Raw genomic sequence first — 126,240 nt, 5'->3', positions numbered from 1 at the left:
TTATCTGCATTTCAAAAATGTTTTGTAAATGATCAGATTGTTTACAATTTTGTTTCCTGCTTTTGACCATCATCATGAGAAGAGAAGGAATTAATTCATCAATTTTTTGGATACATGTTAAGGTTCATTATGCATTATATTTTCCATTTACCATAATGTACAGCCCTCCATCCCTAATGCTTATTATAACCATGTCAGCAGTTTGTCAGCTTGATTTCCAGAAGTAAAGAAGAGTTTTGAGAACTGCATTAATTTTGATGATTTTGGTCCCAATTCCCTCAGGCTTAGGGGAAACAGGGACCATGAAATTCAAAAAATATTTTTTCCCAAAGATGCTACATGTATATATTAAAATTGGTTGAAACTGGTTTAGCAGTTAGAGAGGAAAAAGTTTAAAATGTTGAAATGGACAACTCTCATGATGCAAATAACAGAATGGAGGCCCAGGGGTTTAATGGTCTAGCAGCTGAGTCATTTACGATCAGGCCTTGGGGCCATAAAACTTAGACGAGCTCACTTTTGATTTCAGTCTCACTTTTTCCAAAGGAATTTTAAAATTGTGGAAAAGTGAGACTGAGATCAAAAGTGAGCTCGTCTAACTTTTATGGCCCCCAGGCCAGTGGTATCAAATAAAAGAGGAATAACCTCGCTGGTTAGATTAAAAATATTTCCCTACATAATTAACAGAATCCTGTCCTAAAACCAATGCTCCTGGACCAGTGATTATGAAAAAACCTTACTAATTGCATTTTTTCACAATTTTTTCAGTGAACCCTTTCCCAACTCCAGAATCTGTGATCTTGGACCATGAGTTCATAACAATTCGAGGTAGAGGCACCCTTGCTCATCAACAGGTTCTTGATGTTTTTTTATTGGTAAAAATACCACCACATTAATTAATAGATAATTAAAGTATCTGGACATTTTATCAATGAAGAGAGATGATTATATTATCAAAGTGTGTTTATGGTCATTATAAGCATGTCAAATATATTTACAGCTAAGGAAGATATTGAATGAAATATTTTATTAGGCCACCTGAGTTACTCAGGTGACCTATTGCTATCCGTTTTTGTCCGTCGTCGTCCGTCGTGCGTCGTGTGTTAACATTTGAACATTTTCAGCTTCTTCTCTGAAACCACTGAACCAATTTTCACCAAATTTGGTATACAGCATCTATGGGTAAAGGGAAACAAAAATTGTGAATTTCATTGTCCCCATCCCCCTGGGGCCTGAGGGGTGGGACCAAAACCACTAAAATTATTGCAATCTTTAAAAATCTTCTTCTTTACTCCTGGACATCAAGCAGGCAAACTGTTGGCATGAATGTAATGAGCATTGGGTCCTCTACCAAAATTGTGAAATTCATAGCCCCAGGGTCAGGGGTTCTAGTGCTAGTGTGGGGCTATATAGATTATGTAGTGAAGATGTATTATTTCTTTGAAAATCTTATTTTCTGCTCCTGGGTATTAAATAAACTAAGTACACAGTTATAATGAGCAAGAGTGCTTCTTCCAGATTTGTGAATTTTATGGCCCCAGGGTCAGGGGTTCTGGTGTTAGGGCGGGGCTCTATAGATTATATAGTGAAAATGCATTTATTCTTTGAAAATCTTCTTCTCTGCTTCTGGTTATTAGATAAACTAACTAAGCACATACATGAAGTTATGATGAGCAAGAGTGCCACTTTCAAAATTGTGAATTTTATGGCCCCAGGGTCAGGGGTTCTGGTGTTAGGGCAGGGCTCTATTGATCATATAGTGAAAATGCATTAATTCTTTGAAAATCGTCTATCCTGCTTCTGGGATTAGATAAACTAACTAAGCACATCGTTATGATGAGAAAGAGTGCCTCTTCTAAAATTGTGAATTTTATGACCCCAGGGTCAGAGGTTCTGGTGTTAGGGCAGGGCTCTATTGATTATATGGTGAAAATGCATTATTCTTTGAAAATCTTCTTCTCTGCTTGGTATTAAATAAACTAACTAAGTACATAGTTATGATGAGCAAGAATGACTCTTCCAAAATTTTGAATTTTATGGCCCCAGGGATAGGGGTTCTGGTGTTAGGGCGGGGCTCTATTAATTATAGTAAAAATACATGAATTCTTTGGAAATATTTTCCTTTGTTTCTGGGTTTTAAGCCAATGATCCAAGTATATATATTTAGAATGAAGAAAGGTGCATCTAGCAAAGTGGTTTTTTTATGCCCCCTGGGTCAGAGGGTTGGGGGTGGTGGTGGGGGTTACATAGTCTGAAAATAAATTAATGCTTTGAAATCTTCTCTTTGGTATTAATCAACCATTTTATGATAAAATTTTGAAACATGTGGCCCGTGGGTCAATGGTTTCTTTTGGGATGTGGTGCACAACTGGGTATAAAGTGGAAGTGCAGTTTCTCTTTATTACTCTGATCTACCTCTGGGTATTAAGTAAATAGAGTAAGCATGCTAAGTTAATAATAATTATAATAATGGTGCCTCTTTCAAAATTGTGAATTGTGAATATCATGGCCTCTGGTTTAAAACATGAACCAAATTTAATTGTTTGAAAGTTGTTACTCAATACTCAGGTGACCTATGAGACCCGTGGGCCTCTTGTATTTAATGTATGATCAATAGTTAGTCCTAACACCATCAGATGAAAACTAATAGAAATAATTAGCTTAGTGACTCAGATGAACTAATATTAAGGAAAATAAGTTATAAATATTCTATTGGAGTTTTTCTTCTGTCCTAATTAGGATAAGGTAATTTACCAGTAATCAGTTTCAGCCTACAGTTTCATCAACTCATATAGTAATTAACTATGTATTCTTGACCTCTTTTATCAAAGAAGAGGCCCATGGGCCACATCGCTCACCTGAGCACCTTTGGTCGGCCATTGTGGCCCCGCCCTACCCCTGGGGGTCATGATTTGAACAAACTTGATTGTACACTACCTGAGGATGCTTTCATATAAATATGATCAGTCATGGCTTGGCTGTTCTTGAGAAGAAGATTTTTAAAGAATTTTCCTTTATATTTCTATGTAAAAATTTGGTCGGCCATTGTGGCCCCACCCTACCCCGGTGTCATATAATATATTGAACCCCGCGATATTTTGAACCCGGGTTCAAAATATCGCTGCGAAATATTGAACCCCCCTATAAAATATTGAACCCGGGGTTCAAAATATTATGGCCATAAAATATTGAGTCCCCCTGCCCTTTTAATTTTACAGGGAGGGGGGTTCAAAATATTAAGGCCATAAAATATTGAGTCCCCCTGCCCATTTAATTTTTCAGTTAGGGGGGTTCAAAATATTATGGCCATAAAATATCGAGTTCCCAACCCATTTAAATTTACAGGGAGGGGGGTTCAAAATATTATGGCCATAAAATATTGACCCCCCCCCTCCTATAAATTTAAGAGGGAGGGGGTTCAAAATATGGCCATAAAATATCGAGTCCCCTACTTATTTAAATTTACAGGGAGGGAGGGGGGTCAAAATATTATGGCCATAATATTTTGAACCCCCTCCTCTTAAATTTGAAGGACAGGGGGGTTCAATATTTTATGGCCATAATATTTTGAACCCCCCTCCCTGTAAATTTAAATGGGTTGGGGACTCGATATTTTATGGCCATAATATTTTGAACCCCCTCCCTGTAAAATTAAATGGGCAGGGGGACTCAATATTTTATGGCCATAATATTTTGAACCCCCTCCCTTATAAATTAAAAGGGCGGGGGACTTGATATTTTATGGCCATAATATTTTGAACCCCCCTCCCTGTAAAATTAAATGGGCAGGGGGACTCAGTATTTTATGGCCATAATATTTTGAACCCCCTAGCTCTCAAATGAAAAAGGTAGGGGTTCAATATTTTATAAGGGGGTTCAATATATCGCAGTGAAAAAGTGAACCCGGGTTCAAAATATTATGCGATAAATTGAACCCGGGTTCAATATATCGCGGTATCAAAATATTATGCTACACCGGGGGGTCATGATTTGAACAAACTTGAATTTACACTACCTGAGGATGCTTCCCCATAAGTTTCATCTTTCCTGGCACAGTGGTTCTTGAGAAGAAGATTTTTAAAACATACCACCAAATTTTCATTAATTCTCAATTATCTCCCCTTGAATGAGGGCGTTGCCCTTCATTTGAACAAACTTGAATCCCCTTCACCCAAGGATGCTTTGTGGCAAGTTTGGTTGAAATTGGCCCAGGGGTTCTTGAGAAGAAGTCTAAATTGTGAAAAGTTTACAGACAGACAGACTGACGGACAGACAGACGGACGCCGGACAAAATGTGATCAGAAAAGCTCACTTGAGCCTTCGATTCAGGTGAGCTAAAAATAAAGTGAATATTAATACAAGTGTTTAAACACCTTTCTTAATCCAGAAATAGACCAGTTATTTCCTTAGCCGCCATATTGTAGGGCAAGAATCCCAGATCCCTTCATTATTCAACCAAGTTGAATTTGTTACACCGGTTACTGAGGTAAAGATAACACTATTTTTCTTATGATTATAGGTTTATTAAATCCTCTATTAATTCATAATTTTAAAATTGTAAATATTTTCCCCCATATATTTCTTGCATGCATGATTAATATTGGTTACTCAAAGAGAAAATTTCACTACTTTGCCCTACAAGATGGTGGCCAAGGGGAATAACTCCTAGGCAAAATATGTCATAAGAAAAGGGTCTATTAACAGTTGCTTACAAGTGCTGCAGAAAAAATATGTACCCACATATGCAGGTTATGTAGGACTATATTTTTTCTGCGGTGGTTGCAATTAAAAAGCTAAATTCTAACTACCATCTTTGCAATTTAAACAACCTTGGTTTCCTGTGTTAATTCATTTATTTGGTAAAATTATCTTCAGTTGATTTTAGAATATTTTCATAATTATGCTGATTTGCTTTCAACAAAAATTCAAGCCATTTCTGTTCATTTTCTCCTGCCATGTGAGTTGATCTGAAAGAAAAAAAGAAAATTGTAAGCAAACTAGTGGTGAATGACAATAAAATATGAGTCAAACTTTTAAAAATGTAAAATAAATATACAAAGCCATTCAGCCCTGTCTTTATTTAATTCAGAACTTTTGTTTTTCTTTATACTTGTGATGTAGTACCTTATGAACTCTAAAATTGTCTTCTGTGTGTCAAACAAGGTTTTTGCCTACAAAAGAATAGATATTTAACAGCCTTAGAACCAAATAAAACCAATAAATGTATAATGATTCCAACAAAAGGTCACTGATGTCAGTATCTCATAACAAGATCTACACCTAAAATAGTATTTATAACTACTTTGACAATTTGTATTCTGTTACCCAACGAGAAAAAGACTTTATCGTCTGACAATATTGGTTCACACATAGTTTATGATCTGGACAGATAACTTATGGAAACACAAAATAGAATAGATCATTGACCTAACAATTCATTTCAGTGGTTGATTTATTGCTACCTTTTCCTGAACTTTCTCCCTGACCATTGGGGGATACAGGTCCAGAATCAGGTCATCCACTGCGGGGCTCAGCCTCTCCGATAGGTCGGCCAATTTGTCCAGTTCCTGAATCTCCGTAGACTGCTGAGTCTGTCCGTTTGTCTGGACACACTCTGTGGTTTTCTTCAGCAGTGATTTGGTGGTTTTGATGAGGCCCACGCAGGGTTTAGCGACAGTTTTGTCTGATTCTGTCCACTGTGGACCCTCCTCTTCCCCCTCAGACCCAAACAGTCCATCAGAAGAACCCCCCTCCTCTATCGCCTGTAATGTCAAAGTGGAGAATAAAGCAGAGAAGATCTTCAGCATTTCTCAGTAAAAGAAAGTGTTATCTCAAACATAACTGTATTAAACCAAAACTAGAACTGTCCAAACGGGACAAAATACCCTCGCTGGGTTTTTTCAGAAGTAAGTTTTTCCATAATAAAGATATGTATCACACATGAATTATGAAATTTTTCTTCCAGTGACCTTGAACTTCCCCAAATGACCTTGGGTCAAGGTCATGACATACAATTGGGTCATGGGCAATCTTTGTGTGAAATGAGAACCTACCAAGTTTATCAATAAGAAAGATATGGAACGGACATGAATTATGAACTTTTTCTTCCAGTGACCTTGAACTTTCCCAAATGACCTTGGGTCAAGGTCATGACAAACCCTTGGGTCATGGGCAATCCTTGTGTAGAATGAGAACCTACCAAGTTTATCCATAAAAAAGACGTAGACCGGACACGAATTATGAACTTTTTCTTCCAGTGACCTTGAACTTCCCCAAATGAACTTGGGTCAAGGTCTTGACACACCCTTGGGTCAAGGTCAGTCTTTGTGTGAATTGGGAACCTACCAAATTTATCCATAAGAAAGATATGGACCAGACACAAATTATGAAAATTTTCTTCCAGTCACCTTGAACTTCCCCAAATGACCTTGGGTCATGGTCATGACACACCCTTAGATCATGGACAATCTTTGCGTGAAATGAGAACCTACCAAGTTGATCAATACAAAAGACGTAGACCGGACACAAATTATGAACTTTTTCTTCCAGTGACCTTGAACTTCCCCAAATGAACTTGGGTCAAGGTCAATCTTTGTGTGAATTGAGAAACTACCAAATTTATCCATAAGAAAGATATGGACCAGACACAAATTATGAAAATTTTCTTCCAGTCACCTTGAACTTCCCCAAATGCCTTGGGTCAAGGTCATGACACACCCTTAGATCATGGACAATCTTTGCGTGAAATGAGAACCTACCAAGTTTATCCATAAGAAAGATATGCACCGAACACGAATTATGAACTTTTTCTTCCAGTGACCTTGAATTTCCCCAAATGACCTTGGGTCAAGGTCATGACAAACCCTTGGGTCATGGGCAATCCTTGTGTAGAATGAGAACCTACCAAGTTTATCCATAAAAAAGACGTAGACCGGACACGAATTATGAACTTTTTCTTCCAGTGACCTTGAACTTCCCCAAATGAACTTGGGTCAAGGTCAATCTTTGTGTGAATTGAGAAACTACCAAATTTATCCATAAGAAAGATATGGACCAGACACAAATTATGAAAATTTTCTTCCAGTCACCTTGAACTTCCCCAAATGACCTTGGGTCATGGTCATGACAAACCCTTAGATCATGGACAATCTTTGCGTGAAATGAGAACCTACCAAGTTTATCAATAAGAAAGATATGGACCGGACACGAATTATGAACTTTTTCTTCCAGTGACCTTGAACTTCCTCAAGTGACCTTGGGTCAAGGTCATGACACACCCTTGGGTCATGGGCAATCTTTGCATGAAATGAGAACCTACCAAGTTTATCCATAAAAAAGATGTAGACTGGACACGAATTATGAAATGTTTATTCCAGTGACCTTGAACTTCCCCAAATGACCTTGGGTCAAGGTCATGACACACCCTTGGGTCATGGGCAATCTTTGTGTGAAATGAGAACTTACCAAGTTTATCCATAAGAACAGTGTACGAAATTCCCGTCCGCCCGCACGCCCGAGACGTACTAAATCGGGAGCGGACGCATAAACTTTGCTCTGCATCAGCCCGCTTGGACGCACTACTTTTACCCCATTCTCACCATTTTTGCAGATTTAAATGTTTTGACGAAGTAAAGACCAAATATTTCAACGAACAGAGTTAGGCATTATTCCCCCAGACAACAAGAAATAAACAATAATTGATCGATAAATCTGTAAATATATAAAGAACACCACCATCGTATTTTAACCTGAATTTCCTCTGTTTTCACACATGAAAAGATATTTTCAACTTTCCACTGGTATATTGTGCATTTCTTTAAGGTAATTCCACCCTCCTATGATGTCATAGGTTTTTGCAAAAACTGTAATTAGTTTAAATTCGTACCTTATAGAGAAATATCTCTTGGAAGAATGCTTTACAATAGGTGTAATGATAAATATTGTTTAAATAAAAAGAATTCAAAAAATGCATATTTTCTATATTTAATCAATTATTCAATCTTTAAATAATGTTTACAAGGGCAATAACTCCTTCTAAGGTCTCTTCATTCAGGCATTTGCTTTTCTGTAAATAGTTTACCTGATATTCTCAATTCAAAAGTATCTTTTAAGTAGGAAGTATTTAAGAACACTCAGCATCAGAATTATGCATATTTACCAGTTTTTACATATTTTTCTCAATACTTTTCACAAAAAATGTACAATTTTTTGATGTTGACATACACTTCTGTTTATTTTTGTTTTGCATCTTAATTAATATGGTGACCTATACATTTTTTGCAATAAATGGAAAGTTTAAAGTATATTGAATGAAAATATATGCAGTTTTTGTACTTTGAACCTATAAAATTGTGAGGGAGGAAATTCCTTAACTTAAAGGGTCAGATTTAAACCAAACACATTGACATGTGCATATTTATATGAATTCATTAGTATTAATATTTGTATAATTATCATGGCGTTTATAACATGTTATAAAGACAACGCTAGTGTACTAAATTATTCAACACTGTTCAATTTGATTACAATATGAACTTTCATCCAACGTTTGTCAACTGAAGGGTAGCTCGCTGTCCTTTTATTCAATGTTGTTTTAACTGATTTTTGTTTTTATTAATTCAAAAATAAACTTACATAATTTTAAATCATAGCATAATATTTTTACTTCTTTAAAATTTCTTTATATCAATAATTTAATAGAGATGCTTAAAATCTAACACACTCAATTTATTTAATTTTTTTATTTCAGAATGCGGGCTTGCTAATTTTCAGCAGGGCTGACTGACTTTTTGAGTAGTCAGCCCTGTTGGTCCACCTAATTTTTTTCCAAGTTTCGTACACTGATAAGAAAGATATGGACAGGACACGAATTATGAACTTTTTCTTCCAGTGACCTTGAACTTCCCCAAATGACCTTGGTCAAGGTCATGACACACCCTTAGGTCATGGGCAATCTTTGTGTGGAGTAGTAGATTCTAATGTTCCTCCGTAAGAAAGATATGGACCGGACACGTTTGCATTAGACAGACGAACAGACGGACAAGGTGATTCCTATATACCCCCCCAAACTTCGTTTGCGGGGGGTATAAATATGTTGAAGTCAGGGGCTTTAACTTCTGATGCAATGAATTCAATACTGACATTTATTACAGTGGAAAGTTTTAATAATTTCACCATGTTCAAGATATCAAAATTAGATTCTTAAATTTTTTTTCCATAAAAATGGTCATAAAATCTTTCTCAAAGAATATGTGCTATTATAGAAATAACATTTACTCATAGATCTCCATGCATCTTAAATCAGCACAATCATATTATTGATCCTTTTTATTTCTAGCTTTTCTCAACAAAGATGTTTCTGCCCCATCTACCTGCTCTAGCTCTGTTAAAGCATCCCTGATCAGCTGGGAGGATATCTTCAGTTCCTGAATGACAGCTTCCCTGTTATCTAAAGAGGAAAATGAAATCATAGTTTTATATCTTGTAATCAACTTGATCCCCCTTATCCTTCATATAATGAAATACTGTGTAAAGAGTGAGTTAAATTATTTATAAGTCCTCTGATTTCATTAACAATCATTTTTAAAACACATTTTGCACTTTCTATGGTTGATACAATGACCTTGTTTGCAAATAAAATATCTTGTTGGGTCCAATCTTTCATACAAATTGCCAGGCCATTATTTTCACACTCTATCATCTACATATATTTTTTCTGTTTACCTAATCAGGAAACATGATGGGTGTGACCAGTTTACAGGGGATGCTTTCTCCTTCTTCCCAACCCCTGTTTTCAGTGATACATGTTGACTCTGCTCACAATTTATAATGTTTAATTGCTATTTGTTATCTTCATATTTTACTTTATCTAATCAAAAATCCATAACTTTTTTGTCTTTAAACCTTTGCTATTCTAAGGATCTCCAAAAAAATTAATGAAATCATTTTTAACTACCAGTTATGGAATACACGAGGGATTTTGAATTATTCCTTACTCTTTGGAATTCTAACAAAAAGATCAGCCTCCTGCCAAACAGCTCCTGTTGACTGCAGCTGTTGCTGGTTACTGTAAAATGAAAACAAGTACAGACATTATCATTAAAATGAATAGAAAATCAAGTTAAATATAGAACCAACAGGAGTTTCCTTTACCCACGACATCCCTCATGGATACTGGATATCAGCTCCCTCAAGCTGTCCAGCAGGGAAAGCACGGCTTCTCTTGTTGATTTCTGTAACCTCATACCTAAACAACAACAGACTACATGTCACATGTGTGTATTAAAAGTACAATGCATAAAATATTTTTGTTTAGTACATGTAATTCAAATATGACAGAGTTTATTTATGATCTCCTCAGAGGAGGAGATGAAAATATTTTCTTTAAACTTAAACTTTTAACTTTAAAGAGAATATGAGTATATGACAATAATGGAATCATGGTAATAGTTGATTATAAAAATAAATCTTCAAACCTTGTGATATTGGCAGGGAGTAGAATACTGAAACAAGAGCCAGTGTTGCTTTTTCTGCAGAACTAAACAGTGAAGTGCATTCCTAAAAATAAAAAAAAAATCAGAAAAGTCTTTCCAAGACAGCAAATCAAGTTCACAAGCTGCATTCAATCTTGCTTAAGCATTGATAAGACTTAATACATATATTAAACAATTAAGATGCTACACTTTGTGTTTATGTATGTCTATAAGAATTAGAGATTGTATGAAGATTGAAGAAGTCGAAAATCTTCAAGTACTTTAGATTTATAAGTATACTTACAGGTCTAACTTAACTGACAGTGGAAAGTATGCAAAGACACAAGTCCTGCAATGATATTGCACTTTACTACATGAAGAAGAATGTTACCTTTTCTGATGGCACTGGACTCCCACTAAAGGCCAAGGATATCTTTGTGGCTTCATGTGATATTATTTTAAATACATTCTCTGTAAATAAAGTTAATCAAATGAATTATTCATTTGACATATTCATATTAATTGATGGTTTTACAATCCATTTTTCTAATGGTATGTAAAGAATAACAGTTTGTTTATATGAAATTGAATTATTTGAATGATATTGAATGAAATTGAATGATACACTGTATCATTATTAATGATCAATATAATCACAAAATCAGCCCTACCCATTCTGGACCAGAGTTTGTCAGCATCAAATTCTCCGTCTTCTCGGTGTGAAGAGCTTCCATCTTAAATTCATTTTAAAAAATATATGTTTAGGCTAGCCATATCATTGCTAGTTCAGATTTTCCAAACAGAATAGTTTAGCACAGATAACATTATTTAGTTTAGAGCAGATTGGTAACTTTAAACTTTAAAAGCATTTGATGTTCATGAAAACAAATTTTAAAAGAAAATTCCACTTAAAATAGTCTTTAAAATTTATGTATTAAAGAATTTAGGTGGCTTGGCTGTGTCACCTCTGATCTGCTGTCTTGCTAAGTCAATATTTTGTAGAAAACTGGAAATAGGTGATCCATGTGATACATTTTCAGCCATGATGTTTACATCGGAACTTGTATATTTTGTGTAAAATCCAAACACATAATTTTTTTTATCCGAAAAAAAACCCAACTAAATTATCTTTTTGGATGAAACATATGGAGAAAAATTACTGGATATTAAAACAAGAATTTTACTCTTAATTAAAGCAATGTTGGGGTCCCAATTCGATTCTGAAGATTGTGCAGTTTACAAGGATATTGACATTGAAGACTATTCCGGAACTGTTAATTCTTTCAGTCCCAGGTTTTAAATGTTTGTCACAGAAACATGGCGGATGAAGAGTTAGAAGCACTGAGGGCCCAAAGAATGGCCCAATTACAGTCCCAATATGGGGTAAAATGTCATCACTTTTAAATAAGGAGTAAACAGATACTCTAAATACTGAAAAGAGAATTAAAAAAAGCACAGCAATGAAATATTTCAAGTGTAACAGTATTTTATAAACGGTTACACATGCTACATTCTAGAATTTGCTGTATCATGTATAGGTAATGGTTACTTACTGAAGTTACTGAATGCGTACAATAAATGTAACATCTAAAGTAGACCATCATCAAAGTAATGTGTCAGTGCAAATGGTGGTGGTGGTGGTTGGGGAGGGGGGGATAAGTTCCCTAATTAACACAAGAATTTCAAAAAAAAAAACTATTGAAGTATGTATAAACAAATTATTCAAAGATAAATTTACTTGCATGCATGTCAATTATTGCTGTAAAATCACATATTTTTGTGAGATCAAATTTTTGTGGTTTACGGAAAAGATATGGGTTCATGGGAATTTCATTTTGTGGAAGCACAGATGCTTGTTTCATACAGTACGTTAGTTTTCTACTTTATAAAATAGTAGAAAACTAACGTGCTATATGAAAGAAACGCCTGTGCATGGAAAAAGAATTATTGAGTAGTAATATACTGTAGAAGTACTTTTTTTTGCGTGGTATTAATGTACGCAGTCACAAATTTTCCGTGGAAATTTGTCCAAGCGTTTTTAATATGAATGTAAGGCATATAGTGACAGTCTAGGAAATCCGCGTAATTTTCTACTCGCGGATTAAACAGAAATTGAGATTCCGCGGAATTATGACCCTGTTGAAAAAAGTACGTCTACAGTATGTGAAAAATTACATTTCATGGTGGACGTAAATTCTTTGGTCTCCTCATGCCTTGAAAACCACGAAAATTACCCCCCACCCACCCACCCCCGAAAATCAATGATTTAACTACTCAAGTCTTCATGTGGGAATAGAAATTATCAGCTATCCAATTTACTTTAATTTGTAAAACAAGTAAAGCCCTTTTATCAAGTTGATCCAAAGATATATAGACTTTGTCAGAAGTTTAATGTGCTTTTCAGTCAAGTTGAGATATCATTTGTCATTTTATTTTTTATATAGCTTCTTATATTACAATATTGTCTGATAGAAAGATTGTCAAAATACATAGAAAGATTATCAAAATGTAAAGAAAACAATCTACTAATAGAAAGTATATTTTTTGTTTACAACATTAACCCAGTTGGTTTGAATGACATACATATACGCTAGCAAACCATTTAACATTTGTATCTTTGTTTTTGTAGGGAGGAGCTGGCCGCCAGGGTCAGGAAGAACAGGAGGAGAAGGCCAGACAGATGCAGGACATGAAGAACTCTATCCTGAGCCAGGTGTTAGACCAGCAGGCCAGAGCCAGATGTGAGATTAATTATCATATCCATACCTTAATGATCTAATTGATGGAGTTTTTATAAATATAAGAAGCAAGACAATTCGTATAGTTCAATGCATTTTTTATTATCAGTTGCATTGTGTGCATGTAGTGTGTAACTGGGAAATGATAACCTACTGTATTTCCTGTATTTATGGACAGATCCTTTTAATTTTTGTTTCTTTCACAGTAAATACAATAGCAGTAGCTAAGCCAGAAAAAGCTCAAATGGTGGAAAATATGCTTTGTCAAATGGCACAGACAGGACAAATTCAAAATAAGGTAAAAAAAAAATCTACCCCTAAACCTTATTTCTTTTTTAGAGCTCTATTGTAATACGTGGATGTCTTTTTAATAGTAATCTCTTATTTGTTTTCTGTCAAGAGTTGAAAACCTATATGGTTTACTTCCTGACATTTCACTCATTTTTTAGAGCATTAGCTGTTGATGATACTAGAACTACACATCAATTTTTTCTGCTAAAACTATTTCAAAGTCTTCCCATTTGTAACAAAATGTCTAATGTACAACACGTGTAATGTACATTTGATATAAATAAAATAAAATAAAAAATAATTAGAAGACATTAATGTGTTCTTCTTTTGATTTTTCTTCATTTTGTTTTTTGTTTTGACCTCCCTTTCAAAAATATGGAATAACTTCAGGTTTGGTTAGGTTCATATGTTATATTATTATGCTTCCTGTCAGTTTGTCTCTATATAACCCATACCCTACTATTCTCGCATAGTGTTCTAAGGATTTATATAGCGTAAGCATACTATGCCATAATAGTGCACGGCTTACATGTCTGAGGAAAATCGGACAACGCCCATACAGGGGAGCGAACTCACGACCCCGAGATTGTCAGTCCGACGTGCTGCCGATTACGCCATAGACGCCGTTATCTATAGTAAAGTACTATGATATATATAAACTTAGTTTCAAATATTTTACACTTAAGAGTAAAGATAAACAAAATAATTCTTCTAAAATAGTTTCTTGCAATCCCCCTTCCTTCACTCAAATACTATTCTCTAAAACTATCTGTAGATTTCACCTAAAGCATGGAACGTTCAAAATTAAAGAAAAAGATTATGACGTACATGTTGCACAAGGTGACGTCATAATAGAGTAGACGAATGTAACAGGTGATGAAACATTGGGAATGGAGAAAATATTGCCGTTTTTATACAGTAACAACAGTCAGCATAATAATAACAATAGTGTTGTGTTTTGCGTGCACTATGCCTAAATGGTAGTCACGGTTTGACACATAGTGCACTCGCCTCCGGCTCGTGCACCATGTGTCAAACCCTGACTACTATTTAGGCGGGTGTTGCTAAAACGCGGAACGGAAAACGGAACGGAACGGAAAATGGAAAATATTATTTGAGATTAAATCATTTAAAATATATAAATTCCTCAGAAACAATATATTTTTTACATATTTAATTCCTCTTTAATAAATACAAGTTGAATTAGTCATTTTAAGTCTCTTACGAAAACCGCTGATAGAGTAATGACGTAGCTCTAATTTCTTTCAGTACTATTTTCTTACACTCACTAACTACTTTAATTTAACAGACAGAAAGTGTTGGAGGTTTCAGTGATCATTTCTATAGTATAAAGGTTATGTCTGGGAAACATGGGGGGGGATATTTATCTTAATGAATCATGGTAAATGGTAAGAAAAATGAAATGTAAAAAAAAAAATTCTAAGATTACTGTTAGAGCACCCTTTCCGGCAAGCCCGGATAAACATTTCGATTGTAAATTGGTTGTTAAAATTTTATACAAATTAGAGTCGCTTCTAAATCTTATCAATTAAAATCCTGGATAGATGGAGATGTAAAATAGAATCTTAACTGTAGTAAAATTAATACATCGTCCTTACGTTTAATGAAGTTAAAGTGTGATTTCTTTTTTCTTTTTTTTTTGGGGGGGGGGGGGGGGGGGGGAGGGGGTGAATGACTTCGTAAACCATTTTAGAGTTTGTTTTGTTTGTTTTTCCGCTCAGTTCTGAAAAGTTGCAATTCAAGGGAAAAAAAGTTGAACATGCTATTAAATTCCTAAGATGCAAGAAATGTTTTCTTACATTCCAGCTATTCATATCTGAATTTTCCAACGCATAACATATGCCACTGATTAATTTATAGGGGAGCAAACACCCCCCCCCCTTCCCGTCCTTTTTGTGACCAATATATGTGTGTGACTGAGGGAACCTACTCCGACCCCAAACTACCCCCTCCCTTTTCAAGATTCCCGGATTCGCCAATGTATGCATAATCGGTCTTTGTCAAAACTAGTTCTTTTTTGTCTTTACCGATACACGTATGTATACATACTAGTAGTTTTTTTTTCCTTCCGCCTATTTCAATACAAGATTTTTGTTTATAAATGAGCAGTCTTTAAAAAATTGATTTGAACGAAACGTTTGAAAGACGGATACTAGTTAGTACATATATATCACAGTATATATTTATTTGACCATCGCATGCATGTGTTATCAGGGTAGCATAATTCACGAATATATCATATTTTACGTTGATTTTTCATTAAATATGACTTTTACATCATGAATATTGCTCTTTATGTCTGATTCTCTGTTCTTTCCTTGACATTTATTTTCCGTTTTCCGTTTCGTTCCGCTTTCCGTTCCGTTTTCCGTTCTGCGTTTTAGCAACACCCCTATTTAGGCATAGTGCACGCAAAACACAACACTATTATATAAATATTATACTTTCATTTAAATTAGTTGAATGTAATTGGTCAGGAAACATTTGTTAAAAAACACTACTACCCGCTGGATAATGAAGCCATGCTTTCCAGCGTAGCAACAGTCAACATTGCTTGACGATGGGTGATATTTCAAAAAATAGTGACTGTGCAGAATTTATGCGTGCACGGTTCACTGTTATATGTATTTGTATAAAACATTCAGTATAAAGCATTCAGTATAACAATAGATATTGCGTGTAGTTGAGTGTAACATTGAAAATTTTCACCCCTCGAAAACCATTGTCAACCTCGGCTGCGCCTCGGTTGACAATGGTTTTCTTGGGGTGAAAATTTTCAATGTTACACTCAACTACATTCAATATTTAATTATATAATATTACACTTTCATGTAAATTTGTTGAATCTGATTGGTTGAGAAACATTTGTTAAAAAACACTATTACCCACTGAATATTGAAGCCACGCCCTCCACCGTAGCAACAGTCAACACTGCATGACGACGGGTGATATTTCAAAAAATAGCCACTGCGCAGACTTTTTGCGTGCACGGTTCGCTGTTATATGTATTTGTATAAAACATTCAGTATTATATAATCAATATTGCGTGTAGTTGAGTGTTACATTGAAAATTTTCACCCCTCGAAAACCATTGTCAACCTCGGCGTTGACAATGGTTTTCTTAAGGTGAAAATTTTCAATGTTACACTCAACTACATGCAATATTTATATAATGTTAATTCATTGTATTTAGGATGAAAATATAGATGTTTTTTTTGTACCTTTAGATTGGAGAACAACAGCTGAAAAGTTTGTTAGAAAGAGTTTCAGAACAGACAGCCAAGAAAACCACAGTGAAGGTCAGTCTAAATTATCCAAGAATCTAATTTTTTTATGTCTGGTGTTTTATCTTAACTTTAAGGTGAATTTCATAAAGGTACTTTACAATTTTGACAGTATATAATACAAAATTGAATACTATATGGAAATATACTTGTGAAATGAAGAGAAAAAAATTAAGGGGAAAAAAGGAAATAAAATTATTTTTACAGTTTTTTTTGTATAAAAACATGTATTCTAATGTGTAAGAACATTTGAAATAGTTTTTTTTTCAGCCAAATGTTGCATGCACAGTGAATCTTAGAAAAAGAATTAACATTGATATATTTATATTTTGACAGTTTAAACGGAGAGGACTGGATGACTCAGATGAAGACTAGGGTGCAAGATTTGTTACTAGTTCTGAATGACTTCTTGTGACTTGTGTGCTTAGAATGTATATTTTATGCTTATAATTCAGCAGTGTGTAATACTGCACTACATGAAAAACCTGAACTGAGTGTAAGACATCTGAGGAAATGCCCTGCTGGCTTTGAGGTTAAAGAAAATGTCCAACTGACACAGAGGAAGGAAGTGTCTTAGAGTTTTGGTGGTCAGAGAAAATAATCTTGTGACTTAAGTCAGAGAAAATGTCCAGCAGGGTTTAAGGAAGAAGGAAATGTCATCCAGGCTTTATAATGGGAGATGAAATGTCCAACAGGCCTTCAAAGTGGGCAGGATTTCAAGTCTTAGGATTCATCCTATAGGCATTTAATATGTTCTTTAAATGTTTTATAGCTTTTGAGTCTAGGAGAAATATTCCTTTGCTTTTATGATATCTTGACATATCCATATTAAAATATATGAAATTGTGAAACCTCAGTCACCTAACAATCTTATAGTGTCAGTTATTACATGTTGTTAAACCCATTGAATCTGATCCAATTCCATTAAATTATTTATTATCTTTTTTTCTTTTTGTGTTGCTGTCCAGTATTATGAATGAAAGTGATGCAGTTGCACTTTGGTATCAAAATAATATCTTAAATACATTGGATATGTTGGAGTGAATTAGAAGGCCCAACCATTTACCTGGTACTGAGTATTCTTTAAGTATTTATAACCGTTGATATCTTGCCTCTTGAATAAGGCTAGCAATAAGGGCTTTATGTTAAATTTGATTAAGTATCCTACATTTGTGACCAATTTATTATACATTACTTACTGATTTTTATCACTAACTTACGAAATTTTGAATTTTTCTAATCTCAGCAAAACAAGTTTAATCTATTTAAAGCTGGGCGTCGACCCTTTATGACATCTCTGAGAAATTTCGTCAAACAATTATGACTGAAATATTGTCAAAAAAGTTTATCTACGGTGATAGATATGCATTGCTTAAAATGTTATATCGGAGAAAATATTTGCAAATATAACTATTTGGATACATCAAATTTTTTTCTTTCTCCCCACAAGTTGGAGATGGTGAAGTTAGACTGTATTTTACAAGTTTTAACATGTAAACAAAATTTATAAATATCCTTATCTATACAAGCCAATGGTGTTAGGTTTGCGTTGCTCCTTGAGAGTTGAGAGAATAAATAGATCTTACACTTTTGGCTTGCAAAAGGATATATATATATTTACATGGATGCCATACTTGTTTCACTTAGGAAACCCAGGCTAGCTGCTCTGCCATGGAACTGTGTGTGTTAATATTGAAACTGATTAACTTCTTTTTTATTTACTTAGTCATATATATATGATATATAGCAAGTGTGTAATAAACACGTAACTAAGTCTTAGATTCTCTGTGTTTAGTGTAAAAATGTTGGAAAGCCTTTTCCGGATTCCGGGATTTGATAGGCTACAGGGAAGATTTTCAAATTATACATACCGGAAGTTTATTTGTTGCGATGTTGTTCGGAGATGATAAATTTAAAAAAAAATCATAAAATAGATATGTTTCGGAAAACTTATTAGATGTCAAGAAAATGTCTTTTCCAGATATTCACACTTGCATTCAGGTATTGTTCAACCAGAGATAAATATCGTTTTAGGCACTGATGTGAAGAGAATTCAAAATGCATAGGATACATGTAGTTAACCCGAATTTCCTTTGAATATCATTATATTTTTAGGTTTAAATGTTTTTTGTTACAGAATTTTGGCATCTAAAAAAGAGAAAGACATGTATGTTTAACAAGATTTATAAGAAACGACTATATATAGATGTGTATTTTATGTTATAGTTGACAGCAGAAAATGAAAAACTGAAAAAGAAATGTTGGAAACTGAAAATTCAGAGGGACGATATTCAGTCGGAGCTGTCAAATCTAAAGCAGAAGTTGCAGAGGGAAGAACTGTTAAAGAATTACGTCACAACGAGAGAGTAAGATTTTAAAAAATGCAATGAGATTGTGGTTTTATTTAAGTAATGAATGATATGTTTTACAGTGTGACTCTGACTGTAAGGGTGAGTGCCATTTTTACAATCAAAAATCTATACACAGCTTACACTTGTAATTTTGATCTGCCTTTTCAAACTTCAAACTGCACAAGACACAGTCTATATTGTGACATCACATGATGTTGGAATTTACGGAGACAGCTGAGCATCTGGTTGAATACATCTTCACTAGCAAAGATGGGTTGATCGAGACTACACACCTAGTGCATTATTAAATGAAATACATTTATTACATTGTAGAGTAGTTGTAATTATTCTTTTGTTTCTTTTTTGCTCTCTGCAAACTACAGGCCTTTTAAGCCATTATCAAATGTTACCATGACCTCATCTTTTCAAATTCCCGAATAGAATCATTTTTTTCCTGAGAAAATTATTTTTGATTCATTAACATTTATCTTCATGACTATTGATGCCTAAATTTTTTGTAGTTCTTCGACGCAAACAGAAGGAAACAGAGTGTTCCAGCCAGCAGTGGCGGTGAAGAAAAAGGAAGATCCATCATTTAAAGCAGATGTGGAACAGACAAACAAGTATGATTAGATTGTGCAACTTGTCGAGTGAATTTATCTTCGTCTCATACATATTGCATGTATATGTATATATCATACATAATGTTAGAAAAATTTCATCAAGCAGGACTAAAAACATTGCATGTCACAGGCTTTTTATCTTCCATTTCCACAAACGGTCACAAACCACTAGATGTCTATATACTACTAAATTCAATGATTCTCAAAAATTTTAATGACACACATGCAATTAACAGAAAAATGTACTGACACTTTACGTCAGAAACCTTTGTCCAATGAAAATGATTGGTCTATCCTACATTTTAATCACAAGTATTGTCTTCAGAATTTAATACAAAATTGACAATACACTATTTGACACAATCTTGGATTCAATTATTGTTGCATACAATAATACAGAGTTGTGGAAAACTTTTTCAGATAGCCGGTCATTCGGACCGACAAGAAAACAAAATAAGCCGGTCCGAAGTGATTTTTGTCGGTCCGAAATAGTACGTCGCAAAATGGAAAAAAAAAACTTAATACATATTCACTTTATAACACAATCTTTTTAATAAATCATGATAATAATGATACAAAATTCAAATCTCCATTTCCAAGTCCTCTTCCGTTTTCTTTTAATTTTGCATTTATAACAATACTAGATACCATCGCTTTTTGGAAGGTCACATTGTTAATTAAGCATAGTGATTGTAATTTTTTTTAAACATTTATGCATTTTGGAATTATAATATTAACCTAGAAAATGGGTCTAGAAATTGCAAAAATTCTTTGCATCGATACAAGCAATAAACGATCAGTAAAAAAACACACAGTGCAAGTACTAGATTTACTGCTTTCCCCACCTGTGCTTGCATTCTTTCTGTTGAAATTTTTCATATTTAGCTCCTCTAAACTTTATTTTTTTCTTTGATACGTTTTCTACCTAATTCTGCCCCAGTTGCATTTAAATTTAATAGGTCACGAGAACCATGCCAGTTTCGCTTTCATTTACAGCCTGGATCTCGTTAAAAGAAAAGGTATTACTTAATCGCATATAAGGTACGACAATATTAAGAAGGGAAATGCACATGAGAAATAGAAAAACAAAAAGCTTTAACAGAAAGAGGGGGCCGGTCATGTGGACCGACACTGATAGCATTTTTACCGGTCATGCGAATTTTTTGTCGGTTTTGCCGGCATGACCGGCACTTTTCCACAACTCTGTAATATCGTATAAATTTATTTTTATTTTTGCATTTCTTTGTAATTTTAAGGCTCCTATCACTACATAATCAAATGATGAGAAGATATGAAAAAGAGGTGAAGATGAATATGCTACATGTAGAAACCATCACAGATTTAAATGTAAGATCGGGGTTAAGAAACCATCACAGATGTGATTGTATGATCGGTTTAAATTTGGAAAGCCATTCCTTAACTATTTAGAAAATGAATGATTAATAATGGAGAGTAATTATGTCATTCTGCTGATGTGAAACATAACTTCTCAAATGTGAACACCACAGGCACTTAACATTACTTATTTTTCTTAGATAAAAATAATAACCCATACCTATTTGGGTCAATTTTTTATGAAATAAGTAATATCAAGTGTCTAGGATGAATACAGGCATCTTGTTGATTTTTTGTGCTGATTTTAAAGAGTGAGGGTTGCTTCCTGCATGTGACTTTCATTTGAATGTCATTTTAGATTGCTTTGTGATTTTTTTTTTTAATAAAAATGTTTAGAACACATTTTACAACAAGGTCTGAAGTGGAATTTCATCTGAGTAGTTCATTTTAAATGAGTAATGTGCAGTTTAACTTTGATATTTTATTTTTAAAATGTAAACAAAATTATAAATTTTGGCCTACAAATTTTTCTCTCAATGGTATATGAAGTAAAATGTCCCTATTTGGTACATAAATTGTGGATGTTTATATAAAACATGGTCATAATCTATACTATATTTCATACTTCACATCAGCTTTCAATATAAGAGGAGAGTATAGTACATTATTTCTTGTTTTGTTGTGAAGTTGCTGTATGATTAAACATTTTAATTTACGGCTCAGATCATAAGCTATCTCCTCAAAAGTCTCAGTATTTTGTTTACGACTCAGATCATCAGCTATCTCCTCAAAAGTCTCAGTATTTAGGACTCAGATCATCAGCTATCTCCTCAAAAGTCTCAGTATTTAGGACTCAGATCATCAGCTATCTCCTCAAAAGTCTCAGTATTTACGACTCAGATCGTCAGCTATCTCCTCAAAAGTCTCAGTATTTAGGACTCAGATCATCAGCTATCTCCTCAAAAGTCTCAGTATTTAGGACTCAGATCATCAGCTATCTCCTCAAAAGTCTCAGTATTTAAGACTCAGATCATCAGCTATCTCCTCAAAAGTCTCAGTATTTAAGACTCAGATCATCAGCTATCTCCTCAAAAGTCTCAGTATTTAAGACTCAGATCATCAGCTATCTCCTCAGAAGTCTCAGTATTTTGTTCACGACTCAGATCATCAGCTATCTCCTCAAAAGTCTCAGTATTTTGTTTACGACTCAGATCATCAGCTATCTCCTCAAAAGTCTCAGTATTTACGACTCAGATCATCAGCTATATCCTCAAAAGTCTCAGTATTTACGACTCAGATCATCAGCTATCTCCTCAAAAGTCTCAGTATTTACGACTCAGATCATCAGCTATCTCCTCAAAAGTCTCAGTATTTTGTTTTAGATTAGAATATCAGAACTGGAGCGACTGTTAAAAGAAGAGAAAAACACAAGAATGTCCTTAGAACGACAGTTAATGAATCAACACCCAAAGAAAAAGTCTACAGAACTGCCAGCACCAATGGAAGAGTTGAAATCAGGTAAGGCATTCGTAATTTCTTTGTTTTTAGCAGATTTTTACCAGACAGTGACAACTGTCTAATATAACACCTGTGTAATCCATTACACTGTGAATAATGACCTTCATTTTCTTTCTTATTTCACCATTTTCCGTGTTTTTTACATTGTGTGATCTACTAACCTGTCTATTCCAATGCATACTCTCTTGGTGATTATTGAACTAGCATGCCATAACTTTAATTTGTGTTCGTTTTGGAGTAAAAGTTCCCTTTTAAGAATACATGAAGCCTACCAGTACTGGTTTGAAAGGTCAAATCCACACTAAGTTAAAGTTTACTATCCTTGGACAATACATGTATTCTGTAAATGATGATACAGGTACATACCTGTACATGAAAACATTGCATTTACCAAACTTAGTCTCAGTTCACTTTGTGAATTGATTAACCATTCTCTATTTAGGATCTTGTTAGCCTTCATTTTAATTTTTAAAACATAAACTGATAAATAATGATCTTTATTGTTAGGAATAAAAACAAAATATGAAAAAGTAGCCAAGGAATGTGAAAGAATGAAAAAAGAAAATGAGAAACTCAGGACGGAATTGAAGGGATTAGATTTTGTAAGTATTTGTAAGCTTGTAAATCTTTATCCTAATGTATACTTGATTGATACTGAAATAAGGTTTGGTGCTTTTCATTTATTCAGGGATTCTTTGAAGAAATAGAGGACCTTAAGTTTGGCCTGAAGCAGGCAACAAAACTTAACAAGGAGTACGAAAGGACACTCAGAAAAGTGTGCATTCAGTTCGGTGTACCATATCCTCATCCTGAGAAATGTTTAAAGGAAACTTCATAGCAGTGGAGGTAGAATTTGTGACAAAAACATGGCAGGTGTAAAAACAGGATTGTCCCTTCTTTATTGTGATAGATGCTACATAGTCTTTCAGTGTATACAATGTTCATTCATAATGTAGATATTTACTAGATAAGAATGTGACGTTTTCATTATTTTCAAGAATATATTTATTTTATAGAGTGAATGACAGTGTTTTAATTGCATGTCTTAATGTAGGTAGTACATGAAATTAAAAACATTAAAATAACATTTTACTTAATTCTCTTATTTCCATATCTTAAACTTGGTAGCATGTAAATATTGCCCATGATAAAGTTGAAATTGGTTATCCAATACGTGTATATACTTGTTCATGTAGATGCCAGCATAATAATGTTCATTAACATGCTGGAGAACCTTGAAAGACCACTATCACATTGACTAGAATGTAGGCTAACACAGAGCCTAGACACGCCCCCAGCTGTGTGACGCCTCCCAATAAAAACAACGATTGTTTTCCATCCATTCGGAACAGAACGGCAACACACACCTTGGTATAAATAAACAGGCAAGTCTTCCCTATATAAATCACCACCTGTAAAACAGTTGAACGAATGTCATACATTTACCTGTTAGTACCACATGTTGGCAAGAAAATTTTATGAATTTAGTAGCATTTACATATTGCATAAATTGTTAGGATTGGTGTTTATATATCACCATTACACAACTGCACACTATATATAAATATGTTGCTACTTACCATAATGAATGACCCAGCAAGTGAACCCACAAGTGGTGGACTGGGACTCGTTCCCGCCAAAACTAAGAGATAGACAGAGAAACCTGTACCAGCTAAAACAGTAGGAAAAAGTACGCGAAAGGATTTGGCGGGAAAAAAGAAAGCCAAAGCAGACGCCAAAGGATTAGCAATATTTTCTAGTATGGCTGCCAGATGGTAAGCGTCGGTCCCGTAAGGTAGAGAGGAGTACGTACTTATGGAAGGTAGAAATCCGTTTGCTAGGAAACTGACCCAGGCTATAATGGTCAACCATACAGCCTTGGTTGTCTTCGACATTCTTTTATCATGTGTCTGAATAAGCACGGTAGTGTCTGCATGACCGTTTGCCGTATCTTTCTTTTCCTGCAGTTGGCAAGACGTCGAGATTGATTTTGCCGAATTGTCTGTAACACTTATTCGCTCGCTCTTGCAGAAAGGGGCATATCGGAGTAAAGAAAATGATATGCCACTGATTGCCATCATGGTTGCTAACGCCCAAAAAAAATCTCGTACCGGAAAATTGGGAGAAGAGGATACTTGTTCTGTATGAAAAATTGTGATATTTGTAGTCATATTGACAGCTGATACATTCCTACACTCGGTCTTTCCAACGCCCTGACCGAGTGCTATCATTGCTGGAACGAGCGCACTCAAACCTTCCCCAATGTATAACCCGGTCATGTAGTCTGGCTTCAACAAGGCCATGAATGGTAGAAATATAACTGTCGATGTGCAGTCACACAGACCAAGAAGAAAAACGAAGACAAACAAAGCTACACTGTGTTCCTGTCCTCCGACTGTTGATGTTTTCTGCCACAGAAAAGCCGCCAAGATACATGACGCAGTTCCCACAATGATGATGACGTAGGTGACAAAGGTCTCGTTTAGCCATTTGGGTCTTGCTTTGTTAAGGATGAGGACTGCTATAGGACCGATGTTGGCTATCTGACCTATAATTGACAGGTATGATGACAGTTTCCATTGCTCGGGGACGAAGTTCACAATGGTCGGCAGCTCTACCCAGACTCCATTTATGGTGAGCCACGACCCTAGTCCAAACAGAATTGTCAAACAAAATACAGGAAAGTTCACGTCAAATGATTTAAAATACGATGTCACTTTGTCAATGGCCATTCTTCATTTTGTAACAATTTATCTACGGAGCGCCAAATGTTATCAACATCAATTGTTAACACTTACAGTTAGCCTGTTCCAGTTACTCCAGTATTTTTTTCTATATCATTTAACCATTTTCTTAATTAACTGCACACATCTTTTTAACATTAAGTTAATCTAGGTTCATTGATATCATGTTATACAGTAATTATTTCCTTAGAACTAATCGGTTCTTTTTATAAAATCATTAATATATTGGTATTTTCCTTGTTTCGTTGCAACAGGTGTCAATACGGCGATCCATACAAAGTACACCTGTACTGGTACATAGAGCGATGAAGCAACTGTTGATTTTAGATAAAAGTCATATAATGATACCGATAACAAATTGTCAGCCAGTACTTGTATACTAGTAATTTCTTTCACGGTAAAAATATTTATTCATTTATTCGTAAGTTACTCGCTGAAAGTGAAAATTTTAATTCTGGCGAACTTATTGTTAACATTAAAAATTATTGAAGATATTCATGTGCGTGTGAAAAGTTCTTAAATCATTCTGCGTATTTTTCCTAAGCCATGATGACCTGTAAAACTGCAGTCGCCATGTAATTTTTTTTTTTGAATCGTGTATAGTACACTGTATATCATTGCTATATAGCCTATATCTAAGCATGTTAATATGTTTAGTTAAATTAAAAAGGAGGATGGGGAGGCAGGTGATCAAACTCCTCTGTTTTGAGGGAAATTCTTTTTACAGAAAAATTTTTATAATTAAACGGAAGAGTCCTTCTCCCCCTCTTATTTACTCATTCATTATTGGTTATCATTTTCAAAATTGGTGCTATGTGCTTGAAAAAAAGCGTTATGTTTACTATAAACATATAAACAGTCCTTGATATAGGTAAAGGGCTTTTATTGTCAATCCTCTGTCGCCCAATGTGTAAAATATAAAAATTATTAGTAATAAATTATCAGAATGTTACTTTTTTAAATAGAACTGCATCAAATGAGATTCCGTTAATTCTGCAGAACGTCTTATCTGTTTGGTGTGTCGCCGAGCCTTGACTTCTGACAGATATGATATAATCTGTGTTCATCATCGTCAATGGATTTCATTCCTGGAGTTTTTCTTCTAATTGTTTTAACTCAATATGGAGTTATTTGCAGTCAACACAATATCAAGAGGTTCCTCTTTGATCCGACAACAGTGCCGACCACGCCCGACCCCGTGTTCCTGATGACCGAGGTGAAGTACCTACACGAACAGCTCCACGAACTCAGCGACAAGAACATAGAACTCTCGGTACACAACTCGCTGCTCTCCTCGGAGCTGCGGCACCAAAAAGACCTGGTACAGGCCTTGAAGACTAATATAACAACGCTAGAAACCACGAACAGTAAAGAGAAAGGTGTCTTGAATGATAAGATTCATGAATTGCAAACTAAGGTGAACGAGTCGAGTTCTCTTGTGATACAACTGACAAACAATTTAACCAGTTGTGCCCTACAAAGAAATCAACTTGAAGAAACTCTAAATACATCCAATGCTGAAATAGACTTATTAAAGAAACAACTGAACGACTCAGTTGCAAACCAAACCCACGCGGCACTAATGGCAGGACTACAAGCTAATATTTCACGCATCCAGAAGGATTGTGATCACCAAAACATTACCTCTATTGACAAAATAAATCTTCTACAAGATCAGCTGAACAGATCGACTTCGCTGATTGGAAATCTTGAGGCCAATTTGACCACGTGCACCAAAAGCAATGAGCAGAGAGAAGCAGCACTCCACGTCTCTCGCCAGAGAAATAAGCTTCTAGAGACACAGTTGAATAACACAAGAAAGGAGCTAAACATTCGGAACAGTGATTTAGACCAGTGTCAACAAATGGCCTTGGGTAAAAAATAACCTTTACAAGAATTTTTCACATTCATATACACTGTAGATACTGAATAATGCTTTTGTTTAATGTCGTATACATGTATAATTATTGCCGCATATTTTGTTTTAAAGCAATGTCTACAAATATTGCCAATTTGCAGACGTTTTCAAATGGTTCCACACCTTGTCTTAATACTGCAGGTATGTCTGCACTTTTCTTGCGGAAATGCTAAAGTTTAAACTTATCTGAAAAATTGTCAGTTCAACATTATTGATCAAAGATTGACTGTCGAAAATATGCATACAAGTTTTTTCTTGATCTTATGCTTCAGTTTTAAAGAATCTTTCTGGTAAATCTCCTGCGTGGACAGTTCTATGTTGCCTTAGAAATGTCATGTTTACCGGGGTGCAGTAAATACAAAAATCAGTGATGTTGTAAAAGTTAAATTAATTTACTGCTACCCAGTAAATTCAAAATTTACAAACTATCTATTTTATTCCGTTTTTGTTTTCCTTCCTTTTCTAATGACAGATTGTGGTTTGGACTTGGTGTTTCTTGTGGACCAGTCCGGAAGTGTTGGGAGTGACAATTTTGAAATGTTGAAGGACTACATCTTTAAGACCATTCAATTCCTGAACATCGGTCCACACTCCGATCAGGTCGGCGTGGTGACATACGCGACCTTACCGCAGTTGGAGTTCACTCTCAATACCTACCCTCATCAACTCTCCTTGTTAAAAGCTGTTCAGAATATATCGTATAACCATCCAGGCCTTACCATGACAGCAAGCGGCCTTCAATTCGTAAGGGAAAATCTGTTTAACGTCACTAATGGTGATCGACCCGGGCATCCGAACGTGCTAGTCCTCTTAACCGATGGGCGTCCTATGAATTCTATTCACGCCACTCTGGAGGCTGAAAAACTTAAAAATCAGAGTGTTGAAATTTTTGTTATAGGTATTTCGAAAAATTTCAACAGACAGGATTCGCTTGATATTGCGACAGATTCTAACCATGTTCTAAGTTTGGCTGATTTCGGAACTCTTCATAATCCAACATTTGTCTTGGATTTCTTAAGAAAGCTTATGAATGTTTGCAAAAATTAAAGAGCTGATCAATGAGAATTAAAATACAGATAAATAAGATGTGTTTGTGAAACACTAATGCCCCCGTATGACATTACACAGTGAAGATTAAACTTTTCTTAAATGCAAATTGAATATATTGGTACCCAAAGTAGGGTATTCTCACTGGAAATACAGTTGTGAAATATGAAAGATCTTGCCACAAAGAATATATGTGTGAAGTATGGAAGCCTAAACCCTTCAAAAGTTATGTCAAAGTCAAAGGGTCAAGTGAAAGATCTTGTCACAAGGATTGAATACAAAAAGTATGAGTCAAAGTCCAAGAGTCAAAGTTCTTGGTATCCAGTAAAGGGTCTTCTCACAAGGATTACATATTTGAAGTATGAGAACACTCTTCCTTATTGTTTAAAAGTTATGGCCAAGGTTAGAGTTTTTTCATAAGTACAGAATTCTCCAAGGTAAAATTTTTTCATAAGTACGGAAATCTCCAAGGTCAAGGACAAAAGGTCAAAGTTCTTGATACCAAATGAAAAGTCTTGTCACGAGAATTAAATTTGTAAATTATGAAAGCACTAGCCCTAACCCTTTAAAAGTTATAGTCAAGTTTTGCTTTTTAAAAGTACGTCAAACGTCAAAGTCAAAGGGTCAAAGTTTTTGGTATCCAATGAAGGGTCTTTTCACAAAGATTACATATGTGAAGTATGAAAGCAGTAGCCCTTACTGTTCAAAAGTTATGGCTAAGGTTAAAGTTTTTTAATTAGTATGGAAATCTCCCAGGTCAAATTCAAAAGATCGTTGGCGTCCAATGAAAGGTCTTTCCACAAAGAATACTTATGTAAAGTATAAAAGTCCTGGTAACCAATGTTCAAAAGATATGGATAAAGTAAAAGTTTGGAATTTTTGTGTAAATGTGGGTCAAAGGTCAAGGTCAAATTTGGTGGTACCCAAAGAAAGGTCTTGTCACAAGGAATACATGTGAAAAATAGGAAAGTCATAGCTCCACTAAATCAAAAATTATGGGCAAGGTTAAAGTTTTTTGCGGACATACAGACGGACGGACAGACAGATGGACGGACACGATAAAAACTATATACCCCAAAACTTCGTTTACGGGGGCACAAAAATGATTGCAGATTTATCAGCGAAAATAAGTATTTGAAATTCCAGTTTGTCATCATGGTCATGCAGTTACTTTAATTTTTATCCTTTGATGCATGGCCATTACACATGCATCGCCTGTTAAAATCACATATATATACAGCTACCTTTGTACAAATTCTAGTTTCTGACCAATACATCAACATGCATGATCAAGGTAATGGTAATTGTGCTAAATATTATATTCTTTAATTGTTATAGGAGCTAGTGTTGTCAGAAAAGTCGTAGACAGTGTTGATAACTTTGTAAATACTCTAAATAAATACTAAAGAAAATATCAAACGAGAAACCAAATTTTGCCTGTCTAGCTATCACTTATTACACGTTTCTTAAAATATTGAACTCTGAAACAAAAAAAATATTAGTAATAAAAACATGATAATTCATAAAAATTCTGATGTAGACTGTCACTTCGAGCTTCAATCAAGAATAAATTACTAGGTTTCTTTCTATATCAGTTTTGGCGAAGGATGTTTCTCGAATGCAAGTCAAAAATGAAGGGTCAAAAGATGAAAAAGACTGTAACCCCAAGTAAGGAATTGTACGTCTCAATGAATATACCTGTTAAAAATATGAATTTTAAAACCCAAGCTTTAAGGGATCAAAACTTGTGACCAAAAAATACTCCTATGAAATATTAAGACACCAGTACTAACTATTTGAAAGTTATGTCTAAGGTAAGCTTTACAAATGTAGGTCAAACTCAAAGGTTCGAGCCAAAGTCAAAATATTTTATTCATTGAATACTAGTAGTCATTGCCACAATGAATATACACATGTGAAGTATGAAAGCTCTACATTTTCAATTTTTGTAGTACCAACTGTTTAAATTACAAGGCTAAGGTTAAAGTTGGGTAATTTCATTCAAAAGATGGTCAAACGATAAGGTCAAGTTTAAAAAGTCATGTTGGTACCAAAAGAAATACTCGCCTTGTCCATAATCATGCAATAAAACAAGCAAATTCAAAGAATTGTGGTCCCCCGCTTTGGTGTCTTTAAATTGTGGATGAGATGTCATTTTCTATGACATATTAATTTTGTGTCAAATATGAACGCCCTATCAAATGTCATTTAAAAATTATCACTGAAGTTGATTTTTTTTAAAAATAAGGTCAATCGTGAAGGTCAAGGGGTCAGAAATCATAGCACCCTCGGAAATCTTGTCACAAGCAATGCACATGTCAAATATGAAAGCCCTATCTCTTCTCAATATAAGGAAGAAGACGTGTTTGTGAAAAACTGATGACCCTTAAGGCAAGAAAGCGAAGATTAAAACTTTTCTTAAATGCAAATTAAATATATTATAACCCAAAGTAGGGGCTTCTCATAAACCACCTGTTCAAAAGTTATTGCAAGGGATGAGTTCTTGTAATGTACGTCAAACTCCAAGGTCAAAGGTTCAAAGGGTCAAAGGTGTTGGTTAATGAAGAAAGGTCTTCTCACAAGTATTACAAATGTGAAGTATGAAAGCCCTAGCCCTAACCGTTCAGAAGTTATGACCAAGGTTAAAGTTTTTAAAGAGTAGGTCAAACTCCAAGGTCAAAGTCAAGGTTCTTGATATCCAATGAAAGGTCCTGTCACAAGGATTTAATATGTCAAGTATGAAAGCCCTAGTCCTTACCGTTCAAAAGTTATGGCCAAGGTTAAAGTTTTTTCATAAGTACGGAAATCTCCATGGTCAAGGTCAAAACTTGCTGGTATCCAATGAAAGACCTTGCCACAAAGAATACATATGTGAAATATGAAAGCCCTAGTCCTTACCGTTCAAAAGTTATGGCTAAAGTAAAAGTTAAGAATTTTAGAGTAAAAGTGGATCAAACTCCAAGATCAAGGTCAAAAGGTCAAATTTGGTGGTACCCAAAGAAAGGTCTTGTCACAAGAAATACACATGTGAAATACGAAAGTCATGGCTCCTCTCAATCAAGAGATATGGGCAAGGTTAAAGTTTTGTGACGGACGGATAGCTAGACAGACTGACGGTCGGACAGACGAATGAGATTTAATGTCCCCTCGCTTTCGCGAAAGCGGGGGACAAAAAATATGGGCAAGGTAAGGTTAAAGTTTTTGCGGAAAGCAGACAACTTAGCCAAACAAACAGACATAGTATAAAAAAAACTACTTGCCCCCGAATCTTTGAATACAGGGGTCAAAAAAAATAGAGAAAGTTCCGACGCAAGGATTACCTCCTTACTCTCTGTATCTCCTACTGATAGCAGATGACCGTGTACGTCTACGTGTACGTGTAGCTAGGGAAATCCCCTAATTCAATGCGATTTACGTAATCAGTTTTGCATACCGCGTAATATTCTACAACTAAGTTGTACACAACGTATTCGCAAGTACACGTAGGTGAGAACTTGTATAGCTTCTTAAACTCAAACTACAGAATATTTATATTTCAGCCTGTGTTTGATATGAAGTTGAGAATTATTACGTACATCCAATGTATCTTTTTTATTTCAAGTCATAGCTTTATTTGATACAAAATTACAAATGGATTGAAAAGTGTCTTGCTGAAATGACGTTTTACACGTACCGTACTCGTGCAGATTGTTAAACAAAACACGATGATAGTTACGCGTACGTGTAAAATCACTTTTAGGTTTACATGTACAAGTAGACGTACACGGTAAAATGCTTAACCTCTCTAATAATTTCATTTTCACATATTTCATAAGGCCACACCGTTTCAATTCCTTAATTGTTCGTCGGACATTTGAAAAGAAAAAGTATGAGCGGGCAAGCGGTTAATTGATACTTTTTAAGGCAAATTTTAGGCGGAGCGCATTAAAAAAAAGCGGACAATTATATTTTTTCTGATTTGCAGAGTATACAGATATAAAATACGAAAATATAGAGCGGAAATGGAACAGAAAATAGCACAAAATTTCCATGGTGCGGAAAACTGAAATTAATATTATTTATGTAGTTTTGTCGAAATACGAGCGCGCGGGTCGGACGAACAAAATTTTTATTGGTGCGGCCTAAGATTAAAATATATATTATAAGTCCCGAACTAATATTTTAAATTAAATATGTCCCTTTAAGAATTTACGGACCGTGTTATTATTACTGTGGTTTTTTAAATTGTATTATTATAATCATGTAATACATGTAGATCGTTTTCGTATGACGTATTTTCTCTACGAGCTACTGGTATTTCCCTTGGCCGCCATCTTGGTGGTCAATCACGTATCTTTTTCTTACCAAATTTAAGAAGTTGTAGCAGAAATATTTGGAGAAACATCTTTATTGAATATAAATTATGAATTAAAGGAGCCTCTATATAACTAATGTATATTTTTTAGAAAAACAATGCGTCCTACCACACAATTGCCAGTGCGTATTAAAAAAAAAAGTTTGGTCAAATATTAAATAATGAAGGAATATGAGCATACTATCCTCCAATATGTCGACCAACGGGAAATCAATCTGCTTAATTTGGGCCTACTGAAAACTGCCATAAACCTAAATCACTTTAGGTCTATGAAACTATCTATGCAATCGGAACGGCTTGACGGTGAAACTATACATTCGGATCGAACGGCTTGACGGTGTTCCGACTGTCTTATTTATTTTGATGACGTCACAATTAACTTGCTCAATTACAGCCCATTGTCACGTCACAATTTTTCCTCGTTAACGTCACAATGATACATCATGATTAAGAACCATAGGCTTTGTTAGTTTTGCGTTATAATGTAACTACTCCAAAATAATGGTAAATGAAGACGATAAAGAAAACAATGAATCCGTAGGAGTCGATGGAAATGAGGATGCGGCCTCCACAACTACAACCAAAAGCAAGGCTACAAAAAGATTTCAGGTGAAAATTATATATAATATTTACAAACATTTACATCTATATACAATGACGGGTTGGAGGAAAGGAATGTAATTCACAGATTTAATGATTGAAAAACATGCAATTCTTGCTATTTATATGTGTCCTTTCCTTTCATTAACCTTTGAAAAAGGTTGTAGTTATGTCACAGTGTTTGCCTTAGTGAAAGGGATAAGCACTGTTTCTGCCCAAACCCGAATTTAAATTTTTCCAAAAAAATGTAACTCCCGCATGGTTTAGAATATAAGTTTTATGTGAAATCTGTTTAAATTGCACAAACATGTCAGATCATGCAAAAATGTTCTCATTCGGTAGAATGTGTCTTTAATCACGTTAATATACTGTAAATTTATTGGAAATTAAGCATTGCGTATAAGTTATATCTATTTTTTTATATACCTATATTACAGGTTTTAGAAAGCCAAGGTTTTATAGTGGGGAAGACTCTCGGTCAGGGATCTTATGCTTGTGTTAGGTCTGCATACGATGTCAACAGAAAACACAAAGTTGCTATCAAAATAATTTCTAAAAGAAAGGCTCCGAACGACTTCCTTCTAAAATTTTTACCACGGGAAATTGAAGTGATCAAAATTCTAAAACACCCTTGTCTCATTTCATTCTACCAAGTCATTGAAACAACCACTCGCTTTTTTCTAATTATGGAGATGGGTCACATTGATCTCTTAGATTATATCAGAAGCAAGAAAACGATTCCCGAATCTCAGTGTGGAATTTGGTTCCAGCAGTTTCACGATGGGATGTCTTACATGCACTCAAAAGGTGTAGTCCATCGCGATCTCAAATGCGAGAATGTTTTATTGGATAAGCATTTTCATCTTAAAGTCACAGACTTTGGATTTGCCAAAAAAATACAGAAATCTAAAAATGGCGATTTCAAACCAAGTGAAACATACTGCGGAAGCTATGCATATGCACCACCAGAGATTTTGAAGGGAACGCCATACGACCCCTTTTTCGCTGATGTGTGGAGTATGGGGGTTGTTTTATTTACAATGTTGTACGGGAGACTCCCATTTGATGATTCCAACCATAAGAAACTTCTGAAACAGGTCCTACAGAAAGTTGTTTTTCCCGCCAAACCGGAAGTTTCCGAAGACTGCCGAATTCTTATCGTTAAAATGCTCTCAAAAATGCCTGAGCGTGTGCCTTTATCCAACATTCCGTTCGACACTTGGTTTAAGAAGTTTTCTCCTGTGGATGAAGGGAAATCGAAAGAGGCAGAGGACACCACAGAACAAACATCAACAGCCGAGGAAAACCAAACATCATAAACCTCTCAAACGTCCATATAATTTTTTGCCAACTTTCATTAAACGATTAGATTAAGAATAAAATTTCCTGTTTTTTTTGACAATGTTTGAATGTTATTCTTAGTATCTGTATCACATAGCTTCACTTAATAACCTGAAATTTATTTTTTTTTAAAGAAAAATGAAGTAAACCATAATTAATACTTATTTAAATGAAAATCATTGATTTCATTAACTTGTTAAAATTCAGAAATTTATTTCAATATAAAATACTACATAACCAGAATTGATTCATGATATTTTATTTTCACCAAGCAAGCAAAGTGCTCCCAGGTTATTATACCATCTTAACAAGTAAAATAGTCAACAATGATTGTTGATAGTGATTGCAAGACAAAGGATTTCACAAATCATCACACAGTAAGACATGACGAGTCTCCTAAAGCTTGGAGTACAGAAACACACATTCATATTATGTCAAAATGGAGACTAAGTTTTTCTGTGACAAGGAATTTTCTAAAATTAGGAATCTGATTTTTCTTTTTTTCATAAATGTGTTGAACACTACAAGAAATTACCTAAAGTTCCAAGAATAATATAAATTTTGGTCTCTATTCTTAAAGTTAAAGCAAATATAAATATCAAAACTCCATATACACTCCTTCTAGAATTCATTCTCTCTGACATCCCCCTTCTCTCAACTCACTCACATACACATATACCCTATCTCTCTCTATGAGAAAAATGATGAGGAAATAGCACCTGTCTATTTACACAGCTATATGAACATGTTTGTGTCTGTACAATTATGACTTGATGAATTAACAATTAGATTACATGATACATACAGATGTCAATATAACTATATACTCTGTAATCCCAAGTAAAGCATGAATGGCATATTTACAGGTTAATATAATTACTTTCCTACGACCTATGTACAATGTTATCAACAAATGATAATGTTACATATTTATATGCAGCCTTTATATAATAATAACAGGATACTTTTCAGTTTTTGCACTTATGGCACAGAAGCCACCACCCATCTACAACTGAATAAGTTGTTCATCTGATTAAACAAGTATACATGTACTTCACATAATTTCTCTGTTTTGTAACATGAAACATAAAAAGTAACAAACAAAATAAAAACAATTGCAGTTTTGAACAAAATCAATACAAAATTTGGCAGTCACAACAAAACAAACATATATTTTAAATGTAAAAGTGATTTCTTCTTGAAATAATATGCATGTATATATACTGGATTTCAGGTAATCACATCTGATACAGGCTTCAGCTGACTTTTCACATCAAATATTGAGAAAATGAAAGAAAGCAAATTACCAGTACCACAATGAGCATGTCCATAAAAGATTCAGAAAGTAAATGGGAATACTTATGCCCAAATATAAAAACGATCACAGACCACAAATGAATGACACAGTGTAATTGGATTTCTGATATTGTTTGGCATTGAGACATTAATTAGCATTAACTGGAGCAGGAGGTTCTGGTATTAATGAGCTGAAAAAGGTTGACACAAAACTCCAAGCAACTGTCAGAGCCCCGGGGGGAGGGGGTTCAGGGGTATCTGTGGGAGTACTTTCTGTTTGTGGTGTATTACTCTCCTAAAAATAAAAGATCCACATTTCATAATCATAACAAAGGACAACATATCTGAATAGTCTCTCTTGAATCATTAATATTTAAAGTTTTTATATAAATAATGCCTACCTCCTCAGCAGGAGTTTCCTCGGCCCCTGGATCCCTGGGAACATTTTCAGGTTGTTGTGGTGGTTCCACTACAATTTCAATCTCTTGTTCCCGATTTCTACGACGTACACCAAACCATCCTGTCTGATATCTGAAGAAGATAACAAATAGAAAATCAACAACAAAAAATCAAACCCTCCCTCATAAATGTTAAAAAATATTCCATTATATACCATAATACAGTTAAATTTGATATCTAGAACACTGATATCTTGAATACCATCGATATGTCACAGTAATTAATAGTCCTAAGAATTTCTTCTTTAAGCAGTTAACCCTCAACCTCTGGAATGATTGGATTTAAGAAAAAAAAATTTCTGGTCCCCTTGAGTTCAAAATAACAAGGTTTGATTGTACTTGAATAAGAAAACAAACTTACAAATAAACCAAAAAGAAAAAAGCAGCAACAGCCAGAAATCTGGTGAAGTTTGAGTAGAAATAAACAATGCTGATCAGGACGAGGAATCGACTGAAGGTGTAAACGTAATCTAGCCAGTCTCTGGGACCGAAAAACTCCTCATCGTCATCCTCTTCCAGGCCTCCTTGTGCGTTCATCACTTGATTAGCGTTGTCTGGTCTGGGAGCGGGGCCCTCCTGATTGTTTTGTCTGGGGGCCTCATTCTCCTGATCCGTAACAACTTGGGGGGTTACAGGTTGAAACGTTCCTGTCTGATAGCTGCAAGTAATTTGTTTAATGTTAGGAATTTGCAGAAGCTGAGTTTGGAAAAAAAAACTTGAAAAAATTTAGCAATCATCTTGCTCTATTTTGGTAATAATTTTAAAAAGAAATATCTTTAAAAGAGTTGTAAGAAATTAATTTGTAATATAATGCTGTCAATCTTCTCCCAATACCCCATAACATGTTTTTGCTGTTATTTTTACTTTTAATTTTTAGCCAGATTTTAAGAGAAATGGACAACTTCTGCTTTGCCACCATATTCCATAGGGTAAAATACAAGTTATAAAATTTGGATGAAGAAGAACATTCTTTAAGATCACAGATGATAGTCTAAATAGATTATTACTATCACATTCTCATAATGTTAACTGGTTGTGCAAATATATACAGTGGACCCTCAGATATCCAGACGCCAGATATCCGGATGCTTCAGTATCTGGACGACTTTTCTTCTAAACAGAATTTTTTTTTTGTTATTTATTCCTTTTTAACTGGTAATTCAGATATCTGGACACTTCATATATATCCAGACAAATTGACTAGGACCAAAGCATCCGGATAAATGAGGCTCCACTGTACTGGTAATATGGTATGTTTATTCAGTCTCTGCATATTTATTTTTATGCTGGATGCAAAAAATATCTGTTAGCAAACTTCAAACAGATAGTCTCAAATTTTCTTGGTTGAGTTAAATATATGATGATATTCACTAAATCTGTTAAGATACTCTTTTTACAGTTATATGTTATACTTTATGTGCACAAGTCAATAATGAGACAATTACCTCCCTTTTAAATTAATAATATGAAATGATTGTGTCATGTTTTCGGTTTTAAACTTAGTAATGTACAATTTACTTACTATTGCATGTACTGTGTAGTCATTTGGTAGTAGTAATTGTGCATCATCATCATGTACTGTTCTTGGGTGACAGCCATACCAGGGGCATTAGGCATCATCATGTACTGCTCTGGGCCCATGGCATTAGGCATCATTGGGGGAGGTGATTGTGTGGGGGGTGTTGTGTTGGAACTGCTAATAACATAGAAAACAAGTTTATAAGCATAGCTATCGCCTATGCGATGAGAATGTCAAGGTAAAAAAAAAAATGGTACAGCTGATAATAGTATCAGCTGACAAAAGTTGATAACTCTACTTACTCTAGGTCTAATAGTATTAATGAGCCAGAAACGAGAAAGAAAACCTAACAATCAGACCAGATGGACGGACATGAATGCCAAAACATAATACATCCCATCTTAAGTCAGGTGCATAAAAAGAAAACAATTACAAGGTTAAGGAATACTACAGATTGTATACCTGGTTATGTTGGTTGGCTGGCTAGTCTGACTATGATTGATTCGATGGCGTAGTCCTTCAGAGCTATGTGTGCTTCTTGATGTGTAGGAGGAAGAAATGGTACTGCTTACAGTTTTTTCCTTTATATGAAAGCAAATAAAATCATCGGAAAGTTGCCAAAATTAATTTACTTGAAATTACTTAGGAAAATAATTTATAGAGATATTACAGTCAATCTTACATGAGGTTTAGGAGATTCATTAGCATTTTCCATGGATGGAGAACAAACTAAATGGACTGTATGGTGAACTTTTTCTTCATTCTGTAAGAATACAAAAATGATTAAATATCCATCCTCATTGTGAATAGTGTTCATTTTACTGCAAAATTTACTTATAATCCAAAATGATCTGATTCTGTCCTAAACAAACTCAATTAGAACCGATAATCACTGGGTAAAAAATTGAATATGCAAAACGACACCCCAAATGTGTGGTTATACCCAGCGAAATTGAAACTTTTCATGAAATCACCAATATGCCTTGACTGTAAGTTGAAATATTTTATAACTCAAACATTTGATCGACATTGATTATCAGCTTTTTTGTATGGAAAATGTGCATATTTAAAACGAGATAGGAAGTTCGTTATATGAATTTATTTTACCTAATTTTGACCATTTAAATTTTACAAAATGAATTCAATATTTTTAGATATTTTGAAAAAAATAAAGTGATTCAGAAATACTTTGGAACGTTCAACCTTATTTCATTGGATATTGCACGAGTATATTAGAAATGAATGCATGTAACAAAATTCAATTTTACTTCACAGGTGTAGAAATCCTCCTTAATGAAGCTTACATCACAAACATTGAGTATTTTATTTTAAATTCAGTACCTGGATGATAATTTCTTTCAATGTCATTTCATCGGCTAACAACTTTCCAGAGTATATTAGCCTTTGCTGTGTTTCTTTCTGAAAGTTAAGAACATTAAAATGTAGTAACAGTATTATGTTGATAAATGATGTTGATTAATAATTATGGTGCCTGATAGTTTTTATTTATAATTTATTTTTTAATACTTATAGAGCACTTTTTAACTCTCTAACATTGCATCATCTAATATGAATTATCAATTATTCGCTTCAATCAAAACGTATATTCATTTTGCTATATTATATGATCAGGGAGTAGACTTTCTAAAATCAACAAAATCTATATTTACACTCCATAGGTAATGTCCTTTTAAAGTGCGATAAAAGCCTCTAGACTACTAGTTAGAATAATCTAACTGTGTCTCGGTACAAGCCCTCACCACAGGTAGAATACGTCCCATATACTTGCAATCAGGGCTTTTAAAATTGCCTAATGTTAAAATTTTTTTCCAGAAAGGTGTAAATTTCCCAAAAAAAAATATTAATTAAAAAATAAAAGTCCATCAAACTTAATCGCAAAAAAAAAAAACCCAAACAAAACACATTTGCAAATGAAAGAAATGGTCTTTCTTTTATTTGTAATTAATTACAAAATTTTGAATATAACCTGAGCATTATGAACAACTTTCCAATTTAATTTGATTAATTTTTAAGCAAGATGCTATGGCATTCACAATTTTGAAAGCGATCATCATAACAATACACTTAGCAGTTGCTTATTTGTTTCTGCCCATAGGCAGGTGTGGGGGTACTTTCGTTTTATGTTCGCTGCAATCACACATGAAGGGCTGATCCACACATTGCAAATTTTTGAGGCACCCTTGCTTTTCAAAAATATAGCTCGAAAGTATGGCAAATGCATTTACCCCTGTTTGAAATTCACAATTCTGGAGAAATCAATCATAATGATCGCTTAATACCCAAATAAAATTATAATGATTATATATAATCTAATTGTAGTAGTTTCTTTTGGTAGAGGCACTCCAATTGCGGCAGAGAAGAAGATTTTCAAAGAATTCGCAATAAAATCGTGGCATGAAAATTCACAATTTTGTCAAAATTCTATGTACAAAACCATTCGACAACCATGTATTTACCTTGATTATCAAAAGTATTCCAACAAGAAAACATTTTTTTTCTAAAAATTAAAATCGAGTTAACCCTTCAAATGCATTTTTTAATAGATGAATTTAATTATATTATTTTTAATCCTAATACATTTTTTAATTCTGCATACTGCAATGTGTTTTGTTGTAACTGTTTTAAAAATAATTTAAACGTATTTCTGTTGTTGTCTTACTTTTATTCCAAGCTGCATGAATTGTTTTATTTTTCAACATCATAAAAATCGTGTTCCAAAACGTTCCATGAATATTACACGACCATGAAGTCACATGACTTTGTACCAAATTTGGAAATTGGTTCAGTGGTTGCAGAGAAAAGCTGAAAATGTTCAAATGTTAACGGACGGGAATCTAGGTCCTTGAGTTTACTCAGGTGACCTAAAAATGTATACAATTACAGTGCAGAGTATCTTGTTATGTAGTTTCGACAAAAACCAGCATTTTGGTTTCAAAAATAGACATTTCATTTAAACATTAGTAAGCTGCACCTAGAAACATACCCGCGCTTCGGCATGTTCAGTTGTATTGGTAAAAAGTTGCCCATGTGATCGAGGAGGTGTTGTGGATGACTGTCACGCAGTTGACATATCCGCTATATCAACACTCAAAGATAGTAATACAAAGCTATACTTTCATAAAATGTTTGTAAAACCAGAGTTAGCATTGATGATAAAATGCTAGAAAAGCAAAATTTGAGGATTTTTTTTAAAATGAATTTGTGTTATCCAACTTTTCCCAAAATGACGATAATTTTCCCAATTTGAACGGCCCCGGCCCCAGTCCCAAAAAGTGGTGTGAGAGCCCTGTGCAATGTTGCAATTCAGAGCGGATCCGCTCCGAAATGATTTTGAAGAATATAAAATGATTTGCACTGGAAATAACTACCAAAATAATCAAAAAACTTTTTTGAGATTGCTTATGCCTTTTATCCCAAAAAATAATCCATATAAATACGAAAATCTAATTAATTTTCTCAACGTTTTTCTCTCGCTTCAAATTTACCTGCCATGTTTACATTTCTCTAATGTTCCTAGTAAATGCACTAACAAGTGTGTTTCTTTTGCTACATTAAAAGCCTTTAAACCGGGTCTACAACATCTTTTAACGAAATTATTAAATTAAAATTATTAAATTAAATAAAAGCATTGAACTGTAAATTATAGATGTTCAATGCATCATAACACTGACAGCTGTGCAGACAAATTTTCATAACGTACTAATGTGCTTTTGAATTTGCCATTCCTGCTGTCTACGATATGACATGTTGAGTTTCAAAAATTTACAATTCAACACCTAGTTATCACCCCTTTAGCCAACAGATACACAGCATAGTTTTAACACTCACAGGGTTACTAGGGTAGACGACCTCTAAATGCCTCTTCAACTTCTTCACTGTCCATCCTAACATACATTCAACCGTGTGATCCTCGACTCTCTGGTTAGGAGCACGAATGACCAAAGTCACGGGTACATTTATATCCATCCTATTAGACCTATAGAAAACAAAAGTGGAAGTAAACAATTACAACTGAATTAAGCTGCAGTAAAACTAGCTTTGCGGGTGTCTTTTATTTCAATAATTCTTTTGATAATTAAAGATATCAGTATTTACCAATGACATACAATTAAAACAAATGAAAATCACCTTCCTTACTTGCTCAATTAGACTGTGTTTTGATAAGAAATGTCGAACTTCAATATGACGTCACTAAGCTAAAGTTGGCGTTTTTTGATTGGATGGAGTAAAAACTTTTAAACCAAAAGTAATATTTATCACATATATAATTTTGTTTTAGCTTCAATCAATCTTTGTGAAATCTAATTTTATTCATCTTTTAAAATAATTATTTTCCACGGAATTTTCCGACAATCAACGACACTACAATTATTAGAATATCGAACCCGATTCTTAAATAAAAAAAAATATATATATACATAAACGGATCAATGATTGAAGTCCGAATTTTCTGTTGGCCCATGAATTATCGTTAAATTTTGTTCTGCTTGACATTAAATGTTTTCCCTAAAAATTATCGTTTTTTGGACTGTCAGATAGAGCTTATTGCATCGGGATCAGATGCCCTTTGTAAAGTCTAGAGAGATTCCGATCCAGGTTATGTAAACTTTCTTTTTGACAATGGAGACGACACGCGTAAAGGAAATATTACAGAATTTTATATCAGGGATAACTTCTGCTGAAGAATGCTTTTGCTTAATAGTTTCACTTGATGGATACGATTCTACCAGACAACATTTTTTGGAGTACATTGACGCTTTACAGCTCACAAACACAGAAAAGTACCATCAACTTTGCAACATTTATGTAAACTACTTTGAAAAGCCTCCTTCTGACACGTTCACGGATCCAATAGGTTGTAGTGTTGAGAATGGATATTTGACGAGTGACTTTGGGTATGAATTAGATGTAGAGCTTGCATCTGCGCTTTCTATAGAACAGAAAGAAAACCCAGAATCTTCATATGCCAGTATCCTGCATGTCAAATCAAATAGATCTAGTGTATCTAATTCAAAAAGTGAAGTAAAGAAAGCTCAAGTCCAAATTACAGAAATATCTAAAGCTTCCAACAACACAGCATCAAATCAATCTTCCAAAAAGAAGAAAAAGCAAGGCAGGGCAAGTAGTAAGAGTTCGGATAAGCAGCTGCAAAGACCTGTACTATACTGGCTCAGGAGAGACCTTCGCCTGTATGACAATCCAGCACTATGTGCAGCAGCCAGCATGAACTCACCTGTAATATTAGCTTTCCTTTGGTCAGAGTCTGAAGAGGATCCAGACAATGTTGTGGCTGCTGGGGGTGCAACAAAATTATGGCTACACCACGCTTTGAAGGAATTAAACAAATCAGTTGCCGACAAATATGAAAATGAAATAATATTCAGAAAAACAGACTCATATCAGAAAGAAATTATGAAATTGATGGATGAAACTGGTGCTAAAACATTTATCATTAATGATATTTATGAGCCATTTCTCAAGCAGAGAGATGACAAAATTTGTGAACAGCTTCAGAAAAGGGGAATCAACTGTAAACGTTTTCCTTCCTACTTGTTACATGAGCCAGACTCAGTGTCCACCGAGTCCCTTGGGATGAGAGGTATTGGCTCAGTGACTCACTTCATGGAGTGTTGTAGACAGTCCTCTACTCAGCCCATAGGACATCCTCTGGAGGCCCCCGGGACACTGCCCAGACCTGAACAGTATCAAATCAGCATGTCTCTATCTGACTTAGGACTGGCAAAGATGCCAAGGAGAAAAGATGGAACTATTGTAATTTTTTACCTTAATAGTAGTGTGATTCATTTGAAACACATTTTAAATAATTTTATTTGCACTGTTGTCAATTTGTATATTACAAATGTATATGTTAAGTCCATTATCATGCAGAATCAGATTTCTCATATTTCTGGAAATCAAAAGATTTTTTTGCAGAAGCTATATTTCTGTTAAATTTTATAGACCATCTTTCATGTCTTTACAAATATTAATCCCCAAAATCAAATTTTACAGGGACTAAGATCCATGCTAAGAAGGGGACTTTAAAGAAGCAATTTTCAAGGGGAAAAAAGGACTGAAATCTGATTTTTGGCTAATTCATCTAATATAGTCTAAATCTGACAGATAATTTGGGACAATTTATTAAATTTTATGTAGGGGAACACTACTATGATTGTAAGCAATTAAAAAATTGTACAGTATTCTACATATGATGGAAGTCATTAATATATTTGAATATTTAGATTCGTTAACATGCATCTCATATCTTTAGATAAACTGGGCAGCACCTATTGTAGAAAAATGGGATTTTGGAGAGAATGGAGCTTGGAATGCTTTAGAGCTCTTTTTGTCTGAAGGTAAACATTCATCTTCTATGCCTCTAGGGGTATATATTAACTGTATTAATTTAAATTCAATAAATTGGCTAGATTTGTTTCCTTAACCATGTTCCTGTTTTTGTAGGTGTGAGGAAATATGAGAAGGAGTCGTGTCGGGCAGATCATCTGAACACCTGCAGAATCTCTCCCTATCTTCACTTCGGCCAGATCAGTCCCCGCGCTATACTGGAGGAGGCCAGACACATGAAATCCCCCAAGTTCCTCAGAAAGCTGGCCTGGAGAGACCTCTCCTACTGGCTGTTGTCTCTGTGGCCAGATCTCCCGTCACAACCTACCAGGGTCCATTACAGGGTACGACTATTTCATGGAGTTCTTTTTTGACTTTGTAGAGTTGAATAGGAAAATAGTATCAATCCAAATAAACAAAATTTTTTAAATAAGAATTTGGGGAAAAAACCCAAATCAATTCTAGGTCACTCACTCCCTCTCACATCCAAATATATATGATATTTTTTATGGTATTTTTTTCATCAAAGGATCAGGCCTGGAGCAGCAACAGGGATCACTTGAAGGCTTGGCAGAGGGGAAGGACAGGGTTCCCTCTGGTGGATGCTGCTATGAGACAACTGTGGTTAGAGGGGTGGATCAATAACTACCTCAGGCACGTGGTGGCTTCCTTCCTCATATCCTACCTCCGTATTCACTGGGTGGAGGGATACAGGTGGTTCCAGGTATAAACATGATTTATTTATATCTTGCATTGATGGTTAATTTTATTGATTTTTAAAAACATATTTTGAATTTGATTTAATGTCTTTAAAAGAAGAGTATACCAGTATATTTTTTTCCCCTGACAATATCATAGCACAGTTTTTTGACTATTCATTACTGTATTATAGGAGTAAAATAACAATAAAAATGCTATATCACTTATTTGAAGATTAAACCTAATGTTTTCACACTGTCTTATGATAAAATTTCTCACTGGATTACAAAATAACTGTAACTGCATGTACAATTGGAACTATAACAACAAATAAAATTACTCGTCATTGTCTTTCATTTAAACTTGGTGTAAAATACTTCAAATATTTTATTTAATGCAAAATTAGTGTGTACAATGAATACAGAAATCAATATAATCTTTTATTTAAAGAAAGGGTCTTTTTGACACTGTATTGTCAGTACTAATTCATGGTAAGCTTTATAAAGAGAGTAATTCTAAAAGACTGAAGTAAATTGAAGGATTTCAACAAACGATTACTTATTTAAGGATTTTTGTAGAAGAAAGCACTGAGATTTATTGACATTATGAATTATTTAGGACACTCTGCTGGATGCTGATGTGGCTATTAACGCCATGATGTGGCAGAATGGTGGTATGAGTGGTCTGGACCAGTGGAATTTTGTCATGCATCCCGTGGATGCGGCCTTGACCTGTGACCCAGATGGGGCTTATGTTAGACGCTGGTGCCCAGAGATCGCCTCTCTCCCTAATGACTTCATACACCAGCCCTGGAAATGTCCCCCCTCCATTCTCAGAAGATGTGGTGTAAAATTAGGTGAGTTCCATACATGGATCTTATTTAGGGTATCCTTAAAAATTTGTGTAAAAAATCAGATATTTTAGCTCATAAGGGTAAAATTGGATCCTTATTGAAGAAATTAAATTGACTCATGGAATATGGCAAATGTACTTGAAATTTTTTGGATATTATTCATTCCCGATTTCCTACAAAGCAATATGATACGGGAATTTATTCTGTAAGGCTTAAAATTTGATGCTTTTGAAGCTTGTCCCAAAATTTTTAAACTGGATATGGACTGAACCCATCAGATTTTTTATTCTATATAATAAGCTCTTTCTATTTAATTGATTTCTACAGGAGAGACCTACCCTGCCCGAGTCCTGACAGATCTGGAACAAGCCAGGGAGCAGTCATTGTCTGACGTCGTAGCTGTACGCAAAAAACACCCGGAGTACGTAGACAGGCGGACAGGTAACGACCTTGTACCACTCCCCAATGGCCTCTGTCTGCCAGTCATCACAAGAATGGAGTTTAAATACAAATCACACCACCCCGAGGCTAAGGACAACCCCCACACAGCGGTACTCAGGGGGTACAGGTCAAGGAAAAGGGACGAAGCCATTGCCTTTGCCAATGAGAGAGACTTTATGGCAAGCACGATGAACGAATGTATGAAGATGAATGAAAGGAAACTCAGAGCAAATAATCTTCAGTCCTTTTCTTGACGTTGTGTATAGAGGATGAATCATTTCTTAGCTTTCATGGATAACACTGCAGCTGCTTTATTGTTTAAATCTAAATGAAATAATCCTGTGATATGTTAGAAACCTGTGAATGTTTATGAACTTGTGGAGGAAGCTCTCCTGAAATAATGCCTAATGCCATGAGTAAATTATTTATCTGGTTGAAGTGAATGATGAGATTGCTGTTACATAATTGTTGATACCAGACAGATTCTAGACATTACTCATGATCAGACTTGTTAACTCTCTTTTGCCCTGAGAAAGAAATGTAATACAGTAATTAAGGGAGCCAACTGGGGTTTTATTGTGTGAAAACTACAATAGAGAAACTCTTTAATTTAATAACATATGTTACTTACACTGACTTCAGTGTACATACCAAGTTTGGGGAAAATCTACCACCCTGGTATTTTATTGGACTGTCTCAAAATACAGGTACATTTACTATAGGATTACTTTTAGTTTAGAAAGTGCCAATTTTTCACAATTTAAAGCAAATTATACAAATACTACAATTGGAGTACCTGTACTATAAAATATGAAAGATACAAGGAATTTATACAAAAAATCATAAAAATGATTAAAAGAATCTCAAATTCCTATGTTTTATATTGCAAGAGGTTTTGACATTTTTATGACCCCCTCTTCAAGAGCTTCAGTTTATCATAATGTCAAAAGCACGCTATTACAATGTCAATCTTCTTGGTAGTCAGTTGAAAAATCACTTCAAAATCAGTTATATAAAATTGTTATTAATTTTTTTTAACCTATAATTTCTTAATTTTGTTAAATTTTATTAATTATTTAAAAAAAGGTTGCTTTAAAACAGAATGAATGCTTCCTTTTACTATGATATGCAAAGAATTGCACAATGGAAACCCCAGTCGATCCCCTTTAAGCAACTTTTTTCACTTAAGGTAAGTCACTCCTGAAATTTATTAAATCAAGGATTTTTTGAGAAGTATATTTTGGATAAGTACTCATAAAGTGTAACACAAAATCGCAAAGAAAATAGGGGGTCAGTGTGCATCCTACTGATCTATCTCTTTGGTTAATTACTTAACCCTTATTATATTTGATCAGATGTAAGCATGGCAATAAATATAATCTTATTTTACGTAAAATAGTTTGAATAATATTTATCATTAAACAGATCTTGCAAATTAATGGGTGTAAATTATTGTGTGACCTTTTTGCACTAAAATATAACATATTTGGTGTATTAAAAAACTTAATAGGCAATAAAAATTTTCTTATATCAAACTTTTTACGACTTAAGTGCTGATCAGTCACAAGTATCGAGTAGTTTAAAATAATGAAAAAAAGGTGGGGTCAGTGACGTTGATTTTGAAATATTTGTCAAAATATTTGATTTTCAGGCAAAAAATGGTGTAAATTTGATCTTGACTTCTTTAATATATTTTCATTTTTTGGAAAAGTTTGTTGAGGGAAGGTGTAAAAGTCTAAGAATATAAATTAAGACCTATATTAAATATTTTTAGCAATATCAAAACGGAAAATATTCTCCGAGTAAAAGTATGTGAGGGTAAATTTCCATTACATTAAATTTTATAAATGTGCAGATTTGCAGAATTTTCCGCTAAATATCCTTCCACCAAAAGAAATAGTCTCTCATAAATCTTGCTTCTTTGTAGATTTTTGAGCAGTTTTTTCATTGAATGTTAAAAAATTTACATTGTTGAATTTAGATGTTATAAAAATTGAATTTTAATAAGTAGTTTTGAAGTAAAAGCTTCTGCGTGAACTTTTCTAAAAAGCTGACGAGTGACTTACCTTAATTAACAAAATTTTGAAATTACATGTTGAAAAATTTAATTTCAACTTTTATTACTGATTTTTAAAACATTTTTTTAGCTGTCAGATAGGTAGATTGATGTTATTGTTTTAGGGTGTTATTGAAGTAAATTTAGAAAATCTTCTCTATTCATGGGTATTAAACATACTAACTATATAATTATACATCAGACCTGTTTACTCTTACGATTTCGCCTTATTTTGTACGGATTTTTAGTTTAAAGTACGTCTCACGTTTTGCCATTATGAAAATATGGAGATAAGAGATACACTTGTTTAGAATTGAGAAGTTAGTTTTCGTAATGATCTGTCTGAGTTTCATGCTTTTTAAATCGCTAAAAATAAATTCAAATTCAGTTATGTCGATTTGCCAAAACGCTGTGGTATAAAATGATCAAGATCATGTCATTAAACCATGTTTTAGTAATCAGAAAAGTAGTTATTCTCCATTTATATATGTAAAATTGATGGAAAGTGAAATCTTACCGGCAAATGCCAAATCTCACGGACAGATCTAATAAAAAATACTGAGAGGCAACGATATGGGTAAACAGGTCTGATACATGTATTGTTATGATAAGCAAGGTTTCCTCTTTCAGCTCTTCTAAAATTGTTAATTTCATGGCCGCAAGGTCAGGAATTCTGTTGTAAGTGCAGGGCTGTATTGATAATATAATGCATCAATTGATTCATTTCTTTGCAAATTTTTTTCTCTGCTCCTGCTCCTGCTCTCTGCTCTCATACTAATTTTATACATACTAGTAGTTATTATGAGCAAGGGCCCTTCTTCCAGAATAGTGAATTTCAAGGCCACAGGGTAAGGGGTACTGTAGAGGGGGCTCTATTGATTATATACTAAGAATGAATTAATGCTTTGGAATCTGCTCCTTGGTATCGACCATTCATAATGAGCAAGAGTGCCTTTTCCAAAATTGTGAAATGTGTGGCCCTATGGTCAGGGGTTCCTGTGGGATTGGGGCACTACTAATTCTTACAAATTACTACTGATTAATGGAAATAATTTTAATTTGTTGTTCCCCTACTCTGCCTATGGGTATTGAGTAACCAAACTAAGTGTGAACTAATGATGAGCAATGGCACCTCTTTCAAAATTGTGAATGTCATGGCCTCCGATTTAAAACACGAACCAAATTCACTATAAGGCCAATTGGTCTCTTGTTATTGTGAGGCAAGAGATACCCCCTTTAAAACTTTTTGGGGAAGGTATGTTCCTCACTTTTTAAAACCGTTGCCACTAGTCTGTGTAATTTAGTTCCAGCCTTCCTAATAATGCGACTCATCAATGAAATGCCAGTTTTTTTTTCTTCAGAAAGTAGATTCTAGATCTAATTACGTCATAAGTAAAAAGACAGTAATCAATAAAACGTCTTGGTATAACAAAAAAGCTCGATTATACAACTTTATTTATGTAACTATTGAAATCTTCAGCTTTTATTGGGAATGAATTAACAGACAGAATAAATGTGCCAAGAAGTTTTACATGTAATTGTGCGTAAATTCTACGAGAAACCATACATCACTAATGTCAATTTCATATAACAGGTGCCGTTGCTTCTACGCACTCGTGTACGTAATATCAGACTCCCTAAACTCAAAGAAAAATAAGTTAAATTGTTTGATACGCTGTACCCCTTTTTGATAATCACGTAAAAGATAAGATCTTAAGCTCCTAAATCATAACGATCACCAGTAAGTTTCGATCCATGGTATATGAGGAAAATGAAACATGGAAATAAGGAACAGTATTCAAGATCAATCGTTTATAAAACAATACAAAATAGGAGCAGAGCAAACAAGGACCTCAAAAACATCAGAGGTGGGATTAGGTGCCATTTTTTTTAAGTTTCCCCTGCCGAAGAAAATCACACCCGCCGTTCACTCCTTATGATGTCTAAAATCGAAAAAAAAAAACCATCGATAATTCAGTGTATCAATAATGGACTAACAGTTTGTATGAAAAACGTCAGTCAGCATTTGACTCAATGATAAATTGTATCTACTGATAATTAAGGTCACTGTATCGACCATAGAACTTACGAAACGAGACTGCTAAAATTCTGGTGTCATCAACTTGTTTGTCAATAATTTACCTCATTTTAGAAATTGTTCATACGCAGAGCATGCTTTTGCGTGTCGAATCAACTGAGATAAATTATACAAACTCCGTATGCAGGTGATGAAGGTGTATTGCTGCACAAGCAAGGGAAGTTGACGATAGAAAAGTTAAAGTCATCACGTTAATCATAGAGCTTGGTTTTTAGATTACCATTAACGTCTTTTTCAAGTAAAATATGAAACAGATGTGTCAGACTCTGGTATATTTTATCTCAAGCTCACCAGAATATATCGTATCGACATAAGAATGGAAATGTTGGAAGACCTGGTCTCCAAAAACAACATAGATATTGCTAATCAGAAACTAATGCATCTTTTTGATGTCAACTTCAGAGTACTTGTGTGCGTACAGTCAGAATGATTTTTAACAAAGTAATTTTGCAAATGACCAATGACAAGGGAAGTAAATTTATGAGTTCCATTTTTATTGAAAAAGCAAATGTCAATGGTATCAAAAAGCCCGGACTTTAATTTAACGTGGGTGAAGAGTTGTGTATAAAGTTGAAAAGTCGCAAGTTTTTAAGCTTTTGATTTTGGTAAAATCTTGTGATTTCAAATTGTTCAAAAATTCCTTGGAATTTTTAAGTATCCTCATCTGATTCACACCACTTCTTGAATAAATTGTTTTACAGTACTCTTGAAAGTTTCGCCTTACAAAGGGATGTTGACGATAGAAAAGTTAAAGTCATCACGTTTATCATAGAGCTTGGTTATTAGATTACCATTAACGTCTTTTTCAAGTAAAATATCCAAATATGAAACAGATGTGTCAGACTCTGTGGTATCTTTTATCTCGAGCTCACCAGGATATATCGTGTCGACATAGGAATGGAAATTACCATCGTTAATTGACAATACGTCGTCGATATATCTAAATGTTGAGTTGAAGGCCACAGCAAGTGTTTTCTTCTTTCATTGTATAAGATTTTGCACAAATACTGCTTCATATGAATACAAAAATAATTCTGTTAATAACGGGACGCAATTGGTACCCATAGGAATTCTAATAGATAGTTGGAAGACCTGGTCTCCAAAAACAACAAAGATATTGTCAATCAGAAACTCAAGCACCTTTTTGATGTCATCTTCGGAGTACTTGTATGTACAATCAGAATGTTTTTTAACAAAATAATTTCGCAAATGACCAATGACAAGGGAAGTAAATTTACGAGTTCCATTTTTTATTGAAAAAGCAGTTGTTAATGATATCAAAAAGCCTGGACTTTAATTAATCTTTGGAATCGTTGTGTATAAAGTTGAAAGTCGTTAGTTTTTAAGTTTTTGATTTTGGTAATAATCTATATAGCCCCGCCCTAGCACTAAAATTCCTGGAATTTTTATGTATCCATGAATTTACACCATTCTTGAATATATTGTTGCACAGTACTCTTGAAGTTTCTTCTTCACTACTGTTATTAATAAATATCTTACTGAGGAGTAAAGAAAGAGGCTTGGTCGAGCATTTACTGGAACCCTCTATGTAATCTTAAAATGTTTACTCGATATATCATCTAAGATTCATTTACCGGTGTTAAAAAGTAAAATTTAACCAGCTTACGTATACTAGTACCTTTTTCAATATAGTGTACCTAGAATTTCCCCCAGGAAAGATATTTAGACAACAGAAGTTATCTGGGCCTATCAATTACAAGCTGAGAATGTTTGAATCGATTAGAAATTGATTGATAGAATATGTAGAATTCAATTTTTGTTTTGTTTAACATCTCAATCCATAAAAATAATATGGAATCAGAAGTGTGCAATATGCAGAAGCTTCTGAGAGAGTAATGAGACGGAATTTTCCATCGATGTTGATCCTTGAAATTAATGTTAACCAGTTACTATTTACGACATCTCTTTTTTTTCACGATTCTTTTTCAGACTGATCGAAATACATCCGCTCATACTAATTTTCGCGATCGAGAAAACATTTACATATAGTTTATATACTACATATACGTCGAAAAATTAATTGGTGATCGTACGCTAGTTTTATACTATATATAAAACTGGCGTTCTGTATGAAACAAGCGCCTGTGAAAAGAACACGAGGAAAAGGTCACGAAACTGTTGGATATTTCTCGCTCACGAATAAAAACTGGTTTACAGTAATTGTTCATAACTTGAATTTATTGACTATAATGGTGAAATACAAATAATTTTAAATATAAATAAAAGTGGATTCGCAATTCCTGTAACCTTAAACCTATAAATATTGTAAGAACAAAACAGAATCATCGTTTAATATAGGTTCATCTCTCTAAGTAGAGATAGGGGAATAGGGCACAGAACCCTGTTATATGAATGTAAATAATTAGAGCCTCGAAACTGACGATACTTTATAGATAAAATGGTTAATTAAATGGTAGGTATTCTAAGGTTGTAAAACGGCATGAACGTTGTGTTTTGCCTTTAATTATTATATATATAGGTCCCTTCTTTGAAGTTTAGGTTATTACATTCTTTTATCATATTCACGCGTCTTTGATTAAATTTATTTGAGTTGTCTTCATGCTCTCCTGATATATTTGTTATTTTTGCTTTTTGCGAGTAATTTTTCTCGAAGAAGAGTTCATTTGTTCATTTTATTCAACAAAGTAGATACAAAAATTTCACTGACAATCATAAATTCAAAGGCGAAAAAACACACAGACAGAATCTTCCTGAAATAAGAAATACTAAGTATCACTTATATGATTATGGCAAAACAAAAAAAAAATCATGTTGATTTGCTAATATTTTGCTCTGCATAACATCACAGTATCCAATGTGACAACGCCCCGGCGACAACTCCCTGGTTATAACAGACAGAAATCCCTCCGCTTCTCCTCATGTTAGAGATTTACAAGATGATACACCTACAATATCAAACATCTATAATTACTGCTATGAATGTTATAACATACGTAAGAACGATTATGTAATGTTCTTGTTTCATACTTATAAGCTGTTCATCGCATTAATTTATATGTATGGACAGAAAACAGACTGCAAGAATGTAGAGATTACAGCATGTTGCATGCTTGCTATGTACTAAAAATATCATATATGTACACCCACCAAGCAATGAGATAAAAATCAAACATGCTCCATGCCTTTACCTAGAAAGATGTATAGCTAAAAACCATTGACATTTAATTGAAAGTTTGAACTTAATGGTCAAGTACACTTCCATTAAATGCATTCGCTTAACAATCCAACAGTAGATCTGTGTTTTAAAAAATAAAAAAAATAGACCTTCCTGTAGAAGAAGTGATGTAAAAGCAAGGCAACACCGCTTAGCAACATTATTTCTCATAAATAAAATTGAGTGAGTATATTGATAGTCTACTTGTGTAATTCAACAGATTACCATCCCAAATTTAATTCAACAGTAAAATAAATGATATGGAAAAACGTTTTATGATCGCAAGTGTTCTAAACCACTTTGAGTAAAAGTGCTTTTACTCAGATTCAATTATTTTTTTTTTTAATTCACCAGTAAATGTTTTGTCAGTGGTACCTTGATTAAAGTGAAACAAATGATGTGAATTCAAACTTGTTGTCTCTTACATCTCTTTCATGTATTTTTTTTTTGTTTTTCAGAAAAAAACAGTTTTCTAAAGGCCTTACTCTGAGTGAAAGTGTCTTTTTGTATAATTCACTGTTTCCAAACGATAAAATAAAATCTTTTTTTAAAATTCACCTCAAAAAATTCAAATTTTTTATCAGTTTCTTCGTTCAACCACTCTGATTGTACATACAAATAATCTGAAGTTGATATTAAAAAAATACCGAAATTCCTTATTGACAACATCAGTGTAGCTTTCGGAGACCAAGTTTTCCAACAAACTGTCTAAATTTCGATTTCAAAATGCTCTCCTTTTTATTTCTTTGAAGCATTTATCAAAAACTCATAAGAAAAGTCTCAACATTCGATATATATGAGGGGTGATCAAAAAGTTCGCGAACTAATTGTATAACTTCAAAAAAGAAATGATATGGGGTTTTAGTGTTGAAAATTTTTCAAAAAAGCCCTCTGCGATTTTAATACGCATTTGATACTATTCTGCCCCTGCACGGATCACGTGATATAGCCTGTCACGTGACATGCTCCTCAGCGTTCTGTCACAGAAAGTTAAAAAAATTTCCGAGTCTTATATTTCTTAGCATGCAAGTTATTTTTTACAACAAAAACAGCCCATTTTAATGTATAATTCACTGTTTCCTCATAATAAAATAAATTCTTTTTTATATCACTGAAAACTGCTTCTTCAATCGGAATCTGAATTTCAAATCTTGTGACTATTTCATTTGATAATTATATTATTGCAGAATTTTTTTCTAACTGTAACCACTTTGATATCAAATTGCTAACAAAAAATCTGAAGTTTGATATTATGCAACAGAAATTCTTCTATTGACAACATCAATTAATGACAAAGTTTTTGGCGGAAGTCTTTTGTCTTCATAGTTATCAAATTAAACTGTCTGAATTTCGATATACAACTTTACAGCTTATGCTCCTTTTTTGTCAAAGCTGATCTTTTTAATATTCATTTGAAGCAGAATTTATTTAAAAAACTCAAATAAGAAGAAGGAAACACTTGCTATGGCCTTCAATTCATCATTCAGATATATTGTCAATGTTTTAAATAATTTGGATGATTTACGGATATAAACATTAAGGACCAAATAACAACTTACTTTCAGCGTTTCCATCTTCAACTTAACCTTTTTTGTAGTAGTATAAAACTATCACCTGTTGTTTATACATCCCATCTTATTCGCTAATCAAGCTTGCTCTGAGGATGAACAATTTTTAAAGCGAAGCACACTGATGAGATGATGTCACAGGGATTTCAACAACCTTGTTAAAACTCGTCATTTTGGGAAGTCTACGCATATAGTCGTTATAATGACTTTGTTAGCATATATGATCATTTGGTCGTATTTTGAATTTGATTACGGGATGTTCTGTCCACCTGATCAATACAGAGGGTTCACGGAAGGTTTACCGAAGCAGACAGATATGTCGCTGTCATGATGATTTCAATAACATTCAAACTCAGCATTTCGTAAACCTTACAGCAAAATATGTGGAGATAACGAGATAACGAACAGTTTAATTCGAGCTCAAAAGTCCATTAAACATTACAAAATAAGAGCAGAGCAAACACCTTCTAAACATCAGAGGTGTAATCAGGTACTAACAACGACATTTGTTTAGGAAAATAACGGTGTTGCGTACTATTTTGGTTAAAATGTCACATACCATTGTTGGTCTATGTTTTTCTACTACGGAATATTCCGTCTCGAGGTTTTTTCCGATCAACAGGGATGCTTCCTCCTCTTCGGCACCCAATCCCACACCTAGAATTTCCAGTGGTCAGGTTTTTCTTTTTGTTATTTTTGCCTTCTTCACATACGGTATTTTTATTGTTTGTATAATTTTCTTGATTGATCACTGTTCTTCATTTTCAACTTTTACATTCATTAAAAAATCTATTTAACAATGCTATGTCTAAGATGATACGTTAAATTTGTTTTAATTTAATTTTTTATTTTACTATGAGAATTCTGTAATAATTACTAAACATACATTTTATAGAGCCAAAGATCTGCAGCTGTGCTGCTATATAAAAACCACATGGCATGAGAAATACACTTTCCCTAACTATTTACAACTGTTTAATGGCAGTGTTGACAAAACAATTAAACTGATACGATAATGAAGATACGCAAGGAAAGCTTTTGAAATTTAATGAAGGATAATGGTTGAATAGATACTGAACCCTCCTTTTACTCTATATTACGTTTAATGCTTTATTGCATACAGACGTTCATACTCATAAGAAGTCGTGAAATACTAATAAAATCCCACAAAACAGATAGAATGTTCATAAATATAGCAATATAGAGTTAACTGAACGACCCATAAACCGTTTTATTTTATTATTTTAAATGTCTTTTTTAATGGCATTTTTACATCAACAGTACTTCTCAATCCTTTCATTCTCTGCAAAAGTTGACTGACTTAGATCTAACGCTAGGGTCATTGACGGACTTTGTTTACACGTTATGGCACTGCTCCTTTTTTAAAAGTTTGCCAGAAAAATGGAAGAAATGAAATAAAATTGAAGATCTGTTGTAAATGGTACAAAGAATGCGCGTCTTTAATTTGCAAAACAAATTGGTAATACATGTACATATTGTACATCTCATACAAACAGCAGATATTCAGTTGGATGTTATAAAATGATTGCAAAAAATGTATTTTGAAAAGCTTCACAAATCGAAGACGCATGGTTTGAACTCATACTAAACACAAATAAACATGAGTGAGATAACGCTTTATCCATTATTGGTTTATATTTCAATAGTGATGCATTGGGAAGGGTTTCAACACAGAATGGAAAAATTCAGTTTGCCTCATGTCGATAAAGCCCTCTCTGAGATTCAAGCAATTTTATCATTCACTACATGTGGTTGCAAAAAGAAATGGAAAAGCAATGATAGTAAGAGATCAGTACAACCAATATAATTTTAAATACTCCAGTGAAATATGTGGAGATAACGAACGGTATTCGAGCTAAAAAGTCCATTAAATATTGCAAAATAAGAGGAGAGTAAACACAGACCTCCAAAACTTCAGAGGTGTTATCAGGTGCCATGGAGAAGTAAGCATCCCCTGCCGACTGGTCACACAAACCGTGTGCTCCTTGTCATGCTCAGGAAAGAAAAAAGGGAAAATCCGTGGACAACTCAGTGTGTAAATAATGGCCTAACAAAAAAAGTCAGTCAGCATTTGACTTAATGATATATAGTTTGTATTTGCTGAAAAGGTCATGGTATCGACCAAAGAACTTGCAAAATGATGACTTTAAAAAAGACTGCTAATATCCTTGCCTTATCAACTTTATTTCTGACTCTTTGTCTTTTACATCATTTTGACAAATAAAGATTTAGACCTTTAGAAGCTTAAGATGTTTCATATGATCCGGGACCTGCCTGTTAAACAAGAACTACACTTCTAATCGTGTCTCCAAAACATTGGTTTAATACGTGTATGTAACTAACAAGAGGGAGCACCGCCATAAAAAGGGTCAAATTTTGAAAAGAAAAGACTGACTTTTGTAATATTGTAAATTTTCAATTTACAGGGAGTGGAAAATGCAAAATTACAGTTGCAAATAAATCAAGCAATTTGCGTTTGATAGGCAGAGAAACAAATAGCAACGTTGGGGATAAGTCAGTGGATGCAACTAAGCGTTTAAAGCTTTTTGTTTATTAAAGCAGTCAGCATAATTAATTATTTTTATTATATCAACAACATACATAAATTCATTACGTTTCCCGTAAATCATTCTCACCTAAACCAAATGGATCCAGATTATGGACGAATCGGGGCGACCGTGATGTACAAAAACAGGCGCTTAATTAACGGGATATCTCTTATCAACGATATCTCCATCTTTTATCAATGATATCTCCTTCTTTGAAAATAGTGTACAGTGATGAATGTACCAGGTGATTTATGAATCAATAAATATCAATTATTCAATTCTATTTGAAGAGTTTCCCAGGATGTTGAAATATTATTTACTCATGATTCGCACACAAAGGAAACGTAATTTAAAGCAATACAGCGCTAATGATTTCCCGTGTCATTGTACAAAAGTAATGTATTTTATAATGTTTCTTTCAAAGTAATTAATTTGTTTGTGAGGAATGTCTGGACTAGGATCCTTTTAGTTGAAAATCCAATGTCTCAAAATTGAATTACAGATAACACTCATTTATATTTTCAATGTATTCAGATTGTAACTTTTATTCCCTTTCCAGTAATTTTGAGAATAATTTCTGAGGAGGAAAATGATGCTCATAGAAAACCATTCATATAATCAATTTCAGAAAAAAATATTACCGGATCATTACAACAATAGATGAATAGATCATCGACAGAGTATCTCTGGTACCGTTCTTGGTACATTTGAACCATAGGCTAGTTAAACTTGAAACAGTCCTAAATCTCCCCTAACAAGTTGTTGTTTGGTCCTTTAAAATACTGTTAAAGTACGACTCATTGCAGGAATTCAAAAGATCTGTTTTCTACGTTTTCTCCGTATTTAAGTTTTTATGAACTGTCAATATGAATATATTATTTTCTCTTTCTGACACACATATAAAGAAATTCCTTAATGGTTGTACGATAACCAGGATCTTGCTAGCAGATAATGAAGCAAAACATTAATTTCTGACAAACACATCATCTGGTGTATTTGTAAAAACTTCAAAGTGACCTACAGACTTTTAAATATTGTCGAAAAATCCATCCCATTTCACTTTGCAATTCTTGTGATTTAGGTTAAGAATAACAACGCCTACGTGATCCAATCATTGAATTTGTGTCAGGTTCATAATGAAAGAACGAACTGTAATCAAGCTTAAAAGTCCTAAACAATACAAATCGGAAGAAGAACAAACACGGGTCTCAAAAAAATACATAAAAAGTGGGATCAGGTGTCATGGAGGTGTAAGCCTCTCCTGTCGACCGGTCACACCCGCCGTGTGTTCCTTGTCATGACCGGGCAAACAGAACACCCGTAGACAGCTTAGTGTACGAGGGGTGATCAAATAGTTCCGAAATAATTGAATAACTTCCATAAAAGAAATGATTTACGGTTTCAGTTTTAAATTTTTTGAAAGTAGTCCTCTCCGATTTTAAAGCCAATCTGCAACCGTTCTGCCCATGCACGAATCACGTGATCTACGCGGTCACGTGACATGCGTTCTTTTCCGACTCTGATATTTCTTACCAGGAAGGTTATTTGTTTTTAATAACAAAACAGTTCAATTGTCAGAAATGACCAAATCTCGGCAATACATGTGTAGTATGGGTGGATAAGGATATCGTTTTCAAAAATTGGCATAGTGAACATCATAACCCGAGTCCTCTGTCTTAGGAATGTCGTTTTTTCAATGTGGATAAAGTATGGATGACCCCTTTTTATCACATCTCATATGTTTCAATTCAAAGTAAACGATAGTTTAGGGATTCAATGATTATATTATTGTTAAGATATTCAACTACTAGTATTTTTCTAACTGTATGTTGTCGATCTTTCATATCAAATTGCTTAACGACGGACACCTCTCTTCCCCAGCTTGCTTTCAGAGGGCAACAGAACAAAAATTATTTTTAAACATCTCCCTTCCTACACTATAACAATCAATCCAATTCATGACTGAATTACTGACAAGTCTTTTGTCTACATAAACTGTGTACAAATTGTTATACATTGTACAGAATTTATCTGTCATAGAGTTTTGTTGTTAGGTTACCATTAATATCTTTTTCTGGTAAAATATCCAAATATAAAACAGATGCTTCAGCCCCTTTGGAATCTTTTATTTCAAGTTCACTGGAATACATCGAGATGACAAATTAATGGAAGTTTACTTTAATTTTATAATTGTTAATACTTGGTCGATATATCTAAATGTCAAGTTGAGAGCCACAGCAAAAGTTTTCTTTTTCTAATGTACATGTATTATAGGTTTTTGAATAATTTTTTCTTCATATGATTACAAAAATAGGTATGCTGATGACGGGATGCAATTGGTATCCAGGGGAATTTTGACAGATTGTCAGAAGGTACAGGAGATTCAAGCTCCAAAGATATTGTCAATCAGAAACCCTAGCATCTATTTTGTACGAAAGACGAATAGGGGCACATAAAAATATTTTTATCTCGTTATTACGAGAAAAGATCTCGTTATAACGAGAAAAGATCTCGTTATTACGAGTTAATTATCTCGTTATTACGAGAAAAGATCTCGTAATAACGAGATAATGTTATTACGAGTTAATCAGTAATTACCCTAATTACGAGAAAAGATCTCATTATTACGAGTTAATTATCTCGTTATAACGAGAAAAGATCTCGTTATTACGAGTTAATAACTTCGTCCTCTTCACACATTTTTATTAAAGAAAAAATTCCAAGATAATGGCATAAATATATATTTATAATCATCTCGTAATTACGAGATCTTTTCTTGTTATAACGAGATAATTAACTCGTAATTACGAGATCTTTTCTCGTTATAACGAGAAAATTAACTCGTAATGACGAGATCTTTTCTCGTAATAACGGATGATTAACTTAATAACGAATGAATTACGATGAAAATGTGGCCCTAAACTCGTAATAACGAGATTTAATTGCGAGATCTTTTCTCGTAATAACGAGATTTAAATAACGTTTTATTACGAGATAATTAACTCGTAATTATGAGATCTTTTCTCGTAATTAAGCAATAACTCTTTTCTCGTAATAACGATTTCAATTACCTCGTAATTACGAGATAAAAATATTTTTTTATGTGGCCCTATTCGTCTTTCGTAATTTTGATATCAGGTTCAGGATATTTTTGTTCACAATCCAAATATTTTAACTAAATTATTTTGCAAATGACCTATGAAAAGGTAAGTAAATTTACGAGTTTATCTTTTATTGAAAAAGCAGCTTTTTGTGATTTCAAGACAACCTAGATTTGAAATTAGCGTGGGGAATGATTGAAAGAAGTATTGGAAAGTCATCGTTTGATGTACATTGTATTTGATTTTGGTAAAAATTTGTGATTTAGATTTTTAAAAGTTTTGGAAATTTAAAGCATCTACGTCTGATACATGTATATAACTTTTATCTAATATATTGTTGTACAGTACACATGGAGTTTCTTAATCGCTGCTTTAAATTAAAAAATCTTCTTAGCTCAAGTTTATTAAAAGAATTAATTAATAATTATGTATTTCAAATTTAGTATTAGTAAAACAAGTACAAAGTAAATGCATCATATATAGCAATTAATCGCGTATGGCCCGGGGACTAATAATCTTAATATGGTTGGGTACATGTAAGTATGAACGCATATACTCTTAAAATCTACATGTACCTAACCTGCATGCAATGACTGATTTAAAAAAAATCTTTTTACAACAATCATGTAACTCCGTCTGAAAGTAATACGAAGCCACTGGGGCGTTTTCTCAGGAATTTTAAACGAAACATTTTTTTAAATAATGAAATTAAACCAAAGTATTAAACGTTTGGGTTAAATAATATCCAAAAACTAAATAGAAAATAAATGTTGATTAAATAAAGAAATTTGGTTCAGTTTTGTCTTTAAGTAAAGAACTTCTGGGGAGACGCATCTTGTAAGAAAAGAATAAAATGAATCGTTCAGCAGAATGTAAACATCTTTTGGTTACATTTAAAAAATACATGCTTGCCCTCTCTCATCAACAGACTAAAATTAGTCTGGTTTAATTTAGTTAAAAAAAAGTCCACAAAAAGATTATTTTTTAATTTCTTTAGATGTCGTAATTTTCTACTTTCTTTTTATAATAGAAAGTTTATTTTTCTCTGACCTTCATCTCTTCATCAAACAAACATTTTTAAAGATGACCTTGATTTTTTTTATTTTTCGAAAGCCGTTGGAGGTATACTGGTTTAGATAACAATGATACAAAGCTTATGATAAAAATTGCAATTGGATAAAAAAAAAACGTACAGGGGCATTGTGTAAACTGTGAACTGGATACACGGATTTAAGTGAAGTTTTGTAGTTGGGAGAGGGATAAATTGATATTTTTCTGATATGGATACAATGATTTTATAGCAGGTGTAACATGCAGTCCTTGAAAAACTGTTTAATTTCAAAATTGTTTATCTATAATGTTCTTTTAATCGAAGAATAACACAAGATTTTACTCGGGAATATTTCGTAAATCGTTGCACATTCGCCTATATCTCTCAAAAACAGGGTTTTAATGATTTCTTTTGGAAGATGTAAACCTTGAATATATTAATTGCTTTTTATTTTAGGCGAATCTCGTGCAGTTTTTTTACACACATGGAACGTGGATAAGTTGGGGTAAATTAGACTGAGTGATAGAAATTTGTGGTCTATGTGATTCGTGTGTGTGTAAAATGAACCTAACTTTATATTATAAACACATTCTTGCAAGTTGTTTAGGATGTGTGACGACATTGGTTTTCTATTTAAGGTTATGTGTCTTGATGACAATTAGATATTTTTCGGGAATTATAAATACTAGTACAAATTGAAAAAAAAAATCGTTGAAAACACTTCACATAGCCTCTTTAAAACTATAGATATTAACATGCTGTCAATTATGCACTGGTGGAGATTGACAAAAAATCAGTCTGAAAATTACATTTTAAATGTGTGATTTTCGGTGAAATTAGTTCAAAAAGATAAAACTAATAATCTTTGAACGATTATCTATACCTTAATGAAAATACGGTAAAGTAAAGCATCCTGGCAAATCATTTTAAGAATACAAATGCGTTTACTAGAATTATACTAGAATGTCACTATTGTTTACGCCTAGACAAAATTGAATACAGAAGCAATTATATATTTTGGGAATATAAAATTTTCCTTGCGGATCCTATATGCGATAATGCTGAGAGCATAATATTGAAAGGCATTAAAATGTCTAACAATTATGTCAATATCTAGGCTTTCATGAAACATCTGCTCTTACAAATTGTCATAGATACGTTGTCAAATGTGACATGTTTTGAATATTTACCTACCACAATTTAAAATGAACACTTCAAGTCATGACTAGTATGACATTTAGTTAATTGTTACTTTAATCAAGTTTGCACCCACTTGATTTTCTATAAAATATATTATGTTCTAGAAAATCTTGTGCAATGTGTCAGGTTTTGGATTTTGAATGGGAAGATATTGAATTTAAAAGTATAGTTGGTTCTTGCGTAAAATGAAAAGGAAACAAATCAAATATGTAGATAACGTACAAAATATAAACTCAAAATTCCATTGAAACAATACAAAGAGAGAGAGCAGAGCAAACTTGGTGTTCTATAACATTAGGGGTAAGATTGGGTACCAGAAAGGAGTAAGCATTTCCTGTCGATCGGTCACATTGCTGTGTATCCCATGGGCTTGGGGTAAAAAGCTGAGTGGAGTGGAGTGGAGTGGAGTGGAGTCGTGGAGTCATGGAGTGGAGTCTGTATTATAACAATACAGGAAGTTTGAGAACAAAACAATTTCTTTTGCATACAATATCTCCCCTTCATTGTCGTTTTGGATTTGTGTACACTGTACCAAGAATGAAACAAGAAACAAAAGAAGTCCATGCAATCAAAAACTAACGACCTTTAAATGTCAAACAGAGAATCACTTAGAAATGCTTTATATAAACACTATCTAAACTTAGCAAGACTGTTTGACCTTATTCGCCTATCCCAAAACAGGCAAACCTAGCAAGAGGTGTTGACAGCTTTAATATCAAACAGAGAAAGAGCACTGCACTGCAGAACTGATGACAGCAATTTAATGAGAAAGGCACATTTTTTTTTTCATTTTACTATTAAAGTGCAAGATAGCCCCTTTGTTGGAATTTGAAGGTCACATTTTTTTCTGTATCTCTATCTTCTTAACACGTATCTTCCTTTTCTGGTTAAAGTAGAGGACATGCTACAAAATAGAGTGTTAAGACTCGACTGATAAATACATACAGCCACTGGATCTGTTGAAGTTTAATAATTGACCAGGATTAATTACTAGACTTAAAATAAATATAATTACCGGAATTGAAAACCTTAAAAAGTAAAATATTTATTGAAATGAGCTCAACAACTTGTGTTTTTTTTTTTTTTTTTTTTTTTTTTTATTTTAAAGTACACATTGTGCATTTTAAACGATGACACACAATTAACTTTAAATAAAATTATTTTACCCTTGTTTTGTGAAAAGGGAGCTGTTTTGATTTATACCTATAATTAGTTTCACCAATATTTGATCAAGCTTGTTTTATAAATGTGACTCATAACAAAATTAATACATATGATAAGTATTAAATGTCCCCACCCTAAAACAAGTGCTTTCCTTTTATTTTGCTGATCAATGTATAACATGCAGTCTATCAACCAGTATATGTATCATTGAGGCAATTATTTATTATTGATGAAAACATTTTGACAGAATTCATTGGGACTTTTAAAGAATGTTTATCCCTATAGCGATATGATGAAATGTATTTGGTTACTTCTGATCATAAAGATGTGTTGTAAACAAAGTTATTTATATCTTATTGATTAATTATTATATATACTGTAGTTGGAGGGGCAGATATAGTAACACATTTGTTTGTTTTAGTTTGTGTAAGTTAACAGGTGACATCATTTAAATTTTTTTGCTGACAAAAGCAATATACCACTTAATTCAGTTCTTTTTCAAGCAAATTTTTATTTACAATCAACAACTGAGTAAGCATTTCAAGCGCAGTAATTAAATCTGTCAACACTTCTCGCCTGTTGGGATGGGAGTGCATATGGGTCACTTGGTCTCTGTTACTCAAAACAAAAAGTTATTCCCATTGATGTGTTGACATTTGAAGGTTATATCCCCCCCCCATTTTCTCAAATATATATGAACTATTATTGTAACAGTCTCTCAATGATCACAGACAACTATAGCTTGGGCATATAGAGTTGAAAAGGAAAGGAGGGATTGTGTTCGATTACCTGAGTAATTTTTTGAATTCCATAGCTCTACATCTACTATATAGTAACGTTCTGTAGTGTTTCCTACAATTTACCAATACCTGCTAACCTCTACGCCCAAAAGCAGAGTTGTAAATATTTACAAAAAATGAGAAATAACAAACAATTAAATAAGATAGTTTTACTTTTAAAAAATAATTTAGATAGAGATTGAAAGCTACCGCATTATATAATACAAGTAAAATAAAATAAAATTGATTTGAATGTAATGATTTTTTGACAAATCATTGAATATTTTGTACATTGTAGCAAACCATAAAATTTTAAGAACAACACAAAGTTGACAACATCCTGCTTGAACTAGTCATCTTTTTAAAAATAAAATTGAATAACCAAATACATTTCAGCACATCGCTATTGGGATAAACTTTCTTTTAAATTCTCCATTGACTGCATGTTATATATTGACCAGCAAAATACAACGAAAGCACTATTTTTCCCCATTACTTATGATATGTATAATTTTTGTTCTGGTCACATTATCACATTATAAAATAAGCTTGATCAAATATTGGTGAAACTAATTTTGTGACTAATTGTATGTTGTTTTACATCCCTCTCGAGAATTTAAACTCATATTTAGACCCCATCACCTGCGGATGGAGATTGAGCTGTAATTTTTGTCCTATACTCGCACTATACTTGATCATTGAGCAGTGAAGGGTATTTTTCGTGCTAGTAACTACTGCGACACAGTACAATGGACATTGATGTTTGCGTTCTCATCTGAAAGACCGGTCTCTATTTAGTCCCACAGTGGAATTCAAACCCATAATGTAAGGATCAGCTCCTTACTGCGCGACTCAGAGCAGACACTCCAATCACTGTGCCACGCGGGTGACAAAACTAATTATAAGAATGAAGTATCACAAGTTCCTCTTCAAGAAACAAAGGTTAAAAATTTGAAAAATAAGTAATGCATCATCGTTTAAATTGTGTTTTAAAAATCAGACATAGCAACACCAGTTTCTCAGCAAACATTTCAAAAAATATCCATTTTATGTTTCACAGCTGTATGATATGTATTTGTCAGTCGAGTCTATTAACACCTATATTCTGAAGCATGTCTCCTAAAAGGGATATATGTATGTAAATATTTAGATATATAAGTTTATATACAAAGATAGAGATACAGAAAAAAAATTGTGACCTTCAAATTCCAACAAAGAGGATATCTTTAATAGTGAAACCTATTTTTTAAAAATATGTGCCTTTATAATTATGTAGTTGTCATCAGTTCTGCAGTGCTCTTTCTCTGTTTCATATTAAAGCTGTCAACACCTCTTGCTAGGTTTGCCTGTTTGGGATTGGCGAATAAGGTCAAAAAGTCTTGCTAAGTTTAGATAGTGTTTATATATTACGTAGTAAAGCATTTCTAGGTGATTCTCTGTTTGACATTTAAAGGTCGTTAGTTTTTGATTGCATGGACTTCTTTTGTTTCTTGTTTCATTCTTGGTACAGTGTACACAAATCCAAAACGACAAAGAAGGGGAGATATTGTATGCAAAAGAAATTGTTTTGTTCTCAAACTTCCTGTATTGTTATAATACAGACTCCACTCCACGACTCCACTCCATGACTCCACGACTCCACTCCACTCCACTCCACTCAGCTTTTTACCCCAAGCCGTATCCCATGTCATGATCGGACGAAAGGAAAAATCCGTATGCAAATCAGTTTGTCCTCATAAATAGATAATAATAATAATGGACAAACAATTTGTATATGCGAAACGTCAGTCAGCATTCAATTTAATGGTGGATTGTATCGGCTGATAAGTTCATTACATGAACCATAGAAGTTACGATGTGTTCACTTAAAACAATATTGTTATTATTCTTGTTTCATGAACTTGTTTGTTAAGTGATTCCCTCAATTTAATCATACGTAGAGCATGTTTTACGTATCTAATTAATTTAAAGACATAAACTAAATATAAAGAGATAGAAAAGTTGAAGTAGTTACGTATATCAAAAAGTTTTGTTGTTAGGATACCATTTCGCCTTTTATTAAAATTAAATTTCTAAATACGAAACCTTTAACCTTGTCAGACACCTTGGTGTCTTTTATTTCGATTTCAAAGAGATTTATTTGAATTTTGAAGGGAATATTGTTATGAATTTTATAATGTTAATTATCAAAACTTCGTTATATTTTAATGTCGCATTGAAGGCCATAGCAAGATACTTCCTTTTACGTAGAAGCTTTAGATTAAATTCTGCTTCAGTAAGTCTGGTCAAAACGGGGTTAAGTTGGTACCATGCGACCTTCGACAGATTGTAGGAAGACTTGATCTCCAAATACATGTACTACATAGATATTGTCAAACAGAAATTCAAGCATCTTTATAATACCAGCTTCGGTGTACTTGAATGCTTTTTAACGAAATACTTAGTACTTCTTTTTGATAATACATTAAAGTGTATTGCAATAATCACACATGTATAATTTGATCAACAAAATTTTCTTTTTTCTTTTTTTTTCGATTGCCGCTTATCAAACAAAATTGCTTCCACTTCATTTTTGACGAAAACAGATATATGTTAACTTTCCCTTGACATAAAATATCACCAGGCGTATTCCAAACTATTTTTAGTCGACTTGAATCAATAAATAAGTAAAACATTAAAAAAAAGCCTTGATTATGCAACACATTTTTAAAGATCAACACATTTTTAAAGAAATTTATCATGTTCATTTCGATTGATTGATTGTTTCTTTACGTCCCTTTCTGTTCTATTTAATTATTGGTCACTGTCAAGGGTATTTGGGAGGAGTTAATATGAGTTTGACAGTAAAATTGATTTAAAAAGTACACTGTCCCTCATCATGGAAAGTAAAAGAATAGAAAGACAGAGCCCTTTCCAGATTGGCGGCCATTTCCTAAAGTTCCTCTATTGCTGTTTTAACCTAGTTTTCAAAGAGTCTTTCAATTCTCATTAGTTTTTGAAAAGTAAAATTTCAATAATGGACTTGTTTAGTCTAACTCTGCAAGTTACAAACATCTCTGCATTGAGTCCATGAATAAATAGATGAAGTTGCATTTTTTTTCATAAATCATTACTATTTAGAAGGAATACATGAATCCACATTACTTAGAATTAGATTTCCTTATGTTGAAACTGTGAAGTGATTCATGAGAAGGAAAAAATGAGAAAACAGCAAAATAACCTTTGTCACAAAGACATACATTAGAATCAGCTACAATGTCCCAAAATTCCAAAAGAATAATTATGTAATTAAAAAACACAGAAGATACTTCAAAAAGGAGGAATGCAAAAGATCTATTCTCATTTCTAACTTTCACATCAAGACAAACCCAATCTCACACCACATGCTCAGTCCATGGATTACACCACGCCATGTGACAGAGTGTAAAGGGAAAAAATGCAAAAGATGCCCACGCCTTGAAATATATACATTTGTTTATCTAATAGATACTTATTATCTGTATATTTATTGCAAACGCACCTTAAAACATAAAGCAAGTTTTATAGCGAGTTAAGGGTGATGTACAAGCCAAATTGGATCTAGTCTGGTGTAAAATAAGAAATACTAAGAATGCGCTTAATACTCCACTAAACTAGCCCAAAGTTACTCAAAGTGCTAATAAACTAATTACCTACTATTAGAGACCAAAATTAGTAAATAATTAAGTTTATTTTGTTTTAATTAGGAGGAAATTAATCATGTTAGAACTGCGCAGCTACAGCATTCACGAGATGAAAAATGCATTGAAAATGGTGTTAGTTTGATTCATTGATAATATGGCTACAACTATTTGTTTCGCTTTTTTCTTGTCATTATCCATAATTCTTGAAAATTTGATTTTTCATATGGGTGTCTTCCTGAGGCCATGTGTTTATTTCGTCCGCCATTCCTCTGTCACACAGAGTTCGAATAACATTGATTTTAGGATAAATGCGACCATAATAACATCAAGACAAGAAATTACTAAGTAATAATCATTAGGTTATATTACTTGCTACTTTTATTTGTTGCATCGCATCGTCTGATTAATGAAAAAACGCGATTTTAACCCCACTCCAGCAAATCGGGAAAAGCTGTTCTATTTACAGCTCAAATTTCCTCGTTAATATTATTCCACTGAGCACGTGGTTGGCATGTGCATATATCTGCTGTGGATAGATGCGTTTATTACCATGATTATATTAAATTTTTCATGGAACAAGTCTTGATAATTTGTTGGTTTCTTTAAAACTCAAGAAAAAAGATAAAAATGTCCTAAACATATGTGTTTACGTCGGGTCTTTTTTCTTTGGCGATAGAAGTTATTTTCAAATGGGGCACTGCAAGGAGGATGCTTAGCATTTAATTTGAAAATGTTAAACAATATGCGGTGCATGAAAATCAAAGTGTAATTACATGTCTTACATTCGAAAAGTTGGTACATATGTCTATTTTGTTTAGCAATTAGATAGAAAAAATAAGCAGTTATAAGATTTCCTTCAGGCACCTCACATAAATAGCTTGATTGTTTGCAATGACCCACACATTGTATGGAGTAATGTTTGGACATAAAACGTATCATGTCTCATTATGTAAACAACGTTGTAAGCTCTCGCTCATTGAACATACGAAGCTTGATAAAATATATTGAGTTGTTTCTTTGAAATTTAGAAGCAAGCACAATGTTTGCAAAGAAAGGTCCATTGCATATGCTACGTCTATCATTGCACAAAAAAAGTGAGAGGCTACCCCCCCCCCCCCGAAAATCCTATGTTTGTTTTTCAAAATAGTGCCAAAGATTCAAAAAGTTTGCATTACTAAGTACATTGTATGTGATGGAACATGTACTAGCCTTAAAAGACCATTTGTTATAAAAAAAATTTTTGGATGCCCTCTCTCCCGATCTACTGCCTAGAAATGGCCCGACTCATTTTTTTTACATCCCATTACACGGTATTTTTTTTTACTTCTGTCAACAAATGTTTAAATTTTAAGGAATTTTTTTCTCACCTATAAGTACCGACCCAATAATTTTTCCCCGAGTTGGGAGGACCACCAAACGTCATTTGGTATAAAATATTTAATTATGTTGATTTTTTTTTCTTTACTCTGTAAAATTGTGATTTTGACAAAATGGGCAAATAGAAAAAAAAAGTTTTTTTATTTATTAAATCTTCTAACCCACTCTGAATTATTTCATTCCTTTTCAAATGTTGCTCCGCTGTAATGAAAATTGTAAATGTTTATTTGACAGAGTATACGAGGGGTGATCAAAAAGTAAACAATATCTTAGGTATTTGATAGTTATATTATTGTTGAAATATTCAAGTATTTTTCAAAGTGTAAATTAGAGGTCTTTGATAGCATATTGCTTAATTAAAAACACATCCCTTTTCAAACTTGCTTTCACCGGGCAACATAACAAGTATCATATTTAACCATGCATCTGCCTTCCTTCACTAAAATGATCTATCCAATCATTGATTGAATTTATAGGAAGTCATTTGTCTTAATAAACTGTTTTAATGAGGACTATCTAAGTTGTTAGAACTTGTGTCCGATCCCTTTGACATATTGTCAATAAAATATGTTCAAAACAATAAACTGTGAGCAAATTCTTATACGCTACTTCAAAGGCATTTTTAAGATATACCATAAATGTTTTAGTCGTTTGTTGAATGAGTTACACTGAGACAACCATTTTTCGTCACAAGTGACCTGCATAATGACGTCATTTTCACATTGTGAGAAAAACTTTATTCAGCATATGCTATTTATAGAACTTGTATTTGGCTATGTGTGCACCAAATTTGTTTCTAATCTGAATTGTGGTTTTGTAGATACACATGTATAGAGATAGTTCGCGAACTTTTTGATCACCCCTCGTACTAGTAGGTACTAAAACAAGGTCATTCATATCGATTTTATGTGTGTGTTTTCTTCGTGTTTTAATGGTGATAATTAAACTTTTGATAGATATTATAAGTTATCTGTGGCAAACTTACAAACTCTTAATTTTTAGCCGGGCTTATTGCTCAAAGAGCAATTGCCGGCTTATGTGATCCTGTTCAAGGCAGGAAGTCAACCCCATAGTCGCCATTTTAAAGTTACGTGCAAAAATATAGTTCTTACTCTCCACCGCTTTTGAGATAATACAAACGCTCAGTAAAGCAACAAAAATTAAACAAAGTTTTATCTATATAAATAAACATTAGTAGACTAGTAATGACTTCAGTCCTAAGTCAAAGAACCTAGTTCATTAGCGTAAGGATTTTTAATAATCAGTGTTATCGTAGTTCTCTACACATACGAGGTAAAACCAGACTGGCCTGTTTGTTTACATTCAGCTGCTGTACCAGATTAATTCTGATTCTGACAAAATGGGACCGTGGTATTAGGATTGAAAAACTCACTGTCAGTGTCTTATCATTTATATTGATAGTTTTAAAATAATTTTTTCATCAGAATATAAACGTGATTCATGTAAGAAATTCATTCTACTCTGTAAATGAGCCCGGCTCTCTGTACTTCTGAGTACTTTGATGGTGCTCATTTTTCCTTATCTGGAATCAAAGAGTTTAAGATTTTTTTTCATATCAATACGTACACTAACAACTGTTCGATAATAATACTAAATAAATTACTTCAAGAAACACTTTAACACATATCCTCTATTAAAAGTGTTCATATTATTTGAAATATTTTGCAACTGTAATTCTCTTCTACATTTAAAGATTGTTATGTCCCTCCATATTAAGAAGAGGTCTGGAAAACAAAATTCTGTGCTAAAAATAGACCACGTGCTGCTATCCATGAACTACTTTCATGGTTCTTTACACTCTTTTTGAAGACAACAATACATTGTTTTGAACTTGAAATTATCATTTAAAAGTGCAAAATTTAGACATTTTCTCAACAAATGGTTGTAGAGAGAACATTAATGCACAGTTTGCATATTTTTTGGGATTTTTTAAGGCTTTGCTGAATTCTGTAGCTGCGCAGTTCTAAGGAGCATATCAAAAGCATTTTTCTGCAAAAGCATAGATTATATATGCACAACATGCATTCAGTTATGCATATTTATTGTATCTTTATCATAAAGACCTAAAATTTGATCAAAACATAATGTATTTTAGCCATTTGAAGAAATGTTTACATTTTGTTCTCACTGCACTAAAGGTGGCCGTACATCCCCCTTAAGATTTTCATTGTGTTTTTGGTACAATAAACAGAAATATGCTTAAATTAAAAAAGATTACATATCTATACATGTACATAAGATTCTTATTCTTAATGTAATTCAAATACAGTGTATCTTTTTTCTGCTTTTTGTGGAAAATTTATAAGAAGGAAAAACAAAATATTGAGTCCTTCATCAATATTTCACATTTGTGAATTTATTATCATATAGTAACCCTCAATGACAAGTGGATAAATCGTGGTTTAATAAGGAAACGTTTTTTCTCTGTTGAATATTGAATTCAAATTAATTTTATTTAACGTTGGTAAAGCAGCAATAAATGGTGAACGTTATCTTTTTACAAATGAACATATCTATACTTAGCAATTTCAAAGGTAGCAAAAACAAATTATTAAGAAATGATAAGCATGCCTAAAAGGAGAATTAATCCTGCTCACATTCGACCAACACAGGATAAAAAGCAAATATCACTACCCAAATACGTCTACGCTTTATTTGCTGTTGAAACAAAAATGAAACATGCCACTGTCAAGCTTGATTTAATTGTTTGGAAACTGTCAGATTTATAAATAATGCAAAACGTATAAAAGCTACAAGTTCTCCGTCGTAGTTTTCATAGAACTTTGGCTTATCAAATGTACCTTTTGATATTTTCTATTCCATCGACAGAAAAATCCTCTAAGAATTCGTCTAAACTCCTGGCTAAGACAAACGTAAATCCAAAAATTAATATGAAAATTCAGAAGAGTACAAACATTGAGAACAGCTATTAAGAAAAGGTCCGTTTCTGGATCAATAGCTTCAGCATTTATAGTTTTAATGAGAAATCGTAATCCACTTGGAACTTCAACCGCCAAACAACATATAACTATGACAGCGATCATGAGCGAAGTTCTCCGAATAAGTCTTGTTTCTCGGAATTCCCTCTCTGGCCTATGATGGTCAGCGTGTAGGCTTCCAGATTGCCTAACTTCCGTGTCGAATCTTTTAACGAGTAGAATGGTCGTGATGCCCAGAATAATGCAAGGAATCAATTTGGCGACAGACAATTTAAGAATTTTTAGTTTACTTTCGTATTGGGCGGGTACTTCCGTTTGCCAACATTCACACACGTAAACCATATACCCGTATCCATTATCAACGTGTGTTTCTTTAAATTGATGATAAAAGAACTGTGGGAAGTACATAACGGTTGCAAGAATGTAAACACATACGAGAACAATCACAGAGACTTTTATTGTACAGTATTTTGGTCCTAGGAAAGGATGAGATACGACCAAGTACCTTTGGACCCCTAAAACAGTGGTAACCCACACAGACACAGTATGGAGAATGGTAGAAACCACCGGCGCCACGTGGTAGTAGATACATCCGGGGTATTCCATCGTAAACATGTAGTTCTGTAGGCTATGATAGTAAATGTGTAGAGGGACAGTCACCGCCCCGACCCCTGCATCGGCGATGGCCAAACCGATGAGTAACACCGTGGTTGGAGACTTCTTCTTCTGTCTCAGGAAAACTCCCGCTACGATCACATTAGTGATGACCATCAGGATGGCAATGGCAGGGTACAGAATCCCATAGAATACGAAAGCCTCCTTGTAGGCGTAAGGGTTGCAAAAGTGAAACATGGTATAGTTCTGGTCTTCATCATAGCTCTGATTTATCATGACTCTAGGTCTGAAAATAACAGAAAGACAACTGGAATATCTCTACTAACCCTTGTATCCTTTGAACATCAGTATAGGCTTTAGCCTTTAAGTTTCAAACAAATCTTACTAATTAACTCCGGTACGTCGTGAGTGAGTTTGCAAGCTGTGTGCTCTCGCTTCCTTAATTATGCGCATTTAGAAGCTAGTTTGAGTTGGTGATTAATATCTTAACACTGTTATCCAACCAACACAATTGTTCAATTAAATCAACACGTAGTATTAGGTGTTATATATTGATGCTGTCAATAATCAAGATTTACTTAGTAAACACGTCACAGAAAATTCAGGCTGTCTTTGTAAAATAGCAAAGTTAATCACAATAACTAGATAATTCCTTACATCAGAGAAAAGAAGCTTTGATCTTCATCCATATATATCTTTACATGCACATCTTCAATGCAAAATATAACGACATTAACACATGAAGTTAGTTCATGGCTTATCACTGCACCCTAACGTCTAGCTTTACGTCTCCCTGCTGAACCACAAGGAATCTGATACGATACATGGTGTATGATATAGACGTGACTATGACGAGTCTGGTCACTGTAATATACCAACTCTATTTTTATTTTTAAAAAATTGTGATACTAGAATTAATTTCTACATTTACAATTTATCTTTGAACAGATTACCCCTTATGATTGCGAAAAACCTTACTGATTTAGCCGAAAAACAATATCCCAAGTCTAGATAACGGACAATGAGAGATACGATAATGCTGCTTTATCTCTGCATGCAATCTTAACCAAAAAATGTTTTTTTTTCTCATTATTTTGAGTTAGAAATCTATTTTCCTATTATTTTACATACATAAACAACATTCGACAGTGTTTTTTCTGCGATTGATAAAAATTTGCCATGCAGTATGAGTTAAAAACCTATTCGCAACATATTGAAATTAGCTGATTACTGAAGCCGTGAAATAATGGCAACCTGTCTGAGGTGAGAAAATAGCAAGACTGAACCTAGAAAAAATCCATATCTAAACCCATTTTACCCTCATTACAGACTGAGAAATCAAAAATAAATTTGTTTGTTTCTTCCAACAATGCAACCGATTTCTATGCTGTCTTTGCACTTTGAGTAACGCCTTAATTGAGATCTGTGTGATAAACACTCATAAGTTAATAAGCCTTCGACCGTTACCTCAAAACATGATGCCAAATGCATAGTATATATGAAAAGTTACAGTTGCATCATGTTAAAGTACATGTTTTTAGTATATTGTGACTTTAATCGAGTTATCAATTTGAAATTGAATCTATGGTCTAAGTCATGCAGTGTAAATTTTGGATGAATTAATGTTTATTGTACTAAATCTTCTTAAATGACATATCAATACGGATGCAAAAAGCGAAAAACAAACGCACACATTGGAGGATTCAAATATTGAATCAGTACACTGTATATATAAATCAACTGGAATGCACTTAAGATTCATACAAACAAGACATATAATTCTGTTTATGTAACTTTTCGCAATATATGTGTTATGAAAATCTGTACTTTTAGAGCTCAATAGAAATATAATTCTCAATGACTTGTAAATTGAAGAGCCCTGAAATTATTTTTTTCTCTCTCCGGAATAGAGAAATTTTTTCTGAAGCATGTTGCAAAGTTTTTAGCCATCATTTGGTTAACAATGTGAGACAGTTTATGTATCGCGTGTCAAAAAGCAGTAGCTCCTCTATAAGACGTATTATCTATTCCCCAGGAAGTGTCAAATTCTTTAAACATCAGCCTCGTATGAACGATTATTGAATCAACTTAGTGGCAAAACTTCCAGAATAGGCGAAACGGTAAGGTTAACCATCATACATATAGTGCTGTCATTCAAGTATGGCTTAATAAATCGGCAGCAATTGAGATTCTACACAGATATATTAATGTTCTGATCCTTTAGCATTTTCTCTCTAAAAATGCTAGCTACATTTCAAATCAAATGTTTCAAATCATTCCCATAAACGTTGAGCAAAGAAATTAAAAAATATTTTTATCCAAAACATTTTTCAGCGAGAGTGTTCGTGTAATGCGGACCTACAGATTCGGTGGTGAGTAGCACTGATGGCTATCTTCCGTGTTTTCGTTGAGAAATCTGCGCACAACCGACAATACCTTTCATGTTAGTTTTGCCCAAAGCGCTGCAATGCATGCAGACACGTCGCACGATGCACGCGACATAAAAATATATTACGATTTAAAATTATGAAAATATCACACCATCGCCAGATATTTTATATCATTCAGGATTATTTTAGTAGCTTTTGCAAAACGTTTGCATGATGTTAATCAGAATGCAATTCAAATATTAATTTATAAAGATTTACCCCATGAAATCAAAAATTACTTTTCTTGTTCAATAAATGAATACACACTCAACCGAACAATTTTTTGTGAATTTAAATTTTAATTCGTAAGTTATATCGATGAATTTTTTTTTTTTTTTTTGAAAATCGACATATATATGTATTGCTAAATGATTATTCTTGATTTGAAACTACATATTAATGTAAAACAATTTGGAGAAGTAACAAAAAATAATTGGATATTTGATATTCTTTACCTCAAAACTGGGATACCATTAGGAAAGAAAATATCACAAGAATATTCCCAAACACTATTTTCATTAACTGCGTTGGCAAGACAAATGACCCCTTCAGCTTAACGAGCAGCCAAGGAACCAATGCCTACCCGGCGGCGTCTGCCGTCACTTTGGCCACTCTGGTCAGAGAAGGAACCCCATCCTGGGAATGTCACAAATAGAATCATCAATGCTATTGGTTAATTATAGCAGACTTCTCAGAAGTCGGTCCTTGGATCAGGGGAGATACGTGTAGGATAAGCTCTAGAGGTTTACCGAAAGGATCTAACGTCATCCTGTCAGCGGATCGCTCCTCAGATGTACGCACTTTATTGGTTTCTCGGCATACAATGGCGATGTACTAGAGTATTAATTGTATTAAATGATTTAGCTGTCTTTAAAACCTGTCCCGCTAATGCATTGCGGATTCGGAGATACCTGTCAGATATTTAGATTTATTTATTTGATCATGGGAAAATGAGGATCTAAAAGTCGACATTTCTAATTGTCTGCCCCTGTAGATATTGTCAGTGACAAATAATGAATTGTAAACGTGAGCAATAACGGGTTATTTAATGGCAATCAGCATCAATTAAATTAAACTGCTTGATAAAAAAAACCTGTTATTTATAGTACGAAATCTAGCTAGATCATAGATTTTATCTAGATGACAAACATTTAATATGCGAAAGAGAATGCATTTTTACTTTGTTTTGTGATAAAATGTAACAAGAGTTGAAAATTTTACTGCACAGCATCGAAAAAACAAGTACCCCAAAATAAACATAGTTGCGTTATCTCTTAGAATTTCTTTTGTATGGCAATGTTTGATTAAGAATTTAAAAAATAAGGCCAATTTGATCGAAAATGTTTATTTGCCCTTTCCCGATTCAGCATTGATAGTGGGATACGGCTTTTTTCAGAAAAAATTCAAATCAATGCCCAATTTTTAAAATTCAGTATCCGGAATGTATTTAAAAAAATAAATGTTAACTGGAAGTTAAAAAAAATTGTGTAACCAAGGAAGAGGGCAACCAAACAATTTTTTATGAAAATAAGAGATACTAGTAACCCAAATGGCTTTCATTCATTCTTTTATAAGAGTGTTATAGTTATACCTTTGAAGTCTTTATAATTAAATATAACTTATCTAGGCTCATATAAGTAAAGTTTCCCGAATTACAATTTTTTTTATCCAAATCATATTCTGACATCCTTATTTTTTTTATCTAATAATAAAAAATAATAACTATAAAGAAAACATAGGGGGGGAAGTTTTTTGTATTACAGATATCTTTGTATATATCAGTAATTAAATTCTCTAGCAATTAAAAAAACAGAAAAAAAAAAACAACAAAACAAACAAACTAACAAACAGAATGAAATCAACAATAACAAAATAGATCGAAACAATGCCCAACAAAAATAGAGTAAAAAGGTTGAGTGATACTTACATCGCGGGTCAGGCACCACATGTGCAGTTTAATTCCACTTTGATGTTTGCCAAACACTTACACAGAGTTTTCAGGGAGATCGAGGTATTTATGGTTTGTATTTTATAGGAATTAAACAAATTACAACAAACTCATTCAAGCTTTAAAACAGAAAAGAAAACTATTTGTGATTAAACACTGATAAAATGACATCATTTTTCAAAATCTATCAGCAGGAATAATTTATATGTTAATTGTGATATTTCAGAATGGCGTTATCTTGGTGATGTAGGTGCTCGCTGATAACCATCTCTGACACTCAGTCTAAGAAAACCAGTCAGAACTGAACTAAATTCCAGCAATTCATCATTTCCCTTCAAAGACATCAGGTAATTTCGGTTTGCTCTCCTTTTTTGTTTGTTGTGGGATTTGTGTTTTTCTAGTTACAATTTTATACCAGATAAACATTTTTAAAATAATTTTTCAGATGCTATTTAGGGTTTTGTATTCTAAGGTATATATGTGAATTAAATAATACATTTCTAACATCAAACAAATTTACTCAAAACAAAAATTTAAAAAATTTATGTTTAGAACAACAAAAATCCGGACCAAAACAAGTGCAGGAACATTGATTTTAAAGAAATATTTGAAATATTTTCCTCCAGTCTATAAATCAAACTTAAACTGTAATTTTTTTTTTACTCTAAAAAACTATCTATAACTGTAAATTGAATAATTTCCTACAGACACCAGCTTACTGGTACACTGGGCGCCATCTGGTGTTGATAGACGACACCAGACATCTGTTCGCCTATGTTAACCACCATCCCAGGACAAAGCTGATGTCATAGTGAGAAGTAGTGGCTTAATGTACAAAAAAGTCGAGGGTTACATGATTTTTATCTTATTATTCTTAATTTGAGTAGTGTTTATTTATCAGTCTGTTTTGGTCATGTCTATAAATCTGTTGATTAACAACGGAATATTTAATTGTGACTTACACATTTGAACAGCTGAAATAATTTGAACAAATAATGTTTATATATGGATGTTTACCATATAGTATAATGAATTATTACACTTATTCAAGAATGGTCTTATGGCACTGAATTGTAACAAAAAATGGATACTTTTATGCAAGTCAAGTTTTAAAGAATCTACATTCTACATTCTAGTCTTATATCAGATGAAAATATTGTCCATATGCACAAACCCACATCAATTAGAAATTTTGTACATGTATGGTATTAAAAATCCACATCCATATACAATTTAAGTCAAAAACTTTATAAATGAAAATGAGAAACAAGGATGTGAATTGTCGCTTTAGTAAGAAAATAAAACCCATAAATGAATTAATAGATACATTTGCAATTTATTCTTTAAAACAAAACCGTTGACTTTGGAACTGAGAGCAATCAATTTTAGTCATGAACACCACATACACAATTTTACGTTTATTTACTTTGTTAATTTATATTAATGTTTCTATATTCTTGGACAAAAAATTATATTATTCCTTGAAGTAGCTCTCTTGTGAACTTTCCTTGTATGAAATTTTAGAATTCTAGATAATTTATGTATTTTAAAGCAGTATATCTCTTTAATAACAATCACTCACCTAATTTGACAATTATATGTTTTAAATTGACTAAGTGAATGTACTTTTTGTAAATTAACTTCCACCTTTTAACTTTTTTAAAGCCCAATCTTGATGAATGTAACACGTTATATATTTCTTCAGTTAAACTTAAATTGAGATCTGATGACGTAGGCAGAAGGTTGGGGAGTAAGGCTCCATTTAATCAGATGGAAATTTGGTGCTTGTTAAATTCAAGGATAGTCTCACAAAAGATAAAATAAACTATATCCAGCTTTGTGCTTGTTTTGTTGTTTTCTTATCCCATTTTCTCGTAGACTTTACTTTAATTGACGTTTTCTAACTCTCGTACTGGCAAAAGAAACAATGATTTGTGTTGTAACATTAAAGTTGCTGTATTTTTATTCCGAAAAAAAAAACCTAGTTATTTTTTAACAATGCAATATTCCTATACTTATCTGGTCGAGAACATAGGTATTGATTCTGTGAATACAAGTTCGGAAACTACATGAAAGTACAGACATGTTTTACAACAAAAGTAGATATAAAACGATAACAGTTTACGATTCTTTAATTTTTGGCAGACGATTCATCACTGATAATGTCAAAAAACAAGATAACTAATACATAACTGTCTTCAAATATCTGCCTTACGATTTCCACATGTAATATTAAAGAACATGCAGGATAAATACGCACAAAACAAATTGAATTGGTGACATTTATGTTTTAGAACAAATTTGAAATATTTTTTGAAATAAAAAATAAAGTATTTACTTTTCAAGTCATGTTTTAAATTTTAAAATTAATCAATGAAATATGGGTGGGTGTAAATATAAAATTTATAGAATATGGCCACACCCGCCGTACATGTATGATCAAGTATATACATTCATTTATAAATAATGGACTAACATATAATTAAACTTGTATATTATTGAATAAAAGTATTTACTTTGTCATGTTTTAAATTTTAGATCACCGGGGTGGGTGTAAATATAAAATTTAGAATATGGCAAGTACATGTATGATGTATACATGTATAATTGTCATATAATTAAACTTGTATTTGATATTCCTGGCATGTAAATTCCGAATTAAGAACATGACAACAACTAAAATAGATTTACTAGAGTGAATGCAAGTTTTTGTTGACCCGTATCATGTTGTAAATTTTGAATTTACCAAGGGGAGGTAAATGCAAAATTTATCATGTTGTAAAAATGATACCCGAATCAAAGTTAAAAAATTTCATTCAAATGAAATTTTGTTATGCTAAAAGAAAAGATCATTTGTATACTAGTATTCAATTCTTTTTAAATGGATATCATTAATTAAAGCTCAAAATCTCAAGTAAAAACAAAATAAAAATTTCAAGGTATCATACACTTTAGTAAAACAATATAAAATTATTAACGTATGAACTACAATAACTGATGTAGAAACCATTAAAGTCCCTTTAATGAAATCCACTTGCTAAATTATATCAAGGAAAGAAACATATGGAGAAACCGAACAGTGTTCAACATCAAAAGTTCATAAAACAATGCAAAATACGAGCAGAGCAAACACGGACCTACAAAACATCAGAGATGAAAGTATTCAAACATTAAATTCAGATGTTTTTTTACTACATATAAAGATAATACCTCACACATCTTATATCATTATTCTTAAGCTTTAAAGATAATTTTTTAGGATTTTTTCTTGAAATCGGTGAAGCTATAGTGTGTCAAATCAATAGTATGTACGTGTGCACTACAGCACTGATTCTACTCTTCATCCATCATTGTCAGAGACAGAACTTATAGATCAGAAATAAATTAAAGCATCTCTCTATTTTAAGGATTACAATAATCATAAGTAAAACTAATGAGAAAATATTTTAATAGTTTAAAGACATGCTAAGATCTTTGTGGCAATGTCCTAGATCGTGATGCAAAAAGAGGATCGAATTTCATATACGGAAACATTTAAAAATGATAACCACGAAAAAATGGCCCTCAAATTAGTAAATAAATAAATTATTAAAAGTTTTGAAAGAAAATAAAAAGTTTCTTCCCATCATTTAGAATTCATTTTTTGTAATGTCAATTAACATGTTTCTAAAAAAATTGACCTAAAAATGACCCCCTTTACAATGAAAAGAGATTCTTTAATTGTCAAGTTATAAAATTTCTTTTTAATATTCCTCCTTATAGTGTTTGCGAAAAGAGTGATATTCCACTTGTTTTTTTAGAAATCAAACCATGCCACAATCGGATTCCAATACTTTTTAATTGAAAAATTAATTTTCCCTTCATTTCAACCTTTAGCTTGTATAAGTTTGGCAAATCCTATTTGACAATGAAAAAAATCTTATGAAATCAAAAAAAAAAAAAAATGAAAAGCAAGAATATAAATAAAACTCTATACCTTTCAATAATACTGAAAGAGGCTCTAGATAAAATATTGAAATGAGGTTAAGCCTTCACACAAGTTCTATCATATCATACCATGATTAAAGCATACTTTAAATGTTGGTGGGGGTATACTTGAAAGTATTGCGGCAAAGTAACAGTTGAAAATTAGTAGAATATTAAATTATTCTAAGCTTTTTTTAGTCCTTCCCTATAGAAAAATAAAGGTAGGGTAGTTTTTTTGTTGCTTTTGTTGATAATCGACTTCCTCGTAAATAAGTAAGGGGGTTGGTGGGTATAACACCTAAAAACATGCTCTGTAAAGCTATGGGCTAGTGTAAAATACACGTTCTAATGCAAAAACTATACATGTAGACATAACGTTTTGATTTAGCACACAGTATTCATTACATTTCTTAATTCTTGTTTTACTCCACCCTTTTACCCAGTTCTGAGTATATTTTTCAGAGAATTTAATAAGAAAATCAGTTGTAACGTCTTCTTTTTACTGTATCATAATATGAAAAGTTAATTGAAGACCATTGTCCCTGTAATCGATCGCTATGTTTAACTAACATATTAAAAAACTTTAAAGACCATAACTTTTCATTTATTGTAGCTATGCCTTTCATATTCAATATGTGTATATTCCTTGTGACAAGACTTTACTTTGGGTAAAAATTTGACCTTTTGACCTTTACCTTGAGTTTGTCCCATTTTACAAAAAATGTTTTTAATTTACTTTGGCTATAGCTTTTTAACTGTAGATACTAGTACTCTCATACTTCACAAATATAATCCTTGTTACATTAAACTTTTCTTAAGAAACCATCAACTTTGACGTTTGACCTTTGAGTTTGACCTACCTTTCAAACACTTATCCTTAGCCATTAATTTTGAACAAATGGTGCTAGGGCTTTCCTATTTTACAATTGTATTTCTTGTGAGAAGACCGGACTTTGGATACCATTATATTTAAATTGCTTTTAAGAAAAGTTTAATCTTCGCTATGTTGCCATACAGGGGCATAGCTGTCTCACAAACACATCTTTTTATATGTAAGAGGAGTTGCGGATAACAGATTCTTTTGTGTATCGAATAAGACGTAAACAGTATCTGCAGTTGATACTGAAGTATTACAACATAGATAAAGGAAGTTGACGATGGAAAAACTGAAGTGACCTTGTTTGTCATACAATTCAGTTATTAGTTTGTTCTTATCTTCTATAGTCATTTTAACATTAAAATATGAAACAGATGTTGCAGAATGCATGGTATCTATACTGAAACGCAAAAGAAACGGAACAAGCAGTAATCTACAAATGTTTGATTTTTTTATCTAATGATTTTCAAAAATGAATACAGTAAGGCTAAACTCACTTTTCAGAACATCAGAGATTTGATAGAAATGTTAAATGTTTATCTTTTTTACTTTACTAAGTAACATATGACTGTTAAACCACCCCCTCCCAGCTTTTCAAGTAAAACGTGCAAGACTGCCCTAAACAACAATTGCAGCTTAATTTCTACGATACAATAGGTTCATCAATATCGAGATCTCAGCGAAGGAATTATTCTTTGCAATTTTTAAATGTCCGTTTTTCAGATGATTACGTCGAATTTTCTCAAACTTAGAGCAGTGTAGCCACCCTTGGACTTCCGGTACAAGGACTGTCCTCAATGCATACGAGGGGTGATCCAAAAGTTCGCGAACTAATTGAATACCTTCCAAAAAAGAAATGATATAGGGTTTCAGTGTTGAAATTTTTTCAAAGATGTCCTCTCCGATGTTAATGCGCATCTGCAACCATTCAGCCCATGCGCGGATCACGTGATATAGGCGGTCATATGATTTGCTTCTTAGCGCTTAAAAATGTTTCCGACTCTTATATTTCTTACCATGCAAGTTATTTTTTACAACAAAAACAGTCCATTTGTCAGAAATGGCCTACTCTCGGCAATAGTATGAATGGATAATGATATCCTTTTGCAGAATGAGCATGGCGACCATCAAAACCCAAGTCCTCTGTCTTTTGAGCGTCGTTTATTTCATGGGGATAAAGTATGGGTGCCTTCACTTTATCATATCTTATATGTTTAAAGTCTAAAATAAAAAATATTTTAGGAATTTGATAATCATATCACTGTAAAGATATTCATTTATTTTTCTAACTGTAAGTTGGCGATCTTTCATATCAAATCACTTAACAAAGGACACGTCTCTTTCCCAGTTTGCTTTCACTGGGCAACAGAACAAACATCATTTTTAAAGATCTCCCTTCCTTCACTTAAACAATCAATCCAATAAATGACAAAACTTTTGGCAAGTCCTTTGTCTTTATAAACCGTGTATTAATTATCATAAACTTCTGCAAAGCAATTTCCAAGATATACGTTTAACTTTACAGCCGTTCGTTTCTCGAATACGACTGAGTCAACCATTTTTTATCACAAGTGATCTACCTTATGACGTCATTTTCACATTATGACGTCACAAACACGGAGCAAAACGTTCCATTACATATGCTATTTATAGAACATGTGTATGACTGTGTGTGTGCCAAATTTCATTCTGATTTGAATTGTGGTTTTGTAAATATAGAAATAGTTCGCGAACTTTTTGATCAACCCTCGTATGATACGTAAGACCCTGTTGAAGCGTAATGTAGTGAATTTTTGCATCAGCAACTCTCAATCACCTTTTCCAGCTAAAGCAATGGAAATACGTACTTAAGCCATTTTCAAGAAGCCTTAGCATTGTTACGGGAAACAGAAGGAGAGTTTACTTTTTTTTGAATATTGCTGCATTTCTTATGATGAGCAGTAAAAACCCTTTAAACTCCATAATATTGCCAAATGTTTTGTTAAACATGCAATTTTTTGATTTCTGTTAAGCAGACTCAAACTTGATTTCCGGTTATGGTATGAAAATCGTTCAACCGGTAAATTACCGATGTTTACCAAATTGAAGATATCCATAATTTTAAGATACAAAATTCTTTACTTTACATAATTATTTCCCCCTAAAGTAGGGTTTTGCGTTTCTTTTGCGTGTCAGTATACTGTAGATTGGGAAATATTCACGGTGGTTTTAATTTCGCTATGTTCGCGATTTATTAATTTTCCGTGAAATTAAATCCATCGTGAATGTTAGTTTTAGTTTTTAATTATGTTGAATTGCTATAGGAAATTTTTAATTAATTTCTCGCAGCGTGAAATTAAAACCATCGCAAATGGTACTTTTTGAGATATCGTGAAATTTTAACACCGTGGAATTAAACCAATTTACAGTATTATATCGAGTGGACATATGCATGGAATTAAGTTAATTGTTAATAAAATATATGGAGGAGTGAGCATCCCCTGCCCACCGGTTCCACCAACAGCGTGCTCCTTGTCATGATCAGAAAGTAACGGAAAAATTCGTAAACAAATTGGTGTGTAAAAATTTTCCAAACAGTCAGTATGAAAACTTTAGTCGGTATTTGAATTAAAGATATATTTTATTTCCTTACTAGGTCATTGTATCGACCATAGAACTTACGAAATGTTGACTTTAAAATCACTGTGGTCGCTATAATTGAATGTGAAGGTGAAGAGAACAGAATATGTGTTCTTCTCTTGTAAAGGTTTTGGAATAAATTCTCTTCAAAGAATATTACAAAAGTTTACATATAATGAAAAACAAACTTTCATAATCATCTCATGAACAACGAATTGACAAATTTCAACATTAGTCTGAAATGAAACATGGAGATAACGAACAGTATTCAAGATTAAAAGTCAATTAAAAAATACAAAACTAGGAGCAGAGCAAACACGAACCTCCAAGACATTAGAGGTGGGATCAGGTGCCATGGAGGAGTGAGCATCCCCTGTCGATCGGTCACACCCGCCGTGTGCTCCTTGTCATGATCGGGTAACATGTCACGGAAAAATCCTTCGTCAATTCAGTGTATAAATAATGGACTAACAATTAGTATGAAAAACGTCAGTCAGCATTTGACTCAATGATAAATTGTATTTGCTGGGAAGCTCATTGTGTCGACCACAGAACTTACGATATGATGAGTTTAAACGAGACGCTGATATTCTTGTTTCATCAACTTGTTTGTGATCAATTTTCCTCGTTTTAGAAATTGTTCATACGTAGAGCATGCTCTTGCGTATCAAATCAACTGCGATATATAAACTCTGTATGCAGGTGATGAAGGTATATGGCTGCATAAGTAAGGGAAGCTGACGATAGAAAAGTTAAAGTCATCACGTTTATCATAGAGCTTGGTTGTCAGATTACCATTAACGTCTTTTTCAAGTAATGTATCAAAATATGAAACAGATATATCAGACTCTGTGATATCTTATATCTCAAGCTCACCGGGATTTATCGTATCGACATAAGAATGGAAATCACCATTTTAATTGACAATATGTCGTTGATATATCTAAATGTCGAGTTGAAGGCCACAGCAAGTGTTTTCTTCTTTTATGCAGAAGATTTTGCTTCATATGAATACAAAAATAGGTCTGCTAATAACGGGGCGCAATTGGTACCAATGAGAATTACAGCAGATTGTTGAAAAAACAACATAGATATTGTCAATCAAAAACTCAAGCATCTTTTTGATGTCAACTTCAGAGTACTTCTGTGCACAATCAGAATGTTTTTAACAAATAATTTTGCAAATTCCCAATGAGAATGTAAGTAATTTTAAGAGATCCATTTTCATTGAAAAAGCAGCTATTTAAAATGAAGGAGCAAAAAAGGGACCATTACATACACTAGTATGATGATGCTAAGAGTATACTTTAAAAGATCTTTAAAAGAACTGCAAGATTTTTTTTTCTACCATCAATCCATTGATAAAAAAGTAATTAGAACTGGGCGCGTTTTGTTACAGCATTATTTCGGTTATGGTAACATCTGCAACATAGGATAAATTTCTTGTTTGTGATTAATGAGCGAACGAGCCACAAAAGATAATAATCGGGTTACAAAACATCCTGTCTGATTAAGCTAGTCTGGACGTAAAACGGAAATCTGAGAGAGAGAAATATATCCCAAAAAGTATTGCATAAAAATGAACTAGTATTGGACAATTGATCAATAAATTTAACAATTTACGAAGCAAACATTTGATAGATAATTACATACAACGTATACATTGAATTAAGGCATAATTAATTTATATGGGAAAACACTTCTTATTCTTAAAATGAATCAAACATACGCTTTAGATGCAGAACTATTTACCTGAAGGTGACAAGCGACATGTTTCAGTGTAGTACTGGTTTAGAACAAGCATCGTTTATGTAGATATATTTATTCTAAAAGCTTTTTTTATTATTTTTTTCAAAGATAAACATCATATTTTGTCTTTCACGCTTCGGTTGAAACTACATAGAAAACGCAATTAAATACTTCTAGTGATAGTATATCGAAACCCTTCAGTTAATGTTTATCAAATCGGCACTATATAAGACAGATGGATCTGTTTCGTTAACTTTAGAATTTTAGTCTGCATGTTTTGGGACTAAAGATTAAAACATTTCACTAACATCAAAAACTCAAATAAGAACTGAATTACGAAGGTGATATCGCTCCTCTTATACTTTTTTGTATTATTCTTTATTTATACTGGTGGTTCGTGGATATAAGTGCTAAATAAAGTCGTGCATCCTCCAAGATCCCATTTATAACTATATACCATGAAGGTTTTCCAGATACTTAGTAGTTGAAGTAATTGTCATGAAATGCTTCTTACTTAACGACAAGAAATAGTCATAATAAATTAGAACATATTTTTAAGTACTCTTCAATGACCTTGAGTTCTATATTGTTTTTGTTTGTAGTTTGCTTGCTGTGTTTGTTTGTTTTAAATGAGATAACATTATCAGTTCAAAGCGTATATATAAAACTTGTTGCCTAACATATGTGCATTTTTAAATTTGTTTGGCGAAATTCTGTCTACATCCTTTGAATAATGATTCATTATTCAATAATTGTATGTGAGTTGTGAGGTGTTTGACTTAATTAAAAGACACCGCACAACAAAGAAACCACTTACAGTTACTTAAAGATTTAATAACGTAATGGTGTCGACAATGATCAATCGTTAATCAAAATCAGGATCCGATGGGCGTTTGTAATTTCTGTTCATTTCATTTTCCTTAATCTATACATTAAATATATTACATTCTTTGAAGAAAATAAATCTGGTGAACACAAGAGTTATTTTGGTTTAAATTTGTGTAGATGGAGTAAATAACTGTGATGATTCTCAAAACTCCACTTAATGCCCTAGTCACATTTCCCGGCCAGTAGCCGTAGACCGGTGGTAATCGGTGGTAACCCGTGGTGTGAGCGATGCCACAACATCGTTTCACATCGGCCTAGTAGTCCTTAAAGTATCAGTCACATTATCCACCGATGGGGTATACGATGGGAAACCAATGCGTTTTGTTTTTTTTTATAAAAATGGCGTGGTTGCCGGCGGGATTTACAAAAACCCTGCGATGCATTGCTTATCATCATTCGGCCGATGTAAATTACATCGCTCATATATTGGTGAACATCGTTCGTACGTTGGTCGACTGTGGGCCAATGTTTGGTCGAACATCGACCGATGATCGGCCGATGTTTGTTGCCAACCACTCAACACCCCCCCCCCCCCACCCCGATGACCTCAGATTCAATGGACACTTGACGATGCTCGGCTATACACCGGCCAATCATTGAAAGATTTATTAATGATGGTTTGCCGATGAGGAGCGATGTGGGGCATCGGTAGAGACATCACTGATTTTTAACTACAACTTATTTTCTACCAATGACCCCCACCGATTCGCCAAATGGCCACGGTCACCGTCCGATTACTATAGGAGTCCGGCCGGCAACCACGCCATTTTTATCAAAAAACGCATCGGTTTCTCATCGTTAACCCCATCACTGTAATAATGTGACTGATACTTTAAGGACTACTAGGCCGATGTGGACCGATGTTGTGGCATCGCTCACACCACGGATTACCACCGGTCTACGGTCACTGACCGGGAAATGTGACTAAGGCATTAATAACAGAGGTTACATGCAAGCAAGGTCATTGTATCGACTTAAGAATCTAGATTGACATTAAATGATATCATTGATATGTTTGATTCAGCAACCTATTTATCATAAGTCTGTTTCATTTCAGAAATTGTTCGTTTGTAAAACATGACTTTGCGTATTGAATGAAATGGGAGTCAAAAAGCTATATTTGCAAGAAATTATGGTATATTGCTGTATAAAAAATAATGTGGAAAAGTCAAAATAATTAGTTTTTCATGTATGTGCATTTGGTACTTTTAAGTCTATGAAAAAAATCTACATTGTATATTTAGTTTCCTGTCGCATAGTAAATATAAAACCAACCTTCCAAATTTTAAAACAAATTTAATTTCTATCGCTCATTCAATTAAGAAAAAATGCCTATAAAATGTGTTTGTGTGTGTGTGTGTGAGAGAGAGAGAGAGAGAGAGAAAGGTAGAGTGAAGGAGATATCTAAAAGGATGTCGAGACCAGCTAAAGCTCCTAGGAGATACCTAGATTATGATATTGATCTTAACTTCGTTTGATGAGATGGCATTCTTAAATCCATTTCAATTAAATTGAATTCATTTTAAATTCAAAATTTGTCAATCAATCAGGTCAATGCAAATGATTTTTTTCCTGTAGAGGACTGGGTATCCCATCAATACATATACACAATATTACCATAAATATTGTATAATTTGTGTCTCCTTTCCTATCTGGGGAATCTCGTTAGTTGTCACGATGTATAATTCAATTCCATACTTTTTTTCTAAATATGCAATAAATCATGTTCAAAACAAATACAAGTTGTTTGCCACCAGACTTTCAATATCTGTCTTTCTTTTTGCATTGAAACTAAATTTCTAGTGGACTAGGTTCGATAACTGGTATTCTAGATAAAAGGTTTGTCTAGGATGTTCTCCTTGCAAATAATAACTTTATTTTTAACAGTATCTATAAATCAAAACATGGAAGTGTATAATGTGTGTCAAAGTTATTTTTATATTTAAAAAAGACAAAAAGCTATCAGGTGCTAAGCAAGAACCATGGCTTTGAAGATTATTCATATGAGTAAGCAGTATAAAAGAAGGAGTAAAGTAAGTAACAGTTCAAAGCTTTGTATACAAGGAATGCAATAAGTTTTTCACCTTACTAATTTTTCTCAAATTTTATTTTACAAATAAAACTTGTAGCTTGGTAAACACAACTGTAGAAAACCCACAGAATTTAAAATGGGATATGGAGACCAAACAATGAACCATTGATATAAATTTGCATGGAACTTTTAAAATACAACTTTTTTATTATCCACAGGCGTTATGAGGCAAACTTCGTTAACTTCTAAATTTTGCACTTTTGCTTATGCTTGAATTGTTCATTTGTTTGAAACTTATTTAGCATCAATGATTGGTATGAAAAGGTCAGTCAACATAGGACTTTACAATGGATTACACTTGCTGGCAAGGTCGTTGTTTCGACCATAGAAATTGCGAAATGACGATTTTAACGAAATTGTTGACATCCTTGGTTCACCAACTTATTTGCATAACCTTGCCTCGATTTAGAAATAGAATGTTCGTATGCTCTTGCCTATCAGATCAACTGGGTGTAAATATTGGCCGACACAATAGTATGAAAAGTGATATTTAACATTTAAAGCAGTTTAAATTTGATAAGTAGGTCATTGCATCGACCAAAGAATCGGAATGATGAATTTAAACGAGTTCTTGATGTTCTTGTTTCAACAATTTGTTTATCAATAGCTAATGCCTCGTTTTAGAAATTGTTCGTAGAGCATCCTCTTGCGTATCAATTCGATTTGGAGATTTTGGAGACGTAAACTACTTTTGCAGGAAATAGGGACATATTGCCACAAAAATGAGGAAAGCTTACGAAATTTTAAAATAATTACGTTCTTTTTATATAAAGTTTGTTAACATTAACGTCTAGTAATATTTCCAAATATGAAACACAAGTTTAATTTCATTAATGCGTACATGTAAGTCATGTAAGTGTGGTACGAAGAAGTCATTTTGCTTTTAGGTATTAATTTGAGGATTTTTGGTCTTATTTAACATGGTTTGTGAAAAATAAAATGTACACGATTTATCTTTCCCCCCTTGAAAACAACCGCTTAAAGAAATCATCATATTATTTTTTCCATTCACCTCTGTTTGATTTGAAAAAACGATGACCTATTGCAGTACTTATAAAGTGATTTTAGAAAATACAAACTTGCAGGAAACTGAAAATTCGATCAGTAAAATGATTTGCAATTTTTGTCATTATACTTCTGTCATGTCATGATTAGTCATGTGTGAAACTCTTGTACATAAGTTTTTGTTGTCTAGTTTCAGGTGTTTAAAAACTGTGTTATGTTTGTACTCTTATTTCTCAAGTGAGGCCTTGAGTAAAGAAAAAAATCAAAGATATTTGTTCAATACTCTTTTACTTATACATGTAAATGCATCTTACTGACACTAAGCAGATATATGTATATACTTTTTCTGTAATCATTTCAACACTGAACAGGTGGCGTTACAAAATGTTTTATTTATTCAAATGTTTCTTTAAAAATATATACAAATACAGATCAATTAATAATGTCCTAAATAAATTCATCCATCACACAACTTTAATGCGAAATACAATCCTCGCTTACAAAAAAAAAATTAAGTTTTATCTGTGTTGTTCTTAAAGAAATCGCACCAAAAAGAAGCACATGATAATTTTTTTAAATTTGTAGATTCTTCTCAAATCTAGATTATTCATTGCTTGCTTTGTAGGGATGCAGGGGGATATCTGATAAACGTATCTTTAAAAAGTTGGATTTTTTAAAAGTTACAGTACATGAATAAAACATGTGGAGATAACGAACAGTATTCAGGGTCAGAAGTTCATAAAACAATACAAAATAGGAGTAGAGCAAACGCGGACCTCAAAAACATCAGAGGTGGGATCAGGTGCCATGGAGGAGTGAGCATTCCCTGCCGACTGGTCACATCCGCCGTGTGCTCCTTGTCATGATCGGGAAATAACGGAAAAATCCGTCGTCAATTCAGCATTAAATAATGGACCAACAATGAGTATGAAAAAGTCAGCCAACATTTGATTCAATGATAAACTGTATTTGCTGACAAGGTTATTATATCGACCATATAGAACTTCCGAAATGATGACTTTAAACGAGATCGCTGATATTCTTGTTTCATTAATGTGCTTGTCAATATTTACCTCGTTTTAGAAATTGTTCATACGTAGAGTATGCTCTTGCGTATTGAATCAAATGAGATATATAAACTCCGTATGCAGGTGATGAAGGTATATTGCTGCATAAGTAAAGTAAGTTGACGATTGTAAAGTTAAAGTCATAACGTTTATCACAGAGCTTTGTTTTAGACTACCATTAACGTCTTTTTCAAGTAAAATATACAAATATAAAACAGATGTGTCAGACTCTGTGGTACCTTTTATCTCAAGCTCACCTGGGATATATCGTATCGACATAATAATGGAAATTACCATTGTTAATTGACAATACGTCGTTTAATTTTTTTTAAATTTATTTGAATCTCTTCACCATTTTACAATAGCGTACAGAGACTACAAAAACATATAGGTGATTTTATATACAACAATAGGTCTAGAAAGGCATGCGTGAACAAACAAAAAAATATATCTACATGTCGAGTTCAAGGCCACAGCAAGTGTTTTCTTCTTTTCACGTATACGATTTTGGACAAATTCTGCTTCATACGAATATATCAATAGGTCTGCTAATAACGGGGCGCAATTGATACCCAAGGGAGTTCCAACAGATTTTTGGAAGACCTGGTCTCTAAAAACAACATATATATTGTCAATCAGAAACTTAAGCATTTTTTAATGTCAACTTCAGAGTACTTGTGTGTATAATCAGAATGTTTTTTAAGAAAATAATTTTGCAAATGGCCAATGACAAGGTAAGTAAAATTACGAGTTATATTTTTATTGAAAAAATAGCTGTCAATGATAGCAAAAAAAAAAACAACATTTGTTTTGAAAATGTTTTATCTGTATTATTTTAACATGATACGAAAGGAATTTCAAGTATTAAAGCTCTTATTTGTAGATATTGGTACTCATCGTTATTTATATACTATAAATACTAGGGCTATAAGTATATAACTTGAATATCACGTTGTAAATTTTGATATTGCTGAAAAGAACGAATACCTGTTTTTTTACTATTAAAGTTTGCCCATAACATGTATAAATGTACAATCTTGCTCTACAGAAGTATGTCTTTATAATTGAATAAAGAAATGTTCATAATTCAAATATTTCTGCCAATATTCTTATTAGTTCCAAAATTAGCAAATAAGAACGTGTTGAATTTACTGGAAAGCGATAAATACAAATTTTACAGCATTATACTTGTGTTGAGTCTATGCCTTGAATTGCATGCATAAAATTGTGAACTGGATATCTATATATATAAAGACAACATTTTGACAATAAAAAAGTTGTTTATCAAAGATTTCTTTCTACAAGACAATGTAAAATATTTCAGCAAAGCTGAGCTTATCTTACCGTCTTTTTTTAAAATCCTCGTCAGAATTATTAGATTATTGTAATGGTTTCTCATTTTCTCATTTATAAGTCTGTACTAAATTAATGGTCCTAATTATATGTTTAAGACCACCTTTTAAGACAAAAATTTATATTTTCAAGTAGCTTCATTACGGCAGCAGTGAACGTCAAAATGGAGAAAGTTTTTAAGCTCTTATTGTACTAGAATAACAAAGACAAACTATTGATTAGGCCGAAACAACACCACGATAAAATTGTGAATTACATTTGTAACTATCCAATGCTTACTGATAATCGGAATCTAAGGCAAAATTATTACAGAAAATTATCTTAAATTAATAAAAATTGCATGTTGACATGTATAAAGAGTATATTTCTTTGAATATTTATTATAATTACGTTTACAGTGTCAGTGTTAAAGTGTTTCACACATGCCTTTCCTTGAGCGTGAAGAACATCATCTATTCGTTTCTTTTCCTTTCTTTTTTTGTAAGCTTTCTTTTTACATACTATGAATGGTTCGATTAAATGCGATGCCAGGCGATTTCTATTGAAATTCTAAATCGTCAAACTACATTATTTGTTAGCATTGCTCATTTCTTGTTGCCAACTCTCTTTTGATAATAGCTTCTTGCTTTTTGCAAAATACACGAAAGCAGTTGTTTATTGTCAATACCCATTCTCAATGCCTTACTGCTAATTGCTTTTCCCAATTTACAGATAGTTTGCTGTTAATTTCGATTTTATTCATTACTCTCTCTTTTTGGGAGACATTTACTATTCAAAAATGGCTAAAGACCTTTTGTTTTCATTTACATGCTTATTGCCAATTACTGAAGGTTTCTTCTTTGTAATCAACTGGTTATATTGAACATTGCATAAAAGTCAGTAATATTTGAAACACAACAGTTATTCAGATACATTGGTTATTTAATAGAGAAAAATAAATCATTTATTATAAACAACAGATACTGCAATGTCGATTTGAGATTTTCTAACCTTCCAGCTTTTCATCAAAATGGCTATATTTTTTTTATATACTTAACAAAGTTTAATGAAATTGGACAGCCAATGTGTACACTGTGAATTCTATGTGAATTGCGATTGTCACACATTCCCAAAACATTATATTTCATATATTTCATTGAATAAACATGAAAAGTGGTATCTTCAGGTCTAAGTGATTTAAGGAACGTAGAATTGATATTCAGGAGGGGAGCTGCTAAAGGGGGACTTAGAAGATCTGAGGCAGAAATAAACTGAGCAGTGTAGATATAACACAATTGTTTTCATTCTTTTGGGGTGCCTACTACGTAATTAACATGCTCTTGTTTATCATAAGGAGAACATGAGACATTTACCCACCAGGTGTTTTTAAAGATTTTTATTAACAAAATAAACTTTGATCTTTAATTAAAGCAATCACTTCTGAAGGAAGCTTATATGTAACAAAGCCCGGTAATAAATACTTCTCTGTTTCTGTTTTGTATTACGTTTCCATTTGTCTGTATATCCTTTTAATAACGCTGAATCAAACTCTTTCTGAAGATCACACTAAACAATGAACTAAATGGTAAACAAGTATTCAAATTCATCAGCATGAATTTATTTTTATACTTCTTTTATCAGTATGAATTTCTAACAAAATGTGTAATTAAAATAGTTCTTAATCTATTAATGGTTCTGATGACTGAATTTGCTTAAGATGAACTATGTCTTATTAAGTCATACTTATTACTTTTATACTTCTTTTATCAGTATGAATTTCTAACAAAATGTGTAATTAAAATAGTTCTTAATCTATCAATGGTTCTGATGATTGAATTTGCTTAAGATGAACTATTTCTTATTAAGTCAAACAAAATAATATTTCCTAAAGCATCACCCATTTACTGAAAAGAAGATACATATATTTTGAAATATTAACATCAAAGGACACAGAAAACTTTTTGAATGGATATACATATACATTTTGCACTTAAAGGTCTCACAATTGGAAATCCTATAGTTATTAAATTATGTGGTGAAATGCAGTGCGGCGTGCCACACAGCACATCAAAGTCACCTTGATCTTTATCAAAATGGATCTCATAATTGTTGTACTCCTTATTTTGAACTCACACTGGTTCAAGAGCAACGATCAGAGAAAAATAGAACCTTTGTTTATAATTAAGATAGCGTACTTTGCAATTCTGACGTTCTTTTACACACCTATAGGGGAACTTTCCACACTTTTTAGCAGAGTATATCATATGAGCATGCTGAAATTAACACTCTGATTAAAATACTTGCAATTTATTTGAAAGATTGAAGGTGTTATCCCCATGAGGAGGATGTATAAAGACCATGTTGACTATAGCTATGGGATGCCTACAAGTTTTATTATTTTCTGAAAGCTTCTTATGTAGCTTTTAATTTCAAAATCACTGATATTTCTAGTCCAGTTTTACAGATAATTCGTGGATTTGAACACATATACAAGATAATGTAAATAGAGTGAAAAACATTCAGACAAACGTTAAAAGAGATAAGAAAATTCAAACTTCGACCTCAAGTTCGGATAACTTGTCAAAAACAGAGAGGAAAGGGTTGAATGTCTTTTTGCTACAGCAAACTGTGGAATCATTCGTGAGGGTTAATGTTCGTGGGTACGCAGTTTTTTTTCTTGGTTTGTGGGGAGTCGATTTCGTTGGTACTTTCGTTGTAACTCGTATTTAAAGAAAATGCAATGAATAAATATTGTAAGAATTCATAAATAAGAAATCTGAAGAAGTCATGAAATCCACGAACATTGGTCCTCGCGAACATTGATGCTTCCACAGTAGTATAAGATACAAGTCTTCAAGCAAAGTGGAGTTTTTGATTCTTCTATCGAAAAATGCCCCATCAAATATTAACTATTATAGTTAAGGTCGATCGTCTTACACCCGACAGACAGAATTTATAGATTGCTACTCACTGCCATCATTATTCCTCGGTCATGTTATAAATTACTTGCTGTATTCTCTATGTTTGGAGGAAAATTTGTCTGGTCACGAACTTGTGGATACAAATAGGTGTCCGAACGAAGGCGCCAAACAATAGAAAAATAAATCGAACCGCAACATGCACGTCAACAAAGAGGGTGAAAACAGTCAAGTTGTGATAAATGAGGGAAAAAAATTCAATGGAATTTTACAGATTCCTAAATGACAGATCAATAAGTGAAAGTTCCAGTTTATTCCATAAACTTACACTCATTTTTTTGGGCTTGAAATAGAGATCTACTAAAGATACATTGCAGTCTAGACTGTTGTTAGTATGAAAAAAGAGATTCATTCATAAAACCGAGTGTCTGTAGGTTATTTCCAAATGAACCATTTCAAATTGGAAAAAAATGTGTTATAATAATTGGAGAACAGATTCATTGATGAGGTTCCAGAGGTTCCAGAAAAAAGTATTACGAAAATTAGGGAGCATTCACAAATAATGAGAGAGTGAAGAGCTCTTCGCGGGCAATCAAAAGTAAAGAGAGCATCAAATAAATTGCTGCTCTTGTCATTTCTTTTCATTAATTTGAACCATAATTAATTTTCTCGGCCAATCACTGCAAAACTAAAATCAAAATTATGTAGACAAATAATCGAAGTAAGGTCGCCCCACAGGTGATTGACTCCTTACTAAATAAAAAGTATTCCTACACAAGAGAAATCAAAGTGTGGTGACACGCCGGATAAATAGCCGCTCGGTTACAGCAGGGCGATATCGACATTATCTTCAATAGAGGTACGGAAAAAATAAAAATCTCATTCAGAAAATAAAGATTTAAAAGTCCCCTGAAAAAAAATGTATGATTGTATAAAAGAGAATTATTTAGAAACATATATTTCTAAAAGAAAGTACATACCTTAATGCTGCTTTGAGTAATTTCATGGTTACCTGCCTTTCTGGTAAAGTTCTAAAATTTCAGAGTCTGTAATGCACAAAACAATAAGAAAATGTAGAGAAAAGATGAAACAGGTGAACGCAGCTAAGAGTCTGACAAAACGTTCAGAAACGATGCAGTTATAATGTTCAGAATTTTTCAGACACAGTGCTGCTTATTAAACGTAGGCCTTTGAAACCCAAAATTTAATCATAACCCAGGTAGTATGAGCCTAGATAAATCGAAATCGCACCTTCTCTTCTGATTATAACTTTTGATAGCCAGAAAAGTGATGTTCGACAGAATTTTTAGAAAATTATATGAACGTTGGTGGTAAAGCAGAAAAGTGATAAGATATCTAAATTCAAAGCTTTCAACCGGTAGAATTGTCACAATAAATCAGTCCTTACCAAAGAATGTATAGTAAAAGCAAATGCTATTAAACATAAAATATGACAAAGATGTTTATTCACAGTAAAATACAAATACATGATTGCAAAACACGAAAAAATCCTATTTAATTTTGGGAAACAACATTGTTAAATATTCTTTGTATTGCCAGAACGTTGTCTTATTGATCTTCTCATTTTGGTCAGAAAGAATATGAAATCCCGTGTAATCTGTCGAAATATTAATTTTGCCGGCAATTGCCCAAGATAGCCCTATGGATAACGTGATCGTGTAAATTGATTCTAATTGGAAAAGAGATGTAAGCGGCCCTCTCCCAGTAACAAGGGCTGGGGTAATAGTTGTGGAAATGGTTTCCGTGTAACAGAGAGGGATTGACCCCGGGATTGACGGTAGTGACCTCTGTACGTCATAGCCTATCATTGTGACAGACTCGGTAGCAGGGGATCCTAATTACGCATGACAGATCCTCCGAGAGATGAGGATGATCTCTCTCCATAGGGGGCGCCGTAATCCACAAACTGTCATAAGACGAAGAGTTGTGTTTTAAACATTCCTTGTAACAAATCTGGTCTGACTTAATGTGACGGAACTTGTGAGAGGGTTATAATTTTTATGTGTTATTGATGGTGAAGTAGATAAAGTGGTTTTAACATCACTGGAACTCTAAAGTGGTTCATGCTGGGTAACGCTGGGATAAAAAGAAAGAAATATTCCACAGATGTGAGATACTTGTTTTCTTGAAGGATGAGTGACATGAATTCGTCGTTGATGGTCATATTGACAATGAATTCCAGTAACAATGGTACTCACTTTTGTGATCCTTTTCCGTACCCCTCGCCGTTTGAAATTTATGCCGTTCTCTGTCCATCTATAGCCTTATTAACTCTTTTTACTAACATTTTAGTCATTGTCGTTTTTACTAAAAAGCATCTTCTGTCTCCGACATCCGTTCTTCTTATCGGCCTCGCCGTCAGTGACATCTTGGCGGGAAACGTCATCTCGCCACCCTTTATTTATGCCTATGGGATAGCCGACACTAGTCAACCGCTTCCCTACCCTATGTGCTTGTTTTACGACTATGGGAGTATACTGGCCGCCCTGTTCCATCAGACGTCAGTTTGGATCACCATGGCTCTCGGCGTCCAGAGGTATGTGGTTGTGTCCTTCCCCATTGTAGGCCGGAGAATTTGTACGATTAAGATGTCCATTGTATGGGTTATTGTCATTGCTATTGTGGCCCTTGTTATGTATTCTATCACATTTTTTAGTACAACATATGATTCAGTGGTAATTGACGGAAAATCTTTATGTGTTTGCATGGAAAATCCGCATTTTTCTGATATTGTGCAAATTTACAGTGTTTCGCGTGGAGTTTTCGGACAACTTATTCCTTGCGCTGTACTGACTATTACAACAATATTGCTTGTTAGACGCCTGCATATCACTAAAAATCAAATGGCAAAAATAAGAGCCAGCGAAAACAGAGAAAGAGAGAAAAAAGACAATCGTTCTATGAGAAGGACATCTTACATGGTCATTGCCATTGTGTCGTGTTTTCTGCTGGCAGAAATCCCTAACGGCTGCTACTTTGTCGCAAAAGCTATGAACATCTCTATCTTCTCTCCTGACGCCGATCTGAAGTTATCCACAGTTTTGAATGTACTGGTATATGTTGTCAATCATATTAATTTCTGGATTTACGTCTTCTTGAGTAGACACTTTAGGCGATCTCTGAAGAAGATTTTACGACTGAACTGGTTATTTCACGGCTGCCGCAAAGAGAACTCGAAATTGGATTCACGACCAACAACCCTTTTTACTAGTCAGTCTCTTGGATAATTTCTGTTTTCATATTTATTTTATACTGGTCTCAAGACTACAATTTTATATTAAATACGGTAGATATGATGTTTTTCATTCATTCATAACACAATTCACTTCAAATAATCAATAAAATTGCAATGAATGAGATACTTATCTTTCACGGAAACTTGATTTAGAAGTTTTATTCATATTGGCTATGGAGTGGATACGGTTATTTTCCTGAAAAATTAAAGAAAATTCTATGGAATTAGACTTCTGTAAGTATATTCAATCTGAAGATTAAAATAATAAAAGTATAGTAAATATTTCATGCACAAACTTTAGTCAAGGAAGTTAAAGTGATTAATAAATCAAATTCGGGTATTTGAATTTCATTTATGATACATGTACATTATACAGATTTCAATGAAGCTATTTGATCTCCAAACCTGACTCAACCTTGCTTTCTTGGCAAATTAGCACAAAAAAAAGACCTTCCATATCGTTCAAAAAGTGCTCTGGTCTAATTATTCATATTTTCAAAACTAGTACCCTATTAATTTTTTTTAATAAAGGTTAATGTTTGAAAACCTATTTTCTCAAGGAGAATACCATTCATTAAAGAAGTACTAGTACATTGACAAAAAGATTTATAGATCTTTAATTGCCAAACATGTATTTCATCAAAGTAAAACTCCCTTTCAACAATTGCCAAATTCTTTAATATTGAATTTTATCCCGTGTATTTTAGAGTTGTTGATGCAAAATTGAATTTTAATAAATTTGAGTTTTTCTGGTTATTAATATTATATCTGTAATTAGAATAAACATTTTTGTTCTTGATAATTTTCACAATCGAATATTTAAATGTAGTACATGCAATGTTACAGACAATGTTTATACTTTGATTAAAACTTTTTTGTAAAAATTGAGTATATAATTTATGAGGGCTGGGGCGATTCGCTTTCCTTGTCCTAAAGCGAGCTTAAAATTGAAACATACTAATTAAAAGTCGCCAAGTACTTTTCTGTGAAGTTAAAGATGTCCGAAGCAATATGTGTAAAATTCTATTGGATTAAAATAACATTCAAGAAAATTTCTTCATGCACATTACACATATGCTTTTGCATGAAAATATATAAAGGCTTGGAACGAAACTTCATTTAATATCACTAGGCAAAAGGAGAGAAAAAATGGGGTAAAAGGATGTTAAAGAAATCCCGCCTACATATTAGTAATAACATCAGCCCAGACGCGGTATCAAAGAGGTAATAATTGCCTTCAATTTTATTAATATTGCTACAGAAGTTCTTATCTCGAAAAATTAATCCACAGTGATTAGATGAGCAGGTAAATATGGATTGATTCAGTTCCAAAAAAATTCCTTGTAATTGGATTTTTTTAATCGAAGTTTTTTAAGGTACAGATAAAATCAAATCCTATGATAAAACCAAATCCAACAACAATTTTATTGAAAAAAAAAAATTCAAACCGAATATCTGGCTGTGGTCTTCAACACGTCAATTAAATATATCGATGTCGTTTAAAAAATGAACAACAGTTTCATTTATTTATATGGAGACGCCAGGTGAACTTGAAATAAAAGACTACGGAGTTTGTCACTTCTGTTTTATGTTCTGATGTTTTTACTGATTAAAACCGATAACAGGCAACTAATAAACTAATGATCTGTATGACAAAAGGGATGAGTATAGTTTTCTATTTTTAACCTTAACTTTCATTTTTATTTGGCATCATTCCAACATCACATGCCTATAGTGTAAAATCTCCAAACTTATTCGACACACAAGAACTTGCGCTGAATGTGATCATATATTTTTCTAAAGCTTACCTTTATTTAAATAAACTAATGATCTGTATGACAAAAAATATACATTTTTACAACTTTCATTTTTATTTGGATTTCAATAACCCCATTTAAATTCTCCAAAGAACTTGCTTTTTTTTTTATACAAAAGCAAGCTTCTCTCTTTCAATTTTTTTTTAAAACAGTTTCTACGGTCATTATAATGACCTTGTTGGTAAAATTTATCTATCTTGGTTTTTACTTTATCTGTTCTTTTTTTTTTTTTTTTTTTTTTTTTTTGTTATACAGTATAGCTGATTTATACATAGAGATCACGAGGCGTGTGACCGGTCAATAGGGGATGCTTACTCCTTCTAGACACCTAATCCCTACTCTGGTGTTTTCAGGTGGTCCGTGTTTTTGTCCTGTTCACGGCTCCTTTCGTCAACGGAACTATAAAATTATAACCACTGTTTGTTAATATAAAGATAACGAACAGTGCTCGATCTGAAAGAAATCTATTAAAAAAGAAAACGATAGAGAGGGAATAAGAGAGGGAATAAAACAAGGACCACTGGATGTCCCAGAGGTGGAATCAGGTGTCGGGGGGGGGGGGGGGAGTAAACCTCCTCTGTTGACCGGTCACACCCGCCTTGAGCTCTGTGTACTGATCAAGGATATATTGCATTGTCAAATCTAGTATGAAAACAGATGGCCCAATGATAAGATGTGTATTTACGAGCAAGGACATTAAATTTGTTGAAATGTTTAAATCCCTGATACATAAACGTATGCGTGAGAAGCATATACTAGTATGTCGAGTCGACATACGAATTAAAATGATCAATTGATATAATATTGCTTATGCTATTTAAAAGTAGAATTAAAGGCTATATAAACTGACATTTATGGAGACAACAAATAATATTCAAGATCAAAAATCCACTTAAACAATGCAAAATAGGAGCAGAAGAAACATGGACCCCAAAAACATCAGAGGTGGGATCAGGTGCCATGGAGAATGAGCATCCCTTGCCAACCGCTCACACCGGCTGTGTTCTCCTTGTCATGATTGGGACATTTCGACAATTCAGTGTGTATATAATGGCCTAACAATTAGTATGAAAAAAAAGTCGGTCAGCATTTGATTCAACGATAAATTGTATTTGCTGACAAGGTCATTGTATCGTATAGAACTTACGAAATGATGACTTTAAACGAGACTGCTGATATTCTTGTTTCATCGACTTTATTGTAAACAATTCAGGAATTGTACATACCCATAGAGCATGCTCTTGCGTATCGAATCAAGTGAGAGATATAAACTCCGATGAAGGCATATTGCTGCATAAGTAAGGGAAGTTGACTATCGAAAACTTAGAGACGTCAGGTTTATCATAAAGCTTGGTTGTAAGAATACCATTAATGTCTTTTTCAAGTAAAATATCTAAATATGAAACTAATGTGTCAGACTCTGAGGTATCTTTTATTTCAAGCTCACCGGGATATATCGAGTCGTTATTAGAATAGAAATAACTGACAATACGTCGTTTATATTAAAATGACGAGTTGAAGGCCACATCAAGTGTTTTCCTTTTCTACGTATAAAATTTAGGACGAATTCTGCTTCATATGAATACAAAAATAGGTCTGCTGATTACGGGGTGCAATTGGTAACCATGGAAATTCCAATAGATTATCGGAAGACCTGGGGCGAAATTCATAAAAATTCTTAGTACATTCTTAAGTTTGAAAAATCACTTAAGTCATGCTTTTTGTACTTAACCTCCCTAAGTTTTACTTAAATTTTGTAGAAATACTGAAGTGTAATTCATAAACATACTAAGTGCTTAAGTATTGACTTAGAGTTAAGTGTCCTCAGGAGGTTCTTAAGTAGATAAGAATTACTAAGTTTTCTTTATCAATATAAAAATAATGGTAAACAGAGGAAATTTTAATCTTTTATTAAGAAACCATGCTATAACATCTAACTAGGAACTCTTTTTGACTTTGTGATATTAATCAACTTGTAATTAATAAGATGTAAATGTGCAATGTCTATGACATAGCTTTACATATTAGTTGTGATGTAATACTAAGTAGAACTAAATACTTTGGCTAGCCCTTTTACAATTTATTCGTGAAATAAAAATTTTCTTTCAATTAGAGAGATATCTTTACAGAATAGAGAGATATCTCTTTAGCGTGAAGAGATATCTCTTTGACTAAAAGAGATATCTTTATACCTTAGAGAGATATCTCTTTAAGCAAAAGACATATCTCTTTTTGTAAGAGAGATATCTCTTTTACTTAGAGAGATATCTTTATAAGGCTAGAGAGATATCTCGTTAAGCGAGAGAGATATCTCTTAAAGTTAGAGAGATATCTCTTTAATAAGGTTAAAAGAGATATCTTTCTTAGTTAGAGAGATATCTCTTTAGATTTTCAAAAAGAGATATCTTTATAAGCTAAGGAGATATCTCTTTTAATGAAAGAGATGTCTCTTTTCCAGTCATCCCTAAAATAGAATAATTAATTCTCCACTTTAAAACGAAAAGAAACAGGAAGTTAAGTCTCTGGAATACTTTCGATGTTATAAGAAAAAAGACTAAGCAAACAATTACCCAGTATATTATATGTACTGTTTAGACAAAAATGCTTACTTGAAACAACAAATAATAATGGCAACTTCGTTGATAAAAATGCTAAACGTTTAATATTCAGGAAAACAAAAGTAAGCACATAGATAATCTCAAATGCAATGGACCAAATTTTCTCAGCTTATGAAATAATCAAATATTTCTAATTCAAAATCTAGACAAAACAATTACTTGTGATGTTTAGTAAAACTATAATGTAGAATATCATGAATATGTCGAATTTAAAAATATTTTAATGTACTTCCGTCAATGAAAAGCTTACTTCCACTAAAGGGAGTCATTTTAAATAGAATTTGAATAAAAATAATGAAGAGAGATATCTCTTTGCAATAAAGTGATATCTCTTTTTGCTTGAGGGATATCTCTTTTAGACACTTATGAAAGATATCTCTTTCACTTTAAGAGATATCTCTTAAGATAAACTAAGAGAGATATCTCTTTTACTTTAGGAGATATCTCTTTAACGTGGAAAGATATCTCTTAAAGTAAAAGAGATATCTCTCTAGGTGAAAAAGATATCTCTTTAACGTTTAGAGATATCTCTTTTCATGAAAGAGATTTCTCTCAAGGAGAAAGAGATATCTTTTCAAATTTCTCAAAGAGATATCTCTTAAAATGAGAGATATCTCTTTAAGTTGGGAGATATCTCTATTTTTCAAGAGATATCTCTCTAAAATGAGAGATATCTGTAATTTTAAGAAAGATTTTATTTTCCGAATAAATAGCGAAAGCGCTTGCCATAAAATACCTCCTTCACAAAAGAGTGCGCTTTTTATTCGGGAATTTCCATGGGTTGCTAAGGTGACTTAACTTAAGTGCTCTAATTTTCTTAGAATTAAACTTAGCTAAGAATTACACTTACATTTTATATGAATATGACTTAGGAATTTTTTCTTAACTAAGAATTTATTTATACGTAAGTGTGTATCTAAGCATAAATCTTAAGTATCTTTATGAATCCCAGCCCTGGCCTGGGGGCCATAAAACTTAGACGAGCTCACTTTTGATCTCAGTCTCACTTTTCCACTATATATTCCTTCAGAAAAAGTGAGACTGAGATCAAAAGTGAGCTCGCTTAAGTTTTATGGCCCCCAGGCCTGGTCTCCAAAAACCCATACTAGATATTGTCAATCAGAAACTCAAGCACTATTTTAATATCAACTTCAGAGTACTTGTGTGTAAAATCAGAATTCTTTAACAAATAACTTTGCAAATAATCAAATGGCTGTATATAAAATAAGTTTTTATGCTGTTGATTTTAGTAAAATTATGTGATTTCAAATTGTCCAATTGTTCCATGGGATATTTAAGTATCCACATCTGATTTACACTACTTCTCGAATATATATTGTTCCACAGTACCCTTGAAGTTTCTCCTTTAGGCTTGGTTAAAACATTTACTGGAACCCGCTATGTATATATGATCAAGGATTTTTGTGAAGTTTTAGAATCCAGTACAGATATGGTAATTCAAATTCATTCTGGTTATCACCATTATTTTGTGTATAAAATGGTTGTATTATTTTTATAAATTATAATTATCTAAATCATTAGCATTATGTAAAATATTTTTCTTTAGAAGAATGTCTTCATGGTATGATAGTATCTGATATTTTTTATAATATTTTTTTCAAAACATTTCTTCAAAATTTGCCTACTTCTACATCATTAGAACATCGTGACTCTAAATCTAAAACAATCTGATGTTTAATTAAAATTACATTAATTATTATTTATCCCTTTTAAAAATGATTTATGTAAGAATGAAAGTTCAGAAAAACAGTAGATATATGAAATGTAATATGCAATTTTATCTATTACTCTGTTCTAAACTGAAAAACAAACATATTTTGTGCTTTAAAATTTACAAAGTTAATATGATGGATTGTAAAAAAAAAAATGTAAATTTAAATAATAATGACATACTCAACTGTAATATTTTCATTCTTTGGAGATTCTTAATACATGTAATTCGTCATGTACTAAGATTCCTTAAGTAATTCTGAGTTATATATTAACTAGCATATACAAGATATGAGAAAATTTTAATTTGTAAAAGATGAAGAATTTATAATTTAACTCGGTCGCACTAGTTTTGGACCACTAAATTCAATATTAAATTGTTTTGGTTTTATTTGAAATATTTAATATACGAGGGTTGATCCAAAAGTAATGTCACAACTAGCTTTGATAAAATTGATAATAGTCGACGTTAAACAACAAAATTATAAATGATGGAACATATATTTATTTCAAATCAGACCTGAAAATTTCAATTCAACATGATTTATACTTTTAAAATATCGGATTATATACAACGTGTGATTATGATAGTCGCCGCACCTAATTAACGTCATTTGACGGAAACACACCGTCATAAAATTCAGCACTCCCTTTGCTTCATTAAAAAAATGTTTGAGATATTCACAAACACGTTCACAAATTCCTTTTTATTTTAAGAAATCTCGGTACCCTTCGTACACTCACTATTTTCATAATTAAGTCCTCCATCAAAATTCATTGAACAGTATCATAAAACTAACTTAATGTTTAACACATCGTTCCAACCGTTACACGGCTGTCTTTATTGACAACGTCAGACACCACTGCACGTTTCCTCCCATTATTCCATCTTTCGGTCTTCCTGTCCTCTGCTGACCAATCAGATGCAAAAAATTGCTGAAACCATCTATATGAACAAATTTCTTATTTACATTCTTTTCTCTGTGAGTCTGATTAATCAACACAAATGTGTCTACTGGCGATTTCCTCGTTTTGAAGCAAAAATACATTACAGCCCGTTGCAGCGGGTTTTTTCCCATTTCGTCATTTCCTTTGTTCAATGCATCAGAGTAAACAATGTCTATGATCAAAAATACCAATGACGTCAATTAATTTTCGACTAAAGACGAAAAAAGGACGTAAATTTTGTCTAAATCAAAATATTAGTCGATTTAGTTGCTTTTTTATATGCTTTTAAATGCGTTTACCTTTTCTAATTCTAAAAACAATACACTTTAAAGCGTGACGTTTATATGTGACACGGCGACACCTCCTCTGTTTAATATTTTAAACATCTATCAAATAAATTCAAGTTAACATTATTAAATGAAAATTTCAATTTCAATCAGATTTTTATACATGTATATGCATCTTCTGGTATATTATTTTTGATAATTTGACACCAAATAAAAAAGATAGGGACACCGTGACATTACTTTTGGATCAACCCTCGTATAACGTTACGTTGGAACTCCTTCATCTAAAGACGGAGGAAGGACAGATGTACATGTATTTCATAGATATACAGGTCAGATAACATTGCTTGATTACAATTAAGTCAACAACATTTTTGTCTTGGTGAGTAGAACGAACACACAAGAGACCAGAGGTCTTAGGTCGCCAATATTCATCGCTAATTGAGGAATGACAAGCACAGGGGCCATCGTCCAATTAGGCAAACTGTCAAGAAATAAAATATGTGGAGATATCGAACAGTTTTAATTTAAGCTCAAAAGTCCAGTCAAACAATACAAATCAAGAGAAGGGCAAACACGGATCTCTAAATCGTCATAAGTGAGATTGGGTGCTATGGAGGACTGAGCATTCCGTGCCAACCGGTCACACCCGCCTTGTGCTAGAATTAATGCAAGAATCAAAATCTCTCTCTCGATCGATCGACTTTAGATTGTCATAACTGATTGTGTGATAGTTAAGATTATATATATTAATCGAAATTCGTATTTCGTCTGAAGCCACTGTCTGGAATCTACATGGACTCTCTCCTACAAGTGAATGTGAGAGGATCGTACATTTTGGGCGTGCTTTTGCAACGACGATCCATATACTAGTAAGAATCACATATAAGATATTTATATTAATCAGAATATTAGGCCTATAATATTTTGATCAATAAACTTTTTTCAGCACACATATGAGTTTGTCTAATTTTGACGTGTAGGTAGGGAAATAGGATGCATAATAAATATTTATATTACCGGTTGTTTTGCTCAGTCCTCTTTTCCTTTATATGTTTGTCTAACTCAACTCAAAAACAGCTTTTTTTTACAACAAACTTAAACTGAGCGGATATGAATCCAATGGCTTGGCCGACTTCTGTACGGTACTTTTCTGATTTTTCCCTAGTTTATGATTTTGTATGCAGACCTATGTCCTACAGATATCTATTGGTATCGCTCCACCAGAAATCGTGTTCCTTTGATCAGATACACTCTAATCACCACAATCGCCGTGTTCCTCTTTTGTCATATCTCCCCTGATTTACTGTTTGCACTCCAGACTTTAACGTCAATTTACATACAGGCAAGCGAATACATACAAAGTATACAATAATCGTTACATTGAGTAGATCGCTTCTTGTCACTGACGGACGCCAGATAACCCTGTGTCGGAGATTCATTTCTACATGATTGAATTATGTGTCTTTGTTTCCTTATCTAACCTTTACTTGCCGATTGTTTGGGATAGGAATGAAATTATCTCATCGTACTGTAATGTAATAAAATGTTGTATCGCGCCTGTTTTAATGCTTTTTCAACGTTTATTATCTATCTGATGCAATTTCTAAACATATCTTACGTAATTATTCTTGCATTATTTATTAATTGTGATTCAGTCGATGAAATTATATACTGAACCGTCGCATTCCACGATATCAACATTTTAAATTTCGCTGTTCTTCCTACATTGGTCTTAATTTGTGAATTAGGTAATTAATGTGATCAGAATCATGGTCGTGCATGACAAGATACCTTTAAACATGAACGAAAGGAAAAATTAAATACACTGTAACGTCTGTAGCTCTTTTTCAACAAATACAATAAAAGAAATATTAGTTTTAGAAATAAGCCAGATGTTAAGTCTGGTTTGAAGTTAATATGACAGAATATTAGACTATAAATAGAGTGAGCAAATTTTTAAAATACTTATTCATCCATCGAGAGAGAGAGAGAAAGAGAGAGAGACAGCACAAACTCATAAAAACCATGTAACGTTGCCAATTTGACATTTTAAGGAATAGAAGAGTGTTTTCATGTTAGAAAATTATCCCTCTCTCTCTTGTAAATGATTTCCTTTAAAATGTCTACTAGTAACGTTTCTTCAGCTAAATAGAGTCTCAGAAAATGAAAGTTTTGTAGATAAGGGGTGTTGTGTTTACCACCATTGACCAAATGTCGCAGACTCTAATGGTTAAGTGTACATATGTATCAGCTTTAATATCTAATTAAAACTCATTAGCAAATTTGCTCTTGGAAAAGGAATTTGTCATCCAGATTTCTAAAAAGAAATGGTCACAGACTAGAGAGGGAAATCCTTTCATATACATGAAAATAGTAAAATCAAAAGAAAGCCACAATCAAGCATTTCGTTTAAATGATGACCAATCGTTAGAGAATTTTAGAATCAAGAAAGAGACCTATTTTGTAATCTGTAAGAGGTTATTGAAAGGCTTTCCTAGCAAGAAACCCAGTAGCTGAAACAATTTTGGCATTATTTGATTTTGTTAATATATAAATAAATTTGCACCAGACCCTTTCCCACCAACCTGTTTGTCGATATCCTAACTCGTTTCATAAACCGTCCACACACAGAGCACACACCTGCACGTCGAATTAGCAGATAGATATAAACACGGTATTCAGGTGATAGGGGCACATTGCTGCAAAAGTAAGGGAAGTTGACAATTAAAAGTTTAAGTCATCACGTTTATCATAGAGGCCTACCGTAATGCCACCGTCAACGTCCCATCAGCAAAATATCCATATCGTGTCGGCATATGAATGAACCATTGCAATTGTTAAAAAAAATACGTCATCAGTATATATCTAAATGTCTAGTTGAAGGCCTGTGGCAACGCACTTTGAAAAAATTTTTCAAAGTGCGTTAAAATTGGGACAAATTCAAAGCAGTTTGAAATTTTTTTTTCAAAGTGCCTTAAATTTGGGACACACTCAACGCACTTTGAAAAAATATTTCAAAGTGCGTTAAGAATGTACATAAATATTTTTGCCATGGGGACTTTTAACGCACTTTGAAAAAAAATATGTATAAAACAAAAACTCTATTCTAAGATTTTACCATCTTCCCAGGTCAAGGGTTTCTGATCCGCTCCGCTCCACATATGAGATCTTAGTAATTGAAAGAAACAATTTGCAATATTTTTTCTTTCGGAAAACTTTTTAATTTACATATACTCATTTAACCTCATTAGGAACAAGGAGAAGACGAGTAGAAGGTCTCTCAGCCCAACTTTTTTTTTTATACATTGTACATATCCATCGGTAGAAAATTGAAAGTGGACCCCCCATCAAAGGTAAGCCCCAATATCCAATGCTTATATATCTATGCAAAACATTTGTGTTGCTAAGACCCCCTTCCCGGTACCGATGCCTATGCTACACCAAAATATATGTATTTGCATAACTGGTACGACGTTGAAAACTTTCAATAAATTTTTAGTTTGCATATAAAATCCATGCATACTTAAAAAATTAAGTACAGTAAAACATTTAAAGACCCAATTTTTTTACCGTACGGTTACCTGAGGAGGGGGAGTGGTCAAAGTAACAGTGGTGTTATTTACCTGGAGACCCCCAATACCCAAGATGTCAAAAATCTGTGTATATGTAGCATTACACAGGAAGTCTGTGTTTGGTAATCAGGGTCAACATTACGTGTTTGGTGTCTGGTTTTGAGTGAAACTACGTAAAATAATTATTTTAATATGGAATTTATTTGTAAATTAAACGCTTTCATTGTAATCATGGTAATGTTTTGAATTTAAAAAAATGATAAGATTCATGTATATTATTTTAGAAAATGTTTTCCTTACATAAGAGAAAAATTCAAGAGTAAAAACTACAAATCAATAATATTTAACGTTTTTTAATCTTCAATAAAAGAAATCACTTGATTAAAAAAGTCTGACAATAAAATTATTGATCCACCTTATGATTCGTCGAGCATGTGATTATGCATTTACCGCGATCGGAATTTTTTTATGGCCAACAATGTTGTCCAAAATATTCCATATTTTTTATTCTTCGTGTGTTAACAAATTGTTACGGTTAAAAAGACTTCTTTTCAGTCGTCACTATTAATTATCTTCACATTTTCATTACGCATATATACAGACGCTAGAGGAAATTCGAGTATTAATTCTGACATCAATTTCTGTGCAACATCGTGCGGATTGTAGCCATAATACAAAATAAAACATCTTTTAAAAATTATGCTATGCCGTTTATTTGTGCTGAATATTTTTCTTATACTATATCCCATTTCTTAAAAAATAATCTAATTCGTCGGACTTCTAATTACGGCAATTAGAGCCGGTTTCTGTGGACGCGGTCTTTTTTTCTACAGATAAACGTGGACAATATAAAACTTACAAGTGACAAATAGCAATGAAGATAGAAAAGAAATATTTTATTATGTCAATGTTTTAATAATCTACTTTCAATAATTTTTTGAAATAAAATTCAAACATATTGGAGTTTTCTAATCCGCGTGTTACTATGCGGGTACATGAAAGCGTTTGATGCGTGACCATAATCGTTTTCAAAACATGCAAACTCAGATTATCAGGAGGCACAGGTAGCTGAGCTGTCAATCAAATCAGAAGCTATTGTTTTTTTAATGATTGACAGGCGGTAAATTATTGATCTTGAATCAGGTAGATTTTGGGGGCGTTAACATAAAATTGGGTGTTTAAGAGTGAAAGAATTTTCAAAGTATGGAAGAATCAAAATCGCTCACTTTCACATCCTTAAGTGACCTCATCACCAAAGAGTTATCAAACAGGTTCAGTTATTCATCATACCTAAGATTTGCAAGAATATTGACCAAGCCATGAACATTTTTTCAAAGTGCGTTAATATGGTCGATATTAACGCACTTTGAAAAGAAATTTTATTTTTTCAAAGTGCGTAATTTTTCAAAGTGCGTTGTAACAAAGGCCATAGCAAGTGTATTCTTATTCTTTTCACGTAAGATTTTGAAGAAATTTGGCTTCATAATGGAAACAAAAATAAATCTGCATGTAACGAAGCACAACTGTTACCGATGGAAATTCCAACAGATTGTTTAAAGACTTTTTCTCCACAAACTCGATCCAAAATTAAAATATTGTCAATCAGAAACTCAAGTATCTTATAGTATCAACTTCAGAGTACTTGTGTGTACAATTAGAATAATTTTGCAAATAACCAATGACAAGGTAGGTAAATTTTCGAGTTCCATCTTTATTTAAAAAGCAGCTGTCGATGAAGTCAAGATACCTGGACGTTAATTTTTCTAGAGAAATGGTTGAATATAGAGCATACCAATCATTTGATGTGATTTCAAACTCGCCTTACAAAAAATGAACATTTTAAGTAATATAAATTATGATAATGAAACTACAGTCCCATTAACTCTTGAAGAGATCAGTTACATACTAAGTAGTAATAACCATTTCTAGAAAAAAAAAGTGGAAACTATTTCGACTTTCCATTACGAGAATTATCTTAAAGTGGACCTTAAATATGATTTTGCAGCTATAAAACCAGAATATCCGAGAACAAGTTCTCTGAGTGTTACCAAATAAGTATCAAAAGGCACTTAATTTCATTTTTTCTGAAATCATGTCTGGTTTCCTGATCACCCCATCTTGATGACGTCAACTTTACTGATATCTAATTCTTTCTAGAGAGCTAATGTTAGGAGGTGTAAAAGTAGTTTTAGGATTAGATCACTCAAACCAATATAATAATTCATCCTAAAACAAGCATTTTTTACAGACTTATATGATGAAACATGTGTTTTGATGAGATATCAAAAGTCTTATATCAAAACCCTTATCCGAAAGAAACCATTAGTATTCAAGGAAAGAAATCCGGAAGTACTAGCCAGTTCAATGATCTTTCAATATAAATTGGCTGATAATTGTGTTTCTTTGATTTATCATTGCCAAAGACCAGAGTCGTAATTACAGAAATCGTGCCCCGTCATCAGGCAAGCTACAGACGTGAAGAACAGGATCCAGTTATAACATGCAAGAATTTACATAATAACTTTATAATAACTTTATTCACAGAATTCCAATATATCATTTTGGTCCCTGTTTGTTATCTTGAGGTCTTACATTTCATTCCAGTATACACGTATATCAAAAACAAATATATTTTCTCATAAAAAAAATCGTAAATAATTTTAGCTTTGCTACGATTTGTTTCATCTACTTTACATAGGAAACCTATGGACCGAAAGTCTATAATGATCAACAGTCTGGCAAATTCCATGGTCATTACAATGGCCAATCTTTTGTGAAATAAAATGTTGATTCACTTTTTTGTAATCATTGTTAGACCATTTTTTTTACCATGATTTTTTTTCTATTATCAAATCATGACAAGAAGCATATGGTGGTTATGGCCAATCAATAGGGGACGCTTACTCTTCCATGACATCTCATCCCGCTGTCAGGTCTGTATTTGTTCTGTTGGAAAGGACTTTTGAGCTTGAATACGTCATAGTTTATCATAAAATTTACCTTAATTTATCCGAATTGCACATAGCCATAAACAGATAAATACATTTTTGCCAGTTGATTTTTTTATGAATCACAAATGTGAGCTTATAGAAACAAAATTGGTAGAAGAAAAATGGGCCTTGAACTTCTATGCAATTCTTATTTCAAAGTGCATGTGCAATGCATAGCATGATCAAATAGTCGTGACACTTGTGTTACCCTAAATTATATGCCTCAATCTAATTTGATTGTTAACTTCATACATTTTCATCGGGGATTATAATTTTATTTTTTTCGTAATCAGAATAGACCCACGAATTAATGTCATAGTAGATTTTAAAAAAATCCGGTACAACCTAATAATTCTTTTATTCAAACTAAGAAAAATTATCCTATAAAATAATTGATCCTCACAATTTAATCCAGTACTTTTCAATATATATAAAGATAGATACAAAATAGGTTTTGTCGATAAATTTACACACGAAAATAAAATTACATTTTAGAGAGAATGTACAATTAAGAAGTCCATTAATTAATATAATACCTTTATAGCATCGATGGCTTTACTTTTAGATAAAACGGCGTATTTGATTTTTCTCCACACCCCCTCCTCTCATGTTAATATCAAACTCCTACATATTCAAAAAATTCTTCTAACAAGTCTTAATTTTGTTTATGTTTTGCATCAAAAAGAATTTTTTACCAGTATTTCGAATTCCTTAATCAAATAAATTAGCAGGGTGATACAGTGAATTAATGAAGTAAATTAATTTGAACAAGAAACAAACCTACTGTAACTTTATTAATTTATTCCCGTAGTTTATAAAATGTTACTCTGTCAGTATTGATTATGATTTCCTAAATAAGATCATTTTACCGTCCAAATTGTAACAAGTAAGAAAACTTCAAAGGAGCGATTTTCATTAAACATCTAATGGAACTTTAAGGTTCAGAACTTTGCTCGGTATATTTTTAATGTAAAACTTGGTTTACCACTTACATAAAATTAACAACTATTGAAGGAGATCCTGAAGCAACGAAATCAATTTGCTGGGGGAAAATTTAAAAGAAATAGAGTACAACTTCTTTGATTATGAAATTCACCAGAGAATACGTAGTAGAAAATGACTTGTACATAGCCTATCATTATATCTTTTATCCCGAATTCTTCTGAGATTCAGTACGGAACCGCGGTCACGTCATCAATTAAATGACAAAAAACAGGGCAGAAAAGAAATTGGTGGAGGAGTGGACGGGGAGCATCGATACTTTTGATGTAAATCAGTGGTGGAAGATAGTAAAACATCAAATAAAGGGCAGACAACTGTCAAGCACATATATTGAGTTATTTGTACTACTGTCTCATTTATCATAGAGAGTCGAATGGGTGCATTTTAGAACATAAACATAAATCAGAAAAATTGAAGACTCAAGAATATATTACATTCAAGAAAAATGCTTTTTATAAAGAAGAAAGAAGAGCAAACAAAGACCTCTAAAATCTTCAGAGGTACATCAGATGCCATAGAGGAATAAACAATCCCTGTTGACCTGTCTCACTCGCCGTGTTCTCTTTGTCATACGGTCGGGCAAAATCCATAGACAAGTAGACATGAAATTCAGTCGGTAAATAATATCCTAACAAATTGTATGAGGAAGGATATGGAGATAACGAACAGTATTCAATCTCAAAGTACATAAAACAATACAAAAGAAGGGCATAGCAAACACGGACCTCCAAAACATCAGAGATGGGATCAGGTGCCATGGAAGAGTAAGAATCCCCTGCTGACCGGTCACACCTGCCGTGTGCTCCTTGTCATCATCAGGAAATAACGGAAAAATCCGTCGTCAATTCAGTATAAAAATAATGGACTAACAATTAGTATGAAAAAAGTCAGTCGGCATTTCACTCAATGATAAATTGTGTTTGCTGACAAGGTCATATCGACCATAGAACTTACGAAATGATGACTTTAAACGAGACGGCTGATATTGTGTCATCAACGTGCTTGTCAATAATTTACCTCGTTTTAGAAATTGTTCATACGTAGAGAAAGCTCTTGCGTATCGAATCAACTGAGATATATATGCTCCATACACAGGTGATGAAGGTATATTGCTGCATAAGTAAGGAAAGTTGACGATAGAAAAGTTAAAGTCATCATGTTTATCATATAGCTTGGTTGTTAGATTACCATTGACGTCTTTACAAGTAAAATATGCAAGTATGAAACAGATGTGTCAGACTCTGTGGTATCTTTTATCTCAAGCTCACCAGGATATATTTTTAATGAAGGAATGGAAATTACCATTGTTAATTGACAATACGTCGTCTATACTGTAGAAGTACTTTTTTCCGCGTGGTATTAATTTACGCTATGTACGCGGTCACAAATAATCCGCGGAAATTTTTCCAAGCGTACTTGATATAAATGTAAGGCATATAGCGACAGTCAAGAAAATCCGCGTAATTTTCTACCCGCGGATTAAACAGAAATTGAGATTCCGCGGAATTATGACCCCTTGGAAAAAAGTACGTCTACAGTATCTAAATGTCGAGTTGAATGCAATAGCAAGTGTTTTCTTCTTTTCACGCATAAGATTTTGCACAAATTCTGCTTCACATGAATATGAAATTAGGTCCGCTAATAACGGAGCGCAATTGGTACCCATGGGAATTTCGATAGATTGTAGGAATACCTGGTCTCCAAAAACCACATAGATATTGTCAATCAAAAATCAAGCATCTCTTTGATGTCAACTTCAGAGTACTTGTGTGTGCAATCAGAATGTGTTTTAACAAAATAATTTTGCAAATGACCAATGACCAGGTAAGTAAATTTACGAGTTCCATTTTTATCAAAAAAGCAGCTGTCAATGATATAAAAAAGCCTGGACTTTAATTTATGGGGAATGGTTGTATATAAAGTTGAAAAGTGATTTTTAAAAAGTTGATTTTGTTAAAATCTTGTGATTTCAAATTGTCCAAAAGTTCTTCGGAATTTTTGAGTATCCACATCTGATTCACACCACTTCTTAAATATATTGTTGCACAGTACTCCTGAAGTTTTTCCTTCACTACTGTCAATATCTTAGTGAGGAGTAACGAAAGAGGCTTGGTTGAACATTTACTGGAACCCGCAATGTATCTTTGTTTGTAAGGATTTTTATAATTAAGTTTCGGAATCCAATATATATAGGGTAGTTCAAATTCCTTTTGGCTCTGTGGAATATTAAAAATATTTTAAACTGACATTTGATGTTGAAGACTTTCTTCCTTAGAAAGGGAAGTGTGAGTATAAGTAGGATTACCACTTGTAGAATAAAATCCAAGTTCTTTTAAAATACACTTTATATAATGAGCCTTACAAACGAAGACAATGGTTTTACCTGCTTTGTCGACAGGGACCAGTACGTACTGATCATGTAATCTATCTAATTCTTTTTTCAATTCTGGTTTATTGAACAAAGAAGGATAGATGGTTTTCATACTGCCCCTCAATCTTTTAATACGCGACTTTAACATGGATCTGATACATTTAATCCATTCTGACAAGGTGTCAACGTCTTCTTTTTCATATCTGGCCCATCGTCTGGCGTAATTTTTAACAGAATCCATAATATTTATGAAATTTCGACGCAAGTTGAAGGATCGGGGTTCCCTATATTTAGGACCTTTTAAAATAAGTGATCTAAGGTCCTCATTATAAACTATATTTACGTCACTTGTAATAACGTGTCCAGCAGGACTATAGTTATAGTCCTGGTCGAGGGGAACTGGAATCTTGCTAACTCCCTCAATGATATACTTTTTAACTGTTTTATTATACCGACACAAATGGAGGATTACGAATGGCGGGGAATTAGCTTCAAGACTAACGCACGGGGAATAAGTCCATTAACATATTAGACCGATACAAAAGTAAAATCTACAGGATTACGGATAACCGGGGTAATAGCTTCCGAAGCAGGGATTAGCTCATTTAACTAACGCACGGGGAACTAGTGCATTCACTGAGTTTTCTAGGAATTATTCACATTTTACTCCCTACTTTTATATAGGAAAAAACATTAAATTAACCATAGAATTTGTGAAATATTGGCAATTAACGAAACTGATGATACCATTGCAGCATCAACTTATTTGTTAATATATTTCCTCATTTTATAGCATTATGTTCTTAAGTACTATGGTGTGTACCATCAAAGTGTTGTTAAAATCATTTTGCAAATGAACAATGACAAGGTACGTAATTTACGAATTCCATTTTTTTGTTTAAAATGTCTATGATATTAAAACAAGTGAACTTAATTTGTTGGTTGTATGATGTGTTGGAAACATCTTACGTTTTAAGTTATTTATTTCAGTAAAAAAAATCAAATAGTTTCTGAAGATACTTCAGCAAAATTTCGTCCTTCGATATAATTTGCGAAATGTTGCCTGTAAATGAGAATATCGCGGATGCTTTAGTAGCATATGAATGTAAACGAGAATATCGACGCCTTAGTAGCATCTGACTGTAAATGAAAATATTGGTGCCTTAGTAGCATCTGACTGTAAATGAAAATATTGGTGCCTTATTAGCATCTGACTGTAAATGAAAATATTGGTGCCTTAGTAGCATCTGACTGTAAATGAAAATGTTGGTGCCTTAGTAGCATATGACTGTAAATGAAAATATTGGTGCCTTAGTAGCATCTGACTGTAAATGAAAATATTGGTGCCTTAGTAGCATCTGACTGTAAATGAAAATATTGGTGCCTTAGTAGCATCTGACTGTAAATGAAAATATTGGTGCCTTAGTAGCACCTGACTGTAAATGAAAATATTGGTGCCTTAGTAGCATCTGACTGTAAATGAAAATATTGGTGCCTTAGTAGCATATGACTGTTAACGAGAATATTGATGCCTTAGTAGCATATGACTTTAATTGAGAATATTGATGCCTTTTGTAGCATATGACTGTGGTTTTACAGATGAAAACTATAGTTAACGAATTGTTAACTATACATGTAGTTCACGGTTTGTAAGTTCTAGTTTACAGTCGATAATCGTAGTTTATCAACAGTGAAACTATGTTTAGCTCATTTATGTGAATTTGGCGTGCCATAGCCTTAGTAGCATATGACTGTTAACGAGAATATTGATGCCTTAGTAGCATATGACTGTTAACGAGAATATTGGTGCCTTAAATTAGTAGCATATGACTGTTGACGAGAATATTGATGCCTTAGTAGCATATGACTGTTAACGAGAATATTGGTGCCTTAGTAGCATATGACTGTTAACGAGAATATTGATGCCTTAGTAGCATATGACTGTTAACGAGAATATTGGTGCCTTAGTAGCATATGACTGTTAACGAGAATATTGATGCCTTAACAGCATATGACTGTTAACGAGAATATTGATGCCTTAGTAGCATATGACTGTTGACGAGATAATAAGATAATAAGATATTGGGTTTTTAAAAAAGAAATTTGCAGATAAAAAATGAAGAAACAAAATCTTTGGCATATAAGTCAATGGTCAGGTTTAACCTTGAATACTGTTCTTCAGTCTGGGCACCACATACAAAAAAACTCAAAGATAAACTAGAAAATATTCAAAGATGAGCTGCACGATATGTCACACATAGATACCATAATACTAGTAGTGTTGGCCAGCACTAGATCATAGAAGGAATACATGTATTAGATTGATAATGTTATATAAAATTACACACAAATTAGTGGCTATAGATCAAAGCCTTTATCTAGTACCTCAGACAACGACCATCACACGTAATACCAGTCCTCTTTACTTTCAGACCTTCAATACACGAACAGATTATTATAAATTTAGTTTCTTTCCCTATACAGTGACCTTGTGGAATTCTCTTCCGCACTCAGTGGTGGCAGCGGCCTCACTGGACCAGTTCAGAACTCTGGTCCCAAGCTATGTTCCTTAAGTCTTATATTTATAGAGCTAAGTTTTCATATACGTTTTATAATTAAAATTTAGAGGTCCGTTTGCGCAGGGCCAGCGTATAATCATCAAGTTTGATGGAACGCCGTAATATGTAGATGTAGATGAGAATGGTGGTGCCTTAGTAGCATATGACTGTAAATGAGAATATTGGTGCCTTAGTAGCATATGACTTTAATTCATATGTCAGTAGTCTGTCTGGGTTTTGAAATTGATTGAATGCAGAATGCACTCTTATCGAATCAAAAGAGAGAGAAAAAGTATGTATGTGATTTTAAAGTGACTTTGAAGTCATTAAGAGGACATAATCTTTTTTTTTTTTACCTATCATGACAATTGGGAAGGAGATTTCATGAAAGACTGAACAGTTGCATTTAATAACGCAGACTTAAAGTGTAGAATGTTTATCCCCCTTTAGTGGTTTTCGTTATCTCTTTCTTTAATGTTCCAATTCGGATCTAGCCAAGTAACATTACATGGATTATTTAATTTCAGTTGATATCGACTTGGAAAAAGAAGTTCTTTGTGTTCCATTTCAGGCATTGTACGACATACATTATTTTTCAAAACAGATTCGGGAAAAAACTACCATAAAAAGAGTGTAATTAAATTTTACCAGGCATGTACTCTGTATGAAGCTGGAATCTACCATTATTTTAAAACCAATTAAGGTGCCAATTTAGAACCCCTCTCTGCATCAAGTGTGGCAATAAAGCCCCAAAATTGAAAATAAAAAGCTGTAACAATAATATTTTATGACTGTCATTTGTTTGAAAATCGAATGATTGATTGATTGTATGTTTTTCCGTCCCATTCGAGAATTTTTCATTTATATTACAGAGACGTTACTAAATACCGTTGAAGAACTTCAATTTTTGACCTCGGCACTTAGGGCCATCGAGCAGTGAAGATTTTTATCGTGCCAACACCTACTGCGGTACGGACCTCGGGTATATAAGCTTCCAAGTGCCCAGGAACAGTTGCTTCCCATTTTTTACAGACTTGGATCAGTCGCGCCGAGATCCGAACTCACGACCTTCCTATCGCAGAGCGGGATTAAATGGAATGAAAATGCATATTGAAAGGCTATTTTATGTATTTTCCATACACTTGAACATAGATTCAAGATTGAATCTAATTTTATTTAGGATTTTATTATCTCTGCATTTTTTATCCTTCCGCAATAAAACATCTCATCTCTATCTTGATTTTGGGCTTTTTTCCTTCCGCCACATATCCTACCTCATTTTGATTTTCTTAAAATCTCACGTACCTCAGGATCTTTTTTACGCTTCGAAATAATTTTTTTTTATCATTTTTTTTTCAATTCAACTTTTTAAAAAATGTACACCTGAACAAGGACAGCAGCATGCTCTTACTATATGGTGTTTTTTCAAACGACTCCCATTTCGATATTTCGATGTTGTTTGAATGAACACAATAAATATATTTAAGGGCCATTTTCAAAAAAAGTCCACTTTTTTGTCTTTTGATCAGAATAATAGGAAAACATTTTTTAGAGTGAAATTTTTTTTCCCGTTGGTTAATATACAGTTATAGCTTATAAGTAATTTTATGATCATTCCCAGGTGTTTTATATAAAATATTCTCTGCATTCCGAGTAAAATTTAACAGTAAAACCATGTCACATTAACAAAAATTTTATAACGCGCTTATTTAAATGATAGGGAAAATATCACCCTGTGAAGATATGTTTTTTGCACCTCATTTTTTGAATTCATTTACAGATTAATTAATATGATTGTTTTACTTATCCGCCCACTAAATACTATGTTTCGTGCATTTAACATTCAGGAAGTTGTTACCAGTTTATGTCATTCCTGTTATCAGAAAGAAAATGTAAAATAAAAGATATTACTTTCCTAATAAACTGTTTTCATGATCCAAATATATCATCATTTTCTGTTTCTCAAGTTTATGAGCGCCATGAATTGAAAGTGAGTAAAGAAAGTGTTACCATAAGTTTGTCTATTGGTATTTTGCAAATGAAAATATGTCCTATCTGTTACCTTCATAATATGCAAATACTCTTTAAATTGTCTATTGTGCTAAAACAATCAGATTAACTAAGTTACAAAGAAACTGTTTCAATGTCTTGATTGCAAAAAGAGTAAGTTATGTAAATAAAACCGGTGATTTATATGAGAAATGTCCATCCTGTTATGTCATAAAAAAATATCAAATAGTTTCTATCTTGAGTTTTAACAATAAAAACAATTTTTTATTTTTTAAGTAATATAAGTTTAATAACACATGTTAAAAAACTTCTGTAAATCATATTGAAATAAGTTAGTGCTTCAAATTGTGCCGATTATAGTTAAATATGCACTCTTGTAACAGAATGACAAAAATTGTATGCAGGAGGGACAAATTATGACTTTAATTACCTATATGTTTCATCATTTGTCTTTCTGGGTTTTGAAAAATTGTTTTGAACAGAATAGAGTACCTTTAATAAACAAAAATTGAGAGATAAAAGTTTTAATTTTAAAGTGAATTTAGTCATTAAGGATGGACATAAATGTCTTTTATTTCTTTTGCCAGATTTGACAAAATCATTTTTTTTATGACACATTTAAGGAGATCTTCTTTTCCTAACCAATAACAGTTTACAAAAAGTCAATTTTTATTTAAAATGTAGATTTCATGTCCATCCTGTTACACTGTTTTGTCCATCCTGTTACTGTTTTGTCCTTCCTGTTACCCAACTCATTACTGTTACCAGTAAAATTGGGAGTTTAAATTGCTTTGGCAGAGCACCTGTTTAAATAACTTTCTGTAACTGTTTATCCTCATTACGAAAGCCGGATAGGCTCATTTCTGAGAAGATAAAAAAAAATTTAACTCGTTATAACGAGTTAGTTATCTCGTTATAACGAGTTAGTATCTCGTTATAACGAGTTAGTATCTCGTTATAACGAGTTTTTGTTATAACGAGAAAATTAACTCGTTATAACGAGTTAATTTTTCTCGTTATAACTAGTTAATTTTCTCGTTATAACTATAAATATATCTAAGTGATAGGAAGTATAGTATAGCTACGAAATATAAAACCGAGTTTGTTAAGGTTTCGTCAAAGGTCAACATGTATAAAAAATTATTTTTACAATAGCTCCAAAATCATGTGTCGTATAAAGTCAAAACGTTTACAGTTTATAAATATATCAATGATTAATAGATAGAAAGTATCACTTGATAACACATATTTTTAAAAAGATATTTTTTGAGAAAAATTGTATCAGAAAATGTGCTTATTTAAAAAAAATGCACCTGCTTAATTCTGTCTTTTTTGTGAAAACCATCATTGCAGAAATAATATATGTTTATCATTGAAAAGTTGAAATCCAATGGTCTCTGAAGGCTAGTTATTGAAAGCATGACATGTATAAAGACAAGACCCCTATGGCTTTACAATGTACTTTCACTTTCAAGATCTTTTTTTGGACAAAATAAACAGAAAACAACTTTCCTATATATTTCTTCAATGTAAACATATTTTGTTTCTGCAATAATGGTTTTCACTAAGAGCGCAGAATTAATTAGGTGTATTTTTTGAAAATATATGCATTTGTAAGAAGTAGTTTTCTCAATTAATACTTTTTCCAAAAATTTTTTTATCAGGTGATACTTTTGCTGTTTATTAATGACAAATCTATATTTTTAAACTTTATACCTCACATAGTTTTGGGGCTATTGTAAAAAAAATTTTTGGACATGTTGACCTTTGACGAAACCTTAAGTTTGTTTATAGTTTGTTTATAGTGTGTATGATAAAGATTTTTATTGAAAAAATTTAAACTAGTTTTTTTTTCCTGGGGTGTGCCTCCCCATATTCTGTTTCCTGTATAAACATGCAGTCTGATGTGTATTGTATACCTAAAAGACCGAAGACCAAATACATGTTCATTAACGGAAACTTATGACTCCTCTTGATGTGTGTTATGAGGGCGTAAGCCCTTCATTTTACGCCCAAATGTCTCCATATCCCCCTTCTTCAAACATTTCTGACTCTCAAAATAATATATATCACAGTAAGTTGTATATAATATATGTTGCATTAACGCCTGCGTTAACTTCCTATTATAATGTATTAATTTAGTGTACTAAGACATTGGTTATGAAAGCTAATAAGTCATCCAAAATGTTATCAGAAAAATTCAGGTGAGCTTTTAAACCATATTGCAAATTAAAATTGCAACTTTTTATCAATTTTAAAGTGAAGTATGACTGATAATTATCAACTAAACATCAATGGCATTAAAACTACATTCATTTTTAATTCCCTCTCTTATATCAAGTTGGCAATTAACTCCAAAATTGAAAATAAAAAGCTCGTTAACAATAATATTTTATATCTGTCATTTGTTAAAATCGAATAATTAATTCGTTATATAGATAATTAAATTTTATAACGAGATAATAACTCGTTATAACGAAAATTAACTCGTTATAACGAGATAACCGTTATAACGAGAGAACTTCAATTTTATAACGAGATGCAACTCGTTATAACGAGATAATTAACTTGTTATAACCAAAAACTAACTCGTTATAACGAGATACTAACTCGTTATATAAGCTTCGTAATAACGAGATAAAACAGTCGTTATAACATTTTTTAACTCGTTATAACGCGCCGAATTATCTCGTAATAACGAGATTCTATCGTTATAACGAGATAACTAAGTCGTTATAACGAAAATGCACTCGTTAAAGGCTATTTTATGTATTTTCCATAAATGAACATATATTTCAAGATTGAAAAATAATTTTATTTAGGATTTTTTTTCATCTATGCATTTTTTATCCATTCCGCAATAAAACTTTTCATCTCTAAAAACTTGATTTTTGCTTTGTTTGGTATATGGTAGTTTGACATGCTTTTAAACGCTCATATATTGATTTTCAAACATCTTGGCATTCAGTGATAATTTTTTCATTTATTAACGCTATACAAATAGATAATTTGATGAAAATTTTGAAATTTTTACAGCTCTTTTTATGAAAGTCAACTTTTTAAAAAAAAAAATGTCACATTTTTTAAAAGAAATATTTTCTTTTATGCAATGCAGTGCTTTTAGTAGTTTATTACTTTTTTCAAATAAAGTTGAAAAAATCATAGTAAAACCACTTTCATTTTTCAAAATATGTAATTCAAAAAATAGACTTTTTTTGAAAATGACCCATAAATATCTTTTCTTAGACATCAATCACATGTCTGATCATGACATGAGAAAAAAATGCCTTATACCTTGATTTTTTATGATTAATTTCTGTAGGCACAACTCGTATTTTCAGGTGACAAACATCCTGTGCTGCCCACTACAGAGATCCTGAAAACATGCACCATTAAATGACGTCATTACCATCTCAGTGGAAAACAAATTACGAAAAAGTCTATACTCGAGTGGGATTTGATATCCAGTGATTGAGAGAAAAACTTTCGTTGATGACATTTAAAGGCGATTACAGCATTTACATGTCAACGGATCCGGAGGAACGAAGTGGAAAGAACGGATGGATTCAGCTAGATTTAGACTATCTGCACAGACACTGAGACAGCACCAAAGAAAAATGGTTACAGCAGGGAAAAGGTCAACGATGACTGGAATCAATAGCAGATGCCATTGAGAGAATAGAAACTTCTGCGGACAGAGCCACTGCAAATGCACCAAAGACAAAAAGATCAAGATCTATAGATACGCCAACAAAAAAGTGAAAAGACTAGAGCGATGCAACCAGGGAGAAGTCATAGACCAGCTGGTAGTGGAGACAGAAGAGGCAGCAGGAAAGGGAGTATACGCCTATACGGGAACGTTTACAAGACCACCCAGTGTGTGTAGGTCAATGACACACGAGGACTTACCAAGGACAGACTGGAAAACCCATCGACAACTGAGAAAGACAAGGAAGCAGGGTTGGCTGTACGTAACCAACTAGCTTCGTTCGACGAATCAGCATACATTCCAGAGTCCACTGAGAAACTAGCTGAAGATATCGATCAACCAAGGAAAGAAGAAATAGTGGCTGTCTTAGAGATCCTTAAGAACAAGTCAGCAGGACAAGGAAACTCTTTTCCAGAATTGTCAGACTCTGAAATAGCAAGCATCATTCTACAGCCAAGGGTCACTGATAGATGGTACGGAGATAAAAACTAGAGGTACTGTGAGCGATGAGCTCACTAAATGATACCCCCGCCTCCATATAGTTATAATGGCAAAGTCCATGTTTTGCTGTGGCCAGGAAACCCAAAATATGTGTCGTATCAAAAAGTAAAATAGGAGGTGCTTAATGGCAATATGTAATAAAGATTTTGTGAAAGTTTCATCAAATTTCATTCACTGGTATGCGAGGAGTTGCGGATAAGAGATGGTTTACAGACAGATGTCCCCTCCCGCTTTTCGAAAGTATCTGATAAATAGATTGGTTTACCAGATGCCGTAGACGGCTATATCAACTGGAGAGGGATCACCTTGTT

General features: G+C 33.1%; 9 protein-coding genes across 14 annotated transcripts; 5 read left to right on the top strand and 4 right to left on the bottom strand.

The window, feature by feature from the left end:
- Positions 1-4,841: 4,841 nt before the first annotated feature.
- On the bottom strand, positions 4,842-11,547 carry LOC134269439 (cyclin-D1-binding protein 1 homolog). Its single transcript, XM_062751633.1, has 10 exons — positions 11,438-11,547; positions 11,144-11,206; positions 10,864-10,943; positions 10,476-10,557; positions 10,153-10,246; positions 9,996-10,066; positions 9,372-9,448; positions 5,463-5,762; positions 5,125-5,171; positions 4,842-4,967 (listed from the first exon to the last, which is right to left on the bottom strand). The coding sequence occupies exons 1-10, from the start codon at positions 11,514-11,516 to the stop codon at positions 4,853-4,855; spliced, it is 1,008 nt and encodes a 335-aa protein (XP_062607617.1). The 5' UTR covers positions 11,517-11,547; the 3' UTR covers positions 4,842-4,852.
- A 201-nt stretch (positions 11,548-11,748) lies between these two features.
- Positions 11,749-17,751, top strand: LOC134269454 (programmed cell death protein 5-like). Its single transcript, XM_062751653.1, has 5 exons — positions 11,749-11,855; positions 13,102-13,213; positions 13,417-13,508; positions 16,750-16,821; positions 17,143-17,751. Exons 1-5 carry the CDS (start codon positions 11,790-11,792, stop codon positions 17,179-17,181), a joined length of 381 nt encoding a protein of 126 aa, XP_062607637.1. The 5' UTR covers positions 11,749-11,789; the 3' UTR covers positions 17,182-17,751.
- Positions 17,752-18,677: 926 nt separating this feature from the next.
- On the top strand, positions 18,678-23,621 carry LOC134269438 (centrosomal protein of 290 kDa-like). Its single transcript, XM_062751632.1, has 7 exons — positions 18,678-18,807; positions 19,033-19,172; positions 19,679-19,780; positions 21,037-21,127; positions 22,498-22,633; positions 23,141-23,235; positions 23,322-23,621. The coding sequence occupies exons 1-7, from the start codon at positions 18,775-18,777 to the stop codon at positions 23,469-23,471; spliced, it is 747 nt and encodes a 248-aa protein (XP_062607616.1). The 5' UTR covers positions 18,678-18,774; the 3' UTR covers positions 23,472-23,621.
- A 41-nt stretch (positions 23,622-23,662) lies between these two features.
- Positions 23,663-25,456, bottom strand: LOC134269437 (solute carrier family 52, riboflavin transporter, member 3-B-like). Its single transcript, XM_062751631.1, has 2 exons — positions 24,214-25,456; positions 23,663-24,045 (listed from the first exon to the last, which is right to left on the bottom strand). Exons 1-2 carry the CDS (start codon positions 25,363-25,365, stop codon positions 23,851-23,853), a joined length of 1,347 nt encoding a protein of 448 aa, XP_062607615.1. The 5' UTR covers positions 25,366-25,456; the 3' UTR covers positions 23,663-23,850.
- An 883-nt stretch (positions 25,457-26,339) lies between these two features.
- Positions 26,340-28,379, top strand: LOC134269436 (integrin alpha-2-like). Its single transcript, XM_062751630.1, has 3 exons — positions 26,340-27,251; positions 27,368-27,436; positions 27,768-28,379. Exons 1-3 carry the CDS (start codon positions 26,453-26,455, stop codon positions 28,340-28,342), a joined length of 1,443 nt encoding a protein of 480 aa, XP_062607614.1. The 5' UTR covers positions 26,340-26,452; the 3' UTR covers positions 28,343-28,379.
- Positions 28,380-33,151: 4,772 nt separating this feature from the next.
- Positions 33,152-34,736, top strand: LOC134269453 (testis-specific serine/threonine-protein kinase 4-like). Its single transcript, XM_062751651.1, has 2 exons — positions 33,152-33,305; positions 33,734-34,736. The coding sequence occupies exons 1-2, from the start codon at positions 33,198-33,200 to the stop codon at positions 34,613-34,615; spliced, it is 990 nt and encodes a 329-aa protein (XP_062607635.1). The 5' UTR covers positions 33,152-33,197; the 3' UTR covers positions 34,616-34,736.
- A 144-nt stretch (positions 34,737-34,880) lies between these two features.
- On the bottom strand, positions 34,881-41,898 carry LOC134269452 (homocysteine-responsive endoplasmic reticulum-resident ubiquitin-like domain member 2 protein). 2 transcript variants are annotated; one of them, XM_062751649.1, is made up of 8 exons: positions 41,760-41,898; positions 39,252-39,329; positions 38,593-38,673; positions 38,373-38,491; positions 37,914-38,087; positions 36,753-37,049; positions 36,335-36,464; positions 34,881-36,228 (listed from the first exon to the last, which is right to left on the bottom strand). In XM_062751649.1, the coding sequence occupies exons 1-8, from the start codon at positions 41,895-41,897 to the stop codon at positions 36,082-36,084; spliced, it is 1,164 nt and encodes a 387-aa protein (XP_062607633.1). In that variant the 5' UTR covers position 41,898; the 3' UTR covers positions 34,881-36,081. The 2 variants fall into 2 exon arrangements, with proteins under 2 accessions (XP_062607633.1, XP_062607634.1); XM_062751650.1 differs by having other exon boundaries at positions 37,914-38,084.
- Positions 41,899-42,424: 526 nt separating this feature from the next.
- LOC134269450 (deoxyribodipyrimidine photo-lyase-like) lies at positions 42,425-47,713 on the top strand. The gene is made up of 6 exons (XM_062751648.1): positions 42,425-43,703; positions 44,203-44,287; positions 44,394-44,620; positions 44,806-45,000; positions 45,594-45,831; positions 46,156-47,713. The coding sequence occupies exons 1-6, from the start codon at positions 42,552-42,554 to the stop codon at positions 46,521-46,523; spliced, it is 2,265 nt and encodes a 754-aa protein (XP_062607632.1). The 5' UTR covers positions 42,425-42,551; the 3' UTR covers positions 46,524-47,713.
- A 5,406-nt stretch (positions 47,714-53,119) lies between these two features.
- On the bottom strand, positions 53,120-97,592 carry LOC134269449 (sex peptide receptor-like). 5 transcript variants are annotated; one of them, XM_062751645.1, is made up of 3 exons: positions 74,324-74,488; positions 72,914-73,952; positions 53,120-53,350 (listed from the first exon to the last, which is right to left on the bottom strand). In XM_062751645.1, exons 1-3 carry the CDS (start codon positions 74,353-74,355, stop codon positions 53,327-53,329), a joined length of 1,095 nt encoding a protein of 364 aa, XP_062607629.1. In that variant the 5' UTR covers positions 74,356-74,488; the 3' UTR covers positions 53,120-53,326. The 5 variants fall into 5 exon arrangements, with proteins under 5 accessions (XP_062607629.1, XP_062607628.1, XP_062607630.1 ...); XM_062751644.1 differs by lacking the exons at positions 53,120-53,350; positions 74,324-74,488 and adding an exon at positions 97,537-97,592 and having other exon boundaries at positions 72,447-73,952; XM_062751646.1 differs by lacking the exons at positions 53,120-53,350; positions 74,324-74,488 and adding an exon at positions 76,551-76,904 and having other exon boundaries at positions 72,447-73,952.
- Between the last annotated feature and the right edge of the window lie 28,648 nt (positions 97,593-126,240).

The sequence above is a fragment of the Saccostrea cucullata genome, unplaced genomic scaffold, assembly GCF_032062105.1.
Source record: "Saccostrea cucullata isolate Sc308-1 unplaced genomic scaffold, CSIRO_AGI_Scuc_v1 ctg182, whole genome shotgun sequence".
Classification (NCBI taxonomy): Eukaryota; Metazoa; Mollusca; class Bivalvia; order Ostreida; family Ostreidae; genus Saccostrea; species Saccostrea cuccullata.
Note: the sequence above shows the minus strand (reverse complement) of the source record. Positions and strands in the feature narration are given on the sequence as shown.

Coding starts and splice junctions, on each gene's coding strand:
- LOC134269439 (XM_062751633.1), bottom strand. CDS start 11,516: ATGGCTGAAAATGTATCACATGGATCACCTATTTCCAGTTTTCTACAA. Junction 10,247..10,475: donor CTCCCTGCCAATATCACAAG/GTTTGAAGATTT, acceptor GTTGTTGTTTAG/GTATGAGGTTACAGAAATCA. Junction 4,968..5,124: donor ACAATTTTAGAGTTCATAAG/GTACTACATCAC, acceptor TTTTTCTTTCAG/ATCAACTCACATGGCAGGAG.
- LOC134269454 (XM_062751653.1), top strand. CDS start 11,790: ATGGCGGATGAAGAGTTAGAAGCACTGAGGGCCCAAAGAATGGCCCAA. Junction 13,509..16,749: donor CAGGACAAATTCAAAATAAG/GTAAAAAAAAAA, acceptor TTGTACCTTTAG/ATTGGAGAACAACAGCTGAA. Junction 16,822..17,142: donor CCAAGAAAACCACAGTGAAG/GTCAGTCTAAAT, acceptor ATATTTTGACAG/TTTAAACGGAGAGGACTGGA.
- LOC134269438 (XM_062751632.1), top strand. CDS start 18,775: ATGTCTTTTCCAGATATTCACACTTGCATTCAG. Junction 18,808..19,032: donor ATATTCACACTTGCATTCAG/GTATTGTTCAAC, acceptor TTTATGTTATAG/TTGACAGCAGAAAATGAAAA. Junction 21,128..22,497: donor AAACCATCACAGATTTAAAT/GTAAGATCGGGG, acceptor ATTTTGTTTTAG/ATTAGAATATCAGAACTGGA.
- LOC134269437 (XM_062751631.1), bottom strand. CDS start 25,365: ATGGCCATTGACAAAGTGACATCGTATTTTAAATCATTTGACGTGAAC. Junction 24,046..24,213: donor TTGCTGGGTCATTCATTATG/GTAAGTAGCAAC, acceptor ACTGTTTTACAG/GTGGTGATTTATATAGGGAA.
- LOC134269436 (XM_062751630.1), top strand. CDS start 26,453: ATGGATTTCATTCCTGGAGTTTTTCTTCTAATTGTTTTAACTCAATAT. Junction 27,252..27,367: donor GTGTCAACAAATGGCCTTGG/GTAAAAAATAAC, acceptor TTTGTTTTAAAG/CAATGTCTACAAATATTGCC. Junction 27,437..27,767: donor ACCTTGTCTTAATACTGCAG/GTATGTCTGCAC, acceptor TTCTAATGACAG/ATTGTGGTTTGGACTTGGTG.
- LOC134269453 (XM_062751651.1), top strand. CDS start 33,198: ATGGTAAATGAAGACGATAAAGAAAACAATGAATCCGTAGGAGTCGAT. Junction 33,306..33,733: donor AGGCTACAAAAAGATTTCAG/GTGAAAATTATA, acceptor CCTATATTACAG/GTTTTAGAAAGCCAAGGTTT.
- LOC134269452 (XM_062751649.1), bottom strand. CDS start 41,897: ATGGATATAAATGTACCCGTGACTTTGGTCATTCGTGCTCCTAACCAG. Junction 39,330..41,759: donor TCGTCTACCCTAGTAACCCT/GTGAGTGTTAAA, acceptor CTTAACTTTCAG/AAAGAAACACAGCAAAGGCT. Junction 36,465..36,752: donor TTTTTCTTTTTGGTTTATTT/GTAAGTTTGTTT, acceptor TATCTTCTTCAG/ATATCAGACAGGATGGTTTG.
- LOC134269450 (XM_062751648.1), top strand. CDS start 42,552: ATGGAGACGACACGCGTAAAGGAAATATTACAGAATTTTATATCAGGG. Junction 43,704..44,202: donor GGAGAAAAGATGGAACTATT/GTAATTTTTTAC, acceptor TCATATCTTTAG/ATAAACTGGGCAGCACCTAT. Junction 44,288..44,393: donor AGAGCTCTTTTTGTCTGAAG/GTAAACATTCAT, acceptor CTGTTTTTGTAG/GTGTGAGGAAATATGAGAAG.
- LOC134269449 (XM_062751643.1), bottom strand. CDS start 74,355: ATGGATGAAGATCAAAGCTTCTTTTCTCTGAT. Junction 73,953..74,323: donor CAAAGCTTCTTTTCTCTGAT/GTAAGGAATTAT, acceptor TGTTATTTTCAG/ACCTAGAGTCATGATAAATC.